The sequence below is a fragment of the Camelus bactrianus genome, chromosome 14, assembly GCF_048773025.1.
Source record: "Camelus bactrianus isolate YW-2024 breed Bactrian camel chromosome 14, ASM4877302v1, whole genome shotgun sequence".
In the NCBI taxonomy this organism is placed as follows: Eukaryota; Metazoa; Chordata; class Mammalia; order Artiodactyla; family Camelidae; genus Camelus; species Camelus bactrianus.
Window position 1 is genome coordinate 70,885,140 of NC_133552.1, and position 141,553 is coordinate 71,026,692.

Sequence of the window (141,553 nt, forward strand, 5' to 3'; positions counted from 1 at the left end):
GTCAGGGTAGAGACCCGGGCAGGAGGGGCTTCCCCACTGCTGCTCTGGTCCCACTGCGCCCCAGCGTGGAGGTCTTCTCTGCACGCTGGGAGCCCCTGTGGCCCGACCGCATTTACTGGTTTCCCAGTAAAGACTCAGATCCGCTCTTGCTCCACTGGGCTTGAAGGCAAAGGAGAAGCGGCTCCTTTTGGGTTCCTAGACTGTGCGTGCAGGGCCTGAGACCCCACAGTGTGCACTGCTCTCTCTGGCCGGGGTCTCCCCTGCGGAGCCTGGGCGGCCCAGGCTGCGGATGCAGTGTGGGGCCACGTGACCAGAGGACGTGGGACCCGGGGCGAGCTGTTTAGATAAAGAGGCCGAGGGGTGCATGTGTGTTTGCCAGCGACCCTGTCTCGAGCAGTGGGTGACGTGTCACTGAATTCTCAATGCTCAGTGGTTGAGAGAAGACGCCTCAGAGGGGAGGCGTGGGCTCTGGGTGGTGTGATCAGGGCCACTTTGCACATCAAGTGGATTTTTTAAAGTAACCACACAAATGTGATACATCCATTTTGAAAATTAAAAATCGCTTCATTCTCACCTATAATAAATTAGCTTTTCCAGGACGTCTTCTAGGCTCTGTGCTCACTCCTGATCCTACAGACTGTGACGGGAACAATTTTACATTTGCTTTCCTGGGTTTGTAATCTTCCCAGGCGTCATTCAGCTGCACTACCTCCCAGCAAGCCAATACGCACAGGTGACCTTCACCTGCAGAGGACGCCGCAGGTGTGCCCCTCCACTAGCTGTGAAGTCAGCAACACTGAAGGTCATCATTTGTGTATACAGCTCTCCTTTCTTCTGGATTAATTCCCTAAGAACATCTCCAGAGGAGGATTAATAGGCCTAAGTGAATCTTTTCAGGACTAACATTCTTGAGAAGTGACTGAGTAACTGAGGCTACAGATAACTCCACCATCACTAATTACCGGCAACTAAAATTCCTTGTGTTCAGAACAAACCGACAAAGACGTCCAATGTACCCTAAAAGCGCACCTGAAGGTCACAGGAGCAGCTCTGTCTTGCTGCTGACCTCAGAGCCTCATCCCCTCACCCCAGACACGTGGGGCTCTTGGGTGTCTTTGTTCATCCTTAGCTCAGTGCCCTCGCCAGCACTGTCTGTACGGTCACGGTCCTTCAAAACTTGTGGAGACTTCTTTACAGCTCAGCGTGTGGTCAAAGTTTGCAAATTTTGTAAATGTTCCTCCTGTACTGAAAACTTTTGTGGTTTCCTGTACCCTGCAGATGTTTCCAATTTCATCTTTTTCCCCCTTAAAACATAGTAAGCCTCATTGTCCTTAATGTGTCCCATGACTTCAGTGGGAAGGAGAGTCCCTGGGAGTCTGTTCTGGGGTTTCTGGTGGTTCTACTGCTGTCATTCACTTTGCAGGAAGCTCGTGCCCTGGAGACACTGGGAGAATCTGAGGCCTTGGAGGAGAGCCATCACCTTTCCTCTGCATCCTGGGACGCCGCCAGCCCAGGGCCACACAGCCAGTCTCACGGTTTGCGGGTAACTGGCAGCCAGGCTGGCTGAGCGGAGCTGCAGGAGCTCCCGCATCCTCCTCTGTTCTACAGTAACCTGCCATTGCTCCCAGAGATTGTTTCTGATTCACACCTCTCCTGATGGTGCAGCCCTTGTCTCCCGCTAGGCTCCCCACGTGTCTCTCTCTCGCAGAGATCCCCACTTTTCAGGACCACGAGTGTCCCCAGGAAGAGCCCTGTGTGCTGGCCCAGGACCCTGGTTTCTTTGGCCATGTCCTCCAGACTCCCGATCCCTGTGTCCACTCCCAGACGCGTAAGTGACAATGCCCAGGATTTCAGGTGTTCTCGGCGTTGGGAAAGCAGCCCACGCCTGTCACTGCACGGAGGTACGCAGCTTCTCCAGTGACCCGTGCTCATCAGAGGCCGCTGGGTCACACAATTATTTCTGAGAACAAATATCTGTGAGCTCATTTCCCTCCAAGAGTGAATGAGTTTGAGGTATTGAGATGGTTTTTAAACTACTCTGTCCTGAGAAAGGAGAGGGAGCCTGTGCTGCGTGTATCTCACTGCTCCAGTGGGAGGGCAGAGGGACAGAAATGCCAAAGCGAGAGCCACAGGATGCGTGACTGGGATTGTGAATGTTTCAAGTCACGAATGCCCAATATGGCATGTACCATACAAGTCCTGTGCAACGACTGTGCGTAGTCATGGCGTCCCTCGGTAACAGTTCAGGGCATTACTAATAAACTCAATTCCTAGGTCAATATTGGGCCAACACACTGATTAAGGCTGATCTGAACACACAGGTATCACATGAGTAATCCAATCAAGAACAGGCTTTGGTGTTTATTTTCTGCAGAGCATAAAAAGAAACTGTGTGATACTAAACATTCAAACCCAGCCCAATATTAAAAAACTCTCTACCCAAAAGTTCACAAAATGCAAAGTGGTATCATGGATTGGGTCTTGGACAGAAAAAGACACCAGAGGAAGCTAACATTGTCTCTTACTAATGATTAAACTCCGACCTTCCAGTCATCCACTTTAATGGTAATTCTTTGATGTGTAGAAACCCTTGTCAGCCTTGCGTATTATTTCCTCAGGACCAATTCCAAGGAGCTACTGGCTAACTGACTTTTCTGGTTGGATCTGGTTGAGAACATGTTAGGAACTGAAACTTGGTTTGAACCTGGGTGAGTGGGTAGGTGGGTGCTTGGGAGGCAGACCACCCAGCTGATGGGACCTTTCTGTTTTTGGGGGCAAGTCTGATTATTCCAGGCCCACCACCAAGTCCACTCAGACAGCAAACACTGACTGAGTGGCTGGGCAGTGAGAGTCAGCCGGGGTGGAGGGTCAGTACACAGCCCAGGGGTGTGTGCATTTATACAGCCCAGTTCCTACTTTGCCCCTTGTCCATGGTCTGTCCACACGAGTGCCAGCAAACTGTACGAGCTGCCTCCCAGCTGCCCCCAGCCCCCTGCAGGACACAGAGCATCGTCAGAAACCTCTCAGCGAGTGGCCAACTGGCTACAGGAAAAGGAAGACACGAGTCATGTAGACCAGCCCCACAGCTGGGGAGTCATTCACAAACATCAGGCCATTTTCCATCACTAGTGACCCATCTTCACGGAGCATCTGCTGGACATCGGGCTTGATCAATGACCGTAACTGGGTAAAGAAAGTGAATTGTTTTAACAGAATCCTCTGAATATGGTGTGTAGGTTTCATAGGCCCAGAAGTCTTAATGAAGCCTGTTACCTCGAAGGGCTACTGTATTTTATGTAGTAATTTTTACGTCTATCTTCTACTGTACGCACATAGTTTTCTTTTAAAAAATTTTTACTGAAGTGTTGATTTACAATGTTAGTTTCAGGGGTACAGCAAAGAGAGCCAGTTACACATGTACATACACATATATATTTTCTTTTCAGATTCTTTCTCCTTTGTGCGTTATTACAAGAAATTGAACACAGTTCCCTGTGCTGCACAGTGGGACCTTGTTGCGTATAGTTTTCTGAAGTTAATACCCATGAGAAATTCTGAGCTAAACTAAATTAGTTCTTTGAAAAACTCAATAGCTTTTTAACTGTCAGCACATCAGCAAGTTTATCAACCTGCAGAGTCTTCCGCCACACTTCTGAAGATCCCTAGAAGCACGCTGTGGCTCCGCCGCCCACAGCAGGGCAGAGAGAGTCCTGCTGTAGTTTATCCACATCTTATTTTTCCCAAGTCTGATGCAGCTTAAGCTCGGCTGATTCTCTTTCAGACTGACAGCCACAGAATCATGCTGACATGGGGAACGTGGCGCTTCCTAAGATGCCCACTTCTTACACACAGCTGAGCCGTGAGTTCCCAGACACTAGTTCTGCACCAAGGTTTCCTGTAGTGGACACTGTGATGTAATGAAGACGTGGGCTCTGCAATGAAAATGATACTGCTGTCTTGTCATTCACCAGTCCCTCTGCTCATGTCATCTCCAGCACTGTGCACATGACTTTGACAGTGACGGCGACTCAGTGGTTAACCCACCATCACTTCATTTGTCCCACAGAAACCACCCCAACCAGGTAAAAGCCAGGGAGAGTGGAAAAGCCTAGAGCAGCTGGAGCTTTCTGTAGCTGATTTTCCAGTCCATCAAGAAAACCCGATGAGACTCTGCCACTGAAGCCACAAATAAAAATATCTGGAGTGTCCAAATTATTACCAAACTCCAAGACAGAAGAGAAAGAGGCTGAGGGAGGGAGGAGGGGGGTGGGGAGATGTGGAGAAGGAGGGGGAAGGGGGAGGAGGAGAGAGCGGAGAGATTCCTTACCTCATTCACGAGTGTGGGGTGGTCACTGAGAAAACACCCCGGAGGGAGGCCGTGCAACCCTCTCTGCCGAGCACAGGCCCCCCCCCCTCCTCCTCCTCGTCCCTGAGCTTGGGCACCGTGACGACCGTCACATGACCAGCAAACACTGGGTCTCCAGGGCCGCCCTGAGGCCGGGTGCCTCTCAGAAGGGATAGTGGGCTCTGCTGCCAGACATGTCTCGCCAAGCCTGCCACCTGACGCCCCCCCGCACTGGGGAGCGCCAGCAGCGCACGTGGGAGAAGGCCTACCAGGACCACAGGAGGAAGGTAGGCGGCCAGGCCCGGCTTTCCCTGGGAGCCAAGGGCTAGTTTTCTCTCTGGAGGTGGAATGGCTGAAATGATGTTTCCTTAAAGGCTGGTCATAGTGTTGCCATAAACAAAGTCTCCATTAAATAGACTGCGGTGTCCAAGTGTCCCTTTCTCAAATGTGGCACTTGCTATGAAGTATTTATTTTTTTCTAAGTGACCTGAAAGTATCTTCAGGCAAAAAGATCCAAGGACGCTCTCCCTGTCAAACAGCGTCCTCAGGGGACCGGGTGACTTCTAGCTCCATCGGGAGGTATGCTGTCAGTCCCAGTTAGTCGATGCCAACGTGGGTCTCGTTTGCAAAGCTGCCTTGTGGTCCCGAAGTGGCCTGGCGGTCATCTGCCCATCTACCATCCGAGTGTGCGGTGCTCAGGGGCCGTCAAGGCTGGGAAACACTCTGAAGAAGCGGACGTTCTGGAAACAGGGCTGCTCTGTGACACTCTGGAGTGACTTCCCTGGAGACACCCCCAGGTTCCTACTTCTCCACCTGGGTGCACGGATACCACATTTACGGCCAGGCTGCCCTGTGCCCCTCACCTGGGCTCTGTGCCTGCATCCCCATGAGACCCCCTCTGAGCCTCTTGGTAGGTGGTCCCCGGGCTCAGCTCACTTCCTGTGACCTCTGGTCTTCCTGGAAGTCTGCCCCTCGCGCCCTCCCTAAGAGCGAGGAGTCTCGGCGCACACCCCTCTCTGTTTCCTCGTCTGCTGCCTCATGAGCCGCATGGATGACGTAACGTGTTCACTATTCCACCTTGTTTGTTTCCCCTGGTCGGGGGGGTGGTGGCCCTATCTCGTTACTGGGAGAGTCTCAGTACCCCGAACATGTAGTGTGTGCTTGGTGAACAGTGGCTGGTGGGAAAGATTTACCACCCCTGGTATCTCCCCAGTTCCTTTTCCATATAAAGGCAAGGGCAGCTCTTTAGAGAAACTTCTCACTGCTTGGCTGAGAATCCCCGGGGCTGTAAGGACCCCGATGCAACAGAGGGGAGACGGAAAACTTGTTGGAGGGCCGAGCCCAGCCTGGCCTCTCAGCAGGGCCTCTGCCCTGGAACCTCACACCCATTCATGCTAAAAATAAAAGCAGAATTAACTTAAAAAAATAGAAATGCTATTGAATTTCCTTACGTAATAAAATATAAATATTTCATTCCTAATCAGGTTTTCCCTTAAAGTAAGAAATAAGACAAGGACGCGTGCTGTCCCTTACAGTCTTTTAAATTATGTTGGAGGCATTAGCCAATGCAGGTAGGCAAGACACATCCACTAGGTATGAAATGGAAAGAAATTGATATCAGTGTTTCTCTAATTGTAGATGAAATGACTAAATATCTGGAGAACCCAAAAGAATCAATGGAAAAACACATACAAATTGGGGAGAATAATTGCAACTTAAATTACAAAGGGTTAATATCTTTATACATAAAGAACTTCTAAAAATAAGAAAAATGCAAACCCCATATGAAAATAGGCAAGGGGTATAAACAGAAGTTTACAGAAAAAGAATTGCCAACAGCTCTTAACCTATAAAAAATGGTTAACCTCCCTATGCTTGAGGAATGCAAACTAGACTTCCTTCTAATGCCACTTCTCAACTATCAGATTGGTAAAAAACTCCAAGTTGTTGGCAGGGAGAGGCACTGTCGCACAGAGCTGGTGGGCAGGCAAGAGGGCCCGTCCTTGTGGGGGTTGGCGCCACCTAATTAATCACCTATGCATCCATCTCTTAACCCAGCAGCCCCACAGCTGAGTGTACGTGCCGAAGTCACCGGGGCAGAGACGTGAGAAGAAATTGAAAAAGATTCTAATTGTGGCATTATTCGCACTAGCAAAATTGGAACAAGCCCAACTCTTCCTCAAAAACAAGCTGGGTGAATAAATGAGGGTGCTTTCACACAACTAAGTACCATGCAGCTATAAAAAGAGCAAGAAATGGCTATACATACTATATAAATTTATTTCTAGGATATATATTGAAATGTATATCTCTAGAATATATTATGAAATGGAAAAAGCATATGTAAAATATGCTCTATTTACCCAAAAAAGGGATGAAAATGTTTATATACACATACACATACATAAATATATTTGCACATACATACAGAACACATGCCTCCCTATGTTTTCAGATATGAAAGGAGCAGCTGCAAAGTCAGAAGACGTGTCAACGGGGGATAGAGCAAGGGTGCCAAACACAGAGCCCAGGCCTCCTAGAGAAAGAAGTGTTTGCCAGATGCGACTCTGGAGCCACGAAGATATTTCACATATTACAAAACGAAATTAAATCTAAAAAACACTTCAGAATATTGAAAATAAAATGAACCTAAGTGTAGATGCAGTTGGCTTCGTACGTGTATCGAGAGGAACTATTCAGACGTCCTCAAAACTCAGTAATGTGTATACTCATGGTGAGATTCCCTAATGATAAAACAAAGGCAAAAAGTAATAAATAACTTGATTTCAGTAATCATGTTAGTGGTGGCAGGGGCAGTGTTCTTCTCACAGACTGTTGTGTGCTGAGGGTGGATAAAGCAAACGAGCGGTTGGCTTTGGTGTCCTTCAGAGCTGGGAATTTCGGCAGAAGTGAGATCAGTGAGCCTCACTGGAGGGAATGAGGTCCTGAACTGGAACTGGAGGAAGCAGATGAGCTCTGGCCCCTGCCAAGGCCTAGACACAAACTCAGGTGTAGTCACAACTCCTAGCGACCAGACTGCGGTCTCCAAATGCCACTTCCCACTAACAGAACCACCTCGGTTGTAGAAAGGGCTGATTCCAAGTTGAGACAGGACATACGCAAGAAAACCCTGCAGATCCTTGTGCTCACTCCAGAAGGAAAGAGGCTGGCAGACTATTGGCGCTGTGTCAAACGCCAGCTGGAGGAGCCCCTGCTGGCCCAGCGGGGCCTCGCTGAACATCAGTCAGGAAGTCAGTGCAGTGGACTGAAGTACATCGACCATGCCCTTGACTTCCTAACGATGGTAACAGAAACAGCCTCGGAAGATGCTAAGAACAATCTTTAAAATTGGTAGATGAAGAGAACCGAGTGTGCGTGCTTCTCAGCTGAAGCTTGCCATTGTGGAAGTATTAATAAACATGGAACGAATGGTGGAAGAGATTGTCTCTGTTTTTCAATGCCTAATCAAGAACCCATCAAGGACCAGGCCCAGCTGCTCACGTCACCTGAGAGAGACAAGCAGAAACATATACCTACAGACAAAACATCCCAGCACCACCTTTGGTGTGGTCTCGCCAAGGGAAAAGTTGAACTGGAATTTCTAACTGCTGGTTTAAGGATGTGCCAGGTGTGCAATCAGCAGGACCCAGATGGAGAGTGTCTGCAGGACAAGTTAGCTGGTTTCCTCATAACACACTGCAGGGGTGAACAGAGGGAGAAACTGTACACTAGAAGAGATGGAAGAAACCTGCCAGCCACGTGCGGTGTTGGCACGTCTTCACTGGGACCCTAAGTCAAACAAGCAGACGAGAGAGAGTAATCAGAGAAGGAGACAGGACCCGAATATTTAATCAGAGAACTAGTGTCATCGTTTGGTGTGATTGTGGTATTGAAATTATATACTTTTACAAAGATTTCCTATCTTTCAGAGACAGAAGTTAAAATACTTAAGGACGAAAAGGATTTGCTTGGATTAGCTTTGCTGTAATCTCAGCCTGGGGTGGGGCCGTGGGCAGGGGAAGCGATGAAACCACATGGGCCACGAGCTAGTCGGTTTTGCGGAAGCGAAGTGAGACATCAGGGGGTTCATTATTCTCTTCTCTATTGTTATTTCTGTTTGAAGTTTTATACTACAGTTTAAAAAATAATTTTGAGTGAAAAAAGAAGCAGAATGGTCATTACAGTTAGATACATTTTTCACAAATTTAAAAACATAACAACACACTGGCTGTATTGATGGTAGGTACCTTTATGATGGTCAGGATGTAGAAGCAGGGATGGGAAGGACTCAGGCCCAATGTGACCTTGAGTGCTCCAGTGACGGTTCTGCTTCTAGACTCTGAGACAAATAGGACAGGATGCTGGCATCTGCTGGTCCTCCACAGCAGGTCCTCAGTATCTATGGGATCATCTCAGGGCCCTGCACTCCTCTGAACGCCCTCAGGAAAGTGCGGTAAGGAGTGGAGACAGGGTCAGAGGGGGTCAGAGGTGGCGCAGGGTCTGACCTCCCGGGACGGCTACCCAGGGAGCAGCATCACCACAGAAACAGAGAAGGTGTCCAATGTAAAACAGGACAGGACAGAACAGCCGCCACCCCGCCCATCTGCGAGGCACCAGCGTCAGTGAGAACGCAGAGACCCCATGGCTCCCCAGCCCCAGGTCTGTGACTTCTGACTCTCTTAGGGTTAGAACATGGGGGTGTGGCTGCCACACAAGGCCTTCGAGGATAGGAAGGTTTGGCTCCGATGTTGTTTCAAGACAAATTCTCCTCCTCCTGCATTTTCCCCAGTGATGCAATACTCAGCTCTTCCTCCAAGCCCTCTGAAATAAATTATACCCAATTTAAACCCTGCAGCAACCCACCAAACCGTCTCCCTTGTATCGTGAAATATGAAGCACAGTCATGCCTTGGGGTCATGGAATCACAGAGCAGGGTGGGCCGTCCAGCAACCATCTGAGTCCTGTGTCTGGTTTACACCCTTGGTGCAATGAAGCACATCCTGCAGTAGCTTCCCAAGAACAGGTGCAGGGGAGGTTTGTGTTTGCTTGGAGTTTTTCCATTTGTTTCTTTTGGTCTCTGTGTTTAAAATGCCTTTATTCTATCATCACCCTTGATAGAAAGTTTGGTATAAAATTCTAGATTGGCAATAACCTTCCCTTGGTATGTTAAAGGCATTGATTCTTATTAATTGGGGTAACATGAGATGCTGTAACGAGCAGACCCCAAGCGTGTAAAGTCCAAACACCATCCAAATGTAATCCTGCCCATGTTCGTGTCAGCGGGAGACTCCGAACTGGAAACTTGAGACAAGCTCCACTTCCTGCCACCCCTCCACCCTTTTGGGTCCAGATGGAGGCAGGAGAGGTGCTGACGGTACACAGGCTTCAGGGAAGCCTAGGCCGCACATAATGCAAAGAGTTAGGGGACGTGTGTCCCTATGCATCTCTGTGCTGTGGTGGCAGCCTGCGTGTTCCAGAAGGACACCAATCACCTCCCCCTCCCCCACCACCTCCAGGGGCAGTTCAGTCTCCACAGAGATCACTCACCTGGAGAACCTGTGACTTCCCAGGGCCTGCCCACTGTGCCCTCAGCCCAGAGTCTCTGAGAAGGATCTTGCTGTCTCCAGGGGGAGGGGCTCGCACCCCTGCCTCATGAGACAGGCAACAGCTGCGAGGTCCCTGCTCTCAGGGGTCCTTTCAGGTGGACAGCATTGCTTCTCACCATCTCTGCCAGCAACTCCCTCCGGCCCCTCCTCAGTCACACTTTCCCTCCAATGTCGAACATCTGTTACAAGTTTGCCCAAACCAATCTGTAATAGGATGGTTATAAAATGGCAATTTTTCCATGTCTCCACTCCATCTCCACTTACCGACCAGCATTTCACTGCAAGGAGGAGTCCCCTGCCCCGCATCCACATGACAACAGAGGAGAGAGCATCATGTGAGGCAGGGTGCTCAGAAGCAGAGGCTGTAATAGGTAGTGTTATTTCAGTGTTCATAAGGGGCCTCAGGTTTTCACGTGCAACCTGAACTAACTTGCCTCTAGGAAGCCCCCAAGAGTCACCTCAGATTAAATGTGCCTAAAGGGCATTCACCTTACCCCAGACCTGCCGGAAGCTGGCCGTCTCCACCCCTGGCCCCGCCCGTCAGACACAGGCCCCCAGCAGGCCCGACTCTGCTGCCCCTGCCTGCTGCCCACTTGCACCATTGCTGACCCACCTCCATCCCCCATCCTCGCCTGGGGCCTGAGACCGGCCAGCCTTACCAGGCCCTTCTTCCTCCGCACACAGTGACTGAGTGAGGGTCTCTCAATGGGGTATGAGGTCACATCGCCCCTGCCTCTGCTCCTCGGGGTTCCCTTGGCTCCAGGGCACAAGTACTGGCTATTGACCTTCTCCCCATCACCTGGCTTTGCACCCTGCTCCGTCCCCATGTGGCTCTGTGGGTCTGGGCCCCAGGCTGCCCGATGCCCAGTGGTCCCTTTAGACAGAGCGAGCTGGTGGGGCTCCCCAGCATCCCCACTGTCAGGGCAGCAGCTGCCAGCTCAGGTGTCGAGAATACCAGGTCCCTTTTTACTGCAAATGGTTTATGCATTTAATCTATCACATTTTAAAATATAAATTCTTCCCTGCTTGTATATTTTCTGATAGGAAACTCTGCATGGATCATTTTGCACTGAATCAATGGCTAAGGTGCTCATCCTGAAATGTTGCTGGAGCTCAGACAGGAGACTTAGGTGGATTCGGGGACATAATCCACTGTCTCCAAGCCCTCTGGCAACAGAGGGCGGCACAGGAATGTCATCTGGCAGTTACACTGAATGAAGTCTCACTCCATACCCACTTGATTCTCACTTGAAAACAATAGTGTGGGCTCATTTCTGAGGGCTGCCTGGTCCCCTCCAGGGGTTACTCAGATTCTAAATCAAGTCCTGAGCCTTCTTTAGCACCTTCTTTCATAGGCCAACGTGAAATCTTTGGTGCATGAATAATGATCTATATGGGTCCCCAGTGCCCACTGAAGCTCACGTTAATTACCTGGTCAGAATGTGCCTGGGGTCACACTGCCCGCTCTGTGCAGGTCCAGGAAGCCCAGCCGCTCGTGGACACCCGGGCCCCGCTGACTCTCGGCCACCTGCACCTGAAACTCAAGAAGCTCAAGGTAATTTTGTTTTACTTCCCAGCTACCGTCCTAGCTAACATAATATCAAAGTGTCAGCTTAAAACCCAGGAAAATGAAAACGGCAGGCCCAAGAAGGAATAAACAAGTCACATATCAAAAATAAAATGCCTATAAGTAACCAAGTAACCTTGTCTTGCCCAGAACGGAGTTGGTGGTAATAGAACCAGAAATCCTTCTCAGTCTCCCTGTTGGCCTGGCAGGTCTCCAGGAAAGTGGGTCGGGGGACACAGCTGCATTTATTCAGTGTGGATCTCGAGTAATTAATTACCATCACTCCTTGCAACCAGATGTTTCATGGCTGCCTCAGAGTATTTATTTCTTGACGTTTACACCATCTGGCAAGGGTTAGCACCACACGGTTATACTGATACTAATGTTTCCCAAAGCAAAATGCTGTGAGCCTTTCATGTGCCTGCAAGCTGGCAGCCTGAATGGGCAGAAGTGAAGCAGATCAATCAATTTGAAAACCTAAAACAAGAGGACTTTCGTTTCCTTTGGCCTCAATCTCCTCTTCCTCTGCACAGTATAAAGTATCTCTCTTAAACTCCGAAGTGATTTCCTCCTAGTGGCATGGGCACAGGTCTGTTTCAGAGGATGACTAATTTCACAAAGAACCACGGCATCCTCACTGTCACTTCCACGTCGAGCATGTGAAATCCGGCCCCATCCCCAGACGGAGGAGCCCGTGCCTGCCCACAGGAGGCTGGTGCTCCAGGGGGCAACCTAAGCCCAGGGCAGGAGGGTGGGAGGAAGCGCCTAAGTAAACCCATGCAGTGAGGCTCCCGTGTGTTTGCTGCAGCTGGAGGAGGGGCGGCTGTCCGTCATCGACAGGGACAACCGTCTGCTGCTGGAGAAGGTGTCCTGCATCATGAGGACCAGGGGGCAGGCCAGCAGCAGGAGCGCCTGCACACGCAGGAGGTAAGTGGAGCCCCACCACCCTCAGGCGCACCACACCTGGGCGGCCGCGGGGGCTGGGCCAGGGCTGAGCAGAAGCGCTGCCCCCCAGCCCTCAGGAGAGAGCGCCCAGGCTACGAGCGCCTCCTCCTCTGGGGCTCGTGAACCAGGGCTCCTCCTGGTCTGCCTGGAATCAGCTGCCCTCCCTATAGCAAAGCAGGGACCCAACAGCAACAGCCTCTTCCAGGCCTGTTGAAGCTTCGGTTCTTTAACCCTGGGAGGCCCGCTGAGGGAGGAGCTCCTGCATTCCTGGTTTGCAGATGGGGAAACTGAGGCTGATGGAGCCGGAAAGGAGCGGAGCTCAGCTTCCTGGCGAAGCCGCCTGGCCCAGCGCCTGTGCCTGGCCATTCTCAAAGTTTCCGTTTCCAAAAGCAGCAAAGGTTTTGTTCTGCCACAGACCCCCGGGCCAATATCTGGAAAAAGCAGGGAAGGTTGCCTACTCCTGCGTCCTGCATGGGCAGTGGCTGCTCCTGCTTGTGACCACAGAGGGCCACGCCCCGCCTCGAGTGCCCTCACCGCCTAATTGCCTGTGTTTTCACCCAGAGTGGGGTTCTCCCTGGAGGTGGAGAAGGGCGGGCTGTCACAGTCTTTAAAATCACCCTCTAAATGCCTAGAGAGAGGTATGACTTCTGAGAGCACCCTTCTCTAAGGTAAATAACCTCTGTCCCCTACACCCTATGAATCCCCCAGGTTCTCTCCCTGGCCCCATCACTGTCATTTAACTTAGTGACCATGATGAGTAATTGCACTGAAGGTGGCTTTTTTTTTCAGAAGTGCTGGATCCTTTTAAACCTTTAGCCCACACCTGTCTCCAAGAAGCTGAGTGGTTTCCACATTTCATAATACACTTAAATACAAGCTGATCCTCAAGCACCAGTGCGGAAAATGGTGTTACAGCTCGGCGTTGTAGCTCAGCGTTACTGCGCGGTGTTATAGCTGCGAGAGACCAAACAGCACCCGAAGAGAAGGAGAACTCAGGTTTATTACGCCAGCGGGCCCAGAGGAGTTAATACTCCAAGCTCTGGACCCTGTCTGTAGGTTTACACAGGCCTTTACAGGCTGCCAGTTTTACACTTTGTAACATCATATACAAATAAAGTATAACAGAAGTTGACCCACCAGGCACAAGCTTTGTAGAAATAGACCAATCAGGAGTGAGAGTAATAACCAATCAGGGGTGAAGGAAATAACCAATCAGAAGTGATCTCAGGGAACCAATAGAATTTTAGGGGTAAGTAAGCCCTTTCAGAGGCAAAGAGTGAGATAGAGCCTCTGGGCTGGGGAACCGGATGGTGCTGTCAGGAGAATAGTGGCCCTGCTTGGGGGGTCCTGCCGGTCTTTTTTATGGGGCTTCCCGCCTCACCAGGAAGTGTGTCCTACCAGGGGTGTGGTGGGCCCAGCTGGAAACACCAAGGCAGAGGCCACACTCCTGCTGTGCTGGGTTGTCAAGGTGCCACTCAGGGCACCCCGCCTCCTGGTCGGGAGGGTCAGGCCGGGCAGCGGCCTGGGCATCAGAAACAGCCTGGCACCCACTGTCCAGACCCTTGTCCTTGAAGCCTGGAGCTGTGGGTCAACCTCCTCCTTCCTGGGACACTTTACCTTTGATCTGGAGTCATTTTCTGCTTTAAAGACAGACATTTAACCTGCATATAAAAGCGCTGTTGATACTGCTTACCTTAAAGCTGTAATGAAGGGGCCAGGAGTACAGCTGGACCCCATGAAACTCAGTCTAGGAGGGGCTCCCACAGGGAGACGCTCCTGCCTGCTGCCTGGAATTCTCTCTGAAACTGCAAATCCCAATCATTCACACACTCAAATAGCCCCCTCAGTGCCTGCCTGATTTGTCACACAGGAGATGAGGGAGGAAGGAGGGCAGAGAGACGGGGAGGTGCCCACCAGTCAGAGGCGCCAGGGAAGCCCTGCCTGTGACACGGGAGACGGGGGAGCTGGACCTCGGGAGGGCAAATGGGATGGGAGGGGCCAAAGGCTGGCCTGTGAGCCAAGCGGCTGGTCCCCAGCTAGGGAATTTCTCTGCCTGCTTCCCAAAACACAGACCATCTCATTGTCATCCTGCTGGGCTCTGCAGCAAATCAGAGACCCCTCGTCTCCTTCCTACCTGTGCTTGGCTCTGGGCAGCACACTGCGCACAATAGGTGGGAGCTCTGTGTCCAAAGTCAGGGTGGCTCAGCCTCACAGTGGCCCTCACACCCAGAGCACTGACACAGGGCCACCGAGCAATCTTCATCTCAGGGCCTGTTGCAATGTGCTGGTAGAAAGGGGGTGTCACCTTGTGATTAGATTATCAGGGGACCCGCAAGGATGAGAGTGGATAGTTTTGTCAAGAACGCACCAATTTGGAGCCATTTCACGTCTCTGTCTACTCCTTTCTTTAATAAAGTACACTGGTCACGTTAATGCCCGGTGCTGGAGAGAAGCAGCCCTTCTTCAGAGAGGCTCATCTGTCCCTAGAACACTGCAGACAAGTTTGTTCCAACAGCATGGACAGACCTAGCTAGCTACTCAGAGCAAAAGTCAACACTATGAGAGAAACTATTTGCCCAACAATTGAGCTTTCATTCCTGATTTTATTTTTCATGGCTTTATGTGATCTTCTAGGAGTTTTATAGTTTTAGCTCTTACATTTAGGTCTTTGATCCCTTTGGAGTTAATTCTTGTATATGGTGTGAGATCAGAGTCCAGCCCAGTGACAGATTATCAAAATACACGAAGCAAAACTGACAGAATTGAAGCTAGAAATAGTTCTTCAGTAATAGTTGGAGATGTCAATACTCAAGTCACAAAGTCGGATAGCACAATCAGTCAAAGGATAAGTAAGGAAACAGAGGACTTAACACAGCACGGCAACTAGCTCCACCAGATACACACAGGGCACTGCCCAACAGCAGCACAAGCACTCTTCCTAAGCGCACATGGGACATCTTCCAGGATGGGACACAGATTAAGTCTCATGAGCTCTTAAAAGACAGATACCACACGAAGGATCTTCTCTGACCACAGTGGGATAAAGTTAGAAGTCATTAACAGAAGGAAAACTGGAAAATTCACAAAATTGTGGAAATTAATCAATACACTGTCAAGCAACCAATGGATAAAAGAAAAAAATCACAAGAGAAATTAGAAAATACTTAGAGACAAATGAAAATGAAAACACAACATACTAAAACTTATTAGATGCAGTGAAGTGGTGCTGGGGAAAGGAATTTATAACTTAAACACTTTAAAAAATAAGAAAAAAATCTCAAATCATCTACTTAACTTTACAATTTAAGGAACTAAAAAAAAAAAAAAAAAAAAAAAAGAACAAACTAAACCCAAAGCCAGCAGATGGAAGGAAATGATAAGGATTAAAGCAGAGATATTTGAAAGAACAGAAAAGCAGTAGGGAAAAATCAATGAAACCAAAAGTTGGTTCTTCAAAAATATCAACAAAAAAATAATCATCCTTTAAATGGATGAGCTAAGAGAAAAAGAGAAGACTCAAATTACTAAAGTCAGAAATGAAGGTGAGGGCATTACCACCAACTCTACAGAAATAAAAGGGTTATAAGAGAATGCTGCGAGCAATCGTATGCCAACCAATTGAATAACCTAGATGAAATGAACAAATTCACAGAAACATAAAACCTACCAAGACTAACTCATGAACAAGTAGAAAATCTGAATAGATCTATAATTAGTAAGGAAATTGGATCAGTAATCAAAAATCTCCCAACGAAGAAAAGCCCTGGACCCAGTGGCTCACTGGTGAATTCTACCAAACGTTTAAAGAGGAACTACCACCAATCCTTGCCAAACTTTTCCCAAAAAATTGAAGAGGAGGGAACACTTCCTAATACATTCTATGAGGCCAGCATTACCCCAATCCCAAAGCCAGGCAAAGGCACCACAAGAAAAGAAAATTACATTATGATATCCATTACAAACATTGATACAACAATTCTCAACAAAATACTAGTAAACCAAATTAGCGGCATATACACCATGATCAACTGGGATTTACTTCTGGAATGTAAGGATGGTTCAACATACACAAATCAATCAGTGTAATACACACATTAACAGAATGATGAAAAAAATGACTATCTCAATTGAGGCAGAAAAAGCATTTGACAAAATTCAATACCCTTTCATAACAAAAACATTCAACAAACTAGGGATAGAAGAAAACTACTCCAACATAATAAAATCCTTGTATGTAAAACCCTCAGCAAGCGTCACACTCAATGCTGACAGACGGAAAGCTTTTTCTCTAAGGTCAGGAACAAGGCAGGGAGGCTTGTTTTCAGCACTTCTATACAACATAGTATGAAAGTTCTATCCAGAGCAACTAGTCAAGAGAAATAAAAGGCATTTAAATTGGAAAGGAAGAGGTAAAAAGATCTCTGTTCACAGATGATATGATCTTATATGTATAAAGCCCTAATGACTCCACATCACCCCCAAAAAACTGTTAGAACTAAAAATGCATTTAGCGAAGTAGCAAAACACAAAGTCAATACACAAAAATCAGTTTCATTTTTATACATGAACAGTGAACAATCTGGAAGGGAAATTACAAAAATAATTCCATTTACAATAGCTTCAAAAAAGAAAAAATAACTTAGGAATTTACTTAACCAAAGAGGTGAAAGACTTACACAATAAAAACTACAAAACATTGTTGCAAGAAATTAAAGAAGACATAAATAAATGGAAACACATGCCACGTTCACAAATTGGAAGACTTAATATTGATAAAATGCCAAAGTGATCTGCAGATTCAATATAATGCCTATCAAAGTCCCAGTAACATTTTTTGCAGAAATAGAAAACCCATGCTAAAATTATATGGAATTTCAGGGGACCCCAAATCTTGAAAAAGAAGAACAAAGGTGGAGGACTCACATTTCTTGATTTCAAATTTTACTACAAAGCTCTAGTAATCAAAAACAATGTGGTGCTGGCATAAAGAAAGATGTACAGACCAATGGAATAGAATTGAGAGACCCAGATAACCCTCGCATATATGGTCAAATGCTTTTGACAAGAATGCCAAGACAATTCATCAGGGAAAAGACAGCCTTGTAAACAAATAATACTGGGGAAATTGGATCTCCACACACAAAAGAATGAAGTTGGGCCCTTCCCTAACACCATAAATGAAGATTAACTCAAAACGGATCAAAGACCAACATGCATGGCCTAAAACAATAAAGCTCTTAGAAGAAAACACAGGGAAAGGGCTTCATATCATAGGCTTGGCGATGATTCTCAGATACAACACCAAGGGCACAGTAACAAAAGAAAAACTAAGCAAATTAGGCTTCATGAAAATGGAAAACTTGTCCCTTAAAAGACACTGCCCACAGAGTAAAAAGGCAGCTCACAGGCTGGGAGAAAATATTTGCAATCACGTATCTGATAAGGGGCTAATAGCCAGAATAAGTAGAGAATTCCTAAAACTCAACGTCTTGGTTCCCTGGACTAGATAACCTCAGAAACGTTCTGTACTAAGGCTTCCAACGAGGCTGCGATTTGGTTTCAGCAGGGACTGCTCCTGGAACAGTCTTCATCAAGTACCTTGTGTGTGTGCAGTTTTCTACAGAGGGGCCCAGAGAAGGGCCCCTTCCTCTGGGCTACCAGAGTCCACGGACCTGTGTCCCTGCCAGATTCAGAGCGAACAAGCAGGTCCACAACCCACTGGCAACCTCATCCCTCAAGAAATTTAAATAGGATCCATTTGAGTTTTCAATGGAAGAAGAAGCTTTTAACAACCTTAGAGGTAGAATTTGGTTAAGTGAAAATTCAAAGAAGAAAGAGAAATGAAGCCAGCTGCCAGTTACTCATGCAAACAGGAGGGAAAGGTAAAGTTTACCCACAAATAAGGGATAATCCAGAAATACTTGCTTTACATGACAGGCCACACTCATCCGCACAGGCCCCGGCTCGGACACCCCCCCCCCCCCGCCCTGCACTCGTGAGGCTGACCTGTCATGCCTCCAGCAGCGCTTATTCGGATGATGCCCAACTTACACGACCAGCCAAGTGGGTGGTCTCCCCAGGCAAGGCCAGGTGGTGAGCAAACAGCTCCGCATCAACTCACAGAGCAGCTGTCAGTCAGGAGCTCATCTCCAGGTGCCGCACTCCCTCCCTCGAGGTCTCAGCTCGGAACCTGGAATGTCCTCCTAGGTCCACTGTCTTCTGTTCAGCCTTCAGTCTCAGCTCACATGAGGGCGTTTGACAGCCACTCTAAAGGATGACCCCTGCCTGTGGTCTGACTCCATGACCATCCCCTATGGCACACACAACAGCCTGTCATTCGTGGTCGTCTGTGCACTTGCCTGTCTGCTCTCATCCTCCCACAAGCCACAAGCCTCACGACCGAAGGAGTCTGTGAGTCTGTCTGCTCTGTGGACCCAATGCCCAGCACGGTGCCAGGCACACAGTGGGTGTTCAGGAAATAGGTCTTGAATAACCAGACAAATGTGCTCACCGATGACTTCCCACTTACCAAATTTATTGAATTGTTTCCTTTTAAAGCTTTAAAAATAATGTTCACATTTTTTCCTGATTAGAAAGTAATACACATTCATAGCAGAGAACATAAAGGGAAAATTTTAGTTACCTATAATTCCACAACTCAAAGATAATTTTTGTATATTTGTCTGCATTCTTACAGTTATATTTTTGTACACATAGAAATGTATTAAGTATAATTAAAATTGTACCTCATATACAATACTACATCCTGACTGTTTTCACCCAGCATTAAATCAGAAGAATTTTTACACCTCACTGGAATGTTTTCCTGAACATTGTTTACTGGGTTGGTCACACGTCCTAGTATGGTGGCATCATTTACTCAACCAGTTCCTTCTTATTAAGCCCCCAGATTAACTGAGAATTTTCACTATTATAAATGATGCTGAAATGGACATTATGCCCTGACTTTCCTGCAGACTCTTTTCAGCCCTACTCTTCATGTGCTGAATAAAATTGTTGATTTTTTGTTGTTTTTGACCTACAAAAAGGTCAATTTGGGGCCTTTCTGAAGCACTGAATGTCAGTGTCCTCTCCCCACCTGTCACACTGCCTTTCTGCCTCATCATTTTCTCTGCCCTGTTCTGCCCTCTGGTCTCCCACCCTCCCTTCAGTGCAGGTGCCCCTTTCTGACCCTGCCTTCACCGCAAGCTGCCCTCCTTCCCTCACCCGTGTCTCTAGCCTGCACCAGCCGACAGGTGATTCCACCCAGTGCTGCACCACAACCCAGGCCCAGTCAGACCGTGTGCTTGAGTCCCATCTCCTCACCAATTCGCTCTTTAACTTCAGTCAGGCTACTGGTAGTGCTGCCTCTAAGGATGAAGTGAGACACTCATATCTCGCAGGTGCTCACTGCCCCCACACCCACCGATGGCTGGGTGGGAATTCCTCTCAGTGCATGGCATGGTGTTGCTGGTGGCATATGAGACAGTCGATGGCAGTGTGGTGTTCGTGAAGCAGTGTGTGTAAAGCATTCAGAACAGGGCTCTATGGTTGTTCTGACTGGGATGGGATGGTGTTCCACTGTTACTCCCCATGTCAGCGACACTCCCATGCTCCCCGGAACTTGTGTCCTCTCTTCACTCCCATGCCATGCTCGCCCACGGCCAACCAGGGCCGTCCGGAGGAGGCCGCCTCTCCTGGACCACTGTGGTGGGCTCACGATCGATGCCCCTCTAGTCTTGTCCTCTCTGATTCGTTCTCTGCCCCTTCCCCAGCGATCAATTGTTCTAAAATGCATGTGAGTGTGGTTTAAACCACTTGGTGTCTCCCCACTGCCTTCAAGATAAGTCAGAACTCCTTGAGCAACACCCAAGGTCCAGCCTCTGGCAGCCTCCCGCTGCACCTCTCCAGGCAGGCCAGGTCACTGAAGTGTCCTTCCTCTCCTTCCTACCTGGTGACACCCGCTCTTCTTTCAAGTCTGCATCCCAGCATCACTTCTCATGATCGACGTCCCTTCCCCCTTCCCCCAGGAAGGCCTGGGCGCCCCTGCCGCTGTGCCTCAGTTCGTCTGCCACAGCACCCTGCAGTTTCTCCTCCACCTTTCACCACCCCTGCCCAGGCCATCAGGTCCCTGAGTTCAGGGCTGTGCTTGTTCATCTCTGAAGCCCAGCCCCTTCCAACCCAGGCACCTAGAGAAGGAGGGGCTTCCAGACACTTGCGGGACAAGGGAACAAGAGGGGCCACTCCGCCCCAGGAGCCCTTCCTGCCCGTTGGCACCCAGCTCATTCTCTTGAAAGCAGACAGAGACGCTGTCACAGGCTTTAAGTCTCTCCATGTTTCAAGAAATATGCTGTTTTTTGGAGTCTAGACAGGGGGAAGAGAGATCAGAAGCATCACAGAGTGCAGAGAGAAGACAAGATCATTTTGGAAAGGATCACAGACTCGGAGCCATCCTGTCCCACTCAAAGACGGCTGGGATCCCGAGAGCCAGCAGAAACACCGAGGGAAGAGGTACCCGTGGTTCCTTCTTCTTGTTAAAGCCATAGCTGTTGGAAATTTCCACTCCCTTCATCAGATTCGGCAAACACATCAACTCACTGATTCTCCGCTGTTTTACGGCACTTTATTTCATTGTCAGCAAGCATAAGCCAAGTGGCCACATCCTAATAATAGAAGACACAGAACATTGACTCAGCTGATGAATTCATCCACTATTTCCTCACCAAATATATACATATACATACAGAGAGAGAGAGGAAGTGAGAGAGAGAAAAATCTACTCAGCTGATTGATTATAGGTTGTAGGAGAAAGAGTTGATGAAAAATAGTAACGTAGCAGGACAGTTTGCACAAAGCCTCGTTAGGAAATGAAGTGACAGTCCTGAAATAACTGTCACACTGCATCCAGAAAGGCAAATAGAATTAATAATTTGAAAGAGTTTGCCAAATAATTTAAACTCTAAACTCGCCCTCTTCATTTTGTCCTTGTTGCTGGCAAAATCATAATTCTGAATGAAGGAAAATGATACTTTAATTTTGTCATTAATAATCCTGTTTATGAATGTTTCAGTGAATCAGATTAAAGAGTTATAAAATCTTCACTCACTCCCCTGTGTGCACATACAGCCATCGTGTTGTGGAACATTTCAGGGAATTGCTTTCCCTGGAAATCTAGTCCATCAGAGGGAAAATGCATAGATATCAACCTTTAGATACACATTCCTGGCCCCAAGCCTCCCCCACCCTCAGCATGACCCAGGCCCCCAGTCCCATCCCAGGCCCCTCCCCGAGGTGCACGACCCTCTGAGGCCATCTGGCCTTCACTCTGCCAGCAGCGCCTTTCCCCATCGGCTGGTATGGGTGTGAGAAGCCCCAGCCTCCCTGCCTGTGTGCTTTGGACATTTTTTACAGAATCTTGAGGCCTGGAGAGAACAAGTATCTTTGCAAAGATGCAAAGCTAACGAGCAGTTACTAATCACAGGCACACCTTGGAGATGTCTCGGGCTCCATTCCAGACACCTCAATAAAGTGAACATCACAGGAAAGCAGGTAGCACATTTTTTGGTTTCCCATGACATATTAAAATTCTGTTTACACTGTACTGTCGTCTATTAAGTGTGCAGTAGCATTTATGTCTAAAAATACTGAACATATCTTAATTAAAAAACAGTTTATTGCTAAAAAAAAAAAAAGCTACCACTTGAGCCATAGTACTAACATCACAGATCACCCTAACAAACATAATAATAATGAAAAATTTCGAAATACTGAGAGAATTGCCAAAATGTGACACAGAGACACGAAGTGAGCATATGCTGTTGGACTCGTCCTGCACAGGATTGCCCCAAACCTTCAGTTTGTTAAAAACAAAACAAAACAACACAGTATCTGTGCTGAGGCACTCAGAAAATCTGGGTTGCAATTTATATTGAAACTTAAACATTCTGTTACAAATCTTTATTTTTAATTATGAAACTAACATTTATTTATTGTAAGAAATAAAATATCAAACAGTACAGAGTGTGTAAGTAAAAGGCGGGGCCTCTCTTAGACTGGACTCCCTGGAAGCAGTCACTGCTAACAGCTTGTTTGTGAACATGGACTTATATGCTTTATGCATATTTGCTTGCTTAAACAAAAACGGGGTCACACCCTACATGGTTTTCTGTAAGTTGCTTATTTCATGCAATAATATATCATGGAAATAGTTTCGTGTCAGTACATAAAGATGGTCTCCATTCTTTTTCAGCAGTTACAAAGTATTTTTTTGTACAGATGTGCCCTAATTTATTTAATCAGTCTTCCAATGATACAATGTTGAGCTGTTTCCAGTCCTTCATGATTCAAGATGAAACTACCACGAGCATCCCAGCCCATCTTCATCTTTACACGTGTTATTTCTGTAACTTATATTCCTAGACCTCAAACTGTCAACAGGTACGCACATCTGAATTCTGCAGCAGCCTCCTCAGCGTCCACGACGTGCAGCTCCGCCCGCACTCGGCCCTGCCCTCACCTCGTCCCGTCTGGTTTCTTCTGAGGACTGACTGTCCACAGGGTCGAGCAGTTTCCTACTGCTGTGTCTCCTTTAGTTCCAGTATTTACCCTGTTCCTATTGTCAGCGGCACAGCATTTCCCCACAGTATTACTTATCACTTCACCGAGTCCACTTGCAGGAAGTCAGGTCTGCCCGTATTTCCCTTTACAGCATCTGATCCTTGTGCCGTACTTGCCGTCTCAAGCTAAGATGGGAGAAATATGCTCCTATATTTTCCCTTAATTCTTTTATAGTTGTATTAATTAGCTTTAACTCTTTAATTAATATAGAATTTAATAAACAGGGAGTTTTTGTACCTTGTGTAAGTTAGAGTTAAAAGTCTCCAAATTTATTACTTAAAAAATCAGTTTGCAATATAAAAAACTTTTCCTATTCCTCATACTTCACACAAACTGCCTTCCAGAGGTTCCCAGCGGCTCACACCACTAGGGCCTCTCCAAGTCCCTGCCCGTCAGGGAGTGGGGCTCACCCTGAGAGCCATCACCCTGTGTCTCCTCACCTGGTTCTCTGGGGCCTGGACCCTCTTCCACGTGCTTGTTCCTATTGCTACCTCTGCTGCCCTCCTTTGGTTTATATCGATTTAATTTGTTTTTTGGCATCATTTTATTTTTAATATTTCTGTGTCTTTTTATTTTAGGTTTGTGTCCTTAAGCAGAACACTGTAATTTTGCTTTATAATCTAGCCTGAGAGACTTTTCCCCCTGTTTTATCCATTTATATTTATTGACATAAGTACCTTGTTTGCTCTTATTTCTAGCTTTTTGTTTGTTTTTGTTTCCTTACTTTTTTCACATTTATATTGTTTTCTTTAACAAATGAAGAAAATCCTTGGAAACTGTGCTTCAAATCCATCCTTCATTTATTTACTTTGACTCTCTTGAAATTCCCCTTTTACAAAACAGGAAACAGATAAAGCCCAACAGTAAAGGGAGATGTTAAGATAAAGGAAAACAAAGAGAGAGAAAACAGAAGCTCCTAGAAATAGGGTTTCCCGCAGCCTGCAGCCCTCAGACTTCATTTGAAGTGTCACCAGCTTTGCTAAGTGTTTAAGTGGAGGCTGGGGGAGGAGGGGGGCAGAGAGGCCCTCACGGTTCTGACGAAGACCAGACCCAGGCAGCTGGGCAGGCAGACGTCCCAGCGCTGGGCCTCCCGGGGAGGCTGTCACTGCTCTGCCCTCTCCTTTGCAAGAAGACAGACATGGAAAGCGTATGGCCAGCTCACTACCTTTGGATCCCAAGACAGAATGCTGATCTGAGGGTCAGAGCCAAAATCCAAGCACAGCTCTCTCACGAGTGGACTCCAGGCCCTATCTGCAGTTCCCAGGGCCTCCGCTTCTGTGAGGCACAGGGCAGAGGGACCGACACCCAGCCATGGAATCCCTCAGTCGAAAATCCCTTTCCTGCCCTTGGGGTGACCGCTTTGAACCAGCAGGACCTGCTCTGAATTGTCTGCTTGTGTTTTTCCCTGACAGACCCCTGCCTTCCAGCCTTGGGAATGTAAGAAACTCAGCATCCAGTCGGGAATGGGGGTAGCAGGACAAAACCAAGCTGTTTGAAAACTATAGGTTTAGGGGGGAAGGAACTCAGTTTTATAGGGCCAGGAAGTTGGAAGATGGTCCAAGAAAGCCCCAGTAAGCCACTCCCGAGCAGCTTCCTGAAGACCAGATGCCTCCCACCCAACCACTGTCCAGTCAGGGGGTCTGGGGCCTTTGCTGGCCCAGCACAGACAGGATACATGTGACTCACCTTTAAAATTCCAGAACATCTGAAGCTCACTGACTTGGGAAAGAAAGAGCACTGATTCCTTCTCTTCCAGAGCAGCGTCTGCTAAGGGAACCGTGCACATTTCTCAAGGTGCGGAAGGGCGGCACCCCAGCTCTCCTAGGCAACTCTTCAAGCTCCCCCCACCCCCACCGCCAGTTTAAATATTAACAACTTGCAAATATTTTGAAGGAAGTTTTCAAATCTTCATCCTCCTTACCCTTCTCAAATCATACTCATTTACCCCTAAATCCAAAGTGAGAAATGACTTAACTGATTTGGTAACTTTTCTTCAAAGTGGGATGGGTTTCTACAAGACCAGCCATAAAACCCAGCGCCGTCCCAGAGCTGCTGGGCCTCAGCTCACTATGCTGCTCTAACCTCGTGCCCCAAGCCCAGTAACCTGCACACGCGAGAAGGGACAGAAACAGAGCAAACACACGCAGCAACAGGGCACTGTTGACATCATCAGTGCAGAGGCTGTGATGGGACCCCGTGGACCCGAGGGTCACCCCAGGCTCTCTCGGTCCCTGTGAACCTCCATTGCTCATTTGTAGGGAGAGATGAACCCGTTCCCAGAACTCATGTCAGGTTAAACGTTTGCAAAAATTACTATAAAAGTGCCTACTATTTACTTGGCAAGCAATGAAATATTATTTCTTTCTTTCCTTCTTTAACATATTCATCTGCCACACAGAATAAAAACACTAGGCAAAAAATCTCTACTAACTCGAAAGTCATCTGTACCCCCATGTTCATAGCAGCACTGTTTACAATAGCCAAGATATGGAAGCAACCCAAGTGCCCATCAATGGACAAACGGATAAAGAAATTGTGAAACAGATGTTCAGTCATAAAAAGAATGAAATCTTGCTGTTTATCACAACATGGCTGGACCTCTGGGGCATTCTGCTAAGTGGAAGAGTCAGACAGAGAAAAACAAATACTGTCTGATCTCACTCCTCTGTCAAATCTTTAAAAAAAGAAAAACAAGCTCACAGATACAGAGAACAGACTGGTGGTTGGAGGCAGGGGTGGGTGGTGGGAAAATGGGTGAAGAGAGTCAAATGGTTAAAAAAACAAATAAAAGTAAAGACAGAGCCTTTAACACGTATACAACCATAAATTCTGCTTACCTAAAGCCCTTCCTGGTGGGCAAGTAGTACCTGAAGACAAGTACCCACCCCAATGATTCCACAGTCTCAGTGTGTGGTGTGTGCGCACGGGGGACAACAACAGAGCAGAAGAAGCTGTTACGGCTCTCACCGGAGGGCACTGCACAAGGGACAGGGTGACACTGTCACACAGTAACCAGAGTCAAGAGTTTAATTACTGAGCTAGTCTTGCACCACCTGGGTGTGTTGGCTAAGAGCCTACTGCATGTCAAACCTTCAGCTCCAACAGGGGTTGTAATCCGTCAGGCGTAGACTTTAAGGTGAAAGATAATCCAATAGGTTCTCTACAAAGGTTTTAGCCATTTAGGACACCAGAAAAAAACTTTAATGTGGCTGATTTGAAGCCATAGGACTCCATCACTGTGTTTATTGGGGTGGCATTTCCACTTACCCCTTCAGCTATATACAAGTTTGAGGATCTTTGTGATCATATTGGCCACCCTTTGATGGGTTGTTTGTCTGATTATATCTTAACTATATTGTGCAAACAAATAAAACTGTAAGAATTCAACTCCTAGCATTTTAGATGAAACACTGATTTGTGCTTTGTGGCCCCCTGATACAAACACTGCGGAAGCTCAGGGACGTGGTTACCATCCAGGGAGGAGGTGTCGGTAGCCTCAGTTCCCTTCTCTTCCAAGTCTTGACGATTCTGCAGCAAAGGAAGAAGTCCTGTTCCACCTCTTTCCCTGAGACACCTGGACAACCAGACTCTATCTACAGGCAGTTTCCAGCACATCCTTCAGGGAGGGATGAGGACAGAAGAGAAAAAGCAAAAACAAAAACTCTGGGATTTGGCTTGTGTCCTGAAAGCCCAGACCATGCAACACCAACAAGCCCACTGGTTCAGACTGCAATCGCAGAAGCACCGATTTAGTGTAAAAGTACTTTGACCTATTTTAGAAAGATTTTCAACAACAAAGTTGAAACAGCAAAAGATTTCTGATTAATTAAGTAGACATTTCTCCAAAGAAGTACAAGTGGCCAAAAAGCCCATGAGAAGATGCTCAATGTTATTAGGATATGCAAGCCAAGACCTCGATGAGACCTCCCTGCACACCTGCCAGTTACCTAGAATCAAAAGACAGAAGATAACAAGCATTAAGGGGGACGTGGAGATGGACGCTCTGCTCGGGGATGTGAAGTCCTGCAGCCAGTTTGGAAAACAGCCTGGCTGCTCCTCAAAGAGTTAAACAGAAATTAGCATATGACTTAACAATCCCACTGCTAGGTCCACACCGAAGAGAATTAAAAACACATGTCCACACAAAACTTGCACAAGGATGTTCCATCAACTGATGAACAGATGAACAAAATGTGATGTAAGCACATAGAAGAATATCACACAGCCATAAAAGGAACCAAGTTCTGATAGGCGCTGCGTTGTGCACAAACATGGAAGACATGATGAATAGTGAAAGAGGCCAGGTACCAAAGGCCATGCAACATATGATTCCATTTGAAGAAGTGTCCAGAACAGTCCAGCCCTAGAGATGCGAAGTAGATTAGTGTTTGCCAGGGCCTGGGGGGAGGAGAATTGGGGAGCAATAGCTGAGTGTGGTGTTTTTGGTGGGGCATTGATGAAAGTCTTCTAAAATTGGATTTGGTGATAATTGTACAAACTGAATATTGCAAAACCACTGAAATATACCCTTCAAAAGGGTGAATTTTATGTTATAAAATTATGTCTCAATAAAGCTCAATAATTATATGACGAATTCTAAATAAGGTAGAATTGTCAATGAATTTAGAGACTCCATTTCCCAGGCATTCTAGTAAACTGGTATCTTACTATTCTTGCTTAAGGAAAGTGTTTATTTCCAACATGTATTTTTGATCCAGCAGGAACTGAAACTGAAATTTAGCAAGACCACATCTTGGACCCAAAAAGTGAAGCTGTGGGTAGGACTCAGGACCCAAAGTGGGAAAAGAAGACAGCGTGAGAAGTGGTGATGGGAAAACACGCGGCCACCATGGTTCCCCGGTGCCAGAGCCACACTAGTCCTCAGAGACGCTGACCCCGCCACTATCGCACAAGGACAGCTGTACGTGCCCGTGAGTCAGCACTCCAAAACTGAGTGTTCACACAAGGTATTTGACCAGATGATGCAGCAAAACTATTTTATGTGCTTCTCGGGCTGATAGCTGGAAATAGATTATGCAGAGTAATTCTGGGAGTTAAAACCTTTTGAATTAGATTTCTTTCTCTAGCTACTAATACTTACTCTGTTACCGTGTTTTGTGCTGTTGTGGATTTGCTTATTACTCCCAGGTGTATTTGTGTAATTGCCTTAAAAATCTGTGATTGTTACTTTAACAAATATCTAAATAAATCAGACTAAAACTCCTCAATGTGATGAAATTATAACCTGACTCCACAATACATGACTAAAGATGTAAAAAGAACTAGCAGTTCTTGGTTGGAGCAGTTAAGCACTGCTGAGAGGGTCCCAGACTCTGCTGACTCTCTCAGTAAAGCCCAGGTAAGATCATATGGCAGATTTAGGTTGAAGTCTCTACTAAAATAAAAGAGAACAAGAAGCTCGTTTCACTCTCTGTGCACAAAGCCTTTAACACATCCTTGAAGGTCGACAGTGTCCCCTTTCGGTTTTCTGGGTCCAAATGGAATCATCCCAGGTTCTTTCCTGCTCCTTGTAGACAGGCTCTTCAGTTGATGGTGTTTAAAATCAGGGACCTGGAGTCAGGCAGACCTGGGTGTGAACTCTGACTTCTCTGAGGACTGTGAGATTACTCCACCTCTCTGAAACCTCGGCCGCGGAGCGAGGCTGTGCTAGAGCCTGGCTGTGTGCTTGGCCCTCGGTGCACTGAATGGCGGTCTTTGGAACCCCTGTAGGTTGTCCACGTCCCTTCCCTGTCGGGAAGCCTCAAACAGGGCACGACACTGCTGAGAGTCTTGCGATCACTGCCAAATTTGGCAGAAAACGCCCTCTGAGCAGCTATGGTACACTGGGTTTACAAGCCCTCACATCTGCTCCTCCTGTGCAACCCTGACGATTTAGGGCCGAGGCAGCACTTCTGACGGACATCGGCGTTTGTCCCGCCTTGACCCACCCCAGTGCCCACATCACTCCCAGAGCTGAGCGCCAGCAGCCTGGTCTCCGCATTCTTGTCCCAACACGATGACACAAGCAGTCTAGCTTTGACGTTTGAGTCTCACGGCGTCAACTCCAAAATCGGAAAAGAACACAAGGGAAGAAAGATTTGTTACACATGATAAAGTTGTCAAGACATGTCATATTTCTAGAAAAGAAACTTGTCGTCTGTTGAGTTTTGAAACAAGTATTCAACTACCTGTATTTGCTAAAGAGACGTAGAAGTTCAGTAAAGAAGCAGACAGGGTCCCTGGGGGGGGGGGGGCCCGCCCCGCCCCCACGCTGGCGGGGCCCGGCCGGGGTGTGAGGGGAGGTTCTGGAAGCAGAGCGCTGTCGGGCCCTCCCTCCCTCCCAGGGCCGAGCTCCGAAACGCCCCTCCTGGGGGCTGCGGCAAGAAAGCGGCTCCGGGGTGCGGTGGTGGGGAGCCGGGGCGAGGGCCCAACCCCAACGGGGGCCGGCCTTGGGGGACCCAGCCCCGACCGGGCCCCGCCGTGAGGGCGCCCCGGGCGGCTGCGGGGGCTTGGCCGCCACGCCTGTGCGGCCGCCGGCCGGGTCTCTGTCAGCCCGGCGGTCGCTGGGCGGCGCCAGTGCCCTTCCGGACGCTGCGCAGCAGGCCCCAGGCGCCGCCGGGCTCGCGGCTCCAGGGAAACCAGGAACGGCCCGGAACCGTCAGGAGCGCGGGAAGCCACCCAGCAAACTGACCCTCAAAACAGTGGCCGCAGCGGGAAGGCCCCTGGCTCCCAGGTCCTGCGCCCCGGGCCTCCGGGCAGCCTTCCGACGCCCCAGCGACCAGCCGGGTCCGGCCCGGCCCCCGCGGACCGGGACCGGAGCCGCGGGGCGGCGGCGCGCCCTCTGGTGGTGGCCCCTGGAGCCGCAGCCCCGGCCCGGGGCCCGCGCGACCAGAGGACCAGTCGGTTCTGCTCGCCTTCTGCCTGCTTGATGGGGGTGCCGAGGAGCCCACAGCCCCGGCCCCCTAATTAGCCCCTTTACCCAATATCTTCATCAAAGGTAAGTTGTAGTAAAACACTCACTTGTTCTCAACCAGTATGTACTCAGTAATTCAGAATGCTGAGACCCAACCAAGGAGAAGGTACCCAACCCCCACGGGCTTCTTTGGCGCAAGTCAGCAATTCTCCAGCACGGCTTTAGGAGTTTTTATAATCCGACTCTCCAAATTATGAAATACAATTTGGGTAAATATTAGATTCCCCAATAATTTTAACAGAATTGTGTTTAGAAGCAGTAGGAGTAAGATCTGTAGGGAGGAAAAAGCTTCCTTTCACACAGCTAGAACCCGCGGCTGGCCTCCGTATCGACCAGGTAAACAGGAGGGAAGCATGCAAACTTATTTTAAGTGTCTGTAGGAGTCTTCAAAGGAAAACGAAAATCTGAAGAGATCATTAGAGCCAAGAGCTTATGTATCTTTTCAAACAAAGAACCGTAATTCGTGGGGCTGTGACAGTCCAGGGACTTGGGCTGGGGCTGCAGATTGTGGGGCCACGATGGGGACGTGTGAGGGAATTAGTGGGAGACACGGGCTGTTTCAGCAGGTGTGTTTGTAAAGATCCGTCTCTGATGGCTCCCCATCCCTGGTGACAGAGTGCTCTCCTCTTGGTGCAGGGGGGGCTTCTTCCTCAATGGAGACTTATGCCCTGCTTTTAGGTAGAAATGGGAGGGCAGAGAACCCCGCTTGCATCTGCTGTTTCTCAAATAATCAAGGAGCCAAAGCGGTGTATTTTGGGATGGCATGCTCTGACCCCCTTCAGGTCCTTACATAAAACGCATGCCAGATAATGTTCCACACGAATCACCGGTTACCAGTGATGCTGTCAGGAGAGGGGTCAGACAGTGGAGTCCACAACAGGAAGTCGTGTCTCTCTCTCCTGGAGCCCCTTTCCACCTGGGAATGTGTGTGCTGGCACAAGGCACGTTTGCTGTGTGTGTGCACGGCAAGGATTGCCTTGGTCACAAAAGCCACCTGCAGTCCCTGGCCACCGTCATTGATGTAAAGATTGTTGTTTCTTCTCTCTCAAAGTCCTTCTTAAATGTGTCTCCTTCTCCTGACTCTACTCTGAGCTCCGGCTGCCTCTCGTCCTTTCCCTCTTTCTTTCCCCATGTAGCTGAGATGTCCCTTCTACCTCCCCCAGCAGCTCCATTCTGCAACTCACTCTCAGCACAACCAAATCTGATCGTCAAGCTGGACTTACTGCCCTTGTCAGCAGCTCAGCAACCATCCTCTTTTCCGAAATAGGACCCCATGGCTCTTCCATCCTACTCTACGTAGCTATGTTTGTCCAACATAATACACAGTCCCGGGGCGAGGTGGGGAGGAGGCTCCGGCTGCTAACAAGACCATTTACACATGGGTGGGTGTGGGCATGTGCGAGTGTGTCTCCAGTTTACATGTCTCACACCTCCTTTCAGCGATATGCTGCTGCTGTCTTTAAAACCTGTCCTTAGCACTACAGTTTAAACAGCAATAATGTATCTTGGAGTAGAAGAGATGTGTGTTAATAAGATACTTACAACACTGGACATCAGCTCTAAACACTGTAACTTACCAGACTTGACTGTGCTTTTCACACATGAATATGTTCTCACATGAAACTTTCCATCTTTCATCTTCCGGCCTCTTGCCCTGCATCCCAGCCTGACTATGTTTCTGTGTTTCCTGAATGAGCTGGGCTTTCTCTCAGCATCCCAGTGACTGCCTTCACTGAGCCAAAGCATCCTTCCATTGTCCACTTTGCCACCCCCCTCCCACTCCCTCACCCCTGGCTCTGCTGGAGGCACTGATAGCACATGAAAGCTGGAATGGACACAACCTCCGGTTCCTAAGCAGGTGCAGGTACAGCCCTAGCAACTGTGGCAGCAGGCACAGCAAGACACAGAGAAGGCTGAGTAATCGAGATCTGGTGTTTGGGTAGAAGTTAATTCAAAATCTGTATAATTGTCATCGTAAGACAGCAACAGGATGTCTACAAATCATGGGCTTCTTAATAATTATATATGTCCTTGCAGCAAGAGTCTGCCAATCCTTAGATTCCCCTCCTGTGGTAACCTTGTCACATTGCTCCTCAATCCAGCTAGAAAGATGGTTGTTCTCTCTTCAATTTTGAGTAATTCTGAGGAAGAAGCCCCCCCCCCCCGCACCAAAAATTCTTGAGAAACTACTAAAGATGTTTAATATTCTGGCCATACTGAAAATCTGTGCCTTGTTTTCCTGACTAGTTTAAGAAAGGAATCATTAAAAGAAACAGCAACACAGATTTATACATATGCAATTTCACAAAACTTAGTTTGGCATAAAAATATCAATGTGCAGCTGTTGCCCAGTATTTGGTTGACTTCATACAAGTTAACACACCAGAAGAATCATGGGTTAGGGGTTTAGAACCCCTTGGATGGAATTGTATTATTGTCTAATATGATTCATGACTTGATTGAGGATATCAGAGTTCTGTTCTCCCTTTCTGTGCATGATTCTTCATTGTCTTTGTTTGAAGGCAGTGGAAATTACTCCTGCAGGACAACAGGCAATTTGAGGGCATAAGGAAAGTGCCCTGCCCGCTATCCCATGCCATTTGCTGGCTGTTGGCCTCTATCACTCCTCAGACACCCGAGCTGTGCAGTCTGACTGGTGCATTTAGGTCACAGGTACAGGTGTGAGGGAGGTGGAGGGAGTGTTGTGCCCAACACATACACCTACTCACCTTTCTTGTACATCTTTCTAAATGCTGCTACCTAAAATAGTGTGACCATTCCTGCACATGACAAGTCCGATGAGCCCCGTGGACACTGGCTACTGTTTTACCTCATGACCCTGTAGAACCCTGAAGATGAAGGCAGCAGTTAGAGAGTCAACATGGAAGACAGGGAGGGCAAATCCAAACCCAGTGTAAGTTATTCCAGGGAGAAAAGAGCACTGTCCTTCTGTGGCAGGAGCCCAAGGTAGTCAACCTGGCCTGCAGTCGCTGACTGGGCCTTGGTACCCGGGACCCTGAGGGCACAGGGCTGGCCACCTGGTTACCCAGCATCCAAAGTGAGGGGAGGCCATGCCACCTTCTCACTAGCACTGTGGCCACAGAAGAAAGAGGAGGTGCTGGGGAGGGATGAGGAGGGCAGTGGGAGGGGAAGGGAGGAGGAGGAGGTGGGGACAGTTCTGGACAGCTGACGAGTTTGTCACCTGGCCAGGCTGAGGCTGGCCCGGAGCTGCTGGCAAACAGGCCATACCCCTGAGGGTAGGTGGGGAGTGGGTGTTAGTAATTCCTAATTCTTGGTTAGGTTTCAACATATGAATTTGGGAGGACACAAATATTCAGTCTACAGCAGCCACCTAGTTCATTCTTGTACTTTTTCCTTCTGTACCTACTGTCACCTTCTGCTACATTGTCATCCCTGGTCTTAGAGTGAGCTCCTGAGGTTAAACCTTCCATCAACCTATTTCCCCACCATGCTTATGGACTCATTAAAATAAACTAACATGGCTTATAAGTATTTCCAGCAACGACATTTGATAAAGAAATGAACTTAACTCGTCTGTTCTGGGCCCAAAAATAAAATTGTACTGTAGCCAAGGATACTGCACGCCCCTGAGAGAGCAAAGGACTCTGAACGATCCAGCCCCTCAGTAAATCCCTGTCTCAGGAGACCCCTGGGACTCAGAGCCCATCCTGCAATGAAGTGATGTCGCCACACCCTGCGAGGGGAGGCGAGTGACGTGCCACAGGGGAAGGTACTTTGAAAAAGGAGAAATCGTGTATGGATATTGGTTATTACTTAAAGATTCCTGGGGCTTCTAAATTAAATGTTTCCAAGGTTTAGGTTCCTCAGACAGTCAAATGTCACTGCAATTGTCTTGATTTGTGTGCAGTGGAGAGGATTCTGGAGCTGCAATCAAGAGCAGGAAAGAACAAACTGGAAACAAGTGATAAATTGTGCTTTCAAGGGCATGTGTTTACTTTATTAAATCCTTGTGCAGCAAAGCGTTTAATGCCTGAAGACATTTGGAGAGCCTGGCCTCATGGTGTGAAATAAAAGATGTATGAACTTCAAACACATCTGGGAAATGTCAGTATGAATCAGTTACTGAGGGCTTATAATACAACTACATTCAGTGTTTTATTTTGTCTTTTTAAAAGTGGGTTTGATGGAAAGAAATTTCAGGTTATATTGTGATTTTACTAATTAGTCATCTCAAATGTATGACTTTAGGACATATGAGTTAGTAAAGACTGTACACAAAGAAGCTAAAAAATAAAAAATAAAAGAAGACTGTGCATGAAATTGGTTACGGCAAATCATCTGGCCGGCCTCACCACCACAGAGACACTGCAGGCCTATCTGAGGGTCCAGAAGCTTGGTTTGGCAGCCTGGTCACTGCTTTTTAGCCATTCCATAGTGCTGAGTGGGACTGGAGGCAAGCAACAGCGGTCTTGTTGCAGAGACCTCAAACAGAATGGAGCAGACTGTCTAACCTCGAGAGGGACTCAGATCTCCATGCTGCTCGTTGTGTGTCTCAGCTTATTAGCAAGACTGCTGCCACAGCTGCTGCCACTAGTAATAAAGTAGTGTGATTTAATGCAATGCAATATATGCCGATATATACATGTTAATTACAAGAATATGTTCAGCATTACTCTAAGCACTGTCTGTGAATTATCTCATTAAGTCCTCACATGCCTCAATCCTATGAAGTACAAGCTATTTTACAGATGAGGAAAATGACACGCAGAGAGGTTGATCCCTCTGCCCAGGATCTGAACCAAGGCAGTCTAACTCCAGTGCCCTCTTTCCCACCAGACAGCACACTTGTTGCCTCTCCTGATGTGGCCTTGCAGGGTGGTTCTGTTTTTTCATAGGTCTTCCTATGAAACAGACAGTGTTGTAATGACTATCCTTAATGAGACAGGTCATTCTGCACATATGCAAAATGCATCTCTATGTTTCCCAGAATTGGAAGTGTTAGGGCAGAGTATGTACACTTTGTTTTGGGAGACACGCCAACTTGTTCACCATAGAGAAAATGTCAGTATCACTCACAAAAACAACCTATGAAGAGGCCTGTTTCCCCACACTTTTGCCAACAAAGTATCACCAACATTTTTGATCTTTGCTGATTTACGAAGAGTAATATCCCACTGTTTTAATTTTTCTTATTATGAGTGAAGTTGAGCTTTCTTTCAGATGTTAAGAATCAATTTGCATTTCTTCTCCTATGAACTGTATTTTCATATCATTTCCCCATTTTTCCCTCTTCAGCCATTGGTCTCTTTATTTTAGTTTACTCATATGTATGTTTATTACATCTAAAGGAGGTTTGCATCTTATGGTAGGTTTCAAATTTCTCCCTAGCTTGTCTTTTGACTTCATTTGCTGTTTGTCTGTCTACTTAAAAATTTTTTTTGGTAATGAGAATGCATTGCCTTCATTTTAAAAATTTAACTTAATATTGGGGAAGAAAGATTCAGTTCACGTCACCTCCATTTCCACTGCTTACAGGTCACTTGATTTTTCACTTGGGTAGTACTGACTGATTAGTCCCTCTACTCCTTCCTGATTCTTGCATCTTTGCACTTGTTAATTGCAGTTACATATTTCCACAGCTGCTTCCTTCTACTAGACTGAAAATTTTACATGTAGAGATTGTTCTCTGAGTTAGCTCTCTGACGTAGTGCATGTAACTTTTTCGTTTTTACCTATTGTAGCTCCATATTGTCACAGGGTCAAGTAAAACATATTTGTCAAATTAGGTTTCTTTTTGCATTCAACTTGTCAAAGAAGGTTTTTTTTTTTTAACAGCTTTATTGAGATATCTTTCACACACTGTAAAATTTAGAGTGTAGAGTTCAGTGTCTTTTGGGTTTTCACAGAACTATGCAGGAATCACAATCCATCTTAGATCACTGTCACCATCCTAAAGGAAATCTTGTACCTTTTAGTTGTCACTTCTCATCTGCCCAACCCCACCCCTCACACCAGCTACTGACAACCACCAATCAACTATCTATCGCTGTTGATTTGCCTATTCTGGATATTTCACATAAATGGCGTTAAAGAAAAAAAATATCCAAGTGGGGAGGGTAGAGTGAATACTTAACATGCACGAGGTCCTGGGTTCAATCCCCAGTACTTTCATTAAAAAAAAAAAAACTAATAATAAAAAAATAAATAAGCCTAATTACCCCCCACCCCAAATATTCAAATGACATTTGCACTTCAAGGAAGATTTTATTCAAAAGTAGGGAGCTATCAATACAGGTATAGGGGCCAATTTGACAGAAATTTGCAGTGAGGGAGAAATTGGGTTCCACTCAGAATGCAGGATGGGCGAGTGGGAACTACAGCCAAGGAGTGGGATGGGGGTCCGTGAGTGAAAACTGCTAAGAGGAAACACCAGGGGTGAGGGGGATTCTAACTGACCTAACAGGATTCTTGCCGAAGGCAGACCAAGGTGATCAGATACCGCCAGGAAGATTACAGGGGATGAGGAGTATACAGGGTGTGGGACTGTGGCTAAGCTAACTTACTGGAATTCTTGCAAAAACTGGACAACACAGAGAGATACATGGAAGTAAGACAGGCCTAGCTGAAAAAAGGTTCAGGGGAGTCTGAGCAGATTTTGGTCCACGAGAGAATCTCTGTCAGTGGAGTTATACAACACGAGGCCCTTTGGGACTGGCTTCTTCCACTGAACATAAGGTTCACACATGTCAACACTTCATTCATCTCTGCTGCTGAATAACATTCCATCGTATGGATCCAAAGTCTTAACAGATCCACTTCTTCAGTTCTTGTTCTTGATCGCAGTGTCTTTTACCTGCGTCTGAGGGATGAGCCTCTGGGTTTTGCCTGAAGACACTGAAAGGGACACTTGGCCACGGCGAGGACGCGAAGAGCATCTACACCACGTGCCAGGCCCCGGCGTGAGCTCACTTAACCGCCGACCAGCCGCACAGGTAGTTCTGGCCATTTTACCCGAGACACAGGAGTCACACCTGGATCCAAGGACACGAGGTAAGTGGGGCTGAACTCGAACCCAGCCCCGCGGCGGTCAAGTCCCCACTTGGAACGCGTTAATCAGCCAATGGCGCACGGACACGTCATTGGCTGCGCGTCCGCGGGGGCTTGAGTCTCAGAGGAAAGACGTCCACAGCTCCCCACGAACTCTAGCAACCCAAGGGGCAAGAGAGGGCCTCGGAACCAACGGCGCGACCCCCGTTTCCAGCGCCAGAGGGGACGCATTTGCGGGTGACTTCCGGGGCGGGGCCAGGCCGGGAGCGGAAGTTTCTGGGCGGTGCGCGCGGCCGGGCTGGGTTGAGGCCTGGGCGCGGGGCGGCGGCTGCGGCGGCGCGGGGGCGGAGTCCGCCCGGCGGCAGCACGAAGAGGGGCGCGCGCCGGACCCAGGCCACGCAGCGATGAACCTGGAGCGGCTGCGGAAGCGCGTCCGGCAGTACCTGGACCAGGTGGGCGGCACAACCCGTGGAGCGCGAGCCGGGGCTCCTGGGGCAGCGCCTCCCGAGCCTGGTCCTTAGGGGCGGTTGCCCGCGGGGTCTTGGCGGCGCGCGGCCCTCGGACCTGGGCTTTCGTTCTGGTGTAAAGCCCCCGAAGGGAGGGGTTTAGCCCCCAGCCCTCTGCAGAAGGGAGGCTGAGGAGCAGCGAGCTCGAGGCCGTCTCGGCACACGGCGAGCCTTACACGTGTTCAAGCCCCGCTCCGGAGCCCGCCCAGAGCCGGGGCACTGAGATGCTCCGTACATCCTTCGTGCGAAGTGGAAGTTGAAGGGTTATTTCAGGAGGAAAGTTGCGGAGTGGCCTTTGAGTTTAGGTAGCTAATAGAAAATTTTCGAAAAGTTTAGTTGTAATTCTTATTTGGCCGAATTTAGAGGAACAAAGATAAAAACAAACTTGTAGTCTCAAAATCAGTACTTTTAAAAGTTCACATTAACTACCTTCGTTCCCTGCACTACCCTTGAATGAACAGCAAACAATGTTTAAGGGAAAGAATTGTGCCCAGAATCAGCAGCATCAGTTTAATCTACGATGTCACTTCGTTTTTGCAAAATGTATGCTCTCCTGATAAATTAGAAACCAAGAAGGGGAGGGAAAAGGGTGTTCTGTGTGAACTGTTCAGAATTGGATGTGAAATGTTGCCAATTGTTTGCACACTGAAGGGCTGTATGTTGGTTTGCCACGAGTCAGATGACTTGAATAAATGCTTCCTGAGCACTTTTTCTCTGGCTCGGGGATGTAGTGAGCAGTGAGACAGGCCTGTTTCCACCCTGTGGGCGCTTTTGAGCAGATGTGTGAACATCCGTGCAGCCTCTTCCCAGGTTGACTGGCAGCAGAGCTCTGGGTTGGCATCCAGGAGGACTGAGGTTGCTAGCTGGTGGCTAGGGCTAGATGTTGCAAAATGGTAGTTTAAATGGTCTACTATTTCACGAACCTGTCCATACATTTTTGCAATGTGTAAGTTTTGTTTAAAATTTACCTTTTAGAACTGTATATATCAGAGCTCTTAAAATAATATTTTTATTGTACCACTGAACTAAAACTCACCTAGCCGCGAATGAGATAGAGGTATGATTGATAGACCCCCTACTACATGTAAAAAGCTATTATGTTGAGATGTTGACTTATTATGTAGCATTCTAATAATATTAAGATATCTGTGTAAAATTATTGAAATAACAGGGCAATTACTACCTTTTTTCTTTTTGGATGCAGCAACAGTATCAAAGTGCTTTATTTTGGGCGGATAAGGTAGCTTCACTCTCTCATGGTAAGTAACAAATTCTAATTTTTCTGATTTCTCTATTAAAAACCTGTCTCCTTTACCTTGAACTTCTGACCATTTGTGTGACTTTCCCTCCAGAGGAGCCCCAGGACATTTACTGGCTGGCTCAGTGTCTTTACCTGACAGCCCAGTATCACAGAGCCGCTCATGCACTTCGGTCACGAAAATTGGACAAAGTAAGTGATTGTATGAACCTCAGAGCTTTTAAAAATGTCATGAGGTTAGTATTTTAGGTATATGTTCTTTTCATGTAAAAATATTTTAAAGGATTCAATTTTTCTTATTAAATGAAAAGAGAAAATTTCTTATTCCTAATCTGTCACCTTGTTTTTCCCTCTTCCCACCATCCCACTTAGTCACCAAGGTTTGAAAGTTCTGTTTTCTAAATAGTTCTGAAGTGTGGATATTCCTTTCCATGTCATCACTTATATATTTCAGGCCTGTAATTTGTCTGTTTTGTTGTTGAAGCCTCTCTCCTTTCTCAAAAGGACATGTTTCCCACACCCCACCTTTCCTGTCTCTGGTTTACCTTTTAAACTTGCACAGGGTGGTCTTCCTAAAACACAGGTATGATTATGTCGCTCACAGTATCACTCAGTGATTTCCCATCACCTACAGAATAAAGTTAGATGCTTCATAGACACCCAGGGTCCTTCATGATCTCTCTACAGTCTCTGTCTGACCCGCCACCACCATCAGTACGTGTCATATGTACCCAGCCGTGCTGGCTGCTTGCAGTTCCGAAGCTGTGTGACAGCTACTTGGGCTCCGTGCCTAGAACGCTGACCCTCTCCCCTACAGATGTTTTCTTCTTCAGCTGCCTCATAGTTTCCATGCCCTTTCTTTCATGGTTTATGTCTCCCTTGCTGCAGACTCCTTGAGGGCAGATCCCTACTCCCTTTTGAATCCTTGGTGCCTGGTAAACAGTATGTTCATGATCATGAGTTAAAGAGTCTGTTTTTTCTTTTTTTTCCTCTGCAAGAGTAAAGGAGAAATTATGAGAAAAGCTTCCTTGACTTCATGCTTATAGTTGTCTTTGGAGGGAAGGTGCATGTTACCTTGATCTCGTTGTTAATAGACTCATTTCTTTCCTAGCTGTACGAAGCATGTCGCTACCTTGCAGCTAGGTGCCACGTGAGTATGCGCTCTGTCCCGCTTCTGTTTGGTGAGGGTTCGTGACGTGGGTGTTGTGTGTCCTTCCCGAGTGTGAGTTCCAGTAACGGAGCTTGCAGAGTAATAAAGTATTTCCTGAGGAAATGTCCTTTTTTTAGTATTATTTGCTATAAATATTGATTCTCCATTTGCTAAAAGTTGACATGCATGAAGAAAGTTTTACTTGAGACATTTTAAATTTAAGTAATCAGTGGGTATAATTTAGACCCTTTTAGAATCTACAGTGTTTGTGTGTGTCTCTAGTGTCAGAAGTCACGGGTGACGAATGCTTCTTCTGTTTTCTACACAGTTTGCTGCAAAGGAGCATCAGCAGGCTCTCGATATTCTTGATATGGAGGAACCGATCAACAAAAGGTTATTCGAGAAATGCTTGAAGGATGAAAGTGGTGGCTTGAGAGACCCCTCCAGTGACTGGGAGGTGTCTCAGTCCTCAGTAAGTGAGTCTGATAGGCGTGCTTCAGCGACATCAGTGAGAATTGCCCACGTGACGTGGCAAACATAAGTCTTCTTTTGTTTGAGTATAACTGTGTTAAAACAGTTTGATTGCCAATTTATTTAATTTGCCCAAACCAAAAAGATTCTGAGACATTTCTGAGCCATCGTTTAGAAATTGTAACTGTGTCCTCAGATGGTTGAATCTGAAATAGGCAGACTTGAGATCTTTCTTCTCACATTTGATGCTTTAAACTACTCCCATGGGTGGAATAATGTTTCCCCTTCTTTCTGTATTTTAAGTGTTTTGTACCAGGAAACTTTGATTGCCTTAGATTGTTTCTTTCTAGGGAATGGCTTGATGTTATTTTGTATATTTTACTTTGTGTACTTCATATTTGTATGAATTGCATGTACCTTGTTGGCAGAGAGTATATAATGTGACATAATAAGTAACATCCACAGTCATTACTGATCTGGACTGTTAGCCTTTTAATTTTTAAACAGCTTTCTTGAGATACAGCTCACATACTGTGCAGCTCGTTCCTTTGCAGTATATTCACAGAGGTCTGCAAACCTCACACAGTCAATTTGAGAGCTTTTTTTCACTTCAGAAAGAAACCCTGTACCATTGAGCTCTTGCTCACCAGTCCCCCCATTTCCCCAGCTGTTCTTTTTTTTTTTTTTTTTTAACATTTTTTATTGATTTATAGTCATTTTACAATGTGTCAAATTCCAGTGTTCAGCACAATGTTTCAGTCATTCATGGACATATACACACTCATTGTCACATTTTTTTCTCTGTGAGTTATCATAACATTTTGTGTATGTTTCCCTGTGCTATACAGTGTAGTCTTGTTTATCTATTCTACAATTTTGAAACCCCAGGCTATCCCTTCCCACCCTCCACCCCCCAAGTTGTTCTTTATAACTTGTCCATGAGGAAGACTTGGCTACCCTTCTGTTCACCTCGTAAAGCTAGGAATACTGTGCGTGCTTTGGTTTTTCCTTTTTAAGTAGCACATTCATTTTTTTGGTGAGGAAATGCATTTATGAGGGAATTAAGGATTATTATTTTTGAACCTCTTATCCATTAATTGCTAAGAAATGCTTGATTTATTTCTAATACAGTACTTTATGAAATTACTTTTTTAATAACTGATAAGATACTGTATAGGTCTAAGATTCTCTCATAATATCCTCTAATATTTTCTAAATTCTGCTTTCATGATAAATCTCATTCATCCCATTACCAATTACAGCTGCATCTCTGGGCCATCTTTAAGCTCAGTTATTTTTTTTTGAGGTTCAGAGCCTGGAACATAAATCAAATTTCCACATCTTCTTGTTAATGGTAGTAGTAAGGTGGCTACCATGTGAGCAGCTTACCATGTGCTGGCTACAGATAGTATTACCTGTAACCCTTGGAGAACCCTCCAAGATGAGGAAAGGAAACTGAGGAACAAGAGGTTATATCACTTGTCTAAGGTCAAGTGTAAGTACCAGAGCTGGGATTTGAACTCAGGTCTGTGCAGTTCCAGAAAGCTGTGCTCTTAACCACTGTGCTGCGTGGCTGTCAGTTTTCTAATGTTTACTAAGATTCTGTCATTGAGATCTACATATCAAACTACCCTAACATTTGATTTAATGTATGTACGCTCTGTCTGCCGTCTCTGAATCATTCCCTATTTGGGACAGAACTAGTAATGAACAGGGTAGCGGTAAAGGTTTGTTGAAGTGAGCCGAGCCCAGGAAAAATAGATTAGAGAACTTTTACTCTGCTTTCACGTTTCTATTAATTATGTCTGACTTTGGAATGGAGCAGATCTTTCTAGATGTTAAAAAATGTCTTGGCCTTTAGATAATGTGTAATGTTTGATAAAAAATTAAGTTTAATAGTGTTGATATGTAACTCATCATTTTCCAACAGATAAAGAGTTCTATTTGTCTTTTACGAGGGAAAATCTATGATGCTCTCGATAACCGAACTCTCGCCACCTACAGCTACAAAGAGGCTTTGAAGCTCGACGTCTACTGCTTTGAAGCGTTTGACCTTCTCACTTCACACCACATGCTGACAGCTCAAGAAGGTTTGGAAACCCAGGTGTCTTTATGTTTAGCACAATTAATATTTTTTGGATTGTTTTTTTCTTTGAAATCTGTCGAATCAAGAGCAGGCTATGTACGGGTTTAAATAAACCTATTAACCTCCTTAATGTCTTCAAATATGAAGCACATTGCAAAATGCAATACTGTTCAGTGCCTCTTGCAGTCAGAGTCTTCAGGGACTCTCTGACGTGATGAGTGATTTGAGGTTGTATAAGAATTCATTATCTCGTTTAGTGATTCCCAACCTGGCTGAACTTTAAACCCTGAGGAGTTTTAGAAACATCAGTGTGCAGGTCTCAACTCCAGACCAGTTGAATCAGAATCTGGTGGTGGGGCCCTGGTGTCAGATGATTTAAAGCCCCCAAATGATTCTGAGCTGCAACAAGGGCTGAGGATTGTTGCCCTAGTGTGTAGCCAGTGATGTGAGGTGGATACGAGAGAAACAGAGAAGGTGCAGATATTGCATTGATGGGATTCAAACACATTTTAGCCTAAAGAGTGGTTCTCAGCCAGGGTGATTTTGCCCCTGGAAGACATTTGGCAATATCTTGGGAGAGTTTTGATGGTCACAGCTTGGGGTGGGAGGTGAGTGGGAGGTTGCTGCTGACATCTGTTATGTAGAGGCCAGATACCCTGCAGATATCCTGCAGTGCATAGGAAGCCAGCACAGCAGAGAACTGTCCACATGGGGTTCAAAGCCGACCTGGTGGTTCTTAGGTCTGGTGATGACTAGGATTGCCTGGAAGGTTCATGGACAGCCCTCAAGGTGGGTCTCACTACCAGGGTCTTAGTTTTCTCTAAAACATTCTGATCGTGTTATTTTTTTTTTTTTTGAGTTCACTTTACTTAGACCAAGAACTATAAAAGAATATTTTCTATTGCTGATTCTTCCCCCTAAATATTGTGAGGACATTTTTTTCTCAAAATTTTTTAGAAAAAGAACTTCTTGAATCACTACCTCTCAGCAAGCTCTGTACTGAAGAACAGGAATTGCTACGTTTTCTATTTGAGAACAAATTAAAAAAGGTAAGTAAAAACAAAGTTAATTTTTGTGTCAAATGAATTTTTTATTTTTTTCATTAAATTTAGTCTATCCTTTTACTAGTTGAAAATTTTAAATTAATTTTTATTAATTTAGCACATTTGCAAGAATAGATTATTTTAAGTATATGATATGATTCCTAAAAAAGCTTCCAAAAATGTCTGTCTTTCTCCCAGGGACTCCTTATACTTGTAAAAGATTGAACTACCAGGTAACGGAGGGCTGTTGTGTGAAAATGAGAATTTTTTTCTTAAACTCCCTGAACTTCTACTTTGTAAAATACTTCCTACCATGGAATTCTGTGATAAAATTGAGAAGAGAATTAGACTTGTTGAGAGGAATACTGATGATACTTGAAATTAAAAAATTAAAAAGTTTTGAGAGGTTCGCACGTGTCCACGTGTGAATTCTTGAAACAGTTGGGCCAGACTGAGCCTGCCTTTTGATTTGGTATTGCTCGTTGAGTTATGTTTCCATTTTTTCTCTATTTCAGTATAATAAGCCTAGTGAAACTGCCATCCCCGAGTCTGTAGAGGGTTTACAGGAGAACCTGGATGTGGTCGTGTCTTTAGCTGAAAGACATTATTACAACTGTGACTTTAAAATGTGCTACAAGCTTACCTCTGTGTAAGTACACCCACTTGCTTTTGTGTGGGAACAGAGTTCAGCCCATTTTACATAAGAAGTGCTTGGGACGTGCTTTCTGAACAATCTTAGACTAATGGATGATCCTTTAAGCTGCTTTTTCTAGCTGCAGAATATCAAGGGGAGTATTGTCTTAAAAGAGCAATTTGTAGGTTTATGCACATTTGTCCCTTTATCCCACTAACTGGGGAGTATACATGTCCCTCCCAGTTGGTAATTTGCAAGTTTGAAATTACAATTCTGGTGCATAGTTTTATGAAATCCGTTCTTTGTTAAAGTGGAGACTAATAAAATCCTGCAGGTACCGGGTGTCAGCCTTACTAGCCAGGCCTCCTCCCCTAGTTTTCCAGTTCACACTTGTCCTTTAGCTGAATTACATATACTATTTGTAACGGATCTTTGGGATTGCTTGAAATCCTTGAATTCACAAACATTTTAATTGACAAATAGTTAGGATCTATTTAATAATTCATATTATTTTTGATCCTTCTGAATAATTGGGCCACTTTTTTGTTACAGTTCTATTAAAGTAAATGTATATGATGATGTTTGTTTTTATTCCTTCTTAGATTAGGGTTCCCGCCCCCCCACCCCCATTTCTTTTATAGCCTAATCATCACCTTAACTGAACTTGCCTAAAGATAGCAGAGTCAGGAGAGTAAAAAAGTACTACAACGCACATTGTTGTACATAACATGGAAATGACTGCTCAGATGTAATCTGACTGTGACGAGTGCTGTTACGTGCTGTTTCTGGGGTCATGGTGGTTGCTTTCACTTTCAGAGTAATGGAAAAAGATCCTTTCCATGCAAATTGTTTACCCGTACACATAGGGACACTTGTGGAGCTGAATAAAGCAAATGGTAAGGTTTTTTTTTTAATTAAAAAAATTATTATTAAGACTGAAAGTGTTCTGTAACTCTTGAAATTCTGTCTTACGAATCCTGGGTAATTGAAATCTCAGGTGACAGCTGGGGGATGAAATGCTTATCAAAGTAGCCAACAGAACACACCATTTCTTTGTCCCTGCTTCCTGCTTCCTTTTCTCAAGTGTAGTTTGTGCTTTAAGGTGTGTGAGCTTTTGAGTGATGGGTAGCAGTTTTGCCTTTTTTCTTTTTTGTAAAATCCGTAAGAAAGTTGATACAGCAAAAGTCAGTAACTTTAGAAACTGGCAGGGAGCAGAATTTTTCCTCTTGTTTCCATAACTTAGTATTTCAGAAACATTTGAAGTGTTTGAACTGTATTTGCCCTTAAGTCTTTTAAATTGAATAGTGAGCTGGTCAGGAGGATAATAGCCAGGCCCCCCCACTTGGAGCCCTGCTGCTCAGAGTGTGTTCTGGGGACCTGTGGCACCACATCCCAGGAAGCTTTCTGGGGCGCAGGCTCTCCAGCTGCCCTGGTCTGTGGGGCCGTAGGGAACATCATCGTTGATGTGCTGGGACTTGGTGTGACTCCAGAGATCGTCTTGCTGATCTGATGGCTTGGGAAGTTTGGTCAGCCAGGTCGGGTATGGGTGGTAAGATGGTCCATAAGGGCCCAGAGTAGGGGCGTGGCTTTAAGAGAGGTGAGGTGCTCTGAGGTAGCCTCTCAGGCACGTGCAGGCCTTTGCCATGGCTGTTCATCCTGTCTTCTAGTCACTCGGCAAGCACTCTGTGCCCACTCAGGCTCTGGCATGGGGGGAGGGGGAGGGGGTTAAATGAAAACAGTTGTAGTGTCTACCCCATGGAGTTTCTGTATTGCCTCAGGTAAATGGATTTTCTGTCTTGGAAGAAAGAAAAGTATGAAATCACTGCTGCGAGGACAGAATTTATATGATTATGAAGAATTGTAACTGGGGAAAATTCATGTCTTAAAATTCATTTGATATGAGTAATTTTATTCTTTTTTTTCTTTTTCCCTACTGTAGAACTTTTCTATCTTTCTCATAAATTGGTGGATTTGTATCCTGGTAATCCTGTAAGTAAATATAAATCATTTTTTTTCCTTATTGGGTTTTTTTTCTTACCTGAACTTTAAGAAAATTCTTTAACTAGTAGTTACACAAAGGCTACATTTAAGTTCAGACAATAATGTTTTATCTGAAGGTGTGGGAGTGGAGTCTCCTAGCGCCTGTGATAATTAGAAGTAGCAGTTCCTTTTCCAACAGACGGAAGTATTTTCTTAGTCTGTAACTTTAAACAGAAATCTGTTTTTTCTGATTATAGAAATTATATATATTTATTATTTTAAAAGGCTTAACATACAGAAAAATGAAATACTGAAAGTGAAAGTCATGCTCACACCTCTCATCAGCAATGCTAGTAACTGCTTAGCAGCTTTCTCCTGTGCATATTATAGGGCAACTAACGGATTGCCCACTGATTGAATCATTGTATCTTCCAAACTGTGGATCAGAACTAAGACCTAGAAATTGAAAATGGAATCAGGAACTCTGTCCTTGAAGACAGAAGTCCTGAGTCAGGGTCTGAGTCTCAGACAAGAATCTGCACCCTAGACCAGCCTGAAAATAATTTATCAAGAGGTGAAACTACTGCCCAAGAAGTTGGCTAACAAGGTGGAATGTGGTAGAACAGGGATCGGGCCAGGGAAGATACACAGTGCGGGTGGGAGGCCAGGACTCAGGCTGGTTGTGAAATCGGGGTGCCCAGGGGGCCTCGTCTATGTCAGGTGCTGTAGGGGCCTGGTTGAAGGCAGCCTGAGGAAGGGCTGTAGAGAGTCTGTTCTCTTTTCATCTAGGACTGAGCACACAGCCTGTCTCAGAGAGGTTTCTGACTTGAACTAGAATATGTGATGGAACGTCTGATTTGATCAGATTCCCAGTTCAGACATCTTTGGTCATGGTAAATTTTAAACTTTTTAGGTGTCTTGGTTTGCAGTGGGATGCTATTATCTCATGGTTGGTCATAAAAATGAACATGCCAGAAGATATCTGAGGTATGGATTTATTGTCTTTCTCCCTCTTAGTGAACCTGTAAGAGGTAATTTCTTGGTCTTCTGCTTTAATGCAGTAATTAGTATTACGTTTAAAAGCTGTGTGAAAGAATAAATGTTTCCTCAGGTTCTGTTCAATTTTATCACTTCCTGCTTTGCTCTTTTTAAGATGTCCTCAGGGGAGATAAAAGCAATGAGTGGGTAGACCTTGTTCTTAAGGAGCTTATGCTGTATTTAAATGCTTATTTATCAGTGAGAATAAACACGAAGCAGTGAGGAACAGCAGAGTATTTTGAAAGTTTTCAGTTACAGAAATACTGTTCTCCTCCTGTTAGGACTCGTGTTGATAGTTGTGCAATTACATGAAAACTTAGCGTCACTAAATGTGACTATGAAACAGAATTCTTGGCCTGGTGAATGGGTTTGTGTAAGGATCTGCTGTGATTTTAGCTCAAGGAACTCCATGCAACCCAAGCAAGCTGCTTAACCAACGTTGGTCAATTACTCAAGTACCAGAAAATGTCTAGTATGTGAAGAATTGATTACTGAGGATTTAAGATATAATAATACCTGTGATTTCCTCCATGTGAACCAAGTAGAAAATGGTCCTGTGGGAAGTTTGTAAACTTTAGGTACAGACTTCAATTCTAATCCAAGTTCTGCCACTTACAGCTGTAATTCCTTGGGAGCATTCATTTCTCCGACCCTCTCTTTCTTTTGTAAAGATGGGAATGATGTAATATTTGTATCCCAGGATCGTTAGGGAAGTTGATAAGACGACAGGTAATGGAGGAAGTGCGGAAGCTCTCTGGTTAGTTGAGTGTGAAACATTTTAGAAAGATGTGTTTGTGCTCTTTCCAGGAGTAGGATGATTTGTGTTATAATAGTTCTTTTGAACTCTGTTGCTTTGATTAAGGGTGCTTACTCAGTAATCGGCTCTGCATGAAACAGGGAATATGTGGGTAAAAGAAAACTTAGAAAATAAAATGCTTGAAAGTGGGGATCTCACTATTTATGTTTTCCTGGTTTTGTGATGTGTTTTCTTTATTCCTTCTTGTGAGTCACCTAATTGAAGACTGTTTAAGACTGTGTAGTCTGGTCTGTGAACTAAGGTGAGTCACCTGACCATCCGCAGGGTACCACTTAGTCTTTCCAGCCTCAGTATACAAATTCTAAGATGTGAACAATAGTTTATTCTGAAAGTTACTGGGGTTAGGTGGTGCATACAATGCACAAAACAGACCTTCGTTAAATGGTTGCTGCTACCACTGTAGACTAGGTTTCAAAGTGAAGCTCCTGGATTATGGATCAGGTGAGACTTGTAAACTTTACACACGGTGCTCATGGGCTCCACGCAGCACCTGAGAAGTTGTGGACCTTTCCTGAAGTTACTTGAAATTTTGCTTGTACTATTAAAAAACATTATTTTATTTCAGGTGAATTAACATAAATGTTACATTAGCGTTTAATATGTTGACAGCTCGTTTATTTACTTAATTCTGATGTCCTTAAAGGCATCAACTTACATATAGCTAACTTAATTTGAGAATAAATAACATACTTGAATGAAATCTCTTGTTCTAGCAAAGCTACGACGCTCGAGAAGACCTATGGGCCGGCGTGGATAGCGTACGGGCATTCGTTCGCGGTTGAGAGTGAGCACGACCAGGCAATGGCCGCCTACTTCACAGCCGCACAGCTGATGAAAGGGTGCGCAGAGCAAGTCCATTCAGCAGCGAGATTTTATTCTAATGTCTCTGCCATGTGGTTGCTGAGCTCAACAGAAACATAACACTGGTGTCTTGTTAGTAGTTTAGGATTGTAAAGTAACTTGGAAATGAAGGAGAAAGAAGCTGGTGTAGTGATTTTGCCCGGCAGTTTATCTTAACCAGTACAAAGGGGGCTGGCCGACTGGCTCAGGGAACAGGAGGATGGAAGCTGTTTTGCACATGCTCATACAAGAATGAAGGTATTCATGAGCAAAATTACTACTTACATCCTGCTTACGTCCAAATGCATTTATGTGGCTTAATTCATAATCCAAATTCAGAACGGAATCTGCCAGCACTGTGGATTGATACCAGCAGTAAATGTGTTGATGCTGAGTGGGTGTGCCCTGACCCTGACCCTGACCCTGACCCTGACCCTGACCCTGAGAGCGCGTTACTTTGAGGATTGAGTTGCGGTTACTCCTGTTGATTCTTTTTAGAGTCGCCATTGGTTTCACCCTGCAGTGCTGTTTGTGTGGCTGCCTCTGCTCACCGCTGCCCATCTCCGCATGGAGAGGCGCCGGGTATGGGAAGGTGCCTGCCTGGCAGTCTTGGCAAGGGATGTGCCTCTGGAAAAATAGGAATAATAGCATGATTTACTCCCAGGCTTACCATGAGGGGTAGTTGAGATAATACCAGTTAAAGACTTTGTGAGTGTTTGACACGTGGAAAGTACTCAGTGAAAGTTGATTACCTTCATTTCTTTGCTCGTAGGAGTCAGGAGGGGTATCCTGTGCTTCTCTGTATTGAGTTCATCTTACTAGGTTTGATGTATCTTTCCAGACTGTCAGACCCATTTTGGCATCCAGTTCTGCATCCGTATTACCTGTGGCCCCAGCTTTTTTAGTTATATTAAATATGATATGTATGACTTTGATATCTACCTAGCCATCCATGAGAATATTGTAAAGCTACAGCTCCCTAGCTGCTCAGTCTGCCATAGCAAAATACCATAGACCAGTAGTTTGAACAACAGAAGTTAATTTTCTCACAGTTCTTGGGTCTGGGAAGTCTAAGGTCAAGGTGCTCGCGGATTTGGTTCCTGGAGAGAGCTCTCTTCCGGGCTTGCAGATGGCTGCCTTCTCACTGTGTCTCACATGCCAGAGAACTAGGTCTGGTGTCTCTTCCTCTTATAAGGGCACCAGTCCTCTTGTGTTAGGGCCCTGCCCTTCTGCCCTCATTTAACCTTTATTATTTCTTCACAGGCCCTCTCTCCAAATACAGTCATTGGGAGTTAGGACTTAACGTGTGGCTCTAGGGGAAGACACATGCATTCAGTCCCAAGTCCATAATACTAGCATATCACTAGACTACTCCTCCAGATTGTTCAGCTCAGTACTGCTCCACCTCAGTGGTGCTCATACCCAGTCCTTCCTGTGCGGACGGGAGCCCACTGGGTATGAGCCCTAGCCGGTGCTTTGCTGAAGCTTGACTCCAGTGTCTGCACGCACCCCTAGTCTATCAGGCTGGTGAACTGGCAGAAAAAAGTGACTGACTGTGTTTTTTATGACCACATATTCAGGTCTGCTGATTTTATTTTGCTATCCTGGATGTTCAATTCCAGAATACTTATTACTAGTTACTAGGTAGTTAGTAGCTAAGAATCAAAACCAGTGATAATCAGTGACGTAATTAATACCTTTAATGTTTTCCAGTTTGGCGCTCTTCTAGTTAAACTTTCAAACTGGCTCATGAGGATAAGCATTATTTCTCTCTCAGTTTCACTTTCACACCAGAACAGCTTTGCATTTTCTTAACGTGCCCTGTGTTTGGGTAATTGTTTGGAATTGCATACATGTTTTTAAATTTTCTTTATGATTCTTTGAGCCACTGGCTATTTAAGAGTGTGTTGTCTAATTTTCACATATTTGTGAATTGCCCAGATCTTCAGTTACGATTTCTAGCATAACTCCGTTGTGGTTGGAGAACATGCTCTGTGTGATGTCTGTCTTTAAATTTATTGGGCCTTGTTTTATGACCTCACGTCGTCTGCCCTAGAGGATGTTCCAGGTGCACTCGAGACTTCTGCTTGTGCTGGATGCAGCGTCCTGTCACTGTCCCTGGAGCCTGATTGGGTTGTAGTGTCGTCCGAGTCTTCTGTTTTTTTGTTGATCTTCTGCCTCGATATCCTGTCCATTATTGCAAGTGGGGTACAGGTTTCCCCACTTTTTGCAAGTAAAGTGTTCCTGTGAAACCTTTTGTAAGCTGAAATTGCAGACAGTGAGGAAGCAGTTTTCTTTGTCTTAAAGGCAGAAATCCTCTTCAGATTTCCTTTGGTTAGCCAGCCAGATAGACCTCTTGCAAAAGTGAGGTGGTATGAAGCACACCTTCGAACAGCGGGGGTCCCTGTATTGAAGTCTCCAGCTATTATGGTTGAATTGTCTGTTTTTCCCTACAGTTCTGGCAGTTTTTGCTACCTGTATTTTGGGTCTTTGTTGTTAGATTCTTGATGGATTGGGCCTTTTATTGTTATAAAATGTCCTTTGTTGCTTCTGGTGATAAATTTTGTCTTAAGTCTATTTTCTCTGATAGTATAGCCACTCCTCTATTTTGGTTACTAATTGCTTGGTATATCTTTTTCCATCCTTTTACTTTCAACTTGTTTGTGTTTTTTGAATCTAAAGTATGTCTCTTGTAGACAACAAATAGTTGGATAATGGCTTTATTATTGATTCTGCCAGTTTCTTGCCTTTTGATGGAATTTTATCCATTTATGTGTAATACAGTTACAGATGAGGTAAGATCTATGTTTGGCATTTTGGTCTGTTTTTATGTCATACGTCTTTTTCTTCTATTCCTCACTATTTTTTTGGTTAGATATTTTGTAATGTACCATTTTAATTGTTTTTTTAATGTTGTACGTTTTTTGAGGGTTTTTTTTTTAAAGTGGTTATCTTGGGGGTGATAATTAACACCTTAAAGCAATCTAGTTTGGATTAATACCAACTAGGGTGCTTTTCAATACCAGCAACCAGTTCTCTGATTCTCTAGACACCAGCTGGGACCTACAGGTCCACTCAGTTCTGACACTGACCATCCAGAGGTAGTGCAGACCTCGTAGGTTAAGGGCTCAGTCTGTAAGACTGCCCCTCCCCACTCTAGATGCCAGTTGCAAATCCTGGGCCACTTGTACTTTGGCCTGACGACTACTACTCAGGTTCCCACAACCCCCTCCTAAGGTTTGATAATATGCCAGAAGAACTCACAGAACTCAGAAAGGCATTTTGCTTATTATAAGTGATGTAGCTCAGGAGCAGCCCAATGGAAGAGAATGCACAGGGCAGGGTGTGTGCGTGGGGGCACACCACCCTCCCAGCACCTCCATGTGCTCGCCAGCCCAGAGGCTCTCCGAGTCTCATTGTCCAAGAGTTTTCACGGAGCTCAGGCTCCAGCTTCCTCTTCCAGGATGTCTGTACGTAGGCCTAGAAGTTCCAGCTCTCACATTCCTTTATCTTCCTGGTGGCCTGAGATAAACCTGGGTGTGATCAGAGGGGCTCCCGTTATTCAGGAAATCTGTGTAAGCAACCAGGGACAAAATTCAAATTTATTTCTTACCTTAGGGCGCCAACTTAATGTCAATAGATCAGAAGAGTTGCAAACAGAAATACATGTATACTTTCTTATGCTTACCTGTGTTGTTCCTTTGAACTCTTTACTCTTTTACATGGATTTGAGTTACTGTCTCGTGTTCTTTCATTTTGGCCCGTGGGGCTCTCATCACTGTTTCTTGTTGGGCTGGTCTGCTAACAGCGAGTTCTCTGTAATGCGTTGTTAGGGTTATCTCCGTGTGTGGTATTGTTTTCAAAGAGGCTTTGAGAGGAAAGGAGAGGAGGTATATATTCTCACTGTTGTTATATTAACCCTTTTTACCGTCTCAAGCCTTCTTCTTTTGTGCCTGTGGATGAAGATGCTGTCGGGGTGGCTTCCTCACTCCAGCACAGCTCTGCCCTCCCTGCCCCAGCGCTGTTGTTGGGAGCATCACGCTTCTGTGTGTGGAAGGCTTCGTCTTCCACACACAGAAGGCTGTTTATTTATAGACTTTGCTGTGTGATAATTACATATTCACCTTTACTGGTGCTTGTTTTTTAATGTGGATTTGAATTACTGCCTGGGGTCACTTCCTTTCAGCTATAAGAACTTCCTTTAGTGTTTCTTAATGAGTCTGAAATAGAATTTCTCAGTTTCTGTTTCTGAGAATGTTTTAATTTCACCTCCATTTTTAAGAGATAGCTTTGCTGAATATAAAATTCTTGATTGTCATTCTTTTTCTTCCTTTGAGTGTCATCCATCTGCCTTCTTGGCCTGCAGGTATTTGATTAGAAGTCAGGTGTTAATCTTATCTGGTATCTCTTGTATGTTATTAGTTACATTTTGTTACTGCTTTAAAGATTATTAGTTTATTGTTTACTTACTTATTTAGTCTTTTTCAGTGGTTTGACTGTGGTTTGTCTAGGTAGGGATTGCTTGGGAGGTTTTTGAGCTTTGGGATGTGTTTGGCCCAAGTGTTGTTTGCTTTCAGTATTCTTTCTTTCCCCACCCCTTCCTTTCCCCCTTCACCCTCTGGGGCCATCGTGCATGTGTTGAAGTGCTTGATGGTGTCCCAAAAGCTTGTGGGACTGTTCCTTCCTTTCATTCCTTTGTCTGCTCCTCAGACTGGGTAATCATTTGATCTTACTCATGTTCACGGATTTCTTCTGCCTGTTCGAACTACCGATGAACTCTCCTAGTAAGTTTTTTATTTAGTTATTTTACTTTTCAGCTCCAGATTTTCTGTTTGGTTCTTTGTTATAACTTGTATCTGTTGTTGTCCTGTTTGGTGAGACCTTGTTCTCTTACTTGAGTTTTGTAGACATAATTCCCTTTAGTTCTTCGGGTATTAAAAATAGTTTACAGTGTTTCTCTGGTAAACCCAGTGTGTGGTCTTCCTCCAGAGTAGTTTCTGTGGCCTGCCTTTGTCCCCCTGTGTGTTGCCGTACTTGCCTGTTTCTTTGTGTGTCTCTTTATTTTTTATTGTAACTGGACATTTCAAGCAATATAATGTGGCAGTTCTGGAAATCAGATTGACCCTGCTCTACCCCAGAGTTTGTTCTTGCTATTTGTTGTGGCTATTTATTTGATGACTTTGCTGGACTTTTAAAAGTTCTGTGAAGTCTGTGTCCTTCATCACATGAGGCCACATGACAGGTTCTTTCCAAGCTTGAAATGAGTCTCCCCCTCTTCTGAAGGACCCTGCTCTGTACAAGGGCATGCCGGCAGTGTTCCCATGGCTGATACTTCTGCCTAGCCCTCTACACTTACTGCTTGCACTGAGCCCCAGGGTCATCCAGAGATGGGAGACTGGGGCCTTCTCCAGCCTTTCCTGTGCATGCGTATGGCCCTGTGTGTGGCCTTCTGGGTCCCTAGGAATATGTTGGGGTTCTTCAAACCCCTTACGGACATTTGTTCCCCAGATTTCCTGTAAGGTTTTGGTCAGCCTCTTGTTTGCCTCAGTTGGTACAGCTGCCTCAGGTTCATGTTAAACAGTTACCACCAGTTCTTTTCAACAAATGCCCTGGTAGGTAGATGTTTTTCTGGGTGAGCTCTGAGTCAGATCAGATAGAGATAAGCCATGAATGGGCCTTTCCAAGGATCTACCAGATGGGGCACATTGTGACAGTCCTCTGTCAGTGTTTCAGGAGCCCCAGATGCATTTTGTCCCCTCCAGTGGCTGCCAGGCTGCTAGTTTTCTCAGCTGGTGTGGAGCTGGGGAAAAGGAGGTGAGAATCGGACAAGTTCAGTGTCACAGGGTTTGCCGTTCTGAGACTCAGCTGTTTTTTCTAGAGTAAATACTCCTCAGACTGTTGTAAGCTGTTGGGTAACTTCCAAAGTTCTGGAGTTTATTCTGACAGTTGTTGGAGGAATAGACTTTTGGAGCTCCTAACTGCATTTCGGAAGTACTTCCTCCAGGTAAACACATGTAGAGGCTCTTCACGACCCTTCTGTAGACAGGACAGTCTGACTTCAGTCGTAATTGCAGATTAGAGCCAGTGCACATCGCGTGGACGGGGTCAAATCCGTCTTCAAAGAAAGGTTATCTTCCTGTGCTCCCTGGTCTGACAGGGTGAGGAGATGAAAGTTCAGTTAAGGTTAGTTATTCTGGGCCTGGACTGCTACAGAGGCATGAAAATAGGGTGCGCACGACGCGGTTCTGAGCTCTTCAGCGCACACCCATAGCAACTGAAGGAATGCAGAGCTGTTTAGGTGGAGGGTCCGAAGCAGCTTCGCAAAGGGAAGTGGAACTTGAACGCAGTCGTGAGGGGTGAACGTCACTGAGTCAGGGAAGGAGAAGGAAGAAGACAGTCTGCTGGGGGCCAGCCCTTCTACTTTAGAGGGTTTTGTTTTTGTTTTTTACTACAGAAGAATGAAAAATAAGGGTAAACAGGTTGCTGATAGAGTCTAGAAGTGGCAGCTGATTAGTCTAAAAGCCCATTAAACATTCATTAAATATAAGTAAATGAAGTGTTAGAAAAAAGGGAAGGTTTTAAAATTATTTTTGCAGGTGGGATTTGACATCTGCTAAGTTACAAAGCTTTTGGTGTTGAATATGTGAAATTTTCCAATATTTTTAGGTGTCATTTGCCAATGCTTTATATTGGATTAGAATATGGATTGACCAATAACTCAAAACTGGCTGAAAGATTCTTCGGCCAAGCTCTAAGCATCGCACCAGAAGATCCATTTGTTATGCATGAGGTTGGCGTGGTTGCGTTTCAGAATGGAGAGTAAGTACTGAAAGGCCCAAGCCCTTCTGCTCCTCTTCTGTAAACAGAACAAAACCTTCATCACTAGAGCTTAACTGATCAGAGTGACTCTTCATAGATGTTTATTTTAGGGAAGGAGGTGGACAGTTAAAGAGAATAACAAGTGTTACCTTGGAATTCTTTAGAAATGCTAAGCCTGAGTTTTGGTCTCCTTTGCTGTGGGCTGTCACCAGCTGTTAGTTCTAGGATGGGACAGTTGTTGCCAACTCTGTCAAGTCACTGGAGCCCACAGGTTGGCCTGGAGGCCCTGCGGAATCCTTGGTCATCTCTTTGCTGGCTAGGAGTTTGGTTCACACATTTGAGAAAGATTTCGCACAATTTTGAAACAGAAATACTTCTTTTTCAGTTACCAGTTAATCTGAAAATGAAACCAATTAGAATGACCCAGTTTCTGAGTTTCCTGGTTGGTAGCTGAAGCATTACTGTAGTCTTGAATATTTATAGAATAAGTAGTTCAGTGTCAATTAGAAAAAGAACTATCTATAGTCCTTTGCACTAAACTATATAAGTTTTAAAACAGTAAATTAGTACTACTGTAGTGTTTTTTGTGTGTATTCTAAAAACTGGATTATCTAGTATTTATAAAAGAGTTTGGAGCCTTTTTAATAATGTATAGTAACAATTTAATATGCAGTCAATTTATTTGTCACCCTGAAGTCGGTACTTGACAGTGTTTTCACATATGCGAACGAGGGTGTGTCCCAGTGGAGGTCAAACAAGTTGTTCTGCCTTCTTGTTTCCACCCCTATACTGTGAGCAAGTGTTCTTTCTGCAGTCCATTTGGTGCCCCCCCCCCATTTTTGTGCCTTTTGTTGGCTATTTCACTGTTTAAAGTGCTCCCAGATGGAGTGCTGAGGTGCCAGGTAGTGTCCGAAGCATGGAGGCAGGTGCTGGGCAGAACACATGTCCAATGAGCCCTGGTGGTGGGGGGTGGGGTGGTTGTGCTGCTGGCGTGGGCTCAGGGCTGTGAGTCAGCACCATACGCTAAGTAAGGTGTTGCCAAAGAGAAGCAGGTACGGAACAGATACACTGAGCACGTGGTGAAGATGTGAGCAGAGTTTGCAGTCTTTCCCCGGGAGCGGGTGTTTGGCACTGGCTGGAGTGGGGCTCACAGTGACTTCGCAGAAGATAATTTCCTAGAATGTTGAGAATATGCTGTATCTCCTAAAATCATCGCCTCTTGTGATGTTGAGTCATTTATCTCACTTAAATTTGAATTTTAATAAACTATTTTCAGAAGTTTACCTCGTATCTCAATATTACTGGAAAGAGATACATTTTTCTTAAAATGTTTGTACATGCTAATTTTGAATAACCTGCAACCTTTTCCCCTCTATTTCAGATGGAAAACAGCGGAAAAATGGTTTCTCGATGCTTTGGAAAAAATCAAAGCAATTGGCAATGAGGTATTCTATGTAATACCTGTAAATACACACACACACACTCATAATTGTGTTTACTATTAAATGAAAAAAAAATACTGTTAGACAGTGTGTCTTGCCTTGAATGTAATAACCTAGTGTTTATCATAGCAGGTGTTTGTTAATGTTTGACCTGTCCTGGTGCAAAGTGTTTTTCCACATGGTGCAAAGTGAGTTTGTTTCTAATTGAGAGGGCAGGTGTTGGCTGTTTGCTTCTTAAGAGGCTCTAGTTTTGGGCTGTGGGATTAGACAGAATATATTTGATATGGGAAATATGTGATGATTAGTGGAAGCTGGTAGGCAGTGTGGCATCCAGCATGTCCTTTTTGAGAACTTAAGAACCTCGTCTTTGATTCCAGGAATCTGGGATGCGGAAAAGGGTTAGATGTCATTAAATCAGACCTCTCATTGCGCTTCCTTACCTGGTACTTGATGCGTATTTAGGCCTTTAACTAGGGTCCGTCGTGTGAAGCATGTGTGAATTTGTGCTAACAAACTTTCCAGCCAGCGTGGCTGTGTCAGCACTGGTGTTACATTAAAATGACAACAGCTTTAGATACTGTGAGCTTCTGGGGTTGTGGGCTTGCTTGTTGCCACTCTTTGGTTCCTGGTTCTTTTTATTCTCACCTGTGTTGTTTTATTCTGTCTGATTATCACTTCCCAGTTTCGTTCTGTTCCTGTCTGGCACACTTGCCCACAGCCCGCATCTTCCTTCGTTGCGAGTTCCTCTTTCCTGAGGCAGACACAGCTCCCCGGGGCCCTGCCAGGTGGCAGTTTACCTGTCCCTGGAGACAGAGCTTTGTTTACTTTGCTGTCTTATTTGTCAGATGAGCTTAGAAACACTGTACTTCTGAGTGTCTGCACGTGGAGGTACGTGAAACAGGCTCTTCCACAGCTCAGCCTCGGGTGGGCTGGGCAATACATGTTTCTGGAGTATAGGTTGCCACTTACCACCTTGCCAGTTTTCAAAGGGTTTCAAATCCCTTAGGACCTTGCTACTCAAGACTGGACCAGCCGCATCAGACTGGACCTTAGAGCTCATTAGAGGTGCAGACCCTCACTCCTACTGAGCCAGGGTCTGCAGGGTTAGCAAGGTCCCCAGGTGGTTCTCAGGCACAGAGAAGTTTGGGCTGCACTGTCCTAAAGCACACTTAAACTTGAACTGTGTGCTTTGATGATCAGAAGACACTGGATTCTTACAGACATTTAAAGTAATGGTTTAATTACGAAAGCACAAGACTATTAACCTTTCAGAATGCCCATTAAAGGGTTATATGCAGAGGGGGAGATACTGTGTGACTTAGTTATAAACTGCAGCAAATGTCAGAGTAGCCACAGGAAAGCAGTTGTGCCCAGGAATCATTAAGATTTATTTTGCCGACGTGGGCAGCGCCTCCTAGAGCCAGGCCCAGGGCAGAGAGTGCGGCCCAGGTGTGTTTGTTCACCTGGTCCTGACTCACTGCTCACGTCAGCTGTGTCTGAGGCTCTGAGCTGTGCATTGGGAGGGAACAGAGAATGGTTCGGTGTTGACTGTCTTCAGGTCTGTCGGGCGCGTGCACAAGTAAACTGGCAGTGATGACAGTGCACGGACCCGCTCTGGTGGATGGAGTAAGGGAGGCCTCGCAGACTTGAGGGCAGGTCCAGGAGGCCTTGCGGCCACGAGGACACACACCTCAGTTCTAAAGGACGGATGGACGGCAGGCGGCAGAAATAAGGAAAGGGGTGTTTTCAGGTGTAGAGAATGGTGCATGTGAAGTTGGAGCTGGGTCAGTGTGGCGCGGATTTTGAGCTCACAGAGAATGTCAAGAAACAGGGTGGGAGGGCTGAGTGCAGGTCTTCAGGGACCTTAAAGACAACGTGAGAGTTTGCGCCTTGTCCTGAGGTGGCAGGACAGTGAGAGGGTTAGGACGGGCAGTCCGGTCAGACTCACGAGGCCCACAGGTCTTGTTAATGGGGGTGCAGTTCTGATGAAGAGGCTGATGAACAGGCCTCGGTGACCCTGGAGTGGTCAGGGAGGATGTGGGTGCTGAGGGCAGGGGTGACACTGGGGAGGTGGGATGGCAGGAGAGACAGCGTAAGAGTTCAGCATGTGGCTCATTGGGGTTGAAGTACTTGTGAGATTTCTGAGTAGAGATATTTGGGAGGCAGATGGAAAGCTCTGGCCTGGAGGTAAATTTGAACTTCTTCAGCACAGAGGGCTCCTTGACAAGTTGTACTGTTGGGATACTGGAGTCCTCAGGATGTCTCGTCTGGTAGGGAAGCTGGAGGCGCTGGACACTCTTGCCTGGTGCTGTGGGAGCACCAGGAGGGAGCCCCTCGCTCATGAAGATGCTTGAGTCAGCCCGATGCAGACGCTTGGGCTGAAAAGCACAGTGTAAACCCTGCATCTGATGTTGCTCTGTTTTAGGTGACAGTTGACAAATGGGAACCTTTGTTGAACAACTTGGGGCATGTCTGCAGAAAACTTAAGTAAGTGAAGTAAAGCATTTTTAGAAATATTCTTTGTGACTAAAACTTTGCTTACTTTTGTGTAGCCTTTTCCACATTTTATAAGATCCTCCAGCTTTCTTGTACTTGGCTACTCAGATTTAACAAGGACCAAAATAATTGTTTTTATCATCTCTGTTGGTATAATTTTACTTTAGAAATACATTGAGAATTATAATAACTTTTATTTTCTTAGATTAAAAATTTTTAATGTTCAGAATTGGGAGAATTAAGACAGCAGGCCCCAATTAAAACCGTATCCATCCCTCACTCTCTGTTTTCCTCTGGTTACCAGTTTTGTGATGTGACAAACAATAACAATTGAAAAATAGATTCTTTGGTTAAATGAGTTTGGGAAACTTGAGGCTACTCAGAATTTAGCAGGTTTTTCAGGATTTCTTGGAGTCTTTACTATTTATTAATGAACTGCAGCATTTCCCAAACATTTTTGAGCACAAAACCTTTTTCTCACAAAAGGTTTTACAGGGCAAGGATTCCGGAGAGTTTTGGGACATGCTGCTCCCAGTAAGTCCTGTGGACCTTAAAGCATAGCTGTCTGGTTGCTTTTAACCACCACTGGTGTGGGGGCTTGTCTTCACATCCAGAAGACCCTGCCGGGTGATGGTCGAGAGTGGGGCTCTGCTTTCAGTCTCCCGCCAGGCTCCACACCAGGCCCCACACAGAAGGCAGCTGATAGCCCTGCAGGAGTGCCACCCCGGCGGGAAGGCAGGAGGACACACGGAGGGGGTTAGACACACTGGTGGGGTGGAGGCTGTCACAGTCTGGACGTTACTCTGATAGAGGAAGGAGTTTCTTTCTTGTGTGTTCTTGTAGGCGCATGCTTTTCCGGACATGGTACCCACTGATTGTTCTCTCCTCTTGTCCTCCTCCCTCCTGCCTCCCTCACAGGAAGTACACGGAGGCCCTGGACTACCACCGCCAGGCCCTCGTGCTCATCCCTCAGAACGCGTCCACCTACTCTGCCATCGGGTACATTCACAGTCTGATGGGCAACTTTGAGAACGCTGTTGACTATTTCCACACAGTATGTCTCTCGTTTGTGTCTAACTTTAAATCTTGTTACATTTACCACTTTTTTTTTAAGATCTCTTCTAGGCAGTGTTTTGTTACTTTACAAAAGTACGGTTTAAGTTTATGCTTTAAAATTCTTCAAGCAACCTGTATTTTATTGTTTTCTTTGCAGAGAAGAGTCTGTGCACGTTGTACAGTGCTCATCAGAATAGAAACAGTTGTGAGACCCGTCCTGAGTATCAGTGAGACGCGGGTCTGGGGTGTTCGCCAGCGCAGTCTCAGCTGGGTGTGCGTCTGTGGGAGCCCTCAGGGAGCTCTCCTATTTATGACTGTAACTAATTCCCTCAGACCGCATTAGTAGATGGACAAACTGTTTGCATTCATCACAAGGAAAGACTCTCTCCTTAATCCATACACAGTATTTCATCAAGTCTGAGACACCATTAGTAAGCAAGATGATCACACGAAACAAATACGCTGCCATTTAAACTTTAACACAGTTCTAGCCTATTGTTTCAGATTTTCTTTGTACTTAGAAAAAGTGTTCTTTTGGACGTATGAGGACATAGATTTTTATCAGGGATCACTCTAATACCTACATAAAAAAAGAAGATATAAATGAAAGATGTTCAGTTCTTCACACTCAGAGTTTGGTTCTTCTAAATCAATATTCCTGTTTTCCCCAAATTGTGTCCTGGTGTCAGTGCTCACACCCCACTCTTCCTTCAGGTTCCTCCCGGCCAGTGGCATTGGCTCTGCCAGAAAGGGTCACCAGAAGGTTTTTAGATGACAGCCACAACTCAGGTGTCTTCTTTAAGTGTTCCTCACGTGGTCTGTGGTCTAGTGCATGCCACCAACGAGGCCACCAAGTCCACAATGCTGATGCATGTACCCTGATCACAGCTGTGGCTGGCTGACCGCAGTACTAAGGAACCTCCGGTTGAAAGACTTCCCCAGTTCAGAAGTGCTAGAATTTGAAAAAAATGGTGAAATAACTGTATTTGGAGAAAGAGATAAAATATGAGAAAATTCTGTGTTTTAAAGGTGAAATTTGTGAGTGATAGAGAGACTTTCAGGCAGGATGATCCTGAGGAACCGCTGAGACACCTAGAGCACGCACGGAGCGACTCACAAGTGTGACTGGCAGCTTTATAGTTCATGTGGCCTTTCAGATGTCTGTACGTGTCTTCTGTGATTTAGTTAATAACAAAGGGCTCTCTGTGGAGGTGGAGTCTTTACCATCTTCTGGAGGAGGGAGTTTCAGACACAGAAAAGGAAAAGAACAGTGTGATGACCCTCTGTGTCCTGTCACCCAGTTTCAGCAGTATCGAGACGTGTCCCCTGGTGATGGCTGTGTCCCCACAACTCTCACTTCCTCCACCCCCATCCTGGATTCCCTGGAGTATGTTGAATTGCGTCCTGTGGGACTATTTTTAGCCAAAGAGAAGGAAGTAAGTTTTCCTGTAATAACCAAGCTGCGTCTTTCCTGGCAGGCCCTGGGTCTTCGGCGAGATGACACCTTTTCTGTCACGATGCTTGGTCACTGCATTGAAATGTACATTGGTGACTCTGAAGCCTATATTGGTGAGATTATAATTATTCTTGTTGATGTTGTATTCCGTTGTTTAGACTGTCGTTTATCTCTGTTTAGGTTTCTCAAATTCTCATGCACTGTCCTCAGTTTATCTTTCTAATCATCCTAACTGCGTTAATATCAAGGAACTTCATTTGTTTCAGTTGAACAATGTTGTGGGAATTAGTGATTCATTAAGTGTCCATTCAGTTTAAAGTTGAGTACTACTATAAGCAAAATACTGTTACAGAATATGCATAAAGCAGTGTGATGTACAGGAATCAATCTAATTGCAACACTGAAAGAAATCTTGAGAGATTTTTCTAATAAACAAGTAAGCAAAGTGTAGCATGTTAATCTTTGCGCTTCAGTGGGACAGTAAGTCGGCTTACATTCATATTACAGCGCTAGATAGTTCTTTAACTTTTTTTTTTTTTTAAGATTAGCGAGTCATAAGATAAGCTTGTATGGAGTTGCTGCACTTGGGCGTCATTTAGTTACGAACATTTTAAGGTAAGGAGGGTTTCAGTGAGGTTAAGTTTTGAGACCTGGACTTCGGGGTAGGCAAAGATTTCTTTAACAGGATGTAAAAGCTGTTAGGAGGAAAAGATGGTAAATTAGGCTTCAATAAAATTAAGAACTAATGTTTATCCAAAAACACTATTAACAGAGCAAAATGGCATATCATAGACCAGGAGAAGTCACCACAATATATAGGCTTATCAGAGAACTTGTGTCGTGAATACGAAATCCTACAGTAAGGGAAAGTTCAGCCAAAAATGGGCAAAATACTTGAACAGGAGCTTCACCAAAGAGGACATTCAGATAATTAGAAAGCAAATGAAGGTGCTCAGTACCATTACTTACCAGGAAAGTGAAGCAGAAACCACAGTGAGGCAGCACTGTGGACCTGCCAGAGTGGCTAAAGGTGCGAGGTGCCGGTAGCTCCTCGTGTTGGTGATGACGCGTGCATTACTGGTTGTTGGTGGGGGTCCAGCAGGTAAAACCTCTTTGGAAAACTGTTTAACAACACAGCTGCTGACGTGTAGCAGGCCTGTCATATCTGTTACCTGTTGCCGCCTGACGCTGCTCCAACCACAGAGACACACTGCTCCTCGCAGCCTGCGGGCTGGCTGGCTTGCTTGGTGGTCTCGTTCACTTGGTGGGGCCGACGTCCAGAATGGCCTCGTCTGTGGGGTTCTCACTGGAACAGCTGGGCTCTCCGTGGGTCTGTATCCCAGTCTCTTCATAGCACCGTGGCCTCAGGGTCCCGAGGGGCAGTATCCAAACCTTCAAGACCTCTTGGTCTGGGAGTCGCACAAAGTCACTTTCATCGCATTCTGTACATCAGTATGAGCGACGCGACTATGTGCAGAGTCCACACAGGAGGGTCAGGGTCAGGGGCATGGGTGATGGGAGGTGTGGCTCGTTGGGGGTGGTTAGGGCAGTGAGTGACCTGCCACACCGACTTTATGATGTAGCGGTTATGCTCCTGGGTTATGCCCAGGAGAAACAGGTGGCTCAGTGAGTTGGTATTCACTCGCAAGATTGCACACAGCAGCTTCATTCCTGGCAGTGTCTCCTGCACATGACCGACTGTGCGTCAGTAGGAGATGGAGACCAATGCGCACTTCAGGGACCAGCTGCTGAGTCGTGTTGTGGCATGTGTGAATCTCACAGATTTTGACCAGAAAAGAATATATATATGATTAATTCCATTTTTATGGAGATTAGTGATAAGCAAAACTAATCGGTGGTAGAAGAATTGGAGTAGTGATTGAAAAGCGAAGTGTTCATTAGAGAGGCCTGAGGAGGTTTTCTAAGAGCTGGGAGTGTTCTGTTTTGGTCTGGTGGTGCTGATGTGGGTGTGCACATAGGTGAGAAGTCACCTAGCTGTGCACGCTTTTTGGATTGTATGTCATGGCTCAATTTTTTAAAACTTAAAAAACAAAGAAGGGACTTGAACTCTGTCATCCTGAAGACCTTGGGCTGGAATCTCAGCTTTACCACTCAGTAGCGGCTTTGGGGCCAGTGTGAGGCTTAGTTTCCACGCTTGTCCGAGGAGGAGTTGTAAGGCTTAAATGCAGAAGTCCTATGAAGTTAGGCAAGGTCTGGAGAAACAGTGCCGAGTGGGACAGATGTTTTACCTGTCCTCACAAAGGTAATGGCCTCGGAGGTGCGGAGGCTGCTGAGCCCCACTAGGCCGAACCTGCCTGTGCTTCTGAACGTCCTCCCGGCCGTCGCCCTTCATAGTAAGAATCAAAAGAGCAGGGGAGTGACTGGAACGTCTTTCTCCCAAGCTGTGCTTGTGCCCCTGAAAGTACATTCGGCCTAAATGACGGAGCAGTGTTATGTATCGATGGAAATGGCAGGTAAGTGGAATCTCTTACTTTGTTCTTACTCTGGCATTTCTCTCTTTCTAGGAGCAGACATTAAAGACAAGTTAAAGTGCTACGACTTTGACGTGCATACAATGAAGACGCTAAAAAACATTATCTCACCCCCGTGGGATTTCAGGGAATTTGAGGCAGAAAAACAGACTGTGGAGGAAGCAGGGCTTGCGCCGCTGGTGGCCTCAAGGAAGACTCCAGATTCCAGACCTTCCTTGGAGGAAGCATTTGAAATTGAAATGAATGAAAGCAACATGATGTTAGAGACGTCCATGTCGGACCACAGTATGTGATTCCATGCGGGCCGCTTCCACGCCGTCCTGGAGAGGTCAGCGTTTCATCCTCCTGTGGCTCGAGAGTTGCCCGTCGCTCATCACGCTCATCACGCACCCCAGCCACACGTCTGCATTCGGGAGTGGAGACCTGGCCTGAGGGACTGGATGGCACACCTTTGCAGCACATGTTTTCTGGCCCTACAGAATAGCTATATGAAGTGAAATAAAGAAGGTAAACCCTCGTTTACGTCTTTTTTTCTTTCTCAGTAGATTTTTATTTTGGACTAATTTTAGATTTACAGAAAACCTGTAAAGGTCGTACAGAGAGCTTCCGTACATCCTCACCTGGTCCCCCGTTGATAACATCTTGCATCCCATGGGACTTTTATCATGACTAAGAAACCCACGTTGGTATGTTTCCAGCAGCTAAACTCCAGACTCTTGGGTATCACCCATTTTCCCACTGATGTCCTCTTCCTGTGCCTGTGCCCAGGGGCCACACGGCCCAGTCTCCACTTCCCCCAGGCACCTCTTGTCTGTCATGAGCTGAACAGTTTTGAGGAGGACTTGTCAGATATTTTCTAGAGTGTCCCTCAATTTTGAGTTTGTTTTGAGTACGTCTCATGATTGTTTTGTTAACTAGTTTTGAGTATTTCTCATGATTAGACTAGGGTTAAGGGTTTTGGGGAAAATACCTCAGTTGTGAAGTACCTTTCTCCTCACATCACGTCAGGGTGCCCAAGGCCAGCGTGGTGCCCGCAGGAGGTGTTGGCCTTGTCCCTGGTGACAGTGGTGTCTGCCAGGCCTCTGCACTGTAGTCAGCGTTTCCCTTGCTGTGCTGTGTTCTTAGATGTCAATCACTAGGCCCAGCCCACCCTCCGTCGGACTAGGGTTTAAGCTCCATCCTCGGGATTGTGGGGTGGGGGTATCTGCACATATTATTTGGAATTTTTCTGTAATGAAATTTCATCTCTTCTCTCCAATTTATTTATTCGTTTTATTTATCCCATTTATTTATTTATCAGTGTAGACTGCTGTTATATATATTTCCTATTTTAGGTTAAAATTCTGTACTAATATTATTTATTTTGTGGCTTCAGTTGTTTCAGCTTTGGCCATTGGAGCTCTCTGAGCTGGGCTCCTGTGTCCCTGTGACTTTCCTTTTGGTGAAGTGCACAGGACATAAACTGTGGCCTTCAGTGAACAATCGCGAGCGCTGTTGGTGACAGCTGCACCACTTAGTGCGAGACAGGTGTTGGGGGGGGTTCGTGTACGGGGCTCTGCCTCTGCTCACCTAATGCGCTGAGAAACAACGTGTGTGCAGGTGCGGACAGATAGCCTTTTTCACCGTTTTCAAGTGTATAATTTAGTGGCATTTATTTCCAGCTTTTCTTCATGACTGCAAACAGAAACTTTGTCCCCATTAAGCAGTAATTCCCCACTCGTCCCGCCTTCAGCCTGTGGTAATCTCTAAGCTAATTTCTGTCTCTGAATTTGCCTATTCTGGATAATTTCATGTAAGTGGAATCATACAGTATTTGTCCTCTTCTGTTTCGTTCATTTTATTTAGCATAATATTAGCATGTTGGAGCTTTTATCAGAACTTCATTCCATAGTGTTGTGGCTGAATGCTATTCCAGTATGTGTATGTTTACCACTTACCTACCATTTATCTGTTGGTGGACACTTGGGTTGTTTTCATCTTTTAGCTACTGGCAATATTAACTTTTTGAGGATGTGGCACACTTTTTTCACAGTGGCTGCACTATTTTACATTCCCACCAACAGTGCATGAGGGTTTCAGTTTCTCCGCATCCTCACTGCTGGTTTTTACTGGGTTTTTTTGTTTTTTGTATTGACTGTAGCCATCATAGTAGGTGGAAGTAACACCTCATTTTGGTTGATTTGCATTCCCCTAGTGACTAGTGATGTTGAACAGCTTCTCCTGTGCTCATTGGCCATTTGTGTTTCTTCTTTGGAGAAATGTCTATTCAGATCCTTTGCGCACTTTTAAATGGAGTTGTTTATCTTGTTGAGTTGCCGGAGTGCTTTGTGGATTTTTGATATTAAACCATTGTTAGGTCCAAAGTATGCATGTATTTTCTCCCATTTTTTGAGTTGTCTTTTGACTCCCTTAATTATGTACTTTGATACCCAAAAGTTTTTAAATTAATGAAATCCAATTTATTTTTTTCTTTCATCTTTGACTTTTGTAGACTGTGCTTTTGGTGTCATATTTAAGAAACTTGCTAAATCCAAGGTTATGCAGAGTTTCACTATGTCTTCTTCTGAGATTTTTATAGTTTTAGGTCTCACAGTTAGGTCCTTGATCCATTTTGAGTTAATTTTTGTATATGGTGTGAGGTCCCGCTTCATTCTTCTACATGTGGATGTCCAGTTTCCCAGCACCATTTCTTGAAGAAACTATTGTCCTTGTCCTGTTGAATGGTCTTGGTGCCCGTGTTGAACTGATGATAAATATGAGGGTGGGCTCTGGGCTCTGAACTCTGTTCCTTTGGTCCCTGTGTGTGTCTGTATGCTAGTGCCACACTGTTTTGTTAACTAGTTTTGTAATAAGTTTTGAAGTAGGAAAGTGTGAGTTCTCCGACTTTGTTATTTTTCATGGTTCTTTTGACTATTTTGGGTTCCTTGAATTTCCATATTAATTTTAGGGTTTTTCTTTTTTCCATTTCTGGGACAAAAAAACCATTGGGATTTTGATAGGGATTTCATTGAATTTGTGTGTCTTCTTAATATTATGTTTGATCCATAAACACAGGATGTCTTTTCATTTATTTATCTTTAATGTCTTTCAGCAGTGTTTTACAGTCTCCATTGTACAAGTCTTTCACCTCCTTGGTTAAGTTTATTCCTAAGTATTTTATTCTTTTCAATGCTTTTGTGAATGGAATTGTTTTCTTAATTTTATTTTTGGATTATTCATTTCTAGTGTATAGAGTTAGAACTGGTTTTTGTTTGTAGACTTTGTATCCTGAATGTGTTTATTAGTTTTAACAAATTGTACGTGTGTGTGTGTGTGTGTGTGTGTGTGTTCTTCAGAATTTTCTATGTAATAGGATCATGTCGTTTGCAAAGAGAAGTAGTTTTACTTCTTCCTTTCCAGTTTGGATTCCTTTTGTTTCTTTTCCCTGCATAACTGTTGGCTAAACCAGTTCTAGTATTTTGCTGAACAGAAGTGGCACAAACAGGCATTTCTCATCTTTAAAGGACAGCTTTCCGGCTCTCTTATTAGATACATGTATGTTTATACTTGTTGTATCTTCTGAATCCATGTAAAATAAGCAGATGATTATCAGTAACGTCATTTTTTTCATTTTTTAATCAAAGTATAGTTGATGTACAATATTATATAAGTCACAGGTGTACAATGGTGATTCACAATTTTTAAAGATTGTATTCCATTTAAAGTCAAAATACTGGCTATATTCCCTGTGTTGTACAGTACATTCTTGTAGCTTATTTATTTTATACATAGTAGTTTGTACCTCTTAATCCCCTTCCCTGTCTCACCCCTCCCCTTCCCTCTCCCCACTGGTAACTACTAGTTTGTTCTCTATATCTATTTCTTTTTTGTTATATTCACTAGTTTGTTGCATTTTTTAGATTCCACATATAAGTGATATCATATGGTATTTCTTTCTCTGACTTACTTCACTTAGCATAATACCCTCGAAGTCCACCCATGTTGTTGCAAATGGCAAATTTTTACTTTTTTATGGCCGAGTAATACTGTTATATATATATATATATATATGTATCTCACACATCTTTATCCATTCTTCTGTTGATGGACACTTAGGTTGCTTCCATATCTTAGCTATTATGAATAGTGCTGCTGTGAACATTGGGGTGCATGTATCTGCTTGAATTACTGTTTTTGTGTTTTTTTGGGGTACTTACCCAGGAGTGGAATTGCTGGATCATATAGTAGTTCTATTTTTAGTTTTTTGAGGAACCTCCATTCTTTTCCATAGTTGATGCACCAATTTATATTCCCACTGACAGTGTATGAGGGTTCCCTTTTCTCCACGTCCTTTCCAACATTTGTTACTTGTGTTCTTTTTGACAGTAGCCGTTTTGACAGGTGTGAGGTGATATCTCATTGTGGTTTTAATTTGCATTCTCTGATGATTAACAGTGTGCACGTGCATCTTTTTATGTGCCTGTTGGCCACCTGCATGTCCTCTTTGGAGAAATGTCTGTTCAGGTCTTCTGCTTGTTTTTTACTGAGTTTTTGTGTTTTTTTTTAAGTTGTATGAGCTGTTTATATATTTTGGATATTAACCCCTTATCAGTCACATCATTTGCAAATATTTTCTCCTATTCTGTAGGTTGTCTATTTTTGTCAATGGTTTCCTTTGCTGTGCAAAAGCTTTTAAGTTTAATTAGGTCCCATTTGTTTTTTGGTTTTTTTTCTTTCTTTCATTTCTTTTGCTTTAGGAGACGAATCTAAGAAAATATTGCTAAAATTTATGTCAAAGAGTGTTCTGCCTATTTTTCTTCTAGGAGTTTTATGGTTTCCAGTCTTTCATTTAGGTCTTTAATACATTTTAAATTTATTTTTTGCATATGGTGTTAGAAAATGTTCTGATTTCATTGTTTCACATGTATCTGTCCAGTTTTCCCAACACCACTTATTGAAGAGACTCTCTTCTCTCCATTGTATTTTCTTGCCTCCTTTGTTGTAGATTATTGACCACAAGTGTGTGAGTTTATTTCTGGGCTCTATCCTGTTTCATTGATCCATGTGTCTGTTTTTGTGCCAGTACCATACTGTTTTGATTACTGTAGCCATGTAGTATTGTCTGAAGTCAGGGAGCAAGATTCCTCCAGCTCTGTTCTTTCTCAAGATTATTTTGGCTATTCAGGGTCTTTTGTGTGTGCATACAAATTTTAAAGTTATTTGTCTTAGTTCTATGAAAAATCCCCTTGGTATTTTGATAGAGATTGCATTGAATCTGTAGATTGCCTTGGGTAGTATGGGCATTTTAACAATATTAATTCTTCCAACCCATGAACACACTATAGCTTTCCACATGTTTGTGTCATCTTCCGTGTCTTTTGTCAGTGTCTTATTCTCTTCCAAGTACAGGTCTTTTACCTCCTTAGGTAGGTTTATTCTTAGGTATTTTACTCTTTTTGATCTGATGGTAAGTGAGTTTGTTTCCTTAATTTTTCTTTCTGATCTTCCATTGTTAGTGTATAGAAATGCACAGATTTCTGTATATTAAATTTATATTCCAAACTTTACCAAATTCATTGATGAGCTCTAGTAGTTTTCTGGTAGCGTCTTTAGGATTTTCTATGTACAGTATCATGTCATCTGCAAACAGTGACAGTTTTACTTCTTCCTTTCCAATTTGAATTCTGTTTTACTTCTTTTTCTTGTCTGATTTCTGTGGCTAGGACTTTGGAAATTATGTTGAATAAAAGCGGCAAGAGTGGGCATCTTTGTCTTATTCCTGATCTTAGAGGAAATGCTTTCAGCTTTTCACCATTGAGTGTGATGTTAGCTGTGGGTTTGTCATATATGGCCTTTATTATGTTGCAGTATGTTCCGTCTGTGCCCATTTCTGGAGAGCTTTTGTCATAAATGGATGTTGAGTTTTATCAAAAGCTTTTTCTGCATCTATTGAGATGATCACATGGTTTTTATTCTGCGATTTGTTGATGTGGTGTATCACATTGATTGATTTGCAGATGTTGAAAAATCTTTGCATCCCGGGGATAAATCCCACCTGATCATAGTGTATGATCCTTTTAATGTGATGTTGGATTTGGTTTGCTAATATTTTCTTGAGGATTTTTCCGTCTATGTTCACCAGTGATATTGGCCTGTAATATTCTTTTTTTGTGATCTCTGTCTGGTTTGTGTATCAGGGTGATGCTGGCCTCGTGGAATGGGTTCAGAAGTGTTCCTTCTTCTGTGACTTTTTGGAATAGTTTGAGAAGGATAGGTGTTAACTCTTCTCTAAATGTGTAGTAGAATTCACCTGTGACACCATCTGGTCCTGGACTTTTTTGGTGGGGAGTTTTCTAAATTACTGATTCAATTTCATTACTGGTAACTGGTCTGTTCATATTTTCTGTTTCTTCCTGGTTGAGTCTTGTTAGATTGTACTTTTCTAAGCGTTGGTCTGTTTCTTGTAGAATGTCCACTTTATTGGCATATAGTTGTTCGTAGCAGTCTCTTTTGAACCTTTGTTTTTCTGTGGTGTCAGCTGTAACTTCTCAAGTAAAATCTCAAGATTTAACTACTGTTCTGACTTTTAACACATTAGATTATTTTCACCTCTTCTGGATTTTTAGGGCTATATACATGGACTTACACATTATGTACTCATTTGTATCTGGTTTCTGTCACTCAGTATTATTTTGTCCAGGTTTTTAGTTGTTTACATGTGTATGAGGACAAATTTAGTATATATTTTTCCATGTTGATTGGAGGCAAAAAACCTCTTAATGAACTCTTAATAATTTAAAGTTGACCTTGGGTTTTTTTCTTAAGATAGAAAGTTTGGTCTTTTATTTCTTGCTTTTCTTTGCACTTCTGGTGTTAATTCATATTTTGATGTATTTGTTTTTAATACATCACAAATTTGTTAGCTGCTGTTTAGTTTAGGATGTTTGCAACTAGGATCATCAAAGACTGATCTACTATGAATTACCTTCTTGAGCTGATTATCTTCATAAAGTGACATGGACATTTTTCCTTCTAGAACAGCTTACGTAAAGGAGCAGTTACTTGTTCTTTGAAGGCTAGAAAAAGACCTGTGAAGCCATCTCGATGTGATGTGTCCCTTTTGAATTCTTTCCTACATTTTATTTTGTTAGTGCCATGAGTTGCTTCCTGCTATTTAGACTCAAATAGTGTGTTACTGAGTTTTCACTTTTCTTTTTAAATGCCTTTCTGTCTCTTCTGTCAGGCATCACGTGTGCCTATTTTTATGCCTCCCCTCTCTTTAGCTGGGCTAGAAAATCAAATGGTGGCACCTAATCACTTTTAAAATAAGTTAAAATGAAGGTATTTTATTAATACTTTTTTACATTTATTTGGCCCACCAGACCAAAATATTACTTCATTTAGATTTTTCATTGAACATGTGGTGTGGTTTTTTAGGTTTCTGGAAGAGTGAACTCCTGATCAGTAAGCATGACCTTGCTGGCAGTTCTTTAAGACATAAGAGACAAAAGCTTCAAGACATTTGATAAACTGTTTCATATCAGCAGCAGTCTAGTATCAGTGTTGTCTTCACAGCGTGTCAGAAAGGTAATGTGTGATTGTACTACCAAGTGTTTTCCTGTTATGACTCAGTTCTCTGGTCTCTGGTAATGATGCCTAGTTTCCTAAAAAGGCAACTTTCTTAAGTGACCATGCTGTCATCTTCAAAGAAAAGTGGAGTGTAATAATCACCAGCTGCTTTAAGCTACTGTCATCCATCAGTTAGAGTGGTTATAATTTACCTGGAGTAATACGTAACACTTCCTATGACCAGCATTTCCCCCAGGATCACAGTCATGGGTGGAGTGTTCAGTTAAGCAAAAGCAAAGTTACCTACTATATTCACTGACATTTGGAGATTATTTAACACTGCTTGGTTTTGAATTTAGTTCTCAGTATTTTAAACAGGATGTGTTGGGCAATGTGTAGGAAGCTAGATTTTTTTTGTGCTGCACTTTTTTTTTCATATAAAATCATAAGCGGTTTTACAAATGTATTTCATTTACTGTGTCTTGAAATTTGTATTATACAACTTTATTTAAAGAATAATTTCATCAGACAAACCTGAATTCTAGAGTTCTGTCATTTTTGTGAAACCATTTCTCAGAACTTTATTGGTAATAACAGGAATTAAAGAATCAGAGGGAGTCGTTAAAAATCGACAGTGGTGGAAGTTACAGTGGGGGAAAAGAAGAACATTTTGGCATTTTTTCTGGGTAAACTACAAGAAATGGACATCCAGCAAACATGTGAGTGCCTGGGCTGGGCACACAGCTGAACGAAGACAGGGTTCCTTCCTGAGTGAGGTCAAGTTCTGGGTTTTAGGGAGTGTCCTTCGAGCGTTGGATACAGCTTAGTAACCAGTAAGTGGAGGTGAGCTCAAGGTCCTGGGGGATCTCAAGTGAAGCCATCATGGCTGGGACAGTGTTCAGCTGGGCTGAGAGGTCTTCAGCGAAGTGGGCAGGACGTTCAGGCAGAGGCCACAGCCATAGCGTCATGATGGTGGGCGCAAAATCTTGACAGAAGAAGTGGCACAAGGCGTTGCACGTGATTGGGACAGGAGTTTTCTCCATTTAAGCATTTTGTGGTTTTTGGCTGAGTCATGAAAAAAATCCCTTAGGACAAGAACACTTCAAGAAGAACAGATGTGAAGTGTAAGATTTAGAATCCTTTTTATTATCTCAATCTAGAAACATCACTAAAGAGTTACAATTAGATACTCAGTTGTTTAATCTGTATAATATTTAGAAATTAAAGAGAGAAAAGCTGCAAATAGATTGAGAGCAGTTCTTTAAAAAAGATGCTCCAAATTTATGCTCTGTTCTTAAAGACTGCTGAAACATTCAGATTTTTAAAATGAATGGTTCCCACATTTCTCACCATCAGCGCCTTCTGCCCTTACCTCCCACCCTCAGGATGTAATAAATGATTTTATCTGGTAACAACATTTTCCTGTTCTTTGTCATGGATAAGAGCTTTTGATCAGCATGACTAGACTTTCAATACTGAGTTGAGTGGAGACAGAAAAAGAAACTCTGGATCTAGAGTATGTGACTTCGTCATAGGTGTGTTCCTGATAGGATTCCTTTAGACTTTATGAAATATTGGTAACAGCTCCTGCCTCACTTCGTGGGGTTTTAAAGAACTCAGTTTTGGAACTACTCTGTCAGTCTTTCAGCTCATGTAAAGTGACACATTTCAAGTGTGTTCATAGGTAGTAAGTGGTTCAAGGATAAAGGACTGGATCGCGTTAAACCTAGGTTTACTTCCAGGACCTGCAACCTCTTATTGCCTCACTCGCTCCATCTCTAGTTTCTATTTTTGTACTTGGAAGTTCTGGGAAGAAAGGTGCTATGAATGAAGAATACAGCCAACATCAGTTGAAAATATAAAATATGAAAAACGTGGCATTTAAAAAGTAACATATATAAACTATTCTAATCAGAAGTAGTATTGCCTGAATGTTTGCAAAAGAAAAACATACAAATGTGAACCTGGTTTGGTTGCTGTCCCATTTACTGAATACCTCAAAAAGTTGAGTGAAAATTACCTTGGAAAACATTAAGGCCCTGTTTTGTGAATGCCGCGGGTCTGAGCTGCTCCAATTCAGCCTGTACCACCAATCCAGACAGGAGTCAGCGTTGCCACCTGAGGCCTAAGGACAGCCCAGTGAACCTTCTTTCCCTGCCGGCCAATTTCTGCTGACTGGTGTGTCTATTCTACTTCGTTTAGGAAAGCCATGCACCACCGGTTTCTGCTGTTTGTCAGTCGCTTGATTTGTCTTAAATGTAACTGCTGTTCTCTGATGAAAGGTTCAGATTCCTTGGGGAAAAAAATAAATAGCTGTAAATATCTTATTAAGCACGTGTATGTAATTCTCTGGAACTTTTGGCCAAAAGGCCAGCTCTTCTCCGTGGGGAAGGGCCCCGCTCAAGGCGAAGTCCCCCGGACCAGAACTTCCCGCTGACCCGCTCATGGGCGAGGGCTTCGACCTGTGCGCCCCTAGACCCTCCTAAGTCGGGATGCAGGGGAGCGCGGCAGGCCCGGCTCCACGGCTCCCGGAATCGCACGCGCGGGCCCTGCGGTTGGGGGCGGAGACGGAGGCTGGGCCGGGAGGGGTGCGGGCCGGGCCACCGCACCGGCCGGATAAGGGGGCGTGCGGCCTCCGATGGGCGCGGGCTGGGTGGGGGCGGCCCAGTTCTCGCGAGGTTTCGGCCCAGACGGGAGGCGGCGGCGGCTCCGCGGCGGGTGCGGGATGCGTTCGGAGAAGGAGGGGGCCGGCGGCCCCGGGGCGGCCGTTGCTGCGCGGGGCCCGAGCGGGAGGGAGAAGCCGTCACCCGCGGAAGCCCAGTTCTGCCACTATTCTCCGCGGCGAGAGCCCGAAGCACCAGTGGCCTCGTTCTCCGGCTGTGCGGGCGGTGTAAGCAAACCTCGCGAGGAGAAGAGGACGGTCCTGAGCAAGGTGGGGTGGGGAGAGGGGGCAGGGTGGGGTGGAGCCATGCCGGCAAACCTCGCGAGAAGAGGACGGGTCTTAGCTTTGGGGCGGTGCGAGGTGAAGGACGGGGCCAGGCTCCCGGCTCGCGTTCGGGGCGGGGCCGCGGACGCTTCAGCACCGCGGACAGCAGCCGGGCTGCGCTGCTCCAGCGGCGGAGGGGCTGGTGCCTCCTGAGACCCAGCTTTACACCCCCTTGACGCAATCTTTCCTGGCTTAGGAGGAAGAAAAGTCAGTTCAGCCTGAGGATATGTCCCGTTGGGGCTGAATCGCTGGGCTCACCAGCGCCGGGCAGTAGCCGTCCACGCTGCGGAGGACCGCGGCCAGAGGGGGCCCGAGAGGGAGGGGTGGCTCGGCGAGGGTCCGTTCCGGTCTGGTCCAGGGAAGACGGTGGGCCGGGAGAGGCACAGCCCGACAGCCTGGTAGCATTGGATAGTGGACGAGGGTGAACACTGCGGACGGTCAGCAGGCGGAAGGTGTCCGCAGCGGGCGGAGTTCTCTCGGCAGTAAGAAGAGATGCGTCGATGTTTTGTTGCTGTTGGTGTTTCGTACATGTATCTTACATTCCAGTATGGCCCCTCGTGCAGGAAGAGGGTAGGGGGGCACATGCCAGCCGTTGTCTGGTATTAATGAAATGATTTCACGAAAAAGAGCTGCTATGCACAGCCTTTTCTGACCGTTCAGCCCTCATTACCCTTTTGATAGCCGTGTTCTCCATGCATGTATTTCTGAATCTTTCCTAAAATGCATGTTTCTGCTGGTCTCTTGGCTTAGATTTTACTCTGAGCATAAACAAAGGTGACCAAGCATTCAGGTAATTAAAGCTTGATACAGTACTAGTGAAACAAAACCCAGACAGCGTTTTTTCCCCAGGTGGTAATCCGGCGGCTTCCTCCCGGTCTCACCAAGGAGCAGCTGGCGGAGCAGCTACACCCTCTGCCCGCACATGATTACTTTGAATTCTTTACTGCTGATCTCAGGTGAGAAGCTTTTACCAACATTAACGAGCTGAGAGGCACTGTCAGTTGATGGTGAAGTAATATAGATAATAGAAACCATCTGTTTCCATCTTCTTTCCCACATGTACCTGGAAATCAGTACAGACCTTTATTTCTGCAAGTCGTTCCTAAGTAGAAAGGTCACTCAATTCCTCTAAAATAAATCTGAGTATCTCTGTAGCACCAACATAGTCTAAAAAGAAAAACAGTCTAACAACATATTACTTAATTTTTTTCATTTTGTATATCAGTAAACCTGATTTCATACAGCCTGTTAAACTAATTGTATTAAAATACAACAAAGAAAAGTGAATAAACAGTAGATGTATAACCTAATGAATTTTTACAAGTGAATTCGCCCACGTAACTCACGTAACTAACACTAGATAAAGAAACAGAATATTCCAGACCCCAGAAACCTCCCAGTGCTCCCTTCCACCACTGACACCCCCCACCCCAACCCACCCCAACCAAGCTGTATTTTTTTACTTCCCTTTTACAGCTTGGTAGTAAGATGATTCTGACAATACTTTAACACTTCCAGATCTCCTTTTTATTAACAAAAAGAGAGCAGACCTCAAGTTTGCCCTTCAACAGGTGACAGTTTGGCTAGAATTTAGCAATTTTCACTATTGATTTTTAGTGATTTTCACATTATCTTTATTCTTCTTTTTATCGTTAGTATCATGCATTCTCATTTATGATAGCCATATAAACTTTCCTTTTGAGTAAATGCATTTAAATAAAAAATGTCAGTTCAGTCAAAGAAAAATATCACAGGTAAAAAAAATATGGTTAAAAAAACATAAAGATGACTTTTCACATGACTAAAGTTTAGGAAAACTGGTACAGTTAAAGGAGGTCAGGCACTGGTCTCAGAGGGACTCAGACTGGAATCCCAGTCCCACGTTTTAACTAGCTACACCCTCTGCAAGTACCTAATTTCTCTGGGCCTCAGTGTTCTCATCTGTGAATTGGGGTTGAAAGTCCCTGCCTGTGAAGGGCATTGGTAGCTGTGAGAAAGGGGAGAAAGGCTTAGTTCTTCTGTAGACCACATGCCATGTGCTACAATAAATACTCTTAAGATACGTAAACATATTCTCTAAATCAGCAAAAGATCTCTTTTACAGTATAATGTTTTCTTCTCAATGAATCATGACCAGGTTGCATTGCAGTCATGATGCATGATTAGGAATTATCTCTGAATAACCTTGCCTTTGGTTTTCCACCTCTGAGGACCAGTATTTTAACCCTGGCTCTGTGCAGTAGAGAAACCAACCTAAACTGTCTCTCCCAAATCATTAAAAAGATCTCAGTTAAAAAAAAAAAAAAGATCTCAGTTAATATTTTGTTTTTGGTTTTTTTGCTATAGAATATCCAGATTGTTGTAATTAACTGAGATATGATTCTGTGGCATAAAGGTTGTATCTGAAGTAGTCTGTTGTATCCAGAAAAGAAAAAAAGACAAAAACCAAAAGAAGTCCTAAGTTTTTTACTAACCATTTTCATTGTTATGTCTTATTTCAGTCTTTATCCTCATCTCTATTCAAGAGCGTACATTAACTTTAGAAACCCTGATGACATCCTGCTTTTTAGAGATCGTTTTGATGGATATATCTTCATTGACAGTAAAGGTTGGATCACTGGCTTTTTAAACTCTTTATTATAATCTCTAAGTAAAAGTTTTGCTGCATGTTTGTGAGTTTTAATTAAGAAGTTCTTAGATACTAATCTAAAACTCATAAATTTTGATTATTACTGTGATTATGTGCTTATGTTTAAAATTAAAATTATATATAAACCAGAAATTCCAGCAATTCTGTGTAGTAGTGACAACCTATTTATGTATTATCATGAGTCAAGTTTTTCATATAAGTGAGTTTTCTGGAGAAGTGAACTTTTTATGTCCCTGAACTAAATTATTGTATCCTAATACTATGTACTAGGCATTGTGGACACAGCAATACAAATGAGTCAGACATTGTCCCTGCCTATCTGAAGCCCTGCTCTCCTCCAGGTTCTTGACTTTATTCTGGATAGTTGAGGGTAGCACAAACATGTCTTCCAGATAAATGAGAGTTAAAATATCATAGTCATCTGACAAATCTAAAAGTGATTACTCAGTGAGTTTAGTGCCAAGGTAGAAGTGTTCCATCTTTTTTTCAGTAATCATGTAGTGGATTCTCTGAGTGAAAGTTTCTGTGTGTTTGTTTCCCCTCACATAACAACAAAATCAGTTTCAAGTGACTTTCATTGTGAACTTTTCAGTTTGATGCTCTCTCTTTTAGCTGAGTGTATCTTCTAAGCAGAATCATTTCCTTGAACTCACATAACAGATCGATAATTGAATTAACCTTTTAAAACTTAAAAATTTTAAATGTGACTAGGAAACCTATTTGAAGATATTCTAAGATAAACTCTTTGGTGGTAGAGTGATAACGTTTATTGAGGTATAAGTTACATATCTTTAATAATGAGCATTTTAAGGTATACAGTTTAATGAATTTTGTGTGTATTTAATCTTGTAACCACCACGACAACAAAATAAAACATTTGTTTTATTTAACAAATAATTGTGCATCCTTTGTTTAAGTCTGGAGTTTGACATGCTAAGATTACAATTACTTGAAAGTATAATTAAATTATAGTTTAAACAGTAATATTGTCAATGCTGTGTTCAATCCTTAAGTAAGCTAGTGCATTGTCTTCCAAAATGAATACAGTAGAATTTCAGAATGTTTTTTGTAATTTGTTTTCTGTTAAAGGCCTAGAATATCCTGCAGTGGTAGAATTTGCTCCATTCCAGAAGATAGCCAAAAAGAAGCTAAAGAAAAAAGATGCTAAAACTGGAAGCATTGAAGATGGTGCGTCCTTTTCAGATGCTGGGTTGGAAAACCACCAAATTAAATACACTGATCAAGTATGACTCCTCTCCTGTATATGGCAAGGAATATTTTTCTTCTCTTTCTGTCTATTTTAATTTACAGATCCAGAATATAAGAAGTTTTTAGAAGCTTACTGTGTGGAGGAGGAGAAAACTAGTGCCAATCCTGAAACTCTTCTGGGGGACATAGAAGCAAAGACAAGAGAACTTATTGGTCTGTTTTGCTCATTTCTTCTCTTTGCTTTATTGAGATATGTATTTATAGAGTATATATTTATTTCTTTTTCATTATATGATAAAAAACCGACACGTGACAGAAATGTGCATATTTCCCAGCTTTGACAAAAGGATGGTGAGATGGCAACTTGGGAAAATAATTCTGAGCATCTGTCAATGGAGAACACCAGAGTTTTCAGTTACAGTCATTTTGTTTCAGAGTTATGATGCTTCTGTGTGAACAACAAAGAAGACATTTGAGTGCTGTGTGCTTGGCTGCATTAGGGAAAAGCCTTATGTCTCAAAGTTGAAATCAGACATGTTTGCAAAGAGCAGTCCCACAAATGAGATGCTTTGCTTAAGTATGAGGTCATCTTGCCGCTGTTCAAAAAAACTGTTTAGCCTCCTGAGCCAGTGGGTAAGCCCAGCCAAAGCCAAGAGTCTGGTGTGAATCAGGCCTTCAACCCTATACCTGCAGGTGGTACGTTGTAGAAGTGCTTGTCTCCTGGTAGCAGTCCCCCAGAACTTGGAGACATGAAACCCTGTTTTCTATCAGGCAGTCTGCTTGTAGTGTCTCCCTTTCTGTCTCCGATTCCCTTCCCCTCCCCTTCTCCTCCCTCCCCTCCTGATGCCTGCACCCTGTTCACCCACTGACACTTACAGGCCAGGCCAGTGACACTGTTGATAATTTATCTTATTTGTCTGTCTCCCTCTGCCTTAACTCTCTTCTCATTTTGTTCCCCCACCCCACACCCACCAACGGGACTGTATTTCTGTCTTTTAGTCTCAGCATATAATACATTGCTTGGACAAATTTAGGTCTTTGGTAAATATTTGTTGAGTAAATTAATCAAAAAGGTGAACATTACTGAAACATTCATTAGTGTAGTAACGGAGTTTTATAAGAGATGATTTAACATGTGGCTCAGAAGACTTACTCACTGAAGTATTTGTGGACACATGCCCTGCATGTGCTGACTGGGTACCGGGGACTGCACCAGAATGGGGTGCACTGGCTCCTGCCTTCACGCGCTGCCCTCTTGTTGGGGTGATGGCCGCAAACACGTGCAGAAATGCCCAAACCAGAGCGTTTCCATTCCTGATGAGCTCCACAAACATACTGGAATAGAGTAAGGGCTTGGTGAGAGGCCCCTCTGAGACCGCATTTGACCTGAGACCAGCCAGGCAAGGAAGCAAGGGCTGGTTGCTGGCATATTGGGCCCGGAGCAGCGGGCGCAGGCCCATTGGTGGCACGTGGCCTGCAAGGGGCAGATGGGCTGGAGATGGGGCACAGCACGGTTGGCTGGGTTTTACTGGAGGGACGCTGGAAACCATTGAGGGAGTGGCGTGGTGTGGTCTCTGGTTGCTCCAGCGTCGGGGACGGTGTGTGCTGGTAGAAGCTGGGCCCTAGTAGAGAGGCTGTGGTCAGGGAAGGCGCTTGACTCAGGCTGGCCGAGTTGGCGTGCGCTCTGGGGGTTGGGCTGAGGTCTGGCATGTGCAGTAAGAAAGCAGAAGGAATCAGGGCCTCCTGGAGTTTGACTTGAGCAGGTCCGTGGACCATGGCACTGTTACTGAAGTAGGGAAGAAACAGTTTTGAGGACAGATTGTGATCTCACTGTAGAAATATGCTGAATTTAAGAAGAACTAAAAGAAGAAGATCAGAAATTGACACAAGTCACCTCCCTCCCCCACCCACTTCTTCACTGCTTTGTTGGGAATGCCCTTGTATAGGATAGCTTCAGAAAAGTAGTGAGGGCTTTAATGTCTGGGCAGTTTTAGATACCCCCTTGCTGGTCAAACACACACCACCCTGCAGGTTCCAGCCATGCTCCTGCAGAGCAGGGTGCAGTTCTGTCCTCTCTGGCTCCCAGTACCGGGCCCAGTGCTGGGTGCGTGGGACACGAATGGTAGTGACTTGCTGAGGAAGCCCGCCAGCCCGGGACCAGGCCGAGGGCTTTGTTTCTGTGACTCCTGTTTCTGCCTGTGTGGTTTAATCTTAATCAGACAATTTGTGGCAAATGCCTTCTTCTTTTCTTAGATTTTGGCCTTTAGTGGATTCTTACGATCAAGTCTAAGCAGAGTGGGTTAAATGGAAGTTTTAATTCACTCTGAAGTTCAGGTTAGTTCAGTGTATATCAGGGTCTACAGAGCAGACAAACCTGGGCTCAGTCCCAGCTCTGAGACTTAGCAACCCCGTGACCTTGTCCGGAGCCTCAGCTTCCCGGTTTCCTCATAGGTTGTGGTAACAGCTCTCTGGAGGTCTAACAGTGACACTTCTATGGTTTGTAAAGCACTTTCTCATGCAAGGTCTCATTTACCCCTCATTCACATCACTGCTTTGGGGTAACAAGGCAGGTGTTCTGCAGGAAAGGAGGGAGGCAGGCCGAGTCTCCATGTCAACCTCCACCCATCCAGGGTCTCAGCCCTGCCCTTGGTGGGCAAGGCCGGAACTTCCACAGTGCAGAGCAGAGTCTGCACGGATTTCCAGCAGCCCCCCTCCCCCCGCCCCCAACGGATACCAAAGTCTGTGGGCGCTTCAGTCCTCTCTAAAACACAGTGCTGTGCGTGCATGTGGCCTCCCTACGCCCTCCCGGGTATTTCCAGTCGTCTCGAGGTGACTTATAGTACTTGATTTGCTGTGAGCGCTATGAAAATAGTTGCCACTCAGTGGCAAATTCAAAGTTTTGCCTTAGAGAACTTTCTGGACTTTTCCCCCCAAATATTTTTGATCCACAGTTGGTTGAACCTGTGGATGTTGAACCTGCAGGTACGGAGGGCTGACTGTATCTACAAATGTTATGTGCTGATTTAAATTATCAGCAAAAATGTTAAGATAGTCATAACATTTGGGAAGTTTAATGTATTGTACTCATTTTGCTTTTATACCATATTTGTAATATAGAAGATTCCCTGAAGAGTCTGGAATTAAATGCCTAGCATGTGTAAAATTGTCAATACCTCCAAATTATTTGACTTTATAGTGATGAAATAAGAACTCCCTCAAATATAGTATATGTTCATGTATATTTTAATTCCTCTAATTATTTTAAAGATTGAATTGAAAGCAAGTATTTAAAATAAAGGAAAGAAATCTTTTTTTAGAGGTAATACCACATTGCAATTTTTGTATTTCAGCTAGAAGAACCACGCCTCTTTTGGAATATATTAAAAACAGAAAATTAGAGAAGCAGGTAGGTCTGGCCTTTTACCTGATGAACAGCGCTCCTGTTCCTGTCACGTCCATGCAGACAGTTTATGCACGTACTTCCCACATCTCTAGAGAATTCGAGAAGAAAAGCGAGAAGAACGGAGGAGGAGGGAGTTGGAAAAGAAGCGCTTACGGGAAGAAGAGAGGAAGAGGAGGAGAGAGGAGGAAAGATGTAAGAGAAAAGCGGCAGACAGGCCAAAAAGAAGTGCGGAGAAAGAAGTAAGGATTCAGGTAATTCTGATTAGACGTTTCGTTTCCTTTTTCCAAAAATAGTTCTACCTTTTAGGTATTTTAGCTCTTTAGAACTTTAAGAACATTTTCAATGAGTGTAGTCTTTAACTGTTAGAGTTCTTTTCTCACACTGTGTTCCCCGAGCCCCTGGGGTTCCTTGGGCGTGCTGTGTTGGGAGGACCACGTAGGTGGGTGGGGAAGGGGACTGGCCTCCTGGGGAGACAGGAGCACGGCACCCAGAGGAGCCCCACATTTGAATGTCATAGGTTGGGCTTCTGCTTATATTTGCCTTTGAAGGAAGATTTCTTGACTGAAAAACTGCATATTTGAAACCCGCTGGCTTTGTGTTCACTGCCCTTTCTACATGAAGCCTGACTCATAGAACCGGGTTGTCCCATTTCTCTTGTGGCAGCAACGGCTTCTGCCTCCCTCGCCCAGCTTCTCCCTTGGCTGATGCACTCTCTCAGGAGTGTGGCTTAGTGCTGAGAGGGAGCTTTCCTCTGTGTAAAACTTACTGTCCGCATTGGGGTCAGCCTCGCCTTCTCAGTGCTCCGCTCAGGTGACTTAAACTGAGCCCGGATTGTAGCCTAATGTGAATCTTACCTGTTCCATGAAGGGTTTACGGTACCTTTTAGGGATTCATTAAAATTATATAATATAAATTGAAAAATATGAAAGGTCAGGACTTGGAGGAACAGAGGTAGCCAGGGAAGGATGGGAAAGAGGTCGCAAACACCTAACTGAGCTGTCGGTCAGTGTCTGATGTGCTTGGCAGTCAAAACCAGAAAAGCTGATCAGAAACAGTTTCCATTATCCATGCAGAGAAAACATGCCAGTTCTTCAAGGGAAGCAAAGCCTTTTCTGGACTTTGACTTCTAAAACAATTTCCCGCATAGGTGGTCATGTGGGGTTCACTAGCAATGGAGGGAACAATGTCTCAACAACATTCCTATGAAACACACAACTACTTGTATCCGTCAGGACTGGTGGTTATGCTGCAGTAACACTCTCAAAATCTCATTGGTTTCACATAACTCAGGTCCTTTTCTGGGCCACATTGATGTCGACTGTGCATTGCCCAACACGGCCACTCAGTGACCCAAGCTGATGGAGGCACCATCTGGCATCTGCTTCCGCAGTCTTAATGACAGGGGAAGGGGATGCGTAACACAGCACATTGCACGCTAGTTCCTAAGCCTTCCACATGGAAGTGACATCCATCCTACCTGCTCAGATTTCACCTGCCAAAACATGGTGCACATCCCCAGCTAATCTCAAGTGGGGACAGAGGAAGTGCCAGAGGAAAACCTGAAGTATTTATGAACAGCAGTAATGAGTGACATTATTTCTGAAGACTGTTTCTTGAAATGTCTCTCTTAAGTGTAAGGACGTTGCTGAAAAACTCAGCTTGATGAAGGTGTGGGCCAGGCCATGTTGCTCACACACGTTTGTGGCAAAGATGAAACCCCAGTGTGCAAAGATGAGTAGGGAGCCGTTTGCCCCACAAGAAATCATCCCAAGTCATTTCTTTCATCTTGGCTTTGAGAATTGGACACAGATCTGTGTAGTTTTAAAGTCTCATAATCTGATAATAACACTGATGAAGTAGAGGAAGCCAGTCAGCAGTATTCAGTGAAGATCACCTTCCCCACATCTGCCAGAACATGGACCGGGAACAGGCCAGGCCGGGGTCCCTCAGGAAGTAACTCGGAGAGGGTGTTTTCTGCTTGTCGGTGTGGCCTGAGTGAGCACGCGACTCTTCATAACAAAAGTGTAGCGGACGTACTTCCTGTGGCAAATGCAGATAGTCTCAGCAGTGTGAACTAACAGCCCTTGAAGGATAACTAGTCAAATGAAACCTTCACGTTATGGGGAAGGTCTTTGTCACTGTGGAAAGGCCGCTCTGTCATGACCTGCGAGGAAGTAGGTACACGTTTAATGCAGATTTTATGGTCACAGGTGTGCAAATACTGTCTAACCTTTTCCTTTACTTTCCTCAGCAAAGAATGATAGCTAGTCTAAGGCTGTATATTCTCAGAAGCACTTTTGTCAACAGCTATCAGAGTTTTTCAGGAAGAGTCGTTGAAACTTGTAGCCCACAGTTTTCACTATGACTTTAAGTAAGACAAAATATTTGGAGTATAGCATTTTACTTTTACATTTTTGAGTATGGAATTAGCATCCAAAATAAGCCAAAGAAATAAACACAAATTTAGGTGGGGATATAGCTCAAGTAGTAGAGCGTATGCTTAGCATGCATGAGGCCCTGGGTTCAATCCCCTGTACCTCCTCTAAAAGTAAATAATAAAACCTAATTACCTCTCCCTGCCAAAAAATAAAATAAAATAATAATAATAAAAAATTTTAAGTCAGTGAAAGTAACTGTAGGACTCTTTATCTAGAAAAAAAGAAAACAAAACATGGGCCCAGTGAGAGAAAGGCTTAGTCTTATTCCAATCTGGTAAAAAAGAATCCTGGTGGTAGGTTAGACCTGTGACATGAGCCGTCCACAGCTCTGTCCTCCGCAGTGTGTGGTGTTCTGACCTGACCCTATGTGTCTGACTCCAGGCGTAGCCTTTAATGAGCATCTGTGCTCAATTTGGGTGTCTCTGACCTATGATTCTTCTGGAGAATTCTAATTTAAAGAAGAGAACTTGAAAAATAAAATCTGCAAAGAAATGCCGAAAGAATTTGTATTAATACCCTGAAAGTAATGAGGCAGAGAGAGGCTCTCGTGGCTGTTTTTAACAGTAAAGAAAAATATGATTTAGGGAGAGCAACTCAGCATTTTATTTCCTCCAAGGACTTGAAAACTAAGCAGTGAGCTCAAGTTGAGGTAGGTCAGGTTAGCACAGTTACAAACAAAATCCTGAGTACGTAACTGTAGGCTATAAATAGCATTATCCAAGACAATTGTGTGATCTCTTTCACGAAGCTCTTTAAAAGCAGATGCCTGTGGAACAAGTAGAACTGAGGGCTGGGCAGGGCTCCCTGGATGTGGCCCTGGCTTCTGCCTCCCCTGTGTCCTGTCCCTCTCTCCTCCCCCTCCCCGCTTCCACAGGGAGCTTTTCTCCCCAGACTCACGCCTTCTCATCTGTGGCTCCTGTTCACCGTCTGGTCCCTGTTCACATCTTATCTGCAGAGATGCCATTCCTGACCCCCTTGAGAAACTATTCCTTCTCCTCCCCTTACCGCACATCTCACTGTCCTTTTATTCTGTTTTATTGTGTGTTTGTAGCATTCATACCACCTGAGATTGTCTTGTTCACTCTTTTCTGTTTCTGTCACTGTGTACACCAGTCTTCCACCCCCACGGCCACCACTGCCTCAGCTAGAATGTTAAATGTAAGTTCCTTAATTGTGGGCACTTGTCTCTTATTCCCAACTGTATCCCTAGCACCTGATACAGGGTCTTTTTCCCAATGTATGGCATACTGCTCCTAAAACCCTTGTCTCTGGAGTGACAGGAGTGTCTGTATGCTAATGAGCTGACCAGTGTCTGGGGCCCTGGATGGCTTCAGGATGGGGCTTAAGAAAGACCAAGGCATGATTAGAGGACTGGAACTTTTAGCCCCACTCCCCGACCTCCAGAAGGGGAGAGGGTTGGAGGTTGAGTTCAGTCACCAATGGCCAGTGATTCAGTCAGTGAGCCCTGTGTAATGGAGTCTCTCTGAAAGTCCCCTAAGTGGGGGGTTTGGAGAGCACCCAAGCTTGTGAGCACGTGCATCTGGCTGCCAAGAAGGCGGATCCCAGGTGCGCATGGAAGCCTCAGACCTCTCCCTGCTGCTGTGTCCTCGCATCTCTCCCATCTAGCTGTCCCTGCACTGTACCATTTATAACAAACCACTCATAGTGAGTGACACACTTTCCACAGTTCCGTGAGTCACTCTTATTCAGAACCCCCCTGAGCTTATAGCCAGCCCATCAGAAGTGCTGGTCCCAGACAACCTGGGACTTAAACTGGCCTCTGAAGTGGGGACAGTCTCGTGGGATCTGACATTAATGGCAGGTAGATGGTGTCAGGACTGGGGTGAACCATGGGATACCCAGCCTGTGTTGGAGAAGTGGTGTGGTAGGGGGGTCTAACCCTAACCTTTGGTTCCAGAAATACTGTGAGTAAAAACGGTTCAGAGGTGCACAAAACCATCTGTTGGGTGGATGGAGGTGTATGCTATTGCCCCTCCCTGGGGTTTGCATTTATTACCAGCATATATTGCTTTTTTAATTAAAAAAAATATAGAGTGTTATCTGAAAGGAAGTGTTAGAATTCGCAGATCCCCCGCAGGCAGAGTAAGAGCATATGTGCAGGTGACGGTGTTCACCTCTCATGAGAAGCACCTTTCTGCATTTTGCCTGTCAGCCCATGTTTCATTCTTAAAGGAACTAGTTTAGTCTAAATGTATCTGTGTATAGTTTTGCTGTGCTGCAATATAGAATATGTCTAGGGAGAACAGAATTCCCGTTAGCAGACCTTCCGTTCATTTTCTACAAACTGACTTCGCCCTGCAGTACTTAAATTTCAGAGTAAGAACAGGGAGGGAGGCCAGTTTCATACCAAATTAAATGGATCCTAGCAACCTCTGAGTCTCTCTCCAGAAAGAGAACAGTGTTTGAAAACTCTAAACTAGTCTCAAAGTCATCAATATAAAGCAGTCTTTTTAAAAATAAAAAAAGGTTTTTTCCTTATTACGAAAGTGATACGTCTTCATTTTAGAAAAACTAAAACCTGTAGATGATGGAAAATCATTTCAGTTCTGCCAACTAAAAATGATCACTGTTAACACAGTGTTGCAAGCCTTTTAGACATTTTTCTGTGTGTGTGAATCAACATATAGCTAGAAGTCATTCTGCTTTGTAACATTCTTTTATTCGTTAGTATAAGTAAGTTTTCATCACAGTAACTATCCTAAATTGTTTTTATAGCTACAGAGTATTTCATTGACTGAACATTCCCCTGTGTATTTTACCAAAAACCCGTTCAGTGGGCCTTTAGCTTACTCTTTTTGCTGTTCAAACATTTGGACTCAGTATTGTTGTGTATTTTAAATTATTTATTAAATAACTTCTTTTATGATAAACTTAAAAAAAATTGTTCTTTTTTTTTTTTTTTTTAATTTACTTTCTGTGGGTAGGTAATTGGGTTTCCTTTTTTTTTGATGGAGGTACTGGGGCTTGAACCCAGGACCTCATGCGTTCTAGGCATTCAGTCTACCACTGAGCTACACCCTACCCTCCATGATACACTCTTAAAGTGATATTTTACTAACATGATAATTTTTCAGCTTCTCAAGAAACCAGAAAAGGGAGAAGAACCAAGCACTGAGAAAGCAAAAGAAAGAGGAGAGGAAACTGACCCCGGAGATGGGAAACGGGAACTGTGTCCCAGCCATGCAGGCATGAAGTCTGGGCCCTTGGAGAGCTCACGGGAGGAGCTCAGGGAAAAGTGAGCCTGTGCTTCTGTTTCTCTGACCATGTTGCTTGTCTGAGGTGGCCTTTGGGTCACGGTCATGTTTCCTTTGCCAGTGCAAGTACTTACACATCACAGTATGCTTGGAATTCAGGAATTTTGCCAGAATATGCTTGTCCACATTGTTATCCCTCCTTGGTCAAGTGGGAACTTGGTGAACCCATTCGGTTTGTCTTCAGAAGGGGCATGTCCTTGTGTTATCTCCTTAACTGTCCTCTCCTGCCTCTTCTCTTGGGCCCCTGTCACTGCACTTCTGGGTTTCAAGATCTTCCCAATCTCTCTTCCTTTGGGATTTTTATCAGTTTGTAATTTTCCTCTCTGTTTTGAGATACTTTGCCCACTTGATCTTCCGGACCTCCTTCAATTCATCTACAGAATTACAGATTTGAGAACCCAGTCTGTTAGGTGCTGGGAATCTTTTGTGATACAGAAATAGAACCCTAAGTACTGTCATTCCTTTGCTGGAGTGGGCAACCCTCTGTCCCACCACGGGATCTGACCAGCAGCTGTGGGTACTGGTGTTCTGCTAGCCCCCCTCCGCCAGCGGGGGTCCTCTGCCTGCTCATGATGAGCAGCTGGTGAGAGGAGCTCAGGCAGTGTTCTCTGGGATGGGACATGGCAGTCTCTGAGTGGGGCCAAAGACCAGCCAGGGGCTTGGCAGAAGGGAGCCCCTGCCTCCTGCCCTGTGTCCTCAGGGTTTGATCCCCTCCCCACAGTCGGGTGCCACATGCAGCTGGGCTGCTTCTTCCCCTGACCAGGGGCTCTTACCCATGGGCTGGACCTGGACGCCTGCAGAGCTTCCTGGAGCCCAGGGCCCCTCTGCTCACAGAGTGTCTGGAAGTAGGTTTGAGTTCGGAGGGAGCAGGGTGAGGTCATGGGATTAGGCTGCTGTTTGTCCAGAATCAATATAATCTGAATGGTTTCTTACTGCCTTCCTTGTACAGAGTTGTGATAAAGTTTTTGTCCTCTTTTTGGTGGTTCTGGTTAATTGGTTTGTTTATAAAATTAATTCATGTGTGACTATCAAATCTATGGTCTTTTAACACTCTGGTTTATGTTACAGGCATTTCTGTTACTATTGCTTGTGACACAGAGTGCCCTTGTCATGTTTCTTGCACAGATTTGTGCTTTTCTGGTAGATCTTTCTGTTCCTGTCTGCTCTGCTGCCTTTGTGCGCGGGGAGCCAGACAGTGTGTGAGGTTCGTGGAGAGAAAGACTTTAAGAACCAGATGAGCTAAGTAGCCACTTACTTTCTCTCTATTCATTTAACAGTTTGATAACAGCATACGTTAATCTTCAGTTAACTTTAGCTCTGCTTGGAGCAGAAACGCAGCTGTAGATACCGGCTCTGTGTCATGATGGATGTGTATCTGGGCTCTCAGGAAAGTCCCTTGACCACTGTTAATCTCATTTCAGAAAAGGGGAGGTTGTATTTACTGAGAATAATAAAAATATGTGTACATGGTATCTTCCCGTAGTGCCTATTACATATGTGTCACTCAGGTATAACAGCAAATATAGTTATTACTGTTGTTTATTCATCTCTTCAAAAGTTTCTTATTGAATACCTGTCATGTGCAAACTTGGCACCATGGGGATGAGCAGACCTACGTATTCCTGGCCTGTTTTTGACCTTCCAGTCTGGAAGGGAGGACGGGTAACTGACAAGCAGTTTGCAAGAGGTTGCTGATCATTTGTGTTTAATCACAGGTCACAAAACGACAGTGATAAAGAGCAAAGGGATGCAGAAAGAAGATGCCGGGAACAAGAACTTGAAGCACAGAGACACCACCTGGACGACAGCAGGAAGCAGAGAGCTCACTGCGAGCTGGACAGGCTTTCAGGAAGAGGCAATGAAGAGACGAAGTCAGGGAAAGGCTTCGCCCCAGACAGAGGGAGGGCAGGGAGCCAGGACTGGGGCGCCCCCATGGAGCAGAGGAGTGAGGACTGGCTGGTGGCCAGAAAGGAGCGCCTGGGAAACAAGGTTCTTTCACTCACTTGGGATAACCTCTCACTTCATTTCCATCTGCTGAAAATATAAACTGCTTCTGCAGGCTTCCCGCTGCTTTTCCAAACAGAAATTCTTTTATTAACCAAACGAGGGAAGTCTGCGTGGTGTCTTGAGGTGCAGGGTGCACACTTGACAGTGAGGGTCCACCCTGGAAAAGAATGTGTATTCCGGGGTTTTTGGATGCAGTCCTGTAGGTATAAATTAAGTCCAGTTGGTCTATTGTGTCATTTAGTATCTCTGTTGCCTTTTGGTTTTCTGTCTGTATGATCTGTCTGTTGATGTCAGTGGGCTTAAGTTTCATTATTGTCTGCTTCTCCCATTATGTCAGTCTTTATTTTATATATTTAGGTGCTCCTGTATTGGGTGCATATACGTTAATGGGTATAACACCCTCTTCTTGCATTGATCCCTTTATCATTATATAATGCCCTTCTTTTTCTTTATGGCCTTTGTTTTAAAGTCTGTTTTATGTGATATGAGCACTGCTACCCCTGCTTTCTTGGCATTTCCATTTGCATGAAATATCTTTTTCATCCTCTCACTTTGTCTGTGTTTTGCCCTGAAGTAAGTCTCTTGTAGGCAGCATGTTGGAGGTTCTTATTTTCTTATCCAGTCTTCCACTCAGTGTCTTTTCATTGGAGCATTTGGTCTGTTAACACTTAAAGTAATTGTTGATAGGTGTATACTTATTGCCATTTTAGTCATTTTTCAGTTGTTTTTGTAGTTCTTTGTTCATCTCTTCCTTGTTGTTTTTCTTTGTTGGTTTGACGATTTTCCTTTTTGGTATGCTTGAGTTCCTTTCTTTTTGGTTTTTGTGACTCTGTTGTGTATTTTTGATTGGCGGTTACCATGGAGTTCAAGAATGTCTTTGAAATTAAATTTGAGTGATAGTCATTCAAATTTGAACACATTCTGAAATAGCTGCATTTTTGATATCCCTCTCCTGTACGTTTTGTGATTTTGATGTCCTACTTTATATTTCCATGCATATTCTTTTACTGTTAATTGTAGTTGTAATCGTTTTTCACAGGTTTTTTTTTTTTTATTATTGTTTTTTTAATCTACGTGCTGGTTTATTTAAGTGATTTTCAGCCTTTCCTGTTGTGACTTTCCCTTTCCTATAGATTCTTTCTTCTTTTCTATTTACAGAAGACCCTTCAGTGTTTCTTTTTAGGTAGGTTAAGAATTGCTGAATTCTTTTCATTTTTCCTTGCCTGAGAAATTCTTTGTATCTCCTTTTGTTCTAAATGATGATCTTGCTGGTAGGGTATCCTAGGTTGCAGGTGTTTTCCTTTCAGAACTTGGAATATATCATGTTACTCCATTCTGGCTGCAGAGTTTCTCCAGAGGAATCAGCTGATAGCCTCAGGGGGGTCCCTGTAACTGACTCTCTCTTGCTGCCTTTAGAATCCTCTCTTTATCTTTATCTTTTGCCATTTTAATTATAACAAGTCTTGGTGTGGGTCTCTGGGTTTATCTTGTTTGGGACTCTGTGCTTACTGTACCTGGATATCTGTTTCCTTCTTTAGGTTAGGGTAGTTTTCAGCCATAATTTCTTCAAATACATTTTCATTTTCCTTCTCTCTTCTCCTTCTGGAATCCCTGTTATACACAGGTTGGTACATTTTACATTATCCCATAGATTTCGTATGTTGCTTTCATTTCTTTCCTTTGTCTTTCTGTCAGCTGTTCCGATTGCGTGATTTTTATTATTCTCTCTTCCAGGTCATTGATTTGTTCTTCTGTGTCACTTAGTCCACTGTTAATTGCTTCTAGATTGTTTTTTATCTCAGCAATTGAACTATTTTTGATTGGTTCATCTTTATAGTTTCTAGTTCCTTTTTACAGTGATCTGCATTTCTATCAATAATCTTTCTTAATTCAGTTAGCATTTTTACTACTTCCTTTTTGAACTTGGAGTCTAGTCGGTTAGTAGACTGAGCTTTGTTTCATTATTTGTTCTTTCAGGGGATTTCTCTTGTTCTTTTAATTGGGAGTGGTTCCTCTGCCTTTTTATTTTACTTTCTCTGTCTCTGTGAATTTAGGAGAAACAGTTGTCTACTGTGGTCTTAATAGTGTGTTTTTATGTATAAACTATGTATGTCCAGTGTTTTTGGCATAAGGGCTGGTTTGGTATGGAAGCCTTGTCTTTCCTCAGGGTGTGCTGGCAATTATCCCCTTGATAGGAGGTGTGGTTGGTGTTGGAGTATCTAGACCCTATGCAGGGTATGAGTGGGGGCTTCCTGTCAGGGGTGAGGTCTGTTCCCCCATTGTTGGAGTAGAAGCCATGAGGGTTGGGTTCAGTAAAGCTTCATTGCCCTTGAGTGTGTGTCCTGCCCCAAAGGAGGTGACTGCTAAAAAGCAAATGTGGCCCATGCAGTCACAGAAGACATACGTGCTGATTGTGTGGGCATCTGTGGTTCCCCTCAGAAGCAGCCCAGAGTTGCATCCCTTTCTCTGTTGTGTTTACCCCGATCTCATGCAAGGCTGTGGAGTAGGCTGTGGGGCTGGGGGTCAGGGCAATGTGGCTGCAGGAATTGAGGTGGCTGTGCTGCTGCCTGGGGTCTGGGCTGCCTCTGTGGCAGACTCTCCCAGGACCCTCTGCCCCAGATCCAACACTAAGTTGTGCTCTGGAGTGGGCGGAGCTGAGGGCTCTTGCTCGGAGACAACCGCTGTGTACTCCTGCACATGCCAACAGTGGCCTTTGCCACCTCACCTGTACCACAGTCCCACGCTCTTCTCTGTCTCTGCACTGCTAGACTGAGTCTCTGCCCAGATCTCACACCAGGCTGTGGTGTGGAGTGAGCAGGCCAGGATGTTTGCCCCAAGTGCAGTGAGGTGGCAGCTGCCAGTGCAAGACTCTCTTTCCACCCTGATTGTCAGCACACTTGTGCTCCTAACAAGTGGAGTCTGAGCTTCTCCAGCCCTTCTCTGTCTCAGCGGATTTCCCAGCAGGCAAGGGAGTCCATCTCCTCCAAGCAGAACCCTGGGACTGGGATACCCAGATTGTGGCTGGACCTGCTTGCTCCCCAGGATGAGGGACCACCCATGCGGATCTTCACCTCCTTACAGTTCCCACCAGGGACACGGGTCCCCACAGATGCCTTTTTCCCATCCTGCCCAGTTACATGGAGATCTTTCTTGCAGCTTTCGTTGCATAGGAGATCTTCTGCTAGTCTCTAGCTAGTTTTATGTGAGAATTGTTCCACAGGTCGATTTATTTTTGATGTGTTTGTTGGGGGAGGTGAGCTCTGTGTCCTCCCCTTCTCCATCCTGATCCCCCCAAAAGTGTTCTGATTGTTCTTGGATATTCGAAAAGCTCATAAACACCATAGGTTTGCTCTACACAATCAGCATGGAATTGGGATTGTGTACTTAACTTAGCCCAACAGACAGCTTTTCTTTCAGAAGCTTGAGTTTAAGTTTTATTCAGGTCACATTGTCGCAGAGAAGCACTGTAACTGGGGTCATCTCCCTGCCAGGCCCCGGCCCCTGCCCCAGTGCTGGTCACGAGCTGCAGGGCACACCCACCTCCCAGCCCGCCCGTGATTCTGGTGGCCACCTCTGCTCTGCCTCCGTGGTTTTGTCTTTTCAGGGAGCTCTGTGATTGGGAGCATGTGTGTGGCCTCTGAGACTGGCTTTTCCACTTGGCGCAACTCCCTGCAGATCCGTCCAGGGTGTGGTGGGTGTCAGTGACGTTGGTTTTAAAGCATCCCCAGTGAAGGCGAGGCAGGACTCCAGACAGCAGGGCCTTCTCATCGTCACCCTTGACTGGCCACACCCGTTTTACTCAAAGGGTCTGTAGGTACCTTAACCTCAGGTACCAGGTACAGCCATGGGGCTTTCTGGTGGGGTTTGTTCACAGGAACGCTTGTGTTTAACTGCCTTTTTGTTTAGCAGCAGTGAGTGGTGTGGGTCTTTGCACACCTTTGTGTGTGATGGCTCCTTTCTTACGAGGCTCGGCAAGCGATTATGCTCTTTCAGGGTCTCTCTGTGCACACGTTACTTGGGAGAGCAGAGCCCCAGGCAGAGGTGGTGTGTGGAGCCTGCCTCTCGGGCCACGCAGGAGTTCAGATCCATGGGGCCTGCCAAGCCCTTTCCCACTCTTTTCCTTTCTCAGCCTGGCCAAGGAGAAGAGTGTTTCGATAAGCCCCATGGTGGTGATGTGAGGCCTCCACACACAGCCCAAGGGTGGGCCCTGGAGAAACCCAGCCCAGGACGTGCCCACCTGACTCACGCTGTCCTGGGCCCCCAGGTGGCCATGGAGGCTGTGGGGCTGCTCTACTCCCTCAGGGCTGGAAGCTCTGCTAAGCTGGGTCAGCTGCCCCCTCCCTCGGCCGTAGGGCTGGGTCCATGCTGAGCCAGCTGGCTTCCTCTCCCCATTCCCTGAACAGTTTAGTTTCATTTCAGGTATTTAATCCCACTATCTCTAAGAGTTTAGTATGATGACTGGTTAGGTTTATTTTCTGTAAAGGTAACAGTTCAGGAATAAGCTACACAGAAATTGCTTATTACAAATGTTAATGACTGCTTAGTTAGTAGCTCTAAAAAGCCATCTCTCTGAGGGGCCACACCTCATTTTGTTTCAGACTTCACATCCTCCCTGGTGAATTTGAGGGGCTGAGATATGTGTGTGTTGGAGTTTTCATCTCTCAAAATGGGAGGGGAATGCCATGATTGTATTAATTGTATAGGGTGTTCTAGGTTTTAACAGTAACTTACCCAGATACTAATTTTACCTGCTTTCAATTTATTTTAAATATTAACTGTCTTCCTTTTCATGGCTTTTTTGGTCTCAAAATGCCTGATTTCTGAGATAATACGTGAAAAGAGCTGGTTTTTAGCTGCAAGACTGATTTTCTTTAGATAATTAGGATTATCAGGTCTTAGAAATAGAACTGTGTCCCTTCCTATGTTTTTGGCCCTTGGAAAAGTAACACACCTTCTTTCCTGGCAGGACCGGCCAGCGGTGCAGCTGTACCAGCCCAGAGCGTGTGTCCGAGCCCGCGAGTGTGATGGAAGACCCCTCGAGGAGGGCCATGTCAGGAAGAGGGGTGAGGCGGAAGATTTCACAGAGGCTGGATCCCAGAAGAGCGAAGGGGCAGACTGAGCAACGTGCGCATTTGTGACGGTGGTGAGCTCCCTTCGGCATTCTGTGGATTCGAGGAGGCATTTCACAAGTGTATAAATTAGCCTGGAATAAAGCGAGCAAGGTGAATTTACTCCTTATAAAGAAATGAGAAACCAGAACTATTAACGTGGCTTAGAAACCATTCTTAAGGAGCGATCTTTTAAAAATTTGAACAGTTTACATAGATTTTACCGTTTTTAGTACAGACTAGTATATATAATACAACTAATACAGGAAAAAAATCTCCTTTAGGAAGCAGAAAAGTATGACCAAAACAGGGAAGAAGACTAGTATCTAAAGCACCTTAAACATAACTTGGACTTTGCGTTTCACACATTCGTAAGCAAGGGTTCTGTTGGGGTCTGTATCTCATCGTGCTTTTTGTTGGTTTTCTGTGAGTTGTGGTTTCTGGAAAGTGAGCAGCTGTCATTCCGCTATAGCCGTTGTGCCCCGTCCCCCCTGCGCACCTCTGTCATGGCCTCTGACACCACAGTGTTGTAACCCCTGTGATGGGAACTCTAAGTGCAGCGTCTGTGGGTTTCCTCTTTGCAGTCTGAGGCAGTTTATTTTAAAATAGTAATGTAGCTTTCTGCAACTGTGCGTTCTATAGTACTTTTTCCTTCTAGTGAATATTTTAAATGTTCATGTGTTTTTGGTGCTATGCCAATTTATTAAATAAAAATTTTAGTTGCTATGAATGTGAACTCCAGTTATGGTACCTTTCCTACATAGAATTGTATGTAACAAAATACCGCTTTTTAAAAATGTAGCTTCAATCATCTGACTATTTTGCTGGTTATGTCTACTCCTTATAAAATATAAAATGTTTACCAAAAACTGACTTATTTATTATTAAAAAACATCTATGACTGTTGGACATACAGTCAGTTTCACGCATTGCTGTGCTCTTGCTCTGACTTCTGAGCCCCAAAAATTTTGTGGGGGAGGGGAGAGAAGAACTTACTGTGGAACCAGGGAGGCCCAGCTGACCCAGCCACACCAACTCTGGCTGAAAGGGGATAGATGATAAATATTTGAGACTTTGCAGGCTACATGGTCTCTGTCACAGCTACTGAACTCTGCCACTGTAGTGAGAAAGCAGCCTTATAATACATTTACAGTAGTAAATGAATGAGCAGGGCTGTGTTACAATAAAACTTTATTCATAAAAACAAGCAGCAGACCATATTTGGCCTGTGTAACAAACCATAGGTTGTTAGTGTTCATTTTCAAAATTAATGGTTTAAAACAACGGTTGTCATACTTTTTGGTCTTAGGAACTCTTTACATTCTTAAAAATTATTGACAACCCCAAAGGACTTTTTGTTTATAACTAGGTTATATCTGTTGATGTTATAGTATTCACAATTAAAACAAAATGTTTTAAAGCTCAAGAATCCATAAACCCGTGGTCCATTTGGCTGTCAAAGTAGTAACATCACCACACAGCATGTAGCCTCTGGAAAACTCCACTGTACACTCATGAGATGCTCGTAATGAAAAAGGTGAGTAATGTCTTAGCCTTAATGAGTAATTACACCTGGGGAATATGTTCCAAAAAAGAGAACAAGATAAATATCCAGAAACTGATCTTAATGAAATAGAGATAAGTGAATTAACGGCTAGAGTTCAAAATAACAGTCACAAAGGTACTCACTGAGGTCAGGAGAGCATTGCATGAAGTATGAATTTCAACAAAGAAAGAAAATATTAAAAAGTACCAAATAGAAATCATAGAGCTGAAGAATACAATAACTAAACTGAAAAATTCAGTAGATGGTCAACAGCAGACTAAATCAACTGGAGGGAAGGATCAGCAAGCTCGAAGGCAGGGCAGTAGAATTCATCCAATTAGAGAAGCAAAAAGAAGAAGAATGAAAAAGTAAAGATAGCTTAAGAGACTTATAGGACACCAGCAAACAGACCAATATATGCATTACAGAGGTCCCAGAAGGAAAGAGAGGGAAAGGGGTAAAAGCCTTATTCCAAAAATAATAATAACTGAAAACATAACCCATAGAAAGGAACAGACACCCAGATACAGGAAGCCTAAGGAGTACCAATTAAGATGGATCCAAAGAGACCCACACTGAGACATATTGTCAAAAGTTAAAGACTGATTCTTAAGAACAGAAAGAGAAAAGCAACTTGTTATGTACAAGGGAACCCCCACAAGACTGTCAGTGGATTTTTCAGCACAAACTTTGCAGGTCAGAAGGGAGTGAGATGTTATAATTAACAAGGTCGGGGGTGGGGGGATACACAAACCAAGAATACTATACTCAGAAAATTTGTCCTTCAGAACTGAAGAAGATAGAAGAAGTTTTCCAAACAGATGCTGAAGGAGCTCATCACCCCTAGACCAGCCTTAGAAGAAGTGTTAATGGAAGTTCTTCAAGCTGAAACAAAAGGCCACTGATTCCTAACAGAAAAGCAATTCACTGGTAACGGTAAGTATATAGTTAAATTTAGCATATCCTAATATTGTAATAGTGGTGGGATAATCACTTGTAACTCTAGTACAAAGGTTAAAAGACAAAACTCTTAAAATAACTAACTACAATAATTTGTTAATGGATATATAATATCAATAGATGTAAATAAATGTAAATTGTGATATCAAGAACAAAATATGGGAGGGGAGAGTGTAAAAGTGTAGAGCTTTTATATGCATTCTAAGTTAAGTTATCAGCTAAAAGTAAACTGTTTTAAGATGTTTTATGTAAGCCTCATGGTAACCACAAGGCAAAAATTTATCACAGATGCACAAAAAATACATGGAAAGGAATCAAAGCATACCACTAAAGAAAATAATCAAATCTGAAAGGAAAAGAGCAAAAGAGGAAGAAAGGAACTTCAAAACAGTCAGAAAGCAATTAACAAAATTGTAAGTCTGTATCAATAATTACTTTAAGTGTAAATGAACTAAATTCTCCATTCTAAAGATGAAGTGGCTCTTTTATTCAATACAGTATTGGAAATCCTAGCCACAGAAATCAGAAAATAAAAAGAAATAAAAGGAATTCAAATTGGAAAGGAAGAAGTAAAACTGTCACTGTTTGCAGATGACATGATATTATACATAGAAAATCCTAAAGACGCTACCAGAAAATTACTAGAGCTCATCAATGAATTTGGTAAAGTTGCAGAATACAAAATTAGTATACAGAAATCTGTGCGTTTCTACACACTAACAATAAACGATGAGAAAGAGAAATTAAGGAAACAATCCCACTTACCCTTACATCCAAAAGAATAAAATACCTAGTAATAAACCTACTTAAGGAGGTAAAAGACCCATACACAGAAAACTATGACACTGATTAAAGAAATTGAAGATGACACAAACATGTGGAAAGATATACTATGTTCATGGGTTGGAAGAATTAATATTGTTAAAGTGACCATACTACCCAAGGCAATCTACAGATCCAGTGCAATCTCTATCAAAAAACCAAGGGCACTTTTCACAGAACTAAGACAAATGATTTTAAAATTTGAATAGCCAAAATAATCTTGAGAAAGAAGAACAGAGCTGGAGGAATCATGCTCCCTGACTGCAGACAATACTGCAGAGCTACAGTAATGAAAACAGTATGGTACTGGCACAAAAACAGACCCATGGATCAATGAAACAGGATAGAGAGCCCAGAAATAAACCCACACACTTACGGTCAATAATCTACAACAAAAGAGACAAGAATAAACAGGGGAGAAAAGAGAGTCTCTTCAGTAAGTGATGCTGGGAAAACTGGACAGATACATGTAAAGCATGACATTAGAACATTTTCATAAATTTAAATACATGAAAATGTAAGACTAGAAACCCTAAGACTCCTAGAAGAAAAATAGGCAGAACACTCTTTGACATAAATTTTAGCGATATTTTTTGGATTTGTCTCCTGAAGCAAAGGAAATAAAAGCAAAAATGAACAAATGGTACCTAATTAAACTTAAAAGTTTTTGCACAGAAAAGGAAACAATTGACAAAAGGAAAAGACAACCTTAAGAGTAAGAGAAAATATTTGCAAACAATGTGACTGACAAGGGGTTAATATCCAAAATATACAGACAGTTCATATAACTCAACTTAAAAAAAACAAAACAAAACAAAAGCCTCACTCTAAAAATGGGCAGATGACTTGAACACACATTTTTCCAAAGAGGACATTCAGATGGTCAATAGGCACATGAAAAGATGCTCAACATTGTTAATAATCAGAGAAATGCAAATTAAAACCACAATGCGGTATTACCTCGCACCTGTCAGAATGGCACAAATAGCAAAAGTTGGCAAGGATGTGAAGAAAAGGGAACCCTCATACACTGTTGACTGGAATGTAAATTTCTGCAGCCACTGTGGAAAACAGTACGGAGTTTCCTCAAAACACTAAAAATAGAACTACCATATGACCCAGCAATTCCACTTCTGGCTGTGTATCAACAAAAACAAAAACACTTAATTTGAAAGGATATATGCACCCCAATGTTCACAGCAGTGTTATTTACAATTGCCAAGATATGGAAGCAACCAAAGTGTCCATCAACAGAAGAATGGATAAAGAAGATGTGGTGTATATACACAATGGAATACTACTCAGCCATAAGAAAGAATGAAATTTTGCCATTTGAAACAACATGGACGGACTTGGAGGGAATTATGCGAAGTGAAGTAAGTCAGACAGAGAAAGACAAATACCGTATGATATCACTTTTATGTGGAATCAAAAAAATACAACAAACTAGTGAATACAACCAAAAAGAAACAGATTCACAGAGAACAAACTAGTAGTTATCGGTGGAGAGGGGTGAAGTGGGGAGGGGCAAGATAGGGATGGGGATTAAGAGATACAAGTTATATATAAAATAAATATGCTACAAGGATGTATTATATGACACAGGAATATAGCTAGCAAATATAGCCAGTATTTTGTAGTAACTATAAATGGAATATAACCTTTAAAAATTGTGAATCACTATGTTGTACACCTGTAACTTATATAATATTGTACATCAACGATACTTCAATTTAAAAAAAGAAAAAACAAAGAGTGGCTGAATGGATAAAAAAGGAAAAGATCCATCTCTATGCTGTTCTTTTTTTAAAATTAGCTTTATTATTTATAGACTTTTGGTAGGGGGAGGTAATTAGGCTTATTTATTTATTTATTTTAATGGAGGTACTGGGGATTGAACCAGGACCTTGTGTATGTTAGGCAAGTGCTCTACCATTGAGCTACACCCTCCCCCTCTATGCTGTTCTAAAGAGACTCATTTCAGCTTTAAGTGAGGGCATGAATAAGACATTCCATGCAAATGGAAACCAAAAGAAAGCAGGGGTAGCTATGCTTATGACAAAAGGATACTAAGCCAAAAACTGCAGTAAGACAAAGGACGTCATTATACAGGCTTAAGGGGGTTAATTCTTCAAGAATTAACAATTGTAAGTATTTATGCACCCTACATTGGAGCACATAAGATATATAAAGCAAATATTAACAGATATGAAGGGAGAAATAGACAGCAATGAAATAATAGCAGGGGACTTTAAGGCCCACTTTCAACAATTGACAATCATCCAGACAGAAGATCAATAAGGAAACACTGGACTTAACCTACACATTAGACCAGATGGACCAAACAGGCATGTACACACTATACCAACCAATAGCAGCAGAATATACATTCTCAAGTGCACGTGAAACATTCTCCAAGACAGATCCAATGTTTGGTCACAGAACAAATCAATAAATTTGAGAAAACTGAAATCGTATCAAGCAACTCTTCCAACCACAATGGAATGAAACTAGAAACAATTAGAAGAAAATAGGAAAATTCACAAATGTGGAGCATCACACTACATCAAACATGCTTCTGAAAAACCAATGGGTCAAATAAATCAGAAGGGAAATCAAAAAAATAGCTGAGACAAATGAAAATGGAAAGCTGGCATTCCAAAATTTGTGCGATGCGGCAAAAGCAGTTCTAAGAAGGAATTTTATAGTGATAAATGCCTACATTAAGAAAAAAGAGGGGAGAGGGTATAACTTATTGGTAGAGTGCATGCTTAGGGTTAGTATGCATGAGGTCCTGGATTCAATCCCCAGTGCCTCTATTAAAATAAATCAAACAAACAAACAAACCCCTAACCCTAACCCCCCAAATCCAAAGTAAGAAAAAAAAACAATAAAGAACAAAAATAATTTTTTAAAATATTTTAAAAATAGGAAAAAGAAAATATCTCAAAAACAACCTAACTTTACAACTCAAGGAACTAGATAGAAAAAGAATAACAAACAGCCCAGAGTTAGCAGAAAGAAAGCGGTAACACAGATCAGAGCACAGAAAAGGAAGTGGAGAGGAAAAACACAACCGTCTATTTAAAGAGCGAGGAAACTAAGTGCTGAGTTTTTTAAAAGATAAACAAAATCGATAAACCTTTAGATAAAGTCTTTGTCTAATACATCTGCCCACTATGTCTGTTTCAGGGAAAGAGTCTGCTGAATTTTCTTCCTGTGAACAGGCCCACTTTCCTGTTTCTTTGTGTACCTTTTGTTGCTGTTACTGAACACTGGACATTTGAATGTGCTGATGTGTAACTCTGGAAATCAGATTCTCCCTCTTCCTCTATTGGTTATATGTTTATTTACTTAACTGCTGTAGACTGTCTCTGTGCCAAGGATCAGTCTGAGGTGTAAACAATGTCTTTTTATGTCTCTTTTGAGCCTTCCCTTGGGCAAGCAGTCACTTTCTAATTTTCCCTGTACATGCAGTAGTTTTTTAATGTCCTAGTCTTTAACGTCTGGTTCTCCAAAGGAGAAAAACAAAGAATGAAGTGTATGTGGGGTTTTTTTTGGTGAGGGCGGGGAAGTCCTGGCCCTTTAAATCAACAGAAAGTCACTTTAGCTGGAGGGGAGGTGCAAAAAGAATGGTTGCCTGTCTCTGTCTGCACTTCTGTAATCTAAAGCAGCAACTAGAAAGCAAAGCACAGATCCTCTGTATTTGCAAAACAGGGTCCTTTTCACCCACACTAGCTCCTGCAAGTTGTGTGCATCGTGCTCACGTGGCTGTGAGTGGGGGACAAGTAGCTGCTACTCTGTGAAGAGCCCAGATTGACCAAAATTAACTGCAACTTACTCTCCAATTCTTCCCCTGAAAGTTGAAGATTTTAACAGATTTGAGTCCCAAAACAGTGTTACCAGACAGATTCTGCCAGTTCAGCTGCTATCGTGGTGGGGAGACCCGCTCCTGGTGCTCCTGTTCTGCCATCTTCCCAGAACTCCTTTTGCCTGATGGCTCTGCATTTACATTTTTCCTAGACTGAGGCAATTCTAGAGGCTTTCTACTGGCCTTTTCACAATAATAGCCCTCATCTCACAGGTCGGGAATCAACATGGGGATGCTGCCTGTGTCTACTCTAATTCTGCATTCTGGAACTGAGGAAATAACCACAGGATGGTTTGGGGACCCACTGGGCCCACTGTGAAGTGGTTTTGAGCTGAACCTTTGTTGATTATCTGAACTCTGTAAGCCCCTACTCTGACCGGAGGGCCACAGTTACACTTGGTGTCTCCTGGAATCAAGTGTCATCTCAGAGCCACTGTCCAGGAATTCCTGAAGGGTCGGTTATTTCCTTTTCCCCAATGCAGTCACCCTGGTAAATGACCATAGGTACCTTTGGGGAAGGTTGGGGTAAAAGTTAACGGTATACATTCCTGGTAGTGTACTGGGGTCCTTGCTCTAGGGGACCCAGTCGCCCCTTCATTCAAGGGGTTCCAGGTCCATAAACAAGCTCATCTGGGAAATGATTGAGGGGCCATGACTCTGTTTTTATAATTCAAGTTAGAATTTGGTTCACTTGACCTAGAACTCTTCCATTTATATAAATCAAGTAACAATTTAGTAGACTCCCTACCCATTTCATCTAATCCTCCTTGTGGCCCATGGCAAGCATCTGCAAGAGATTGGCTGGTGTTAGAAGCAAAAAGTTAATTGACAGTATGCTCAAAACAACTAAGCAACTAACTGATCAGGATCAAAGGTGTTGAAATGTCATATTGTACTTCAGTTTTAGGATTGAGTGTAGCATCCAGTCTGGGGTATTTATAACCAAAAAAAAAAAAAAAAAAAAAGTAGCATTCCTGCACTGAATTGATGCTAATTTAGGTCCAAACCAGTCCTATAGGTTCCCCCCTCCCCCAATTTACAAAATAAAAAGTCATCTTGCAAGAGTAGCCTTTGCAAGTGGAGAGAACCGTGCCTGGCTTAATAAGGGTAGAACTTTAACAGGATAAACAGACCAAGAATTGTGAGATGGGCTGAGAAGTTTACTGAAAAAGGTATGCTTTGCCAACAGAAGACCTTAAGCAACTGTACCTTAAGGGGTCGTTCTGTTTAACAAATGTAACATAAAATTAGTGTTGTGGAGACCTTATTTTGGTGTATAAGGGTTGGGTTGGGGTTGACACTGGGGGCCCCGGACTAAGCAGTCTTCTGCACCAGTGATGAGGGCCTAGAGCAGTATGGTAGTAGCAGCAGATAAGTTGGCAAAGAAACTCCACCAGGCTTGCTATAGGCTAAGCAGAGTGATGAAAACCCCAATTTTCAAGCTCGGGTGTGGTAGGCAAGTCCCAACTGCCAGAAACTGTGACTATGGAGGTTTACATCTCAGAGGAGATTTAAGGATGCTAATTAGCTGACTTTAAAACAGGGAGATCCTGTTAGGTTATCTGGGTAGCCCAATGTAATCACAAGGGTCCTAAGTGTGTGAGGGAGGGAAACACGTGACACCAGAAGCAGAGTCTAAGACGCACTGTGCGAGCTCACAGATGCAGAAGCGGAACCATGAGGAAAGCATGCAGGTGGTCTCTAGAAGCTGGAAAAGAGAAGGGAATGGATTCTCTACTGGAGCCTCCAGGAAAGGATGCAGCCCTGCTGACACCTTGACGTTAGCCCAGAGAACTTTGTAACTGTAAGAAAACAAATCTGCGTGGTTTGAAGCCACATTTCATGCAGTGTGTCATGGCAGTGGGAAAGAAATACAAAAATAGCTAGACTGAGAAAGGAGACACTTTTGGGTTGTTGTTAATTTAAGGATGCAATTCCACTTAAAGGGACACCCCTCTTCATTTTGATGCTTGCAGATCAGATTTGATAAGCATCATCTTCATCCAAGACAAAGCTATAGAACCCACACCAACATTAAAAACAAAAGCAGGATCAGCTACAGACACATCACAAGTCATGTAGTCAAATTAATGAAAACTAAATTGGCCACCTAGGATATAATGGCATCAAGACCAGTAATGTTGCCAAAGATGGTACAATAACTTTTATTCCCTTTCATATTAAGTGAAATCATTCCCTTTCATATTAAGTGAAATCACTGGAGACTTCACTAAAAAGTCCATTACATAGAAAATTAAGAAAATGTAAAGGCACAGAGTGGGTCACACTGATCAGTGATGGACGCTACTGTGAACGAGGCAGTTGTCAGAGGTGAACAGAAGTTCTCCAGCTTGCCCCTGACCTGAGAGGGAAACGGAGGAACAAGCGGGGAGCCATGAACAAGTGGTTCAGTAAGTACAGCTGAGGGCTCCGTGCCACAGCTGCTCACGCACCACCACCTATGCTAGCAGTATACCCTCTCACTTGTGACAGTATCATGAGAAAACATCAGATGGCAAGTTGTGGGATCCAGCTGGCTCCCCCTTGTGTAATTTAGGAAGGATTCTGTAAGAAGCTTGCATCAAAAAGCGTGAAGGCCTAAGAAGCCGTTGCATGTCGTCACATGCTCTAACAGTTGGTCTGAGACTGCAGGCTTCTAAAGGGTTTCTGGGCGCCACAGGCCCCTTGTCTTTCGGTTCATAATTTTAATGAAGTCAGTATACAAGAAACAGACAGCTGTGTCCAAGATACCTTATCTGTCCTACTGTTTGGCATCACACCTAGCAGGAAACCCCAGAACTGGAAGCTCGTCCTCAAGGTACCCAGTGTAACCAACAATCCCACCAACCACTCACACGCTTGCCTGCCAGACCGTGCTCACCAGTGACAGGTCTGAAGCTTGTAGGGCCTTCCTAGTACGACCTAAGTCTTCCCAAGGCGCGTATTCTTTTGGATGCTGTGAAAAAATGGGAACAAATGTCTTATTCCCAAATATCTGGGAACAGCTCAATAAAAGCCAGTATCTCAATTGTGGCCAAATATCAGAATCCTTATGGCACTAAAAACGTCACATTGTTTAAATGAGGCAGTCAGGACTGACCACAACCAAGATTAAACACCCTTTGATATGCTGATATGAATTGATGAGGTGTTCCATAACGAGTGCCTAATGTAGTCAGCCCTCTGTATTCTTGGTTTCCACATTCCTGGATTCAAGAACCATGAATCAAAAATATTAGAAAAAAATTTCCATAAAGTTCCAAAAAACAAAACTTGATTTTGCCACCATGCCAGCAACTATTTACATAGCATTTACACTGTATCAAGCATTGTAAGTAATCTAGAGATGATTTAAGGTATATGGGATGATGTGTGTGTAGGTTATATACAAACACTACATGATTTTATATAAGGGACGTAAGCATCCAGAGTTTGGAATCTGCATGGGGTCCTGGAACTAATTCCCTGTGATACCAAGGGATGACTGTGAACACCCTAACTTACCTATCACAGAACTCTGAGAAAGCAGAGCTGAGAAAATGCTGCTCCAGATATCAAAATTAATATGCTAAAACCAAGAGGAAATTGGAAAGAATAATTGGATTTGGTAACATACAATGAAAATTACACAAAAGGAAACACACACCTGAAGATGTTGCTAACATCAAAGTCTTTGTTTTTAATTTGGTTGATACACATTTGACAAAAAATTTTAGAATAAAATAACCCATGAACAGGCACAAGGTATTTACAGTAACAACTGTGAAAAACATAAAACTGATGTATTCTTAAACAGCAATGTCTATTTATAAAGTTTTTTGTTGTGAATCTGGAAGACTTTCAGTTCCTGCTCATTACCCTGGTCTGAAGCCCCAACAGATGGTGCGTAAAGCCCAGGAGGAGGAGGTACGGCTCGTGTGCATTTGACAAGTAAGGGTCATCTATTGGCGTGAGCTCACAGGGAAGTGAAGGGCCAGAATTTGGGGTTAGGTACAGAATGGAAGACTCCAAAAGAAACAACCAAGGGTGAGGCCTAAAATCACACTCAGGCTTCCCAGTTTCCTATAGGAGAAGGCTGCAAACTATTTTTTTTAACTGACTCAACTTCCCCCTTGTAGCAGAAAATCAGCAACCCTGAGATCCAATTTTCCATAAGAGCAATTAAGCATCTAGAAGTGGTTCAAGTTTTATAAATAAACTAATTTTACATGATCCAATAAAAATCTTAAAATAACTTTTATGATCTGAAAGTACATTTAAGAGAACAAAATTTCTGAAAATTTTCATCCCTAATTCTTAAACATTCCAACTAATGATTTCCATTGCCTGAAATTAGTTTCACAAAAAAAGATGCACTTTACCTAGATGTCTGAAATTGAGTATGACTTGCTCTTGATCATTAAATGGAATGCCTACCTCTTCAAATTCAAATACACTGAAAAGAAATTGAAGAAATTTTACACATCCGGAATACACAATATGAATGTACTGACTTACAAGATAGCCACATAAATAGAGACCAAAAACAAAAAACCAAAAACAAAAAACCCAAATGCTCATTCTTTGTAACACTACCGAGACAATTAAACGCAGTACATTATACACACCAACATCTACTGATTCAACTAGGCTATTTAACTACACTTTCAACAAATGGTTTCAATAAACAACTCTGTAGAGCACATATTCACACTGTTTAAAAATCAAATCTGCTGTTCCTCCAGTGGAGGTTCAAGAGCTTCCATTAGCTTCTTATTTGCCTCTTCATTATGCCGGCTTTGACAATGAGTTAAATGTTTCTTAAAGCCTCTTGGGAAATTTGATTCAAAATTACAACGTGGACATTTAAGTAAACTTTGCCCATGAGCTGCTACATGATTCTTAAGGAGAGATTCCAAAAGAAAAGCCTTTCCACAAATTGTGCATTTGTAAGGGCTATGGACATTATGCTTATTAACCAAATGATGCAAAACAGCACCTTTTTTCATAGCACGACAGCAACAAATTTTGCAATAATACTTTCCTTTTCCACGTTTCATATATTTTGCAATCTCTTCTTCAGAGATAAAAGCTTCTTTTTCTTCAGTAAACTGCAGAACGTTCTTGGACTGCTCTGGACTAGTCATGCCCATTTTGTTCTCTTTACTAAAATCAATAGACTCCACATCCACCTGCTCTTGGTCACTGCTTGACTCTTGGCCCTTACTGTCTATCGCATCCAAATCTGTCTTTATATACTCGCTACTACTAAGCTCAGCATCCGAGTTCTCCTGGTTGTCTTTCTTGAGCTTCTTTGAGGAAGGAAATAAAGTGTCTTCTAAGAGTTTCTTAGGTGTAGCTAGTAGTTCTTCCTGAACCAGAACATCACACTTTTGATCATCTATGGCATCTGTCTGTAGTTCATCACCAAGCTCAACTGCCTTCTGAGATTCTGAGAAGATAGCAGATTTGGGAAGTTCAGGGAAAAGGGTATGTTTCCGGGGCTCTGGAAAAAGAGCACGTTTTCGTGGTTCAGGAGAAGCAGGAGGGGCTGTTTTGGCAGGCTCGGAAAACAGGGCGGGTTTTCTAGGCTCAGTATCAACAGAGAGAACAGGCTTCCAGATATCAGAGGCCGCTTTAGGGGACTCAGGTGGCCCAGAAGGACCTGGTTTCCGGGTCTCAGGGAAGACAGGTTTCTGAGGTTCAATAAAAAAGGAAGACTTCCATAGATCAGGGGAACCACCACGGGAACTTTTCTGGGGCTCAGGAAAATCAAGTGAAGCAGGAGAAGTTTTCCGCTGATCAGGAGAAAGCTTCCAAAGCTCTGGAGACCCTGAGGGTTTTCTGAGCTCTGGAGATCCTGCTGGACTTCGGATCTCTGGGGACAGTGGTGGGCCTGGTTTGCGAAGCTCAGGAGACAAGGGAGGTCCTGCTTTACGGAGCTCAGGAGACACTGGGGGAACTGTCTTCCAATGTTCAGGTGACAAGGTGGGAGTTGTCTTTCGGAGTTCTGGTGGGCCGGACTTCCATGACTCAGGAGATGCAGGGGGAGACTTCCAGGAACCAGGTGAGACTGATGAAGACTTCCAGGATGTGGGGGCTGGTTTCCAAGGTCCAGGTGATATAGAAGGAATTGGTTTCCAAGGTCCAGGAGACACAGATGGAGCAGGTTTAGCTGGCTTCCAAGGTCCTGATGATGCTGAAGGACTGGATTTCCAAGACCGGGGGGACCCAGGTGGCCCTGGCTTCCAAGAACCTGGTGACACAGCTGGAGCTGGTCTCCGAGGCTCTGGGGAGACAGCAGGGAATGGCTTCCAAGGTTCAGGGGACTCAGAAGGGGAGAGCTTCCTTGGCTCAGGGGAGACAGTCCGGGCTGGCTTCCGAGACTCTGGAGATGCAGTTGGGGACGGTCCCCAAGGTTCAGGGGAGGCAGCTAGAACTGGTGACTCTGGAGATGAGGCTGAAGGTGGCGCCAGTGTTTCTGGGAAATGGGAGTGCTTCTGAGGTTTGGGATTAATAAGAGTAGCCTTTACTGGCTCAGGAGATACAGGAGCAAGTTTCTGTGGTTCTGGAGAAGGAACAGGCACTGGTTTCTGGGATTCAGAAACTAGAGGGACTGGTTTTGGAAGTTCAGGAGAAGAAATAGGGGCAGGTTTTGGAGGCTCGGGAGAAGGAAGAGAAGGTGTCTGTGGCTCAGGAGAAACAACACGGCCAGAATTCTGAGAGTCCAGGGAAGTAAGAGTGGGTTTTGGTGATTCTGGAGACGTAACTGGGCCAAATTTCTGTGTTTCCACGGAAAGGGCAGGTATAGATTTCAGGAGTTCTCCTGAATTAGGGGGCATTTTCTGGTGTTCAGGAAGAAGAGGGCTTTTCACAGGATCTGCTTCTTTGTTTAACTGATTTTTTGGTTTCTCACTCCATTTCTCTGGGGCTGCATGTTTGGATGTGATGTGATAATATACATTAGAGTACATCTTGCTGGTGAAAAAGCATTTATGGCAGTGAAATAGCTTTGCACTTTTCTGGTAGAATATCATTTTACCTAACCCACCAGCATCCATTTCATCACAAAATTCCGGATGGATGGTACCCATGTGGATTTGTACATTTTCATAATCTGTGCCTCTGAAACTGCAGTGGTCACACTCCAAACGTGCTGATAGTTTATGAAGGTCCTGGAATACTTCCATTTTTCTTTCTAACATACACGATTATATTCTCTAAAAGCAGTGCTGCAATAAAGTAGAAATAACTTATTTTCAGGGAACAAAATTTTGAATAAAAATACTGTTCTAGTCCTTTCTATACTTGTATCATTTTAAGCCTAGAATGGCACATGCATTTATTAGATGGTATCTCTATTAAGATTTTGAAGAGAAAGGAGAAATGTCAGTAATATTTTACTGAGTTCCAGGAACTCTGCTAGTTTTACACACATTATCTCATTTAATCCTCCTAACAACATAACTCACACAGTATTTTCATTTACAGATGAAGAAACTGATGTTCAAAGAAGTGACTTACCCATGTTACAGGACTACCAGTGACCCAGGTCTGACTCCAGCATTATCTACTGCCTGTGCCTTACACTTTGACTCTAAAACCCTGAATCAACAAAGTGTCAGCACACAAAGCTGAGTAAATATGAAAGTTATAGTTAGGCTATTAAGGCTCAATAAGAAACCTTAGATCCACTTCAGGAAGTACTTGTTAAACTAAATCTAACTATGAAAAGATGGCTTAAAAAAAAAAATCAACATATCTTGTAATGTTTTATCCATCCTAATCTATTTTTATCCATCCATTTAATAAATCATTTTGTGTTCCATGCTTTTCTAAGCACTTTGTGTTTAAAGGGGTGTCTTACAATATGGTGCTTACTTGAGCTGGGGAGGTGAGAGTGCAGAGGACAACACAGAGAAGGCTGTCAAGGAAAGGCACTCAAGCAGAGGTCTTGAATGACGTGAAGGAGTTTGCCAAGCAAAGGGCAGTTCTGGTGGAGGAAACTTAAGGCAAGTTGCTTGCCAGAAAATGAGACTTTTAACCTTTTAAGTGAGTCTTCTTAGGTGGTAAAAGTAACAGAAGCTCACGGTTAAAAACACACTTACTCACACAGTACCAGATACACGCACAGTATCACTCCCCAGGGGAAGCCACTGTACTTACGTGTCACTGAAGACATGTTTATCTTTACAAAAGTGCACACACTTTTACAGAAATGAGATATTAAACATATTGTTCTGCAATACACTTTCACTGAAGGAAGAAAAGGTGCCTGTGGCTTAGGAGAAACAACAGGACCAGGCTCCAGGGAAGCGAGAGGAACATGTTCTGGTGATTCTGGAGACAAAACTGGGCCAAGTTTCCGTGTTTCTATAGTAAGGGCAAATATAATGTTCAGGAATTCTGCTGAATTAGAAGGCATTTTCTAGGACATTTTTACATACAGAGTAAGCAGAGTTTCCTTCTCTGAATTTAAGGGTATTTCTGAAGGGGGAAAAACCCAGAAATGGATTACATGGTTCAAAGGCTTTTCGCAACTGAAACTGATATTTTACCAAACTCTCAAAAAGTTGCTGTACTTTTATATACCAACCAATAGTGCATATGTGAAGAACAATTCCCCAACTCCCTTGTCAACAGAGTATCATTAAACTTCTAATCCTTGCTACTTCTTAGGTGAAAACTGATGTCTCACTATTGTTGTAATGTACTTTTCTTTAATGAGAAAGGCTAATGAGCATTTTACCTTATTATTCATGTGTATTTATTTTTCCAGGATGTGCTTTGCCTATTCTTACTAATTTATAATAGCCCTGCATATAAAAGAAATCAGCCTCTATATGGAAAATATCTTCTCACTTTACCATGTCTCTCGACTGTAAATTTTTTTTTTTACTATGTATAGGTGGTTTACATAAAAATTAAAAACTTGAGTGTTTTCCTTATGACTCTTTTAAATTATGCTGAGCTATGACGTTCTATTAGCAATGACTAAGTTTCATGTATGATTCCATTCTGGACTCTAGTCTATTCTCCACCATTTCCATCTGGGTGTTCTTAGCATGGGAATCCAACAACTGCTAAAACAGATTCTGTAAGTAACATTTTTAGCACATGTTCATACATCATTACATATATGGGTGTGTATACCTTTATAGAGTTTTTCCTCGAGAACTCCACCAAGCACTTTTCAAAAATATACTCATCATAAAATACTCTCTTAAACATCAGAAAGTGAGAAATGATAAAAGCACACAAAAATATATGCAAAGCAATGCTGGCAGAATATCACTGAAATCCAGGACAAGTAGTTTTAGAATGGGGAGGGAATGAAAAAACAACATACTTTTCCCTAGTAGACTTACCAGCTGTCTTACTAGAAGTCTTACAAGGGCAGAGAAGTCTACATGGCTTTTTGAGTAAACCACAGACAATAGCCTGCAGTACATCAAGAAGGACAAAGATGAGAACTTGAACCTGAAAAAAAATAAAAGAAGGGTAATCAAAATTACTTCTCTGTGGTAATTTGTGCCCTCTGTAATAGAATTCTGCCTCTTCCTCTCACTGTCCTGCCCCTTCCAACATTGAGAGGGGTCCAATCCAATAAGCCTGGACACTAACTGCAATGAAAGGACACCAAAGACTACAGTAGATGCTATCCATGACTATCAAATTCCATGGTAATGATCCACTATGTAATACCTAACCCTAACCCAGTCAAACCTTCTCAAACCCACCATCTAACTTCAGCTGATGTGACCGGCATCCAGGAGACTCCTGCCGTGACTACAGGCTATTCTGTCAATTATCCATGCACAGCAGAGCAGCAAATTAACACACAGTGGAGGAAGGGACAACATACCAATAGGATCAAGGGGCAAAGAGGGAAGAGGCTTCTGCAAAAGGGAGGGATGGTAGTGCTTCATGATGTCTCATGAAGACTGGGGAACTGATCTTAGATTCCCAGAATTGTAAAATTAGGAAAGACCTGAACTATTGTCTAGCCTGAGTCATTGGATTGTAGGGCAGAAGACCTCAGAGATCATGTACTTTCAAACTTCTATTTATAGTGAAGGGAACTCAAACCTAGACATAAACCACCTTTCTCAAGATCAGGCAGATAATCAGCACCTGACGAAGGACCAGAAAAACGTTCTGCTATCTATCCAGGTTCTTCCTTGTGTATCCTGACCAAACGAATACAATGGGATTACTAAGATCTTGAAAAGCCAGTAAATGGGCCACATTCAACTAAATGAAATTTATCAAACATCTGTAATCCAAATATCAATTGCAGACTATAAGACTAGAGTCTGCACTGGGCAGAGTATCCCAGTGGATTACTGGGAAGGATACTTTAAGAAAGTCCTTAAGACTAGGAATATGCAAAAGAAAGCAAATATAATGGTAGTCAGTCTTTAAGAAGATGTCATTTGTGAGCAGAGACTTAACTTCAAAAGAGGAAGAATTTCAGATTAACATGTAAGCTGTCCAAGTGGAAGCCAGCAGGAAAAGAGACTTCAGGTCAACCTAAAAAGTTTGTTACAAAGTATTTAATCATGGACTAGAATGAGTTGCTTTGTTAGGTAGGAGCCGTCCACAATTGGAATCCAATGGTCAGTAAAGGACTGGAAGGATCCTCACAGGACTTAAGTCCAACCTTATTTTACAATCAACACAAAACTCATGCTGGGGGGGAGGGACCAACCTGTCAAAGATCACAGTAAGTAGGTCACAGGAAGCTACAGAAGCCCCTGGTTTCTGCTTCCAGATCTCTGTTGTAAGACAACGATGTCTCTCCCATGGTGACGCTGGAAAATTGAGTCCAGAATTCAACTGCTAGGTGAGACACTAAGATTACTTCCAGCCTCAAGATTACAGAAGTTTTTTTCCTAAAGGTCAGGGCTCCTAAGCCTAACTATGAAAGTAACTCTACATTATTCAGATTAATAAAAATTTCTTATCTTACTTTTCACCTCTACAGACAACATTGTCTCTAAAAACATGTTTTAATCATGAGTGTTTTGCTACTCCATCATCCTGTATTTTTCAGTGAGGATAGCAGGTGATATCACACCTATTTTCATCTCCCATTCAACTTCTTCCTTAAAGTCTAGCACTACTGGTCGTCTTCTAAAACATTTTGACACACAGCTCTTAAATGTAAAAATGTGTTTAGCAGAGCATGTTTAAAGCTAATTGGGTCCCACTAGTATGTACACACTAGCATTGCTCTTCACCCTCGCTGGTTTTCTTTTAAAATTAAACTTTATTTCTTAGAGCAGTTTTAGGTTTAAGGAAAAACTGAACAGAAAGTTCTCTGTTCTCATGTATCTCCTTTCCTCCCTTGCACACCCTTCCTATTATTAACACCCTGTATTAATGTGGCAGACTTGTTAGAGACGAATATATAGTTACTCTTAACTAAAGTCCACTTTATACAGGGCTCACCCCACGTGCTGTACAGTTCTGAGGGTTTTCACAAATGTAGTGTCATGTTCTCTACCATTACAGATTCACACAAAGTAATGTCACTGTTCTAACAATTCCCCGTGCTCCTCACAACCACTGTCTCTGTAGTTTTGCCTTTTTGTATACACTTTCTAAACTGTGGTAAAATATAATATTGACCATTCCAGCCATTTTTAAAAGCATAACTGAGTGGCATTAAGTACATTCACAATGTTGTATGACCACCACCATTATCCACTTCCAGAACCTTTCATCACCATAAACAGAAACTGGACACTCATTCAACAGTACCCCTTTCCACCCCTATTTGCCTTTCTGTTTCTGAGCGGAATCACACACCTGTTCTTCTGTATCTGGCTTACCTCACTGGGCATGTCTACACCGCAGCATGTATCAGAATTTAATTCTTTTTTAAGGATGAGTAACATACCACAATTTATTTCCATTCATCTGTTGATAGTCATTTAGACTGTTACCTCCTTTAAGCTATTCTGAATAAGGCTGCTGTGGACACTGGTGTGCGAGTATCTGAGTCCCTGCTTCCAATTCTTCAGAGTTTACACCTAGGAGGGGAATTGGTGGGTCATATGGTAACTCCATGCCCAAATTTTGAGAAAGTACTACACTGTTTTCCACAGGTGGTGGCCGCACCATTTTACTACCCTGCCAGCAACGAACGAGTGTCCACTCTTGTTTTCAATAATAACCGTATCAGTGGCTGTGAAGTGGTATCTCATTCTGGTTTTCATTTTCGTAACTCTGATGGCTAATGAGCATCCTCTGATGTGCTCACTGGCCATCTGCACGTCTTCTTGGGAGAAATACCCACTCAAGTCCGTTGCCCATTTTAAAACCGCTTTTTGTGGTTGAGCTGCAGGATTTCTTTACATCCTCTGGACACTAACCCCTTATCACACACACGATCACACTCCTCCCACGCCAGGGGCTGCCTGGCTGAGTTTTAAATAGCAACGACGACAAAAGCCCACGCAGACGAGGGGCAGAGGAAACTGCCTCCGGGCCAGAACGCAGAACATGCCCGCCCGGCTGAGTGAGGTCCCCGCTCCTCGCGGGGTTTCCGACAAAACGCTTCCTGCCTCTGACGGGGTGACGCAGGGCCTCCCACCCCGGATCTGGCGGCCCAACCCCGCCTTGGCCTCCGGGGGAGCGGTCCTTCCGCCGGCAGGCGGCCCGGCCAGGCCCCTCCTCGGAGGCCGTCCCCGGCTTCCTCGGGGCTACGGCCCGGATGACGCCCCTCCCGCCCGCCCCGCTCCTCACCGGTGGGCAGCGGGCGGCGTCCAGGCGGGCGAAGGACGGCGGGAGGCCGGGCTCGCGGCCCCGGGCGGCTCCGCGAGGCCCTGCGGCGCGGCGGCCTCCCGAATGGCGGCGAGGCGCAGGCGCGGGCTCCGGGCGCGCGAACGTGCGCGCGGCCACAGAGCGGGCGGGCGGAGGCTGACGGGAAGCGAGTTTGGCGCCGCGCGCCCTCCCACGCGGACCAATCAGATCGCTGGGCGCGGGGACGTCGCTTTGCCGAGGGGACGTCGGCGGGTCAAGCAGCCCGCTAGGCCCCCGGAAGTGATGCAACTCCCACCCGCCCCGCGAAGGGCCGTGCGGCCCCCGCCCGGACATGCCCGGAAGTTCCTGCGAGCCGGTGGGGCTCGATGTGGGTCCGCGATACTCCCTACCGTGCGGGCCGGGCGGGCCTCGGCGTTGCGCCTCCCGCTGGGTGGAGGGGCCGAGCTGCAGCCTGCGGTCCCTCGGCTGCTCAGGGTCTTGGACTTGCTTGTTTTTCGGGTCCTTTGAGGCTAACATCTCCGCGGATCCCAAGCGCCCGGGGTGCTGCGCCAGGAGAACAGCTGGCGCGTGGTCGCTGTGTGAGCCAGCGGCCTCCACTCTGCCTCCGTTGCAGCATCTCCGGTCTATCCCTGTGGTTTTTGTTTTATCCTCACTTTTACCCAAGTTTAAGATCTTGCATCCTTTTAATTTCTGTAAATAGTCTTAAACAGTAACGGGTGCATGCTAGGAAATTTGCAGGTTTTTGTTTTTTAGCAAGGTGATCCATAATTTTGACTTAACAGCTTTAAAAGAAAACTTAAAATTAAAGGCTAAAAAATTTTCTAATATCTTTTACCTGAGCTCCGTGGACTCCTCCCCGATGGAGGCACCTGCCTGGAATTGAAGGGCGTACCTGCCCAGGTTCACGGTAAACTCACTGGGACTGGAGGGGAGTGGGTGACGGGACTGCAGATAAATGAACACCATTCACCTTACCCAGGCAAATGCTTCCCATCCTCCAGGGCCCAACTCTGAAATGAACTCTAATCTCCTGGCTGAAAATTTATGAAAAAAAGAAATGCTGAAACCCTGTTGAGAAATACAGGGGAAAGACACAAACAGCTTATTTACAAAAGAAGACCGACATGTCCAATAAAGAGGAAAACCTTCAGCTTTAATAATAAGAAAAATGCAAATAAAAACACGATTTAAGTGGCAGGTGTGAACGTAGCCATGAGATTTTTTAAAATTGAAGTATGATTGATTTGCACTGTTGTGTTATTTTCTGGTGTACAGCATATTGATTCAGTTATACACAGAAACATTCTTTCTCATATTCTGTATTATTGTAGGTTACTACAAGATGCTGATTATATAGTTCCCTGTGCTTTACCGTAGTGATGCAGGATGTGGGGCATGAGGAGGGCTGAGTCCCAGGTCTCGGTTGAGCCCCTGGGATGTGCCCTGCCAAGTGTGGGTCCTTGGCTTTGTGCAGAAAAGAATTCAAGTGCAAGCCACTGTTGAGTTAAGATAGATTTATTTAGAGAGATACATACTGCATAGAGTATAAGGCAAGAGGCAGGCAAGGAAAGAGTTGTGGGAATTGGGTGCTCAGGTTAAAGTAAAAGTAGGTACACACTCCATAGGCAGAGGGCAGGCCCTCTCCAAAGTGGATAGAAAGTGCAAAGGACCACTAGGCATGGTGTTGTCACTTTTTATGGTCTCAGTAGCTTCACAAGCCTACGGGTGCAATCAATCTAACAGCCCTGGGGAAGGGGCTGGGATTCCCAGGGACTGGGCCACCGTGCATTCTTTGGCCTTTTGCGGTTAGCCTTGGGTCTGTCATGGCGCCTGCGGGCATGTTATTTGATCATGCTGTTACAATGAGCGTATAATGAAGCTGAAGGTCTATTAGAAATCAAACCTCTTAATCCTCAAGGCCAACTAGGAGGTGAATCTTCCACCATTTTGGTTGCTGTCATTCCTTGAGTGGCTGTGCCCTGCCCTCTTCCTTCCTGTCTCAGTAGGACCTTGTTGCCTGTTTTATATATAGTAGTATCTGCAAATCCCAAACTCCTAATTTATCCTTTCCCCCGCCGTTTGCCCCTGCTAACCATAAGTTTGTTTTCTGTCTGTGAGTGTGTTTCTGTTTTGTAAATAAGTTCATTTTTGTTTCAAATGGCATTATTTTATTCTTTTTATGGCTGTGTAATATTCCATTATGTATATATGCCATATATGTATAATGTATATATATATCACATCTTTATCCAGTCATCTGTCGATGGACATTTGGGTTGTTTCCATGTCTTGGCCATTGTAAATAGTGCTGCTATGAGCATTGGGGTGCATGTGTCTTTTCAAATTAGAGTTTCCTCCAGATATATGCCCAGGAGTGGGATTGTTGGATCATAGGGTAAGTCTGTTTTAGTTTTTGAGGAATCTCCATACTATTTTCCACAATGGCTGCACCAAATTACATTCCCATCAGTGGTGTAGGAGGGTTCTCTTTTCTCCACACCATCTCTAGCATTTATTATTTGTGGACTTTTTAATGATGGCCATTCTGACCAATGTAAAGGGATACCTCATTGTAGTTTTGATTTGCATTTTTCAGTTAATTATTGATATTGAGCATGTTTTCATGTGCCTATTGGCCATCTGTATGTCTGCATTGGAGAAATGTCTGTTTAGGTTTTCTGCCCATTGCTTGATTGAGTTGTTGTTGCTGTTTTGTTGTTGTTGTTGTTGTTATTCAGTTATTTGAGGTGTTTGTATATTCTGGAAATTAAGCCCTTGTCAGTTGCATCATTTGCAAATATTTGAGATCTTTACTTTGAACATCAGGTTTTTCTTTTAAAAGAACTTGTGAGATCATTAACTGTAATATGAAGTTATGTTGTGAAATTTAGTTTGGGCATATATGGAGTTCTGTAGTTTGTATTTGAAGGTCTTGTAATAATTTTATTGAAAGTGTTGCTGTTGTATCAGCATCACCATAATAACTTGCAACCCTTTATTGTTGTTATTTGTGAGGCCACTTCCTGGAAGGCAGTTTAATTTATTATTCCTATCACACAATTTCCAGTTAAAGAACAGGTTAGAGCCCAAGACTGGTAGCAAGATACCTGTTTTTATTTCTGTATTTGGTGAAGATGAGATGTCTTGGAGGGATCTGTCAGTGAAATATGAGTGTACAAACATGTACTTGTTCCTTTGATTTATCTGCAGAAGGGGGACCCTTCAATCTAGAGGTGGTTGTGGAGTGTGTGGATACCTCTGGGTTCCTTTTCTTTATGATGCCTCTGGGGCCTTTTTACCTTCTGTTGTGAAATTCACTGTTAGAGATAAGGCTTGCTGTGGATGCAGGCTGTAATTTGAACGGGTGCTTTACTTTGTTTTCTTAAGTGTTCAAATGAGTTGATTATCCCAACTGAACTCTGAACAAACCTGTAGCACTGTGCAACTTTTGGGGGCCAAAATCTAGATTGTGATGGGGCAGTAATTCTGGGTCTTTTTCATGGGTGTTTTCTTTATAAATAGACAACAACAAAATAACGAAACACCGAAAGACCTTCTTCCATTATTTTGAATCGAAATTACATAAGCAAAGCTATTGTAGTAATAGAATATGTAAATACTTAAAGGTGAATAATGCAAACAAACTCTCAATTATTGAAATCATGCCCTTTTAAAGCTTCTCAGTACTTGAAAGCAACCAAAGAAAGCAGAAATAACTCACAAAACCCAGTAAAATGAGGCCTTACAGGCTTTCAAACTAGGTCTAGTTTAAGGTTTTTATTTAACACGTTTCTTAACAACTAATTTGGGTGTTTTCTCAACTTACGGTGGATTCCAGGTGCCAAACCTGAAGAAGGGAGTGAATGGGTGGAGGCAAGTGAGCTACAATTGCAGCAGGAAGTGACAGTCTAAACAGCCTTTGCGGAGCAGGACCCCAAACACCACTGAAGTGGCTTTGGGCTTTGTCATATGTGTACATAGAATAACAGCACTGAGCCTCTGCACATACTCCAAATCTGCGCAGAATCACGATGGCACACCCATTGCACATTGTTAAATGAAGTGGCCAAAATCAGACTTACTTCTGGCAGAAAAAAGGCAATTTTTCAATTCAAACTAGTGCATTAATATGCATCTCAAGAAATATAAAAATGATTGAGACATAAATTAAGGACTGTTTCTCTTACACAAGCTGCTTCCCACATAGGACACCCACCTCCCTCCATCCATCCTTCTCCCTGATGACAGTCTGGACCCTGCATGTCCTGAGAAGGAGGGGACTGAGGGGGAGGCTGGCCTGTCCTGCCCGCCTCCCGGGGGCCACTGGGCCTTGAGGTCTGGATGCTTCCAGGTATTGGATGAACTTGCCACTGCCCACTGGAGCCTCCCCCTTCTGAGATTCAGGGAACAAGAGGACCCACTGAAATGAGCCCATCCCCAGGATCTGTTGCAAGTCCACTCAGATTTGCCCTCCTGACCCTAAACTAACACCTGCAGGAAACAGAGCCTGTGATTCCCCTAAAGACAGTGTTCTGCAAAGTTTCCACAAGACCCCTTTCTACCCTATTCTGAGCAAAATACTGGTTAATCCACACTGCCATCCCTCCCCGAGCAGACTGGAAAGCTGAGGCTTTGAGGAGCCAAGTGACCACCCAGAAGCACAGATGTGGGGCCACAGAGTGGAGTCTGTGCCCACCACCTGCCCAGGGTGGCCCCCAGCAAGTTGTACATCCTCTTTCTGAGGGGTGCCAGCTCACAGAGCCTCCTCTTAGGAGGATTCGCTTTGCAAAACCTTCTCTTCAGCAGGACTCATGTTACAAAGTCTTCCTTTAGTAGGATTCATCTAATAATCCTGTTTTTAGGGTCATCCAGGAGGCTTTTCACCCTAAAGTGGGTTCAGCCTCATTCACCAGGGCAGCTTTCCTGGGTCACACTCAACTCCTGCTTGTCCACTCCAAGCTCAGACCCAGAAAGGCCCCTCAGGCCACAAGCCCCATGGCTCTGCCTGGGTCCCTGCTCCCCTCCTGCCTGGTCCCTCCCTTCCAGGTCCCCTGTAGGGTCACCAGGAGCTTCTACCCACTGAGGCAGGCTGTCTGCTCTGCCCTCTGGAGGCCTCTGCTGTGTAGGGTAGAAGAAACAGGAGGTACTTATGGGGCCACCCTCATACAGCACAGCAGCCAGCACCCCACCTACTGACCTGGTCAGTCTGGATGGGCCTGGGCAGGGCTCAGAGACCTGGAACATCTCCTGGTTCTCATCTCATCCCAGCACTGCCCATGGGCCAGTAGCTAAACAACTGTGCCAGCAGCAAAGTGAGGACGCTTGTTCGCAGGCTCCTCCCAGGATATGGAGCTCACCTGGCCAGAAACCCAGCAGCACATGGGTTTCACGTGGGTGGGCACTAGGAGGCCTGGGGTGTCTGAGCTCAGCAACCAGGGAAGGCGGGGCTGCCTCCTGGGGTGTGGGGCCAACAGGATCACAGTCCTCTGAGGGGCCTGTTAGCCCCAAGGTGAGAGGGGGATACAGTGGTTGGACAGAAGCATCTGGCATGGGAGAGGGGTCCAGGGTGGAAGGGGAGAGGCTGGGTCAGGGCAGGTGGGTTATAGCAGATCTTGTGCAGGGGACTGTGGTCCTGATGGAAGCAGCTGAGAGCCAGAGAGGGGTTGCTGTCAGGTGCTTAGTTTCACTCTCCTGTTCTTTTGTAAAGCTGCTGTGTCAGTTTGAAACACTACCAGGAGACACCTGAGCGCAGTGCTGCTCAGGTTTCATCCAAGGGGCTCAGGTGGAAAACAGAACCACTGCAGGCCCCACCCATGTCCCCACAGGGACTGAACCCCATCAGGGCATCGGGCTCACAGACTTCAGGAGACCCTTGCCCTCAGGACTGGTCTCCTTGCTCTCACCTGCTGGTCAGAGATCCAGGTACCCCGTCCTGGGTCCACCCTCTAGGGCCTGGATTCTGGGACAGCTTCTGGGTAGTGCAAGATCCTCATTGCTCCTTTATCTGTGTGGGGGTGAGAATGTCTTAAAACCTGCAACCAGCTGATTTTGGAAGTCTGAGTGTTTCCAGCAGGTATGGGGGGAAGGAAAGGGTGTGAAGTTCTTCCATCTGCAGGGCCTTCCAAGAGTAAGGACCTGTGCCTTCCCCTATCCCTGTCTATTCCCCACACCATCTGCCCAGGAAGCTCATATCCAGGAGTATGAGGCTCTCCCCTTGCTTATCTGTGACTCCCCAATCCCACAGCGAGGAGCCTGGCTCCCACCATCTGCCCTTTGTCAACTCATTTCTCTTTTGCAGGTTACATGCACAGTGCTTTCAGAATTGTTAGCTACTACACCCCAGAAAGAACTGTATAATACAAAGTCCACAGTTTAACAATGGTCCATTCTACCTTTGTAGAATAAGTCTGTTCATTTCCAAAGTTAACTTAGATCAGCACCTTTTGCCCCACCACCGACTGAGATTTTTCCACCTATTTCCAATGCAGTTAGATTCTGTCACAGTTAGTGTTCCATCCTGTGACACTCCTGCACCCTAAACAACCAAATTTGAATAGATTATGATTGACCTTTGGGCTTCGACATACACATAGTGACAGGTGTCCATCCTAAAATATCACATGGAATACTTTACCCCCCACCCCCACTCCATGATCAGCTCATGTACAGTTTTGCCTTTTCCATAATTGTCATAAATGGGGTCCTACTGTGTGCAGCCTCCTCAGACTGGATTCTTTCCCTTTGTAACATACAAGTGAGATTTATCCGTGTCTTTCCGTGGGTTGATGGTTTAATGTCTGTTGCTGAGGAGCATTCCATTACGTGTGTGTGGGAGGGAAACCAGTTTTCCCTCTCCCCTTCTAGGTTGTTGGATGAGACCCCCCCCCCCCAATAAGACAGACTATAGGGAGAAAAACAAACAGATTTAATAACATGTGTACCTCCTGTGTACAGGGGAGACACCCAGGACAACTGGGTCTCTCTCTGAAATGGCCAAAGGTATCACCTTAAATAGGATCTTCAGCTAAAAACAGAAGCAAGGCCTTGGGGAGGGAGGAAGTCAGTTAAGGTAGGTTATTGTGAAAGCTCAGTAAACAAGGGTGTGTTTGTTATGCAGATTTAAGTCAGGACTTCTCAACTGGCAAGAGTTAATTGAGGTTTAATCAGCTCTTTATTTCTGGTACAAAGATGGACACACCCTTACAAATGTAGATTTTCCTAAGAAATGTAAATATTGCTCCCAGATGGGCAACCTCTACTTAGTTTTCTATGGTTTTTTTTTTTTTTTTTTTTTTTTTTTTTGATAGTTAGACCAGACTAATTCTTTGCCAACGAGGCCTGTTTTGGGGTGGCTCATTCTGCTCCTCTTGACATACATGTACCCCAGTTTGCTTATGCTTCGTCTAGTGAAGCACATCCTGATGTCAAGTTTTTACCCATTATGAGCAGAGCTGCTGCATATAACTGCATCCCAGTTTGTGTTTTGACATAGTTTTTCAAAGCAGTTGCCTAATTACTGGAAAGCAGGCTTGTTGGATCCCAAGGTGAGACTTGTTTAGCTTTGGGAAAAACTGTCAAAGTGTCTTAGGAAGTGGCTGTGCACACATTCCACCAGCAACGAGGGAAAGCCCTGTTGTTTCTCATCACCTGCCGTGGTATTGTACTTTTGCAGTTTAGCAGTTCTAACAGGTGTGCCATGTTATCTTGTGATTTTAATTTGTAATTCCCTAAATGATGTATGAATCTGAACATATTTTTGTATGCTTATGTACTATCTGTATGTCTCCTTGGACCCAGTGTCTGTTCAGATCTTTACCCATTTTCATGGGGTTATTTTAGAGTTCTTTGTATATTATGAATCCAAATCATTTATCAGATACATGTTTCATAAATATTTTTCTCACAATTTGTGGCTTGTCTTTTGGCTTTCTGAATAAGGGCTTTCAGAGTAGAGATCTTTTATTTTATAAAGTCCATAATCATTACTTTTTTTGTGGATTGGCTTTTTGTGTTGCGTGTTAAAACTCAAAGGGCATAATCTATGTGACCAAACCCAAGGTCATTTAGAATGTCTTCTTTATCTCTATAATTTTGATAGTTTTGGATTTTAAATGGGTAAAAATAAATTTGAGAGAATTTGTTGTAAGTTGTAAAGTTTGTGAGAAATTACGAATATTTGGCTCTATTTCAGTTTGCATTTCCAGTTTGAAGGACTGAGCAGAGCCACCCTTAGGGCAGCCCACCCCCCACCCCACCCCCCACCCCACCCCCCGCTGGCTGTGAGGGCGGCTGGGTCCACACTTTCCCATTGGCTGGCAGGGCCCAGAGCCCGCCTCCCACACCTGTGTTATGTCTGAGGCCTTGGCTTCCTGCGCAGCTGACTGGAGCTGCATCTCCTCTGGACCTGCTGGGGCTTCAGGACAACAGGGGGTTATGGAGCCCAATATTCTCAGGACCCAACAGGAGGTTCTGCACTGAGGGAGAGGTGAGAAGAAAGGACAAGTGAGGAGAAGTTTCCTGTGAGGGGCTGACTCCTGAGGGGAGTCCCTGCTCAGAGGCCCCGGGAGAGGAAGGGCTGGATGTGGGAAGCCATGGGTTTTAGTCAGGTTTTGTGTGTGGTGTAGAGTGTGCCGTGTCCTTCTTCGGCGTGTGGTGTCCAACTTTCCCAGCGCCATTCGTTGAGGGGACTGTCCTTTCCCTGGTGCAGGTTCCTGGCTCCTTCCTTGGGAATTAATTGACCACATATTCCTTGTTTTATTTGTGGGCTCTCTATCTGTTCCTCTGTTCCATATCCCTGTTTTTGTGCCAATTCCACACTTTTTTTGGTGACTGTTTCTTCATAACGTAGTGTGAGGTCAGGGAAGGAGATGCCTCCAGCCTGTTCTTTCGCAGAATCCCTTTGGCTGTTCAGGGTCCTTTGTGTTTCCACAGGAATATTAGGATTGTTTGTTCTGTTTCTGTGAAAAATGCCACTGAAGTTTATTTTATTTTATTGAAGTATAGTCAGTTTACAACGTTCCGTTATTTTCTAGTGTAGGGCATAGTGGTTTGAGCAGGGTTGCTTTGAATTTGAACATTGCTTTGTATAAAATGGACATTTTAGCAAGATTAATTCTTCTATCCATGAGTACAGGATATCTTTTCATTTATTTTTGTCTATTCAGTTTCTTTCCTTCAGTGTTTTAGAATTTTCAGTGTGCAGGCCTTTCACATCTTTGATTCAGTTTATTGCTAGGTAATTTCTTGGATGCAATTGTAAATGGGATTTTTCAAAAAATTTCTCTGACGTTTCATTATTAATGTATAGAAAGACAACTAATTTTTGTGTATTGATTTTTTTACCTTGTAGATTTACTGAAATGATTAATTTGTTCTAACAGTTTTTTTTTTTTGATGATTTATTGTGGAAAACTAGAATTCAGAAATTGCCCTGTTTGGACAACATCCAGGTCATTCACAACACCCAAGACCCAGTGGGTCCTAATCTTCCCACAGTGCCTCTGAGTTACATGTGGACTCCTAGAAGGGCGATTAGCATCGGCACTTTGGTTGAAGTGGATCTGGTTAAGGGTTGGCCTCTATAAGGAAATCTGATGTCTTCTCTGCTTTTTTGGCGTGGTATTGATGTGATCAATGTCTATGCAGCAGGAGCTTAGTCTCCTTGGGACCCACCCGGGCTGTGGCTTCAGGGTCAAAAAGGGCAGTGTCCATGCAGACAGGAGCTGGGTTTCCTGAGACTCAGGCACTGCTGGGAGAAACAGGTGAGGAAAAGTGGAAAGAAGCTTCCTGTGCATGGCTGATGGCTTGGAGTTGGGGGGTGGTGGTGGTGGTGTTCATATGACCAGGAAGGGCTTGGTGTGGAAAACCAGGTTTTATAAGTTTCGTGTGTGGTGTAGATGGCATGTGGTGTCCAGTTTTCCCAGCACTGCTTCTTGTGGGGACCGTCCTTTGCTCTTGGTGTGTCTCAGCCCCTTGGTCATACCTTAACTGATGTCATCGGTGTGGCTTTGTTTCTGGGCTCTCTGTTCTGTTCCTCTTTTCCACGTGCCTGTTTTTGTTCCCATTCCGCACTGTTATTGTACCAATTCCACGCTGTTTTTGTGAGTAGCTTTGTGCTGTAGTGTGAAGTCAGGGAAGGAGACTCCTCCAGCTTATTCTCCTTTCTCAGGGTCGCTTTGGCTATTTGGGGTCCTTTGTGGTTCCACACAAATATTAGGGTGATTTGCCCTATTTCTGTGAAAAATGCCATTGAGATGTCTTATTCAAGGGGGAAAGTTGGCAGTTTTATGTGAGAGGGTGCTGAAGTAAGAATCAGATGCCAGTTACAGTTCTTTCACAGAAATTCCCATGGATCATGGGCTCAGAATGAGGAGAGAGGCAGGTTTGTCGAGGCTTGATGATTAAGCGCTGGTTATCGGTTACCATAACCATGCTGACAGGAGATGTTTGGACTCAGTGTGGTAGTATGATTAATAAACATAGTTCTATGTAATATCAATCTGTTCAATTACCCCTGTGAATATTTGTATGGGCTGGAATCTAATATGGATTGAACTGTTTACTGTGTCCTGTAATAGCGATAGGCTGACTTGCATGCGTATGCACGTGGGTTAGCTGATTAATTCCCGATTATACATATCAGTGTTACGTATCCGAAGCATCTGTACTGCGCTTCTGTGGGTGGAAGGGCATGTAACGCACAAGGTACACAGTGATGTTCGTTTTAATGATGTCATTTTCTCACGCTCACACAGCCCTTAGAGATAGCACTCAAGGAACAAGGTAAGAAAGCTGTTCAGGGAATAGTTTAAGTGGAACCTCAAACTTGGAAGCTGAAGGTGGAGCTGGAGTGCAGGTGAAGACTCTCTGGAGTCTCAGGGAGATATGTTCTCCTTTTCCAGTTTACAGGACCAGGGTAATAAATACAAGACAAAGACTCTTCATTTCAGCAGGTTATTTTCAATAATGCTTGTTAGTAAAAGGACAAGAATTAAAATAATTAAAAGAAAGTGTGGAATAGATGCTAGTTCAGGTTTGGAAGCCAAAAACAAGACAAGCTGATATGAATGCAGCACAAGCTTTATTCAGTAGTCAAAGACTGGAGAAGTGGGGACTTAGTTCACAGACAACTTCTTGCCCACATTGTGAGAGGGATTTGATTTTAGAGTAAAGACTGTGTCTCAGCTGGGGAGCCCTTCCCTGCTCTCTTTGATGGAGCAGCTGCAGTGCCAGCGCTTCCTGAGGTGAGCAGTTTTGGGGTTTCAGGCTGTGTCACCTGGCCTGCTGAGGTGCTCAGTGTCAGGGAACCCGGGAGCCAGCAGCCTAGTCGGGGTGCTGGGGACTCTGAGGGCCCCGGCGGACGTCTCTCCCAGCAGACAGCCCAGCCAGAGTGGGGACACTTTGGGGGATTAGGTGGGAGAGGGTCATTATCTCAGTGATGCTTCAGAAAGTTCGGATGTGATGTGAGATGCACCATGGGGGCAGGAGCTTTGTCAGGGCCTGATGGAGGAGCTGGGCACAAGATCGCGTTGGTCCAGCGTCAGGCCTGTGGGGGCCAGCATCCTTAGTGTAGGGACTGGCCATAGACTCTGGAGGAGGAGCTAACAGTCACTGGGGCACAAGGAAAGTGGGGGACTGGGAGGCCCTGGGTGTCTGGGGTCATCAACCAGGGAAGGTGGGGCTGCCTCCTGGGGTGTGGGGAGCAGCATGGTCACAGTCCTGTGAGGGGCCCGTCAGCTCCAAGGTAAAAGGGGGACACAGTGGTTGGACAGATGTGTCTGAACTGGGAATTGATGGATAACATGTCAACCCCATGTGTAAATTTTTGAGGAACTCCTTTATGGGTCTCCACCGTGGCTGCACCATTGTATTCCTTTATATGGCAGAATAATATGGCAGTTTATGGATATACCCTATTTATTTATCTATTTAGCCTTTGGTGGACATTTCAATTGTTCTACTTTTGGGGCCTTTGCGCATAGTGCTGCTACGAATATTTGTGCACCATTTTTTTTTTGTTTGAATACCTATTTTTAATGTTTTGGGATCTATATGTAGAAGTGAAGTTGTTGAACCATAAGGTAACTATATTTTTTATCTTTTTGAGGAAATGACAAACTGGAAACATGGGCTGTACCATTTTCCAATTTTTCAAGTAATGTTTAAAAGTTTCAATTTCTCTACATTTTTGCCAGTATTTGTTGTTTTTAGTTTTCTTGATCGTAGGGCTTCTAGTGTGCTTGAAAGGGTATGGCATTATGGTATTCACTTACATTTCCATCACGACTGATTTTTAACGTCCCTTCATGTGCTTGTTGACTATTTGTCTTGTCTGGAGAAGGGTCTATTTTTTTTTTTTAATTATTTAAATTAATTTATTTATTGGTGTTTTTCTTTTTCACTTTTATTAAGTAGAATTATTACTGTTTGACTGCAGATATACATTATATTGCATGTAAATACATATATAGAATATACTGGACTTTTTTTTTTTTTTACTTTACATATAGAGGAGGGTCTATTTAAGTCCTTTTACCATGTTAGACTCATAGACATAGAATACAAACTTGTGGTTGCCAAGGGTGTGGGTGGGAAGGGATAGACTGGGAGTTCAAAATTTGTAGATACTGACAGGCATATGTAGAATAGATAAACAAGTTTATACTGTATAGCACAGGGAAATATATATAAGATCTTGTGGTAGCTCACAGCGAAAAAAATTGTGACAATGAATATACGTATGTTCAGGTATAACTGAAAACTTGTGCTCTACACTGTAATGTGACACAACATTGTAAAATGACTATAACTCAATAAAAAATGTTTAAAAAATCCTTTTTACCATGTTAAAAAATGGGTTTGTTTTGTCTTTTTATGAGTTGTAAAAGTTCTTGATATATTCTTGATAAAATTTTTTTCAAGTATATAATGTGCAAATATTTTCTTTGATTTTGTGTACTGTCTTTTCGGTTTCTGGATAGTGTCTTTGATGTACAAAAGTCTTTAATTTTGATGAAAGGCAATTTATTTTTTTCTTTCCTTGCTTGTGTTTGCTATCAGATCTAAATAAATTGCTAAATCCAGGGTCGTGATGACTTATCCCCATTGTTTCTTTGAGAGTTTATACAGCTTTACTCTCTATCTGTGAGGTATTGGTTCCAGGACACCCTGTGGATACTAAATATCTGTCGGTGTTCAAATCCATTATATAAAATGGTGTAGTATTTGCAGATAATCTAAGCACATCTTCCTGTATACTTAAAATCATCTCGAGATCACTTATAATAAGTAATACAATGTAAATGATACGTAAATAATTGTGAAGACAATATTATTTAATTAATAATAAAATAATATAATAAAATAATATTATTTAATTAATAATAAAAATATTAATTAAAACTATTTAATGTTATTTAAATAGTTTCTGGCATGCCACAAATTCAAGTTTTTCTTTATGGAACTTTCTCAAATTATTATTATTATTTTATCTGAAGGTGACTGATTCTGCAAATGTGGAATCAGCAAATGAGGGCTGATTGTCACTTTACCACTCTTTGAATTTAAGCTTTGTATGTATCTTGAGGTAATTTTGCATGCGGTTTGAAGCAAGGGTCCAATTTCATTTCTCTTGGAAATGAAAAAAGTTTCACTGGATAGACAATTGCCTGGCGCCATTTGTTGAAAACACAAATTTTCCCCCAATTTAATGTTGCCCACTGTGGTAAAAAAAGATTAGTCAGTGCATGTGTCTTTTCACATTAGAGTGTTGCTCTGCATACGTGCCCAGCAGTGGGATCTCAGGCTTTCCTTGCTTTTGACCTAAACAGGAGGAGGTTGCCATGTGGAACCGACACTTCAGGAGAGGGGGCTTTAACTCCACCTCCTTGATGGATGTCATGGATTATTAGGATTTCTTCTGCATAGGTTTCTATTCAATCCCATTTATTAAAATTAAAAAAAAATAACTGTCATCATTTAACTTCACCTGGATATTTATTTTAATCTTTTGGTTATAATCCAGCACCACAGGTTTGGTTGCTCAGTTTATTCCTGATTTGGCTATTGAGAACTCTTTCACTGGCTCCTGTTTCCTTTGAGGTCATTCCATATTTTTGGGTTTTTTTCCCTCCTGGTACTTCCTTACTTTCTGATACAAGATTCAAGATTATCCTGGCTCATATTGACTGTCTCAGTCCTAGTATAAGCCGTTTTTTCAGAGTCCTGATTCCATTAATTAGAAAATGGTATTAAGAGTTTACACATGGAAGGAAAATGTTCTCAGCTGACAGTGCAAGGAAGTGTGTGCGTGTGTTCCCACCTTAGTGTATTGTTGTTGCTCAGGGAGCACCGCGCACCCCCCCCCCAATCTGCCACAACCACATAGTGTTATAAATTTAAGTTACTTAGAAATGGCCAAAGCAAGAGGGACACTGTGACCCCAGATCTATCTCCCTAAAAGCAGGAAATAAGTGTAACACATGAAAGGTTCAGAGGCGCATATAGACATAACTTGTAACTTCTTTAATTTACCACCCCAAGCTGAAACTCTGTTTAGATTCTTCACTGAATACCCAAAAGCTACATTTCTTTGGGCTGTCAATTCTTAAGAAATTTATAGTTCTCTAGATGTATAAAATCTGTCTGTTTTCACTACTTCTTCTCATTTCTATGAGAATTGTGTGTGTCAGAATTAAAATTTCTTTTTCTCCTGTGGCTCAGTCTTATGTTAGTTTTATTACTAGTCCAGCCACAACAAGTCAAGAGGGAGAGAGAGTGAAATTTCCCCCTCCCCAATAGTATACACTCCTAATTATAAAGATTTCTATGTGGAAATGTCTGTATTCATATTAAGCAGAAGACGGGTTTATACTGATGCCTCCAACTTGATCCATTATCATATGGACAGTGTACATCTCCCCCTCTGCTTATCTGTAACTCCCAGTCAGACAGTAGAATCCTGGTTCCCACCAGCTTCCACCCATTCAATTCATTTCTCATTCTGCTCCAGATGAGTGGTTTGAGCATGCTTAGCTCCTGCCCCTGTGGGATGGATCTTACAGACCCCACTGTTTACGTGCAGTATGTTTTCCCTTTAGTCTGCACGTTCTGTTCATTCCTGCAGTTACTGAGGCTGGCACCTTCTGCTCCACCAGCATCACTGAGTGTTTTCATACATTTCTAATACAGACCCTGTGTTACATCCTGCATTCCGCTCTGTGACACTACCACTCACTTGATCACATAATTGATTTGTTGGGTCATACAGACCTATGGTTTAGACTAACCCATAATGGCAAATGTCCATCACTCAGTATCATATGGAACATTTCAAAACTCCCCCATGACCTGTTTACTATCTCTTAGTTTTCCCTTTCCCAGAATTTCATATAAATTGGGTCACATAGTGCATATGTTGCCTCTCCAGACTGATTCGTTCACTTGTCAAAGGAAAATCATCATGAGTTGGTATTGATAAGAGAGCTCTGTCCAGTGGAGCCAGGAGCCCATTTGGAAATTGTGACTTATCACATCGCAGCCTGAATCAAATCCCAAGTTTTGACCTGATGAAGCCACCCAGAACATCTGCCAGAAACCTACCTACTGATTGTACGCTTGGCCTCAAGTAATTCAGGACGTACTGATCACTTGAGTTTCTAAGCCCTTATGAATAGACATCCTGTGCATTACTTGATGTTAGTTTTTGTTTGAACAGTTTTTCAAAGCAGTTGTCTGAATTCAAGAGATGATTTTTTTGGATTCTAAGCTGAGACTGTTTAGCTTTGGAAGAAACTGCCAAACTGTCTTCCAAAGTTGGCCGCACCTGTCTTCCACTAGGATCTTGAGTATATGTTTGTATGGTTATTTTCTATCTGCATACCTTCTTTAGCCAGATGTTTGTTTCTATCTTTACCCATTTTTAATGGGGTTGTTTGTTCTAGATTTTATTGGTATAACTTGAGTACAAATCCTTTATCAGATACGCATTTTGCCAATACTTTCTCCTGGTGTGTAGTCTCTCTTTTGCCTTTATGAATAAGACCGTTCACAGAGTAGACGTCTATAGTTCTATAAAGTCCACATTATTAATTTTGTGTTGATTTGTAGACTGGCATTTGTTGTTGCGAGTTAAAACTCATCACCAGACCCAAGGTTATACAGATTTTCTCACTTTTCCTTTTAAGATTTTTATAGTTTTGTCATTTAGATTTGTCTACGGGCAATCTTGAGTGAACTTTGCTATCAGCTGTAAAGTTTGTGTCTATGTTCTCTTCATTCTATACATTTTTTAAATTAATTGCTCCTTAGCCAGTTTTTGAGACAACATAGTGAGCTATTTGACTGTGTTTCAGTTTGGATTTCCAAAGACACTACGTAGAGCAGAACTGCATTCAGGATGAGGACTCTGGGCTTTGAGAGCTCAGTGTTCCCTGAACTTTTCTGATGGTCCACAGGGGGGCGCCATATCCAACTCTGACCCACAGGGCACAGGTGCATTCTGCCCATGGACCCGTCTGGGGCTTGGTCTCTTCAGGACCATCAGGGCTTTGTCTTCTAGACAGTGGGGCTGTGTCCATGCTGTCATGGGCTGAGTTTTCTTGGGTATCGCTGTGAAAAGGGGCCATAAGAGGAAGAAAAGACCAAGTCGGGAGAAGCTTCCTGTGTGCAGCTGACTGTTCAGGGGAGTTCTGTCCTCAGAGGTACCTCAGAAAGAGTTTGATGTGGAAAACTGTGGTGTTTTAGTTAGTTTTGTGCGCAGTGGCGATGGTGACTAGTGACGTTCTTTGGTGCATGGTGTCCCATTTTCCCGGCAATGTTTATTGAGGGGACTGTCCCTCCCTCTTTGTATGTCCTTGGCCCCATTTTCATGAGTTAACTGATCACAGCCATGTGGTTTTATTTCTGGTCTCTTTATGCTGTTCCTCTCATCCATGTGTCTGTGTTTGTGCTAGTTCCTCACTGTTGTGGTTACTACAGCTCTGTGATACAGTTTGATGCTAGGGAGGGTGACACCTCCAGCTGTGTCCTTCTTTCTCTGAACTTCTTTGGCTGTTCAGGGTCCTTAGTTGTTCTATATTAATAATAGGATTATTATTTCTATTTCAATGAAACATATCATTGACTATTATATTGATGTTTCAGTGAATTTGTTGATAGCTTTGGGTAGAATCAATAATTTAATAATAGTAATTCTTCCAATCCATGAGTACAGAATATTTTTCTGTCTATTTGTGTCTTCTTTAACTTCTTTTTCAATGGTTTATAGTTTTCTGAGTACAGGTCTTTCACATCCTTGGTTAAGTTTGTTCCTAGATATTTTGTTCTTTTTGATACAATTATAAATGTGATTGTTTCCCTAGATTTTCCTTCTGATGGGTTATTATTAGTGTATAGAAATGCAGCTGATTTTTGTACATTGATTTCAAGTTGAACTTTACTGAATTTATTTATTTTAACAACTGTTTGTTAAGTGTTGTGGAAAATTGTAATGTTAAAATCTCACTGTTTCTCCTGCATCCCAGGTCGTGCACAGGATCCAAGACTTGCTGGCTAGGGTACACTCATCCCACAGTGCCTCTTAATAACAAGTGGATTCCTACAAGGGCGATGAGCATCACAACTCTGGCTGACCTTGGTCTGGGTGAGTCTTGGCTTCTATAGCAAGGTTTGAAGTCTGTCTTATCAGCTTCTCTGCCGTGGTATTGATATGGTTGTTTTGAAAAGTGATGGACTTTCCAGTAATTTCTATGATGGTAAAAACTACTCACCGTTGCCACTTTATACAAAATACCGTAGGGTGTTTTACCCCAAACAGGGGTAGTCTCCCGAGGAGCAGTCACATAGCCACCAGTGAAGAAGCCGTGTGGCGTCCGCATCACTGTGTGACCTGCCGGCCCCTTCAGCTGCCACCACTTGGTCCAGCTGCTGGTTCTCTGTTTCTGGGTTTGTTACTGAGACTCTCACTGTGACAGCCTTGATGGATGTGAAGCACACGCGATGACCATGTGATCAGGAGAACTTTTCTTTATGGCTCTTTCCACTAGGGATCTTTTCAGTGTTTGTTAATGGTGTAAATTGTATCAGTTCTACATCCCTACATGATTTTCACTGTGATTAAAAATACATATGACACTTTTAACTGAAATCATTTCAAGCACACATTTCTGTGGTGGTGTTAACAACCTTCACATGATTGTACAAACAAATTCAAGGACTTGGGTGCCTGCTTTGAGCCTGGGAGGTGCCCAGGAAATTGAGTAGTTCCCTGAGACGGCCCAAGACATCACCTGAAATGCCATCTTTCTCTAACAGCAAGAGAAACGGTTATGTTCATTATATAGATTTAAATCTTAGCCTTCTCTATTGATAATTTTTTTTGAGATTTGGTCTTTCTTTTATTTCTGGTACAGAAAGGGAGATTATTTTTCAAATGAAGAGTTCCTTTATAAATGTAAATTTGCCTCACAAAAGGCAAACTTGACTTGGGTTTCATAGAGTCTTGTGTGTCTTATTTTTTTTAAGAAATCTGCCCATTGTAATCTTCATGCCAAAGAGATGTATTTTAGGGTGTCATTTGCCCTCTTTCCATGGGTGTACCCCAAAATGCTCATGTATTCATGCACAGAAGGACATTCTCATATTTTAAAGTTTTTAGCCATTGTGAGTAGAGTTGCTGTGCATAACTGCATGCTAGTTTTTGTTTGGACACTTTATCAAAGCAATTGTCTAAATATTAGAGGTGCAATGTTGGATTCTCAGGCGAGCATTGACTAGCTTTGGAAAAAACTGCCAAACTGAGTTTCAAACTAGCCACACATGCATTCCACCTGCAGTAAGGGCGAGTTCCTGTTTTTCTTCATCTTCCATCAGTCACAAGTAATGTCAGTTTTTTGGAGTTTAGTGGTTCTAATGAGTGTGCAGTGTTATATCATCGTTGTTTTAGTTTGCTATTTCCTACTGGTATATGATTTTTGAGAACATTTTTATATGCGTATTTACTATCTGTGTGTTTTCTTTGGAGAGGTGTTTGTTAAGATCTTTACCTATTTTTATTGGGGTTGTTTGTTGTAAAGTTCTTGGTGTAATTTGAGTCCAAATCCTTAATCAGTTATGTGTTTTGTAAATTTATGTTTCTCAGTATGTGTCTTGTCTTTAGGTTTTCTGAATAAGGTCATAAACAGAGTTTAAATTTTTAATTTTTTAAATTCCATGGTATAAATTTTACTTCTGTGGATAGATTTGGGGATTTTTGTAAAAGTTCATCACCTAGACAAGGTTATGTCGATTTCCTTACATGTTTTCTTTTAGAATAATCCCAGATGTGCATTTTATAATTGTCTATGAACAATTTAGAGTACATTTTGGTGTGAGTAGTAAAAACTGAGTGCTTGTGGCCTGCAGTTCCCAGCTGGCCAGCGGGTGGCACCATGCCTGTTCTCTGACCCTCAAGGTGCACGTGTCTCACCTGGGGGGTTTGGCTCCTGTGGGAACTTGGCTCCTTGTGGGGCTGGTGGAGCCTGGGTCTCTTCAGGACCCGCCATGGCTTCAGGTTCAGGACAACACTCGACCAACCAAGTCCACCCAGACAGGAGCCAGACGTCTCCAAGAATCACCAGGAGGCATCACTGCGGGAGTAAAAGGCAAGGGAAAAGTGGGGAGAGGCTTCCTGTGTGTGGTTGCACCTAAGGAAGTCCATTTTTAGAGGATCCAGCAGAGGAGGGACTTGATGTGGAAAATTTTCAAATTTACTTGATCTTGTGCCTAGTGTTGATAGTGTCTGGTGTCATTTTGGGGGGTATGGTGTCCAATGTTCTTGGCACCATTTATTGAGGGGACTGTCCTTTTCCCACTTTGTGTTCTTGGCTCTTTTGCCATAAACTAACTGACAACATAAAGATGGGTTTATTCCTGTGCTCCCTGTTCTGTTCCTCTGGTCCGTGTGCCTATTTTTGTGCCAATACCTTGCTGTATCTCTACTGGTGACTGTAGCTTCCTAATGTCATGTGAAGCCAGGGAGGGAGATGCCTCCAACTGAGTTCTCCCTTCTCAAGGTTGCTTAGGCTATTCCAGGTTCTTTTTTGTTCCATGCAGATGTTAGGATTTCTTGTTTTTTGTTTCTGTGAAAAAAAAAATGCCGTTTGGTAGAGTTTGCAATTAATGTGTACACTGCTTAGGCTTCGTGAATGTTACAGTAATGTTCTTCTAGGGCATGAGCACAGCTTTTATTTTGTGTGCGTCCTCTTCAATTTCTTTATCAGTGTTTTCTAACTTTCCATGTGCAGGCCTTTCACATCCTTGGTTCATTTTATTCCTGGGTTTTATTTTATTTATTTTTGGTACAATCGTTAAATGGAATTGCTTTATTAATTTCTCTTTCTGAAACTTCTTTATTACTGTGTAGAAAGTCAATTGATTTTTGTATATTGATATTGTATCATGTAACTTTACTAAAGGTATTTATTACTTTTTTACAGTTTTTTTTTTTTTGGTATGTTGATGTGGAAAAGTAGAATTCAAAATTGCCACTTTTTTTTTTTTATCACATCCAAGTCCTTCACAACAATCAAGACACAGTGGCTTATGAAATTATCTTACGGTGTCTTAATAATATGTAGATTCCTGCAAGGGTGATCAGCTTAACCACTTTGGATCAACTGGAACTGGAGAAAGAAGGCTTGGGCTCTATAGTGAAGTTTGATGTTTTGTCTGCTTTCCTGTTATGATTTTGATATGGTTGATTTAAAAAAATTATTTACTTTCCAATAATTTTAAACATACAGAATGTGTGCAGTAGCAGGACAGTGTACTGTTCATCTGTAAGCTCAGGTTTCTCACTCATCATTGATGTAGCACGTATGCCACTTCTCATGACAATCTCTAGTGTGTTTTTGCCTTGAGTAGAGACACTCTGTGTCACCACATAACATCCAAATGAGGAGTCATTGTGGTTCTCACTTCATAATGCAGTCCACAGGCTCACTTCCACTGTCAGCACCTGCTCCAGCTGTACGGCAATGGGTTTTTCCAATCCGATCCAGTGTTTTGTTTTGTTTTGTTTTTTCCTGGAACTGTTCTTGAGACTTTCCCTAATTTCCCCAACTTTGATCGAATTAAAGGGCACACAATGAGTGTGATCTGGGTGGCCTTTTCCGTATGGCCTCTTTTCCTTAGGATGTTTTCGTTGGTCATCCCTGTTGTAACAAGTATCAGCACTTCATGTTTTTCATTGTGAGTAAATCTATTCCATATGGCATTGACCACTTACTGCTTTAAGTATACAGTTTCATTACATTTATGTCATGTAGTGTTTGGATATTGACTACATTTACATTGTTGTAAAAATATTCTCAGCACTCCTCTCCACTACTTTTTCAGTTTCTCCAAGTGAGACTGTATCCACTAGACACTAACTCCTAACCCCCTGGCAAGTACATTGTACGTTTTGTTATTGAATTAGACTTATATGGACACCTTATGTTAGAATCATAGAATGTTTGTCCTTTTTTGGTTTGATTTGTTTTGTTTCCCTTGAATGACTTCAAGGTTCATCCACAGTGTAGCATGTGTCAGAATTACCTTCATTTTAAAGGCTGGATCCTGTTTAAATGTGTAAAGTAATTATAATTATTTTACTTTGATTTAAAGGTAAGTATAGTTTGGTATCTACCCCCATACTAACCCACGGACACTACTTTGACCCTTTGCTGACCTGTGATAAGTGCCAGCACTTGTTGAACCATGTGTATGTCCACCTCTAGGTGGCAGTCTGGCCACGTAGGAGCCTCTGCCGACCTAGCCATGTCCTCCGTGTATTTAGTGGGTGTCTCTTTTCATTCTTGGTGATTTTAATTTTTTTAACTATAATCAGTAATAGAAAACCATCAGCCATATCCCAATGTATGTAGTTTGAGTTAATTGTATATGTGGTTTATTCCCCTGCATGTGGATAGCCAGTTACCCAGCACCATTTGTGGAAAAGAGTAGAAAAAAAAAAAAAACCTAAATATTCACGCTTGTCAAAAATGTATTGATCCTAAGTGAATGGGATTATGTTCGGGCTTCTTATGTACTGCCATTTATCTATATTTATATTTTTATGGCAATATATTTTTTATATTGCTTTGTATTGACATGAAATTTGAAAATATGAAGCCCTAGCTTTGGTTTTCCCTTTTCAAGTTTGTTTTGTCTTTTTGGGGTTCCTAAAATTATATATGAATGTTAAAATCAACTTCTGTTTGTTCCAAAATTGTCATAGAAGTTACCTTGTCTCCCTAGATCGCTTTGGGTGCTCACGCCATATTTAGTTTTGTTACCAACATGGGGTGTCTTCTTTTTTTTTTAAGGTTGTATTTCATTTCTTTTAGTGGTGTCTTTTCCATTTTAATTTACTAGTCTTGTACCTTGATTAAGTTGACTCTTAACTATTTTAGTAATATTGGCATCATGTAAAATACAATTCTCTTAAATTCTTGAGATTATTCACTGTTAATGTGTCCATGTAGACAAATTTTGATTCATTGATACTTTGTTTTGTCTACTTGCTGAAGTATTTGAGTTGCTCACAGTTTAAAAATTGAGCTAGTCAATGAATTGTTAATGCTTTCAAGATGTATATGTAAACTGATGTCAACCGTGACTGTGAATAGACGTCCTTTTATATGTAACAATTTTATGTTTATTCTCTTTCATCCTGGATTTGCCTGGAATTTCCTGTGCAATAGTGAATAACAGAGGTGAAAGAAAATCCCTGGGCCTCATTCCAGATGATTGACGTTTATCGTGCATGTTTTATACTGCTTGTATCATACCAAATAATTTGTTCCTAGTCCTATTTTCATGAGTGTTTATGCCATGAAGTAGGAGTGGAGTTTGTTTAAAGCTTGTGGTGAATCAAGTGGATGGGATGACGTGATTTTCCTGTATTGTACAATTGCTGTTTATCACATTGCTTAGCTTTATGTAATAATTTATGATATTGGTTGGTTTACAATGCTGAAACTGGATTATCTGCTTTGGAGACATTTGCAGCAGGTGGATACTCATTTCTATTGTGCTGTTAATTTCAGGCAAGTAGCAATATACAGGGAAGTGGAGGATTCTAGTTCATAGGCTAGTTGATGTATTTTTGTTACATCTTCATGGGATTTGACCATCAGGAGAGTGCTAGGTTGTTACAAGAAAATAGGATTAAGGATTAGGATCAGGGTCAAAATTAGGGGTAGGGTATGGGAATGGGTTAGGGTTAGGGTCAGTGTGAGGGTACCCGTGAGAGTTAGGGAAAGGGTTAGGGTGCGGATTAGGGTAGGAAATAGGGCTAGAGTACAGGTTAGGATAGGAGTTTGGGAACAGGTTAAGTTCAGGGTATGTGTAAGGTATGCATTGGTGTACAAGTTAGGTTATTCATTAGGGAACAGCATAGGGTTAGGGCTAGGGCTAGAACCATAGCAAGAGATAGGGTTAGGGCTAGGGCTAGAACCAGAGGAAGGACTAGGGTTAGACTCAGGGTTTAGGGTTAGAGGGTGAGGGATAGACCCAGGGTTAGACTCAGGGTTAACTCAGGGCTAGGGTTAGACTCAGGGTTAGGGTTAGACTCAGGGTTAGACTCAGGGTTAGACTCAGGGTTAGGGTTAGGGTTAGACTCAGGGTTAGACTCAGGGTTAGGGTTAGGGTTAGACTCAGGGTTAGACTCAGGGTTAGGGTTAGGGTTAGTGTTAGGGTTAGGCTCAGGGTTAGACTCAGGGTTAGGGTTAGACTCAGGGTTAGACTCAGGGTTAGACTCAGGGTTAGACTCAGGGTTAGGGTTAGGGTTAGGGTTAGGGTTAGACTCAGGGTTAGACTCAGGGTTTAGGTTTAGACTCAGGGTTTAGGGTTAGACTCAGGGTTAGACTCAGGGTTAGGGTTAGGGTTAGGGTTAGGGTTAGACTCAGGGTTAGGGTTAGACTCGGGGTTAGACTCAGGGTTAGACTCAGGGTTAGGGTTAGACTCAGGGTTAGACTAAGGGTTAGACTCAGGGTTAGGGTTAGACTCAGGGTTAGACTCAGGGTTAGACTCAGGGTTAGGGTTAGGGTTAGACTCAGAGTTAGACTCAGGGTTAGACTCAGGTTTAGACTCAAGGTTAGGGTTAGACTCAGGGTTAGACTCAGGGTTAGACTCAGGGTTAGACTCAGGGTTAGGGTTAGACTCAGGGTTAGACTCAGGGTTAGACTCAGGGTTAGACTCAGGGTTAGGGTTAGAGTCAGGGTTAGGGTTAGACTCAGGGTTAGACTCAGGGTTAGGGTTAGGGTTAGACTCAGGGTTAGGGTTAGACTCAGGGTTAGGGTTAGGGTTAGACTCAGGGTTAGGGTTAGACTCAGGGTTAGGGTTAGGGTTAGACTCAGGGTTAGGGTTAGGGTTAGGGTTAGACTCAGGGTTAGGGTTAGGGTTAGACTCAGGGTTAGACTCAGGGTTAGACTCAGGGTTAGGGGTTAGGGTTAGGGTTAGGGTTAGGGTTAGACTCAGGGTTAGGGTTAGACTCAGGGTTAGGGTTAGGGTTAGGGTTAGACTCAGGGTTAGGGTTAGACTCAGGGTTAGGGTTAGGGTTAGGGTTAGACTCAGGGTTAGGGTTAGACTCAGGGTTAGGGTTAGGGTTAGGGTTAGACTCAGGGTTAGGGTTAGACTCAGGGTTAGGGTTAGACTCAGGGTTAGACTCAGGGTTAGGGTTAGACTCAGGGTTAGGGTTAGGGTTAGGGTTAGACTCAGGGTTAGGGTTAGACTCAGGGTTAGGGTTAGACTCAGGGTTAGACTCAGGGTTAGACTCAGGGTTAGGGTTAGACTCAGGGTTAGGGTTAGACTCAGGGTTAGGGTTAGACTCAGGGTTAGACTCAGGGTTAGACTCAGGGTTAGGGTTAGACTCAGGGTTAGACTCAGGGTTAGACTCAGGGTTAGACTCAGGGTTAGACTCAGGGTTAGACTCAGGGTTAGACTCAGGGTTAGACTCAGGGTTAGACTCAGGGTTAGGGTTAGACTCAGGGTTAGACTCAGGGTTAGACTCAGGGTTAGACTCAGGGTTAGACTCAGGGTTAGACTCAGGGTTAGACTCAGGGTTAGGGTTAGACTCAGGGTTAGGGTTAGACTCAGGGTTAGACTCAGGGTTAGACTCAGGGTTAGACTCAGGGTTAGGGTTAGGGTTAGACTCAGGGTTAGGGTTAGGGTTAGGGTTAGGGTTAGGGTTAGGGTTAGGGTTAGACTCAGGGTTAGGGTTAGACTCAGGGTTAGGGTTAGACTCAGGGTTAGGGTTAGACTCAGGGTTAGGGTTAGGGTTAGGGTTTAGGGTTAGGGTTAGGGTTAGGGTTAGGGTTAGGGTTAGGGTTAGGGTTAGGGTTAGGGTTAGGGTTAGGGTTAGGGTTAGGGTTAGGGTTAGGGTTAGGGTTAGGGTTAGGGTTAGGGTTAGGGTTAGGGTTAGGGTTAGGGTTAGGGTTAGGGTTAGGGTTAGGGTTAGGGTTAGGGTTAGGGTTAGGGTTAGGGTTAGGGTTAGGGTTAGGGTTAGGGTTAGGGTTAGGGTTAGGGTTAGGGTTAGGGTTAGGGTTAGGGTTAGGGTTAGGGTTAGGGTTAGGGTTAGGGTTAGGGTTAGGGTTAGGGTTAGGGTTAGGGTTAGGGTTAGGGTTAGGGTTAGGGTTAGGGTTAGGGTTAGGGTTAGGGTTAGGGTTAGGGTTAGGGTTAGGGTTAGGGTTAGGGTTAGGGTTAGGGTTAGGGTTAGGGTTAGGGTTAGGGTTAGGGTTAGGGTTAGGGTTAGGGTTAGGGTTAGGGTTAGGGTTAGGGTTAGGGTTAGGGTTAGGGTTAGGGTTAGGGTTAGGGTTAGGGTTAGGGTTAGGGTTAGGGTTAGGGTTAGGGTTAGGGTTAGGGTTAGGGTTAGGGTTAGGGTTAGGGTTAGGGTTAGGGTTAGGGTTAGGGTTAGGGTTAGGGTTAGGGTTAGGGTTAGGGTTAGGGTTAGGGTTAGGGTTAGGGTTAGGGTTAGGGTTAGGGTTAGGGTTAGGGTTAGGGTTAGGGTTAGGGTTAGGGTTAGGGTTAGGGTTAGGGTTAGGGTTAGGGTTAGGGTTAGGGTTAGGGTTAGGGTTAGGGTTAGGGTTAGGGTTAGGGTTAGGGTTAGGGTTAGGGTTAGGGTTAGGGTTAGGGTTAGGGTTAGGGTTAGGGTTAGGGTTAGGGTTAGGGTTAGGGTTAGGGTTAGGGTTAGGGTTAGGGTTAGGGTTAGGGTTAGGGTTAGGGTTAGGGTTAGGGTTAGGGTTAGGGTTAGGGTTAGGGTTAGGGTTAGGGTTAGGGTTAGGGTTAGGGTTAG

At 43.9% G+C, this 141,553-nt stretch overlaps 4 protein-coding genes, 1 long non-coding RNA gene and 1 other non-coding gene across 12 annotated transcripts; 4 read left to right on the top strand and 2 right to left on the bottom strand.

The window, feature by feature from the left end:
• The first annotated feature begins 4,379 nt into the window (after positions 1-4,379).
• CFAP97D2 (CFAP97 domain containing 2) lies at positions 4,380-28,406 on the top strand. Of its 3 annotated transcripts, none has more exons than XM_010952318.3 (5): positions 4,382-4,632; positions 11,426-11,506; positions 12,327-12,445; positions 20,832-20,974; positions 27,799-28,406. In XM_010952318.3, exons 1-5 carry the CDS (start codon positions 4,540-4,542, stop codon positions 27,819-27,821), a joined length of 459 nt encoding a protein of 152 aa, XP_010950620.3. In that variant the 5' UTR covers positions 4,382-4,539; the 3' UTR covers positions 27,822-28,406. The 3 variants fall into 3 exon arrangements, with proteins under 3 accessions (XP_074234728.1, XP_010950620.3, XP_074234727.1); XM_074378626.1 differs by having other exon boundaries at positions 4,383-4,632; positions 27,802-28,406; XM_074378627.1 differs by lacking the exons at positions 20,832-20,974; positions 27,799-28,406 and adding an exon at positions 13,253-13,455 and having other exon boundaries at positions 4,380-4,632.
• Positions 28,407-37,340: 8,934 nt separating this feature from the next.
• On the top strand, positions 37,341-76,156 carry CDC16 (cell division cycle 16). 2 transcript variants are annotated; one of them, XM_074378630.1, is made up of 19 exons: positions 37,342-37,534; positions 38,793-38,847; positions 38,941-39,038; positions 39,958-39,996; positions 40,325-40,468; positions 42,398-42,557; positions 43,511-43,602; positions 44,112-44,245; positions 45,047-45,126; positions 46,170-46,219; positions 47,124-47,197; positions 48,779-48,904; positions 55,572-55,724; positions 57,106-57,169; positions 59,592-59,653; positions 60,581-60,716; positions 62,197-62,287; positions 64,700-65,173; positions 76,050-76,156. In XM_074378630.1, the coding sequence occupies exons 1-18, from the start codon at positions 37,487-37,489 to the stop codon at positions 64,957-64,959; spliced, it is 1,866 nt and encodes a 621-aa protein (XP_074234731.1). In that variant the 5' UTR covers positions 37,342-37,486; the 3' UTR covers positions 64,960-65,173; positions 76,050-76,156. The 2 variants fall into 2 exon arrangements, with proteins under 2 accessions (XP_074234732.1, XP_074234731.1); XM_074378631.1 differs by lacking the exon at positions 55,572-55,724 and having other exon boundaries at positions 37,341-37,534.
• Positions 74,848-96,219, top strand: UPF3A (UPF3A regulator of nonsense mediated mRNA decay). 2 transcript variants are annotated; one of them, XM_010952352.3, is made up of 10 exons: positions 74,848-75,146; positions 76,050-76,156; positions 77,702-77,808; positions 78,940-79,038; positions 79,162-79,272; positions 82,410-82,465; positions 82,555-82,713; positions 87,996-88,156; positions 89,891-90,164; positions 95,149-96,219. In XM_010952352.3, the coding sequence occupies exons 1-10, from the start codon at positions 74,853-74,855 to the stop codon at positions 95,299-95,301; spliced, it is 1,521 nt and encodes a 506-aa protein (XP_010950654.3). In that variant the 5' UTR covers positions 74,848-74,852; the 3' UTR covers positions 95,302-96,219. The 2 variants fall into 2 exon arrangements, with proteins under 2 accessions (XP_010950654.3, XP_074234733.1); XM_074378632.1 differs by lacking the exons at positions 87,996-88,156; positions 95,149-96,219 and having other exon boundaries at positions 89,891-90,058.
• Positions 87,871-87,948, bottom strand: TRNAS-AGA (transfer RNA serine (anticodon AGA)). The gene has a single exon. It is a non-coding gene; the product is annotated as a tRNA-Ser (tRNA).
• Positions 96,220-106,142: 9,923 nt separating the features above from the next.
• CHAMP1 (chromosome alignment maintaining phosphoprotein 1) lies at positions 106,143-115,359 on the bottom strand. Of its 3 annotated transcripts, XM_074378629.1 has the most exons (4): positions 115,222-115,359; positions 113,180-113,282; positions 111,837-111,948; positions 106,143-109,700 (listed from the first exon to the last, which is right to left on the bottom strand). In XM_074378629.1, the coding sequence occupies exon 4, from the start codon at positions 109,671-109,673 to the stop codon at positions 107,193-107,195; it is 2,481 nt and encodes an 826-aa protein (XP_074234730.1). In that variant the 5' UTR covers positions 109,674-109,700; positions 111,837-111,948; positions 113,180-113,282; positions 115,222-115,359; the 3' UTR covers positions 106,143-107,192. The 3 variants fall into 3 exon arrangements, with proteins under 3 accessions (XP_074234730.1, XP_074234729.1, XP_010950617.1); XM_074378628.1 differs by lacking the exon at positions 113,180-113,282 and having other exon boundaries at positions 115,222-115,358; XM_010952315.3 differs by lacking the exon at positions 115,222-115,359 and having other exon boundaries at positions 113,180-115,074.
• Positions 115,360-115,728: 369 nt separating this feature from the next.
• Positions 115,729-116,436, top strand: LOC123616107 (uncharacterized). The gene is made up of 2 exons (XR_006723957.2): positions 115,729-116,146; positions 116,241-116,436. It is a non-coding gene; the product is annotated as an uncharacterized LOC123616107 (long non-coding RNA).
• Positions 116,437-141,553: the final 25,117 nt, after the last annotated feature.

What these genes read in the sequence shown, in the direction of transcription:
- CFAP97D2 (XM_010952318.3), top strand. Translation starts at nt 4,540, where the DNA reads ATGTCTCGCCAAGCCTGCCACCTGACGCCCCCCCGCACTGGGGAGCGC. An exon ending in AGCGCCTGCACACGCAGGAG is followed by an intron (nt 12,446 to 20,831) that starts GTAAGTGGAGCC and finishes TTTGGAGTCTAG; the next exon opens with ACAGGGGGAAGAGAGATCAG. An exon ending in CAGAAACACCGAGGGAAGAG is followed by an intron (nt 20,975 to 27,798) that starts GTACCCGTGGTT and finishes TTTTTGATCCAG; the next exon opens with CAGGAACTGAAACTGAAATT.
- CDC16 (XM_074378630.1), top strand. Translation starts at nt 37,487, where the DNA reads ATGAACCTGGAGCGGCTGCGGAAGCGCGTCCGGCAGTACCTGGACCAG. An exon ending in TCCGGCAGTACCTGGACCAG is followed by an intron (nt 37,535 to 38,792) that starts GTGGGCGGCACA and finishes TTTTGGATGCAG; the next exon opens with CAACAGTATCAAAGTGCTTT. An exon ending in TGCTACAAGCTTACCTCTGT is followed by an intron (nt 44,246 to 45,046) that starts GTAAGTACACCC and finishes TTTCACTTTCAG; the next exon opens with AGTAATGGAAAAAGATCCTT.
- UPF3A (XM_010952352.3), top strand. Translation starts at nt 74,853, where the DNA reads ATGGGCGCGGGCTGGGTGGGGGCGGCCCAGTTCTCGCGAGGTTTCGGC. An exon ending in TTCTTTACTGCTGATCTCAG is followed by an intron (nt 76,157 to 77,701) that starts GTGAGAAGCTTT and finishes GTCTTATTTCAG; the next exon opens with TCTTTATCCTCATCTCTATT. An exon ending in ACAGAAAATTAGAGAAGCAG is followed by an intron (nt 82,466 to 82,554) that starts GTAGGTCTGGCC and finishes CCACATCTCTAG; the next exon opens with AGAATTCGAGAAGAAAAGCG.
- CHAMP1 (XM_074378629.1), bottom strand. Translation starts at nt 109,673, where the DNA reads ATGTTAGAAAGAAAAATGGAAGTATTCCAGGACCTTCATAAACTATCA.